Source organism: Ictalurus furcatus, chromosome 1 (assembly GCF_023375685.1).
Source record: "Ictalurus furcatus strain D&B chromosome 1, Billie_1.0, whole genome shotgun sequence".
NCBI lineage: Eukaryota > Metazoa > Chordata > Actinopteri > Siluriformes > Ictaluridae > Ictalurus > Ictalurus furcatus.
Genome location: NC_071255.1, coordinates 16,618,473 through 16,721,665, shown reverse-complemented (window position 1 = coordinate 16,721,665; position 103,193 = coordinate 16,618,473). Strand labels below are relative to the sequence as shown.

Here is a 103,193-nt window from a genome sequence, read left to right as displayed (position 1 = left end):
ATTTTTTTTTTTCTCCACTTAATTTTTTATACAGTAATACCTCTGTATAAATGGGCCGAGTGCACATGTTTCTTATTCACTTGGATCAAAATGGTAGGCCTTTTGGGTGTCAGAAATATGTCCCACACAAACTTACTACTTGTCCCACATTTGGTCTGGTTGCATCTGGTCACCGGTCCCCCTAGCGCCACCTCCTTCAAGTTATCCAGAGAAGAGGGCTACGTAAACAAGTCATGTTAGCATTTATTTAACAATCTAAATTGTATTTCGATCATATCTGTGTGCCTGGCGCTGGCCAAATGAGTGTGTATGTAGGTCCTCAAACTTCTAAAAAGCAGGTGACTTGAGGCTGCTGTCTAATTGGCTCGATTCAGATTGTCCTGGGGCACAGCTCATTGCCCCAGATACACCCACTTTTGTTGTTCGTGAATCAATGTTGTTTTCATATTTTTTGACCTTATGTGATCAGACCGTTCTCAACGTCTCTTTCCCACTGTTGCAAGAGAAAAACGTAGAAGTAGGCACAACATTTCTTCCAGATGAAATAAAATTCGGTTTTATCTTTACAAAAAACCCTCTCACAAGGCATTCAAATGAAATGAAAGAAAAATGTATATAAAGGAGCCTGGACCAGATTGACCCAATTTACAAATTCTGCAGTTAAGTGATAGTGGGTGAGCTTACACCCGGGTTTCTCTGGCACTTAAGACAAACGGAGTTGGCTAGTTGGATGAGATGCAAGTCATGCATTTTATTGTTTTCCTTGTTAGCTTTTTTCAAAGTCCTGGTACAGGGGTTACGAGACTTAAACATCTTTCTGAAAAATGCAAATGGAATGAAAGTAGCTACAGCCAACTTGACAATGCTATGATTCTACAGTTTTTTGGGAAGCTTATAGCTTTGCTGAACTTTCAGTCCCGCATTAGTAACGGTCTGATTTTCAGTTTGTTTCCGCACCGAAAATTATTTTTTGCACCAGCCACCACTCAAATCACTGGTGATGAAATTGCCTCGCCATCATCAGAGCAGAAGTAATCAAATAAACTTGTTACATTACAAATACAGTATGATATATCCAGTATTACAATCATTTTTGATAAATAATTGTTAGACTAAATGTTACTGTCTTGTCATCAAAAACAGCAGACTATAGCTAAATATAGTGACGATCCATCCGTCTCTGTACGAATCTCTGCTTGCCTATCGGACATCTCGGTCTGGATGAGGGAACACCACCTTAAACTCAACCTGGCAAAATCTGAGCTTCTCGTCCTCCCAGCCTGTCCCTCAGTCAACCACAACCTCACTGTACAGCTCGGCTCAACCACACTCAAGCCAACCAGGACGGCCAGGAACCTTGGGGTGACTCTTGATGACAGCTTGACCTTTACAGACCACATCTCAACAACTGCACGGTCCTGTAAGTTCATCCTGTACAACATCAAGAAAATCAGACCCTACCTCACCGAACAGGCTACACAGCAACTCTTCCAGGCTTTTGTTATCTCAAAACTAGACTACTGCAACTCACTACTCTCGGGCTTCCCAGCCAGCTCCATCAAACCTCTTCAAATGATTCAGAATGCAGCAGCACACCTCATCTTCAACCAGCCCAAGAGAACCCATGTCACACCCTTCTTCATCTCCTTCCACTGGCTTCCTGTAGCCGCCCGCATGAAATTCAAGGCCTTGATGCTCATGTACAAGACTTTGTCTGGAACAGCACCCTCCTACCTCAACTCTCTCCTGAAGGCTTACGTTCCCTCGTGCAATCTGTGATCAATCAACGACCGACGCTTAGTAGTACCTACTCAGTGTGGCTCAAGGTCCCTTTCAAGATCCTTCAAACTAACTGTTCCTCAGTGGTGGAATGAACTTCCAACCTCAATCCGGACCACAGGATCTCTCACCATCTTCAAAAAACAGCTAAAGACCCACCTCTTCCGTGAACACCTAACCAACCGCTAAAAAAAAAAAAACTTACTCTGGCACTTACACCTCTACTCTGCACACTTTGCTTCTTCTGGAACTCAATTAATGGATCTTGTATGGTAGCACTGCTTGTATTGTTCTCTGCTTGATATCGCTTTGCTTGTATTTTCTCATTTGTAAGTCGCTTTGGATAAAAGCGTTTGCTAAATGAATAAATGTAAATATAAATGCAAATGAATTCTCTAATTTCACAATGAGGAGGCAAGGAACAAGGAGTAAGGAAGCTTCCAGAGGAGCTAGTAGCGAGGATACACAGGTCTATCCTCAGGTGTTTCTTGTCGAATAACTCTTATATTTAAATAAATAAATAAATAAATAAAATTATAAATTCTTTATTCTAATACTTTGAGATACTGGATTTTTAATTTCCATGAGCTGTAAGCTGTAATCATCAAGATTAAAACAAAAAAAAGGCTTGAAATATTTCACTTTATTTGTAATGAATCTAGAATATTTGAAAATTCCACTTTTTTAATTAAATTACGGAAAAAAAGAACTTTTCCATGATATTCTAATTTTTTTTTAGATGCACCAGTATATTGCACTGCACAATAAGTAGTCTGCGTTATTATTTTAGGCTACGCATCTCAGTTACGCGCTAGGACTTACTCCTGAGATGTACACCTATAGAAGTAGTTTCATTTAGCAAGTCTGAGAAAAGTGGTTCCCCCCTGTATATTACAGTGTGAGCATTTATAAAGCACTACACTGTAGTGACTACAGTGATGCTGGTGATGTATTTTAGTCATCACTATGTGTAACAAATTTCATCTATAGATCAGTCTCTTACACTGACTGTTTACATGGATAGCAGTAATCTAATTATTGACCTTATTCTGAATAAGACAATATCGTGATTAAGGTGTGTACATGAGTTGTTTTTAGAATATTCCTTTCATGTTCCTATTTTACATGATATAGAACATAGATCGATTAATGGCACACGTCATTACATCCTCATGCCACGCCATCTGACGTTCCCTCCAGAATTTCACGCATCAACATACAGTTCGTCTTCGTTATGGTACCGTATACAGTTTTGGGTGTTTCATTTTTCATTTTACGAAAGCTTCAAGTGCAAATCGACAACGGCAGATACAAATTCTCCAGATACAGGCCTCCTCTCTACTTTCAATCGGCAACATTTCATTCATGCCACTGTGACAAACTCGGAGGTACTGGATGAGAGTACGAAGTAAGGACTGGTGGGAGAGAGTTGTTTTAATGGAATTTGATGATGCCTAATGGAAAGAAAATTTTTGTGTATGTGTCCTGTCGCAAATTTTGGCGAAAACTCCCACATGACATTAGCATGATTAAGGTGTGTACATAATCAGTGTCTATAATGCACTTCGACAATGCGACTATAAAAGGAATACTCGACATGTCTTAATTCGATTTGTGTTTACTTCAAGTATGACTTTAGCAGGATTAAGGTAATCGGAAATCGCTGTTTACATGCTAGTTTCTTAATCAGAGTATTGTCTTAATAGGGTTAATATTGGAATATTGTTGCCCATGTAAACGTACTGACTGAGAACACGGGGAACAGATTTGCATGGACCCCCTCTCTGTCCTCAGCTAACACTTGACCACTGACACACAGACTAATTACAGGTACAAATAAGCTTTAAATATAAGAACAAAATATTTTTATTGGCAAATCAAGAATTAAACTAAATTATGCATATACTACAATCGTGCAAATATGTGGAAAATCAAATTAAATTTAAAACAAAACTTAAGTACTTATATAACCATTAAATACAAATAAACATATTAATAACAGTAATAATGTTCATGTGCATGGTGCCCTGCGATTGACCAGTGTCCCATCCACAGTGTATTTCTGCCTCACGCTCAGTGTTACCAGAATAGGCTCTGGATCCACGACAACTATGACCAGGATAACGCAGTTACTGAATAGAAATAAATGAAAAAAATAGTTTATTTACTTTTTAATTATACAAAAACACAACACCATAAAATTAAATACAACAACATAGACGCCTTTGAAAAATATTGTCACAATTAACCTTGGTCTATTCTTCAATACATGCTGGGCAATAAAAATCTTCCTCCGCTGATGAGTTGCCCACACATGACTGATGGTACCACCTGTCACATTCATTACAGGCAATCTGAATGATCATAAAATGTTTTAAATCATCACTAAGATGTGTATTCGATGCAGTACCTACCGCATGGCCGTTGAAACAGTATGTACTAATCAGTAAATGTGTGTACTATGATTACAATCCCATACATATTACATCCGCCTTGTTAGTATTGCCGTGTGACCTTCGACGTCATCATAAACACAAAAATCTTAAAGAAGTTAACAACTTATTTGGGAATTGTTAAACAAGTCCTGTTTGACCAAGATTTAATACTGTAAAAGAACCAACGCTGTCTTCCGCGGGTTTTTTTCTGAGATCATCTGTACCAGTCCCGTTGCATCATGGGATATTTTGACTCGCGTAGTTTCCATCGGTTGCATACTGCAAAATCTCGCCGGAAGCAGTACGCCATCCAGGTATTTCTCGCCTACTAAGAATTTGGACAAACTACCCCTCTGGCGTACTGCTTTTTGTCCGCTATATAGTTTGTAAGTATGCGGTTTCCGATGAAAACCCGGAAGCGCGCACAGTCACGCTTCGGGCTGTTAGCATTACATTGGTTAGCATCCCTCGACAAAAACCTAATAGGTTTTTCCCCATAGGCTTTTGGATTATCACAAAAACATAATAAGCTCTGTGATCAACAAACGTTTACAATACTAACACGTTTTGTGCATCAAGATAATTTTCACAAATTAACGCAACTTTTATGAAATTTGAAGCCTAAATACAATCGGCAAAAATAAAAAGCTAACCGTATGCTGTAAACGAACTACACCACTTAAACGTCACCATCGCCAAGCTTCCGACACCTTTTAAATTTAAAAATATTGTCCCTAGTACGGATTTACTCTGCTGGGCATAAAAAGTAACGTTGACAAACAGTAAACAAGAAATTTATCTTCGTTGACTCTAGGTATTCTGCTAAAGCTAGCGGAGTCGCATTAAGTTTAATGTCCCCGACCAAGTCTGTAGTCCTATTTTGCAACTGCCTTTTTAAATACACGTAAAAACTCTAAAAAAAATCATGAGTGGGGTATTACTAGTGTATTTTAAGTTATGTGTTCACCATAGAGCTTATTTCAGGCTTTTAACCTAAATCCCATTCAAAAAACCAACTGACTTCTACACGATGGAACCAGAAGGGCTAAAATACTAACTCGTTTCTGGGTTTTGGCACACAAAATGATGTCATCACTGCTCCACTCTTTAACGTGATAGATATCGAAGCTTCAAAAAACTAACTCAATACTATACTGTCGGTATATGTGTTGATTTTTTCATTTATTAGAAAATGAATGAAACATTTTCAAACTTTGACAGAAAGTTCTCCAATCTGCGTATTCCATACCACTAACACTCCCTAAATTAGGATCATGGGTTTATACAGTATCGGATAATACATTATTACACACTGTATAAGGGTATAGTTTTATACGGTGTAGGATTATGGATTATTGCATGCTGTATAAGGATATAGGCTTATAAGACATTAAAAGCATTAGACCTGTTTTCTTCCCCCTTACTGAAGATTACCGATATTAGTGACAGCACCATGTCAGACTGTACAACATATTGCAAAACAATTATCAGTTAATTAATACTAGTTATCCAATAGTTATTTAGCGAATTTAGCCTAACCTCTGATTTCTACAAAATCAGAGAAAAAAGGTTAACCCACAATAGGGTGAATAGGTATTTTCAGTTTGAAAGTAGAGCAGGCTGGTTCTAGATTTACCCCCAAACTTTTATTTCCTTCCCCTATTTTGGCAACAATCTTCAAAATTAGCTAAATAACATTATGAACATGTGAATTATTTTTCTTTATCAGCATGTAAAGACAATTTTTATATTTCATATTCTGAGTTTATATTATTGTTTTTATTAAAAAGAAATATGATTCATGTATAATGCACCTGCACCTCGGGTGAATATGATGGTTTCTGGTCAGGCTGAGTCTGACTAAACCATCTCAAGTAACTTGAACGAAGTCATGTGACATAGATACTTGAAACAGGGCAAATGAACTTTAATGAACGCTAACAGGATGGGAGTGAAAACTTTTACTCAACCCTCCTATCGATGCCAGCAGGAACATTTCTCTTTGCTTTGTGATTGTTTGTGTGTAGCTGTCTGTTTCTTTATATTATTTATTATTATTTATTTTATTATTTTTTTAAAGTTAAAATTAAAATATTTTACTTTCTCATTAGTCATCAAATTGTGATTATTAAACAGATAGTGAGTTTGTGTTAACAATTAATAAGCAGTTAATTCGTTCATGAATTTTTACATTCATATTACGTTCATTCATTCATTCCTCCAGTAAAATGTAAAATTTTCTCAATTGTAAGTCGCTTTGGATAAAAGCGTCCGCTAAGTGAATAAATGTAAATGTAAAATATCAGTGCGCTTCAAGGCGCCATCCAGAGGCGATTGAAGGCAAATACTGGAGCTGTGAATAAAACGGGGCTTTAAGAAAGCCGGACGCGCCTCTGACGTCACAACGAGAAGTGGAATATAGAATGTGTACGTGTTCAGAAATAAAGTGCTTGTTGTCTTGAGAACAGTTTGTTATTCTACAGTTACTGGTTACATCAACCGTGAGTTTGGACAAAACGAAAATTCAGACATGAATTTCGACAATCCTAATATTTTACATTCAACATTCCGTCTTACTGAGTTGTACAGTGTTTTATCATCAGAGGGAATTCGCGCCGCAGAATTCAAGACTGGTGTTTTGCTGTACGTGTGTACAAAAGGTCGGTGAGCTGGGCAGCCTGGGTGTCCAATTGGTTACTTGGTAAAACAATTTAAACATTTATTTACACATAAAACAATGTTTTATGTGTAAATATTTTGTTGACTGCACAAATATCATGTAGCTACAATTAGTGATTCAGGGGGGAAAAATTTAATCACTTCTGCTCACTTATGCTTTATGCTTAACTATTTTCCCAAGAGCAACAATCAGTTTTCATAAACTATTTATTTATTTGTTACATTTACATTTACATTCATGCATTTAGCAGACGCTTTTATCCAAAGCGACTTACAAATGAGAAAAATTTGTTTGTTTGTTTATTTACTTTACTTACATTCTTACTGCTTACATGTAGTACTTAACACTGACTACATGATCAATCACATTGTGTGTAATATAACAATGGACAATGCTGCAATTTTAATATAAACAGTAATTAGATATTTACTGGTTAAAAATGGCCAATAGCAGGTGCTAATTTCAGTAAGAGCAGTGGATGGTAGATTTATCCCATTAATTAGTGAACAGAAAGATACCACCCTTTTAGACAAATTAGTTTGGACTCTGTTTTTTGTATTAAATGTATTTTGCTGGAGTATTCTTGTTTTCTTATTCTTGTCATTTTGCTTTTACAGGATTCAGGACATATCCACACTACCACAACTCAGACATAGTTCTATGTAAGTTATGAATTTTTTGCCATGCACTAATTTCTTAGTACATTTTGAACTCAGCAGATTGTAATGTCTGTTTGTATCTACAGGTATCCATGCAGCAGGCGGTTACGTAGTGCATCACACAGGTATCTTTATTTTGTTCTAGAAAGTTATTTGTTAGAAAACATATTTGCACGTATGACAATACATCGATGGTACATAATCTTGCTTGCAGATTGCACAATTGTGGCTGAGTGGGTGGAGGAGAACGTGCAGCTGAGTGACACCATATCTCAGGTTGTCCAATGTGCTTTCAAAATTCGGGAAGTGTACAAACTCCACAGGAGAGTACTTGACTACAGGCGATCTATCAAAATAGGTGTTTATTTTGTTCTATATGCATAATTTAGTGTCTTTATATTTGATAGAATATTTACATGTCGTTCTTGCTTGTGGTAGCATTATCAGCTGGGACGTTCGCCAAAATGAGACTAGGAGATGGAGAGTCAGGTTTGTACTGTCATTGGCCCGGCTGTGGAAGAGATACGATCGGCTAAGGCGCTGCTGGAGCATGGCGACTTCATTCTGTGCCCTGAAGCATGGTGGCATTGCGACAGACTAAACCTTACTGTCGAAAATATTGAAAATGAAGAAGCTGTCATGGTTGGTCTTAATCCTCATCTAGCAGACTTTTCTGAATTCACTTTTCTAAAACTGTTATTTCCCCCTAGTTGAACTTAATGTTAACGATAAATATGGTGATACATCAGGTGCGATGCAGCAAGGAACAGCAAAGTGTCTTGGTGGAAAACCTGTGCCGTTACAACATTGACATCCATATGACACGTAAGCCACATTTTTCACACAGCTTTTAATACGTAGATTTCTACTGTTACATAAATCAATTTAAATGTTTTCTTTAGGAAACCTGAGAAAAGCATACATACTAACAAATGTTGAGAGAGACCGCATCATCTGTAAGTTTATGATGCGAACAGCCCTGAACATGGTGAGTACTATTTGAGGCAATAATGTATCAGAATCAGTATATTAGATGGTCGTACAGTACATATTCTTAGTCAGAATTGGTCATTGGCATAGACAACATAGGCTCAGGGATTTCATAAGACAGGCTTTGTGTTCTAACTGCATTTTCACCAGAACTGTCCATGGAGAATGGGACTGAATTCTTCATTTTTTTCCATTAGATACATGAAAACTGGCAATGGGTAAACCTGCCAGACATATGGTGTGCCACCATCATGTTTGTGAATCTGTAATTCGTGCAGACTCAGATGGATCTGGGATTCAGTCGTCATAAAGGCAATGAAATTATTGCAGAGCAAATGTTCAGCTGCCGTGGGGAAATCTGCAGTGTCTTCTTTTTTGACGAGGTAAGTTTTAGTTTAAGTCTTAGTTACTACTGTCACAACTGGCAAGTGGATATGGATACAAATGCAGAGAGAGAGTTTATTTAAGAAACACAGGCAAACAAATCCAAATGCGTAGGCAAGGTTGTAATCCAAAAACAAACATAGTGGTGCAATACAATGTGCAAACCATCAAAACCAGAATAGCAATAAACAGTCAATGCCTTGGTAAGTCAGGTACAAATACTGTTGACTCATATAATGTGAAACAAATTGTCATAGACTCCAGCTTCACAACTTGTGGCTTTACTGACAACCATATACACTGCACCTGACAGCTATACTGAACATAGTGACTCCCGGGGGCCGGGGTGACGGCAGACCCTGTGGGAACATACACTTAGAGTAATGTCACACATATTGATGTACTACAAACACACTTGCAATGAGAATGTGAATCACTATGAGGTATGATTTTCTCAGGTGTGCGATTGTTGGGCAGTGTAGTCCATTGCGGCCATAACCGTAGGCCATGATGTGTTCTGGGAAACAGAGTTCTCTGTGGCTGTAGGAGTTTTCCTAACAGAAGCCTCCCTGAAGGGCTCACTCTGGGAGCACTGTTCTTTCTAGACCTCCCCCTCAGGTGAGACTCTGGGAGCTTTGGGTGTCTGACGTGGTATTTTTGGCATAGGCTGGGATCAAGGATGTTGTGAGCTGGGATCCAGCAATGTTCCTCAGGATCAAACCCCTCCCATTTGTTGAGGTACTCAAGTTTGCTGTTTCTGCGGCAGGAGTTGAGTATGGCCATAGCCCGGTAAGCTGGTTGACCTTCAATCTCAAGTGGTTCTGGTGGAGTTGTTGAGGGAATGTCAGTGGCCAGTGGTCCCTACACGATGGGTTTCAGACCTGAGACATGATAAGATGGTGCAATACGGCAATGTTGTGGTAGGTTGAGTTTGTACATGACTTTGGTAACTTGCTTCAAGATTTTGTAGAGACTAACGTGCCTAAGTCTATGGTAGCTAGCCAGACGTGATCCCCTGGTTGATAACATCTCTCCACTGAGTTGGTCGGCATTTTTCTTGTTGATCTGTGTCAACTGTTCTAGGCATTGGTGTGTGCTCTCTCTCATACCCGTTCACTCTGCTTTAAACCACTCATCAATGGCTGGAGAGTTGGTGGGATAAGCGTTCCAGGGACATGGGGGGTGGTGGTAACCAAACATGCACTGGAATGCTGTGAGTTGCATAGCTGAATGTCTCAGTGAGTTCTGGACATATTCTGGCCATGGGAGGAACTGGGCTTAGTCTACTTGATTTTGGGCACAGAACATTCAGAGAAAACAACCTATCCCCTGATTAGCCCTCTTCACCTGTCCATTAGCTTGTGTGTGATAGACCGATGTTAGGCTTATGGTTACCCCAGTTTTTCCATAAAGCTTGACCAGACTTGTAACATAAACTGTGTGCCTCAGTTGCGGACTACTCCAGGACACCATAATATCAAAACAAATGGTTGAACAGTAGTACAGCTGTGGCAAAGGCTGTGGGTTTGCCATGCAAAGGAATAAGGTTTAGAGACTCTGGGAGATCAGTGATGAAGTCCACTGCCAGATGGGACCAAGGACGTTGTGGCATAGGTAAAGGTAAAAGTTTACCTGCAGGTAGGGCACGAGGGACTTTGGCTTGGGCACAGGCAGTGTTTGATGATACAAAGCGTTGCACATCTGCTAACCTATTTGGCCACCAGTACTTGCAGAGCTTTATAGTCTTCCTCCCAACTCAGATTATATGCATTTTTGAGGTCAAGTCTAGTGAATATATTTGCTGGGCCCGGCCGGAAGAAGTGATCTAATTGCCCGCAGTAGAAACATTGTTGCTCTCTGTGGCTCAGCTGCATGGGTTTGGAGGAACTGCTTGGTCTTACCGGGAGCTCGTTTCTACATGCAAGTGGCCGTTTTAGAAGCAGGTTGTCCAGGCAACTGGGCAAGTCGATGATCAAGAAAATCAAGAGTCAGCTTCTCATCTCTACAGGTCAGGATGTCGACATTGAAACCCCACTGGAAAACAGCTTTCAGAGCTGGATTATTCCAATCGTTGCTGGCTGCAAGAGTGTGGAACTCAAGAGTACTGATACTCAGCCATGTGCCTAGGGTCACGTTGAGCAGCTGTTCCCCGATTTCCTTTCCCTCTGATGCATGGTTAAAGGCTTGCTGGAAGAGCTTTATGAACCTGTTGTACGAATTCAGCTGATTGCCTCCTTGATACCACATCGCCGTGACCCAATCTTTTAGGAGGCCGATGAAGGCGGTTATCTTCTGATGGTCCGTCAACCCCTGTTTACTGTCGAAATAGAGGGAACACTATAGCAGAAAGCCTTTTCTCGTGCATACTTGTCCAGCTGAGGGATTAGCATGCTAGCAGCTAGTGAGTGGGCTGTTGGTGCCAGAGCGGTGGCAAGGACCTGTGAGAGTATGCTAACCCTTGCATCGAGATCCAGCAGATGTTGTCGGTGCTCGCCCATCAATTGACCTTGAGCTGCGACTGACGGTCGTTCTGGGAAACAGAACAGTGGCTGTGGGAGTTTTCCTGACAAATACATTATAAGTAAAACAAGATCCTCTTGCTTCTTGAGACAGTAGCAGACAGTTAGCTGGGTTCACAGTTGATAGTCTTACAGAGTTTAAAGGAAAAGTAACATATAAGTTTTGACCTTCAGAGCAAACCCAGACACCTGCAGTTTTTACCACTGTAAAGCTGAATCGGAACATCAGACCCAGTCATTTCTCTGGATCTGTAATGTGAATTCAGGGCTGTATATTTGTGTGTGCTGTTGGCTTACCTGGGGATAAGAGACAAGATAAGACTGCTCAAGCACTGCAGGCTGCCTACCGGATACATGAGACGTGCCACAAAGAAATCGACAGTCTTTCGTAAGTTCCAAACAAACTCCTCGTTATAATTTTACACACTTACACACATGGAGCAGTTTGACTAGTCCTGTTTGTGTCCTATAAGAGTATCTCTATAGGTGTAGCTACAGGAAGAGTCTTGTACGAGTTTGCGCAGACTCTTTTGAGAAAAGAATACAGAGGTAAGAAGTGTTTTCCTACACAGTGTTACATTAATGTTTAGTAAATATTAATATTTTGTTATCTATTAACAGTGTCTGGAGAGAAAGTGTATCTGGCTGCAGAGTTGTCGATGGAGTACCCGGGGATTGTGTCATGTGATGTAGTGACCAAACTTTACTCCATGCTGCCTTTTTCAACCTTAATGCCTCAAGGGAGGATCAGTCAGCATGAGAATGTGTGCTATCGTGACGATGTAAATCAGATGTAAATGCATTCAGTTCTATTTTTTTCTTTTTTGCAGTATTGTAGTTTTTTTTAGTGATTGAAATCATCTGAACACAATGAGTGACAACCAATACATAAGTGGATTACTTAACAATAATCTGAGGAACTGGAACTGTATTACAGCCTTGCTGATAAAGCTGCAGTGTCATCCAGGGGGATGGATGGCAGGCGATTGGGTGAGTGTTTAACATTCATCAATGAGGCAAATTCTTTTACTGTAAACAAGTCTTACCTCAGCAATGCACTTATTACTTTTGTTAAATCTTGTCTAGCTTTAGCTAACATGCAGACAATGCTGCCATGTGAGCATGAGGTGGTGAAATATGCCTCTGCTATTGGCCACACCTTCACCATTGAGATGCTGAAGCACAAGCTGCCTCATATGAGTGAACATGTGCTCACAATCTCCCTAAGATCACTGTTTAGAGCAGGCATCTTCAAGTGTGCCTCAAAGCCCAGGAACGTCTCATTAACCCAGACCTGTTACTGTGAGAACAGCTGCAGAGGTAAGAGACTATAAGTCTCTCTCTCTCTCTCTCTCTCTCAATGTACTTCATTGATTAATTCTTAAGTAAACATAAGGATTGTTGAATTAACACAGTGGTAAAAGTATTTTTGATAGCACTGGATAAAATATTTACGTTTCCAAAGCATGGCACAATTTTGAGCAAATAAAGAATTCTTGTTAATCCTGATCATCAGCAAGAAATCCTTGTGATTGTAATCATTTAATAACGCTAAATGTAACTCTTGTGTAATACTGAACAGTGCTGACACTTAAACTGTTTCTCTCTCAGAGTACACTCGGGTCTCAATGGATCCTGTGTGGACATGTTGGCAGATGAGTTTCTGCAACAATGATGAAATGGAGATGGTATATAATCTGACAGAGAGGAATTAGGGCCTATTTTGTTTGATCCACATGACATGTGCAAACTACCTGGAGAAAAAGACCTACCCGCTGCAGCAAGTGCGACGATAGGAGTTTCATATTTGGACATAAAGCAGCCACAGATGACAATAGCGAGCATCTCCAGGAGATCCACAAGGCAATACGGCCTTATGAGATCTTAAGTAGCCAAAGAGAATGAAATCTTCTTGACTTCCATTCTAGGGCCTGACCCATACGAACATATATTAAAGGCTTAAGCCTTCAGATTGTTTACAGTGTTGGCCAATATCATTTTCTATAGTCAGAAATGAAACAGATGTCAGTAGTTTAACAAGAAAGATTGTCATAAAATACAACTTACATTGTATAAGAGTAATTGTGATTTCATTATTTCAGAATGAATAATGATTCAGTGAACTCATTCAAAAAAGGCATCACATATACGAATGTGGTTTCCCGTAGAATATTTAAAGATTTTCACCAATACTGATCATTTTGTTGAACCGTATCAGCCACATCAGCAAGCCAATTAGTTGGTCAGGTCCTATTCTGAACAAGCTAACTCTTATTCAGTACCGTTCTAAACATGCAAATGTACTGTACACACACACATATAAACCACAGTGTGGAGGTCTGTATGTTTGTAAATACTGTAAGGCTGGTGCCAAGATGTCTGAACCTAGAGAGAACTACTCTCTGAGGACAAAGGACTACTTTGAGAACGAACACTCGGTCTCTCTCTCACAGAATTAGCATCCACACCTGAGACAGCACATCATGCTGTCTCCCCACACCCTTCTCTTTCTCTGTATTATGATCACCTCAAAAATTTGCAGCCTGAAAGATCCTCACTTCCTCTCTCTCCACACCCTTCTCTTTCTCTGTGTCAAGATCACCTTAAACACACTCGAGGTCTATATGCATTGCATAACATGTTTTAATGTGAATAAGATGTCGACTATACATGTTTACTATGTTATACAAAAGGTCTCAGTGCGACTGGAAAATATGGTCTCATTCCCTCAACAGCAGTTCAAATAAAAATATTACATGCTGTTAAAGGCATTACCTCCTGTATGTAAATAAGGTACAACCTTCCACAGACTTCAAATTATAATCACAAACGGCACCTTTTGGTGGACTCACAGAGCATCTGGGTATTTAGGGAGAGCTGGCCAAAGATTGGGGGAATCTGTAGACAGATCTCCCACACGATCACTGTGTAGTTTTTCTCTACCAGGTATGTAAGTGTTGTCTCTCTTATGTTGTATTATTATGTTTTGAATTTGATTGGAATGTAATGTTGCATGTAATTCTTATTATTATCAATAGTATTGTTGGATTTGGATGTTTTCATACCTGGTTAAATAAATTATTAGACTTGATTATATTCTGAATTATTCTGAAATTATTGTCTCTAGTAAATTATGGTAAGTCCTTGTTACAGCAAATCTGCTACCAGGTTAGTACAGGCTAACAATTTGGCATTAAGTTAAGTGTACTTTGTGTGTACAGGCTCGATATGAAATACCCGTTTAGGACAACAGAAAGTTGATCGACCAAGTCTAAATAGGGGGAAGTCTAAACCTCTGGTTATTGTAATCTATCTCTAGTTAATGTGTACATAGGAAAACTATGGCATGATTATATAAAGCTAATATTACTTAGCTTTATTATTGGTCTATCTCTGTAGATTTTAGTGGTCATGACCTCTGACTAGAAATCCATCCATCCATCTTTTACCGCTTACTCCTTTTCAGGGTCACAGAGAACCTGGAGCCTATCCCAGGGAGCATCGGGCACAACAATCGGGGTACACCCTGGACAGGGTGCCAGTCCATCGCAGTCACATACACATTCACACACCCATTCATACACTACGGACACTTTAGTCTACGCCCATCAGCCTACCATGCATGTCTTTGCACTGGGAGAGGAAACCGGAGTACCCAGAGGTAAACGTGCTAACCTCTAAGCCACTGTGCACCCTCTGACTAGAAATAACGTTACTATAACTATAGTGTTACTATCTAAGGGGACTAAATAAAGTACTATTTAGGAAAGGGTAAGCATGGGGCTAAAGTATTAGTCAAGTATTAGTCAATTACCTCTGGCTAAGAGTGCCAAGTTTGTGACCATGAGATCCGCGTACATGACCAGCACGAGACTCTGAGCGACGTGGAATCCGATGAATGAGCACAACTTAAAGTATATAAAAAAAATTGAATTAATCAAGTATAGAATATCAAAATATAAATAACTAAGAAATAAATACAACATTGATGGTTTTTACAATTGGAGTTAGATTTAACTTAAGCGAGAGTCAAGCAGAATTGGAATGACAAATTAAAATGTATTCACATCACTTCAAAAAGACAGGAACACGTGGGAATCCTTCTACCATGTCATTGATACCGCCGTTGGACCAGTGAGTGGACCCCTACCAAGGCTTTTAATTATATTATTATTTAATTATTTTTTTCTTTATCACAACTCAAATTCTCATTCAGTACATTGTTAATCTGTTCATGATACTTGGCAAATTTTTTATTCACAAATGCAAATTTTTGGGTAAGAGCCCGCTACTGTCAGTTTCTCTGGTAGACTATAATCCCTATGTTTTATTTTTGATGGGCATAAAAAACAAAAAAAATCTTTGAAAAGTTAGATTGCTTTCCATGTTTAACCTGGTAGAATTCTATTTATAACATTTTTTCTTCCCCGCTGGCTCTTGGTTATTTTATTTGTATTGTTTTCGTGATATATGTCTTTTTTATTGTTCCTGTTATGATTAAATAATAATAATAAAAATAATAATAATAAACGTGTGTCTTCCGCTCTAATGTTATGACTACAATTCCGGACTTACTACATCCGCCATGTTAGCATTGTCATGTGACCTTCGACGTCATCATAAACACAAAAATCTTCAACAAGTTAACAACTTACTCGGGTATTGTTAAACAAGTCCTGTTTAACCAAGATTTAATACTTAAAAGAACCGTTTTTTTTCTTCTTCCTAGCTCATCTGCACCAGTCCCATTGCATCATGGGAATGTTTGAGTCGTGTAGTGGCCCTCGGCTACATAGAGCAAAATCTCACCGGAGCACTGTCCTCAGCGCAGTCAAAATAAAAGTCCCGCTTCCAAAATCTATGCCGAACCGAAATAATTATTGGCCGATGCCGATAATTAAAAATGTTAAAGATCGGCCTTGGTGATATATATCAAACAGGATAAATATTTCTCTACCTACCTTCGTTGAAATCAGTCTGGGATGATGATAATGATGATGATGATGATTCACTAATAGCTGCTAAAGACGTGAACAAGACAACAGGTAAGGTATTAGCTTAAACATGTTAAGTAAAAAAAAATCTATTTATTTTAAGTCATTCAAATAAATGTAATATTAGCGCACTAAGGATAAAAAAATTCAGATCTAATAACCTAACTAATGAAAAGTAACAGTTATTTTAATCCTTCTAATCAAAATTTGCGCTTCCAAAATCAATGACAGCTTTAACTTTATTAATTGTGGCAAGACCATGGTATAATTCGGGTAATCCACAGCTAGGTGTGTATTACCCCTTACTTATAGTGTGATTATATGGTTATAGGGTTCTGTGGCTTTATAGTTTTATTTAACTTTCGCTCACTTTTATATTAATTGATTTCATTCCCTTTAAGACAGTTAGGTAGTCTATTTTGTAATGAAGATGAAAAAAGAACAATAAATCAACAATATATGGGTGTACAGTGTTTATAATGTATAGTGCATCTTTGCTGTGTTCAAAAAGTGTACACAGAAAATATTATTAAATAACTGCAGATTAAAATTACAAATATTCTGATTGCATGAAATACTTTGCTAAATATAACACGTGACTCTTCAGTTAAAGAAATCACCTCACAAACTTTTTAGGTGATTTATTATGGGCTAAAAAAATACTGAGTGAATCATAATTATGTGTGAATTCAAAACATTACAGCAATGTGAATGCTGAGCCGAAATAAATATATGAAATACAAAACCTCAGATTTGAGACCAGAGACGAACAGGTAAAAAAAATAATAATAATAATAGGATTTTTGAACAAATTTCTATCTCCAATACAGGATATATGCGAATTTCATGTAACGTAACAAAAGAACGAATGACTAGGACCATGGTAAGGACTCGGGAGGTGTTTCGAAACAGAATTGATTAGTTCACCTCCCGAGTCATTTCGTTCATGAAAGGAAGTATGTTGCGCATGCGTAGTCACAAAAATGAAAATGAAGAAAAAAAAAAGAAAAAAGAAAAAAAAAGAATGAATCACTCTTGGAGATTACTTGTTACACCGAATCATAAAAAAGATTAGTTCAGAATGAACGAATCATTCATGAACGACCCAAAACTAGTGAGCTGATACTCACAACTTAAGGCTTCTGACTCCATCACAAGGTGCGATTCCTTGCTCTGCTGGTAGCTGTAATGGTGTGCAAGTGGATTGTGAGGTTTCCTTACCATTCGTTTAATGCAGAGCTTCTCAACCTTTTGTAACTAAAGTCCCCCCAAGCCTCCCCTATCATGTGGCATGCCCCCTCATATTAGAGGAGACCATGTATAATGATTATCTATTCTATACAAAATCTATCTGTATATAACCTAATCTATAATCTGTTTTGATAGATAGATAGATAGATAGATAGATAGATAGATATACTTTTCATAACATGATTTGTTTAAATAGCTTTTATAAAACTATATAACAGACAGATATGGCATATGAATTATCTTTTTGATTGATAAGGAAAGGGTGATCTTGAAATTTGATCTTGTTTCTGAACACTATAACTACTTTGAACAAAGGAAACTAGGCTGTAATAACGTGTACTATTTTACATGTAAAACATGTTGCATTACATTCGTCTTGCGTTCTAAAAACATTCGCATACGAATGATGTAAATTGGGACGAAGAGCGTCTCGTTATTCATGACATTGTTAAATCAATCAGTGGGACACCTGTGCTTGCTTCTTTTAACATTCACGTCTATGTCAGCTGCAGTTTGATCACCTGGATGTGTTTCTCCGGCTCTCACTGAACAGAGCAGACGCAGAGAGAGGTGTGAGTGCAGCAGGAAAGCACGACCTCGCGCTGGCAGGACAGTACTGCTGACATTTGGAAAGTTACTAAGGTTTGTCCAAAAAGTCGATAGATTTGTTATTAGGCGCATTTTTTTGTTTTTTTTTCTTTTTGCAAAAAAGTCGCTATGTTGGCAACACTGGTCTGCACTGACGGCTAGATAAAAGGCAGGCTAAGCTCCGCCTCTGCCCAGCAAAAAGAAAATGCAGAGGGAGAGGGAAAGCATGGTTTTTCATTTATGCCCAAATGATGTACCCAAATGATGTTCTGTCTGTGTTTTTGTCTTGAAAACAATTTGCGCCCCTCCTCCGATCTATCCGCGCCCCACTAGTTGAGAACCACTGGTTTAATGTAATGAATGAGGCTGTCCCACATCTATCCACCAAACAGAGGGAGCCCTCACCCGAATACTAAACACAGACGTGTGTCTCACACTCACTTCCTGTTTGCTGCATATATAAATATGCCATTTCCACCTCACCTTTGCGAAGTATTGCTAGTTCATCTGCATTACCGGGCCATTTTCCATTGCCTTCCATATTTGCTTCATGTTTTGACCTTTGCTGATTTTTGGAATTACTGATTCTTTGGATTATCCTTTGTTCTGTTTGCCTGGTTGGACAGTCTTTTGGGTTACAGAACTTAATCTGCCTGCACCTCGACTATGTCTCACTGCTTACCTATTTGGATTGTTTGTTTGTGTATTTTCAGAGTTCCTGCACATGGATCCTAACACCATTTCCATGGCCTGTTCATCACACTTAAGCTCCCCAAGAAAGTTTGCACAGGGGAAGCAAGATATGCTGTCCAAAGGACCATGCACTTTTACATTGCCAGCAAGATGTACCAAGCCATGAATATTGTATACCTTGTATACCACCTGTTCATTACCATATAAACAGCGATAATGCTCAACAAATGAAACCAAAAAGGAGTGAGTCAGATCATTAATTGTGATACAATACTGTGAATTTGCCAAAATGTTGATGGCAATTGACAACAGCATAAAGTTGTCAAAAACCTGGTGCTGCAACACACCTTTTAAAACAACAGGGGCTGTGTACAACAACAATTGAGGGAATTCAGTTAACTTCAAACAAGGTCTCTCACTGAGAGCGCTAGGCTTCCTGGCAAACTCTGCTGGAATTAACACCTTCAATGCTTTTAGGAAATGCCATGTGGTGTTTCACATAGGAACCTTTCTGCTGACATTTGTCACAGCCATAGTAGCCTGTGAGAGACTGTATACTTTTAATAAAAGCCTGTGCTGGAATAGCACACATGACTGATGTAATCTTGACAAAGAAAGTACTGCCACCAAAAACAAAACCTCTGCTTAAACTCTGCAACTCATTAGCTAAGTGACAGAGATACTCCTACAGATTTTTTGGTTTAGTGGCTCCACAAAACAAACCTATGACAACAGTTTTTTTTTTTAGATAGACCTTTGAGCATGCCAAGAATAGTCCAAAGTTGAACTGAATAACTTTTGAAGAGTGCGAGGCCATCAAAATTTAGCTGCATGTTGAATGTGTGCCCATGTGGAAAAAGAGAACTTACACTTTTCAATGTGTTTCTGAAAGCATTAATAATACCAATATAGTGGAAAGATCAACCAGCAATCATCTCCACATTGTACTCTGTTTTAATTTTTAACAGGGACCTTCCATCTTTTGGCAGGAATGGGAAATGCACTCTAAAAATAGCCAATAAAGCAGAAAGTGCAATGAGCAACACACTAAAACGAAGTGTCCAGTCAGTCACGCTATTTCTGAGATCACTTTCATCATTCCTGTCACTAGTACTGCTACAATCATAGCTGATGTTTGTATTCTCACTAATGGAGATGTAAGAAGGGCTCCTATCTGGAGGTCTGCTTTAGGGATGTCACGAAACCAAAAATCTAGTATTCGGTACTGATACCACCAAAAATACACAATACTCGATACCAAAGTCGCTACCGCGGTGTGGTATAAAAATAAAATAAAAAATATTTAATTAAAAACTCTCCTGGAGGACATTCTCCTCTGGCTGATACTGGCAAAGAGAGAGAGAGGGAGAGGTATTTTAGTTATCAAACACTGTTTAACAATGAGTGGAAGTGCACTCCTAAACACGCGCACGCACACACACACACACACACACACACACACACACACACACACACCTTATACTCTGAATGCATTAGTTTAAATTCACTGATATGGTGGCAGGCCAAAAAGATTTATTAAAAGCATGAAAATTTGAATAATTATTAGTGACATTAGGCTACATTTAGCTGACGGGATACGGGCAGAATGGCGATGCATGGTGGCCCATTCGGAAGTAGTTTATAACATTGCAATGTGTTAGCGTCGTTAACATCGCTAACAGCTGGCATTACATGGACATTGCATGGAGCATAACTTTAGCTGGTTTCACGGCAACAATGCCCCTTGGGGGGGGTTCTGTCACGACTTCCCCTTTAAGCAGCGTGCTGCAGAGCATGTGAGTGCACCTTGCCTAGCATGGTGCGCGAGCACCTGCTTTTTCGTTGTTGACAGTCATGACATTTGGACACGTGCATTTGTTATGTTTTGTTATGTCTCCTCCCTGTTCTGAGCATGGCTATGGTTTCACGTGTGTCTGAATTGCCCTCAGCCGTCAGCCATTACGAGGCTAACATTACATGGAGCATAACATTAGCTGGTTTCACAGCAACAATGCCAGCTGCCTCAAACAAACATAATATAGGACCATCTTTCAGGTGCTTCGCCAAATACCAGGTGTTTCCTCGCTTTGTTTGAAATGAACAATAGCATCGGTTGCACACCGGAAACCGATACTAGCTTTCCTCTCAACGAGTTGGGGCGGAGCTAAACTTGTTAAGCTAAGCTAACCTTCTGTAGTTTTTCCCGTGTGCGGGTAGGTGTTCTTCTTCTTCACCACCACTTGTGGACCGACTAAAACACTTGCACATATTTGCTGCCCCCATCAGGTATGGAAGAATTGCAACCCTGGTACCTCCATTAGAATCGGTTTGAACGTTAGTGCAGAAAAACAGGTACCGTCACGTTTTAAGAATGTTGGTACCGACTTGGTACCAAAGTATCTGTTCATCCCTAACTCCTACACATTATAAAGACATATATTTGATTCAGATTTAATCATATTTGATTCCCACTTACTTTGGACATCATTCTGAGGTGTACTCATGGATACTCACAGCAATAGTCCAGTGATGATGCTCATTTATAAACACCCAAAAGAACTTTATATTGGCTTGGATCACATTACAATAATAATAAAAACAGACTGATTAATAAAAGCAATACCGAATAGAAGCAGTACAGTTCAATTTTATGTAAAATTATATAAGGATAAAAATGAACATATATTGCTTTTTGCTGAAATGTACCATTTATATTAGCAGCAAAATATGTTAAATTAATGCTATACTCAAAACATTCACCCACAAAGCTAGCATGAATGTTTTTATGTTAATAGTAATGCCACATATTGTCGCATATATTCAAACTATAAATAAGTGTACAGTACAGTGTCTTATCCTGGACAACATAACGATGTGCACATCGTCAAATGACATATTTTCCACTATTTTTGTAGCTTAATAGTGTCTCATATTGTGTCGGATCCATTCTGGCAAATAAAAAGGTCAAAATGTAATCTCATTTAAAGTGTTTACACTTCTTGTAATGTATAACTATTTAACAGTTAGCTATGGGAAGCCAAACAACTCAAAATTTGGTCCAAACTGAGCTACCCAGAAGGACCAGGCAGCACGGACCAAATACCTGCGCAACCCACTGGGTAGCGTTGCACGAACCGGTCAGCAGTGCAGCACAGACCAACTGATAAGCGTGGACAGCGTGGTGCGGGCAGGTTTTAAACGCGTTGCGCGGACCATTTTGGACCTTCCAGCATGAGTCACAAGACCTACAAGACCCACTGATCAGTGCAACACAAAATAAACTGGGATAGACTAAATAGATAATCATTTGATTACTTACAGCCATGCAAATAGGCTTACAGTTACATGTTCCTGCACTTTAAAGATAAACAATTGTCACGACTTCCCCTTTAAGCACTGTGCTGCAGAGCATATGAGTGCACCCTGCCGAGCATGGTGCACGAGCACCTGCTTTTTCGTTGTTGACAATCGTGACATTTGGACACGTGCATTTGTTATGTTTTGTTATGTCTCCTCCCTGTTCTGTCATTGGCTATGGTTTCACGTGTGTCTGAATTGCCCTCAGCCGTCAGCCATTACGAGGCTGATTAGGTTTGTGTATATACCGCGCACCTCCCAGCACACAGCGCAGAATATTAGAGTAGATTCGATTTGATATAGTATAGTAGATTAGTTTAGATTCCTTACGATAGATAACCATAGTCACAGTCATAGTTCATGTCATGTTTCATGTTTAGATTTGTCTGTTTAGTTCACGCTTATGTTTCATGTTTTGTATCTCGACCCTGTTTTCCGTGACCATGACATAGTTTCCTGCCTTGCCCCGTTTATGCCTGTTTGCCGATCGCCTGACCTCTTGCATGTTTTGGATTACGTTTTTGGATCACGTTTTGGATTTACCTGCCTGTGTCTCTCTTGAATAAAACTGTTCCTACTGCACTTGCATCCGTCATACCTCCATTACGTCACAAAACGTGACAGAATATTCCGCCGAACCATGGATACAGCAGGAGAACGAAGAGACCATCACAGCAGAAAATACACAGATTACTGGCCACGATACAAATCAGTCCAGTTTCCCCAAAGGACTGCCGCCAAACTACCGATAGAGACATGGGTTGGAGAGCTACCCGTTGTTGTTCCTGGTTCACAGTCAGGTGTATTTTGCTAGCCTGGCACATCTCAAGCCTGTCAAGAAACGGTGGCTGGGATTCTTAGTATCCCGGTTTTATGGCCCGGCACATGACTGGGCGGAGCAGCTGGTCCATACAGGGTCCAGTGCCCTCAATAACGTCACTGAGTTCGCTAAACTTTTTCTGCACGAGTTCGCCCAACCAGGGCAACTAAAGAGCTTGGATTTCCTGGAGAGGGGATTTCATGGGACGAACATGGCTGACATACCTTTCCACCTATATTATGAGTGGGTGGACCGGGGGGCAGTCTCCACCGATCCGCTTCAGGTTCCGGCCAGCGTGGTGGATGTGGCACCGAGATGTATGATTGAGGGCTGCGGGAAAGAGGCTCAGCTCCAATGTCCCACCTGCAAGAAGATGGGCCTCCAGGAAGCATTTTTCTGCTCTAAGGAATGCTTCAAGAGCAGCAGGCGTCAGCACAAGCGTCTACACAGAAAAGCCCCTATGACACTACAGCCAGAAGTCAACGTAGCGACCTCAGAGCCAGAGCTTGAACCTGAGACCCACGAGGAGGTCTCACCCGCCGAGCTCCAGCCAGAGGTCCACATGGCAGCCTCAGAGCTCCAGCACGAGACCTACGGGGAGGTCTCAGCTCCGGAGCTCCAGCCTGAGGTTAACCTGGCGACCTCAGAGCTCGAACCTGAGACCCACAAGGTGGGCTCATCTGCCGAACTCCAGCTAGAGGTCAACAGGGAGGCCCCAGCATCAGAGCCCCAGCCGGAGGTTAACCTGGCGACCTCAGAGCTAGAACCTGAGACCCACAAGGTGGGCTCACCTGCCGAGCTCCAGCTAGAGGTCAACAGGGAGGCCCCAGCATCAGAGCTCCAGCCTGAGGTTCAGGAGGGGGTCTCAGCTCCACAGATCCACTGTAAAGCCCAGTTACTGTCCCAAGTGTCTGTTAACCCGGACAACCAAGCCCTGCTCAAGCCCAAGTCTACTGACACGGCCGACCAGGTTCTGCTCAAGCCCAAGTCTACTGACACGGCCGACCAGGTTCTGCTCAAGCCCAAGTCTACTGACACGGCCGACCAGGTTCTGCTCAAGCCCAAGTCTACTGACACGGCCGACCAGGTTCTGCTCAAGCCCGAGTCAGCCGACACTGACAGCCAAGTTCTGTTCACGCCCGAGTCCGCCGACACTAACAGCCAAGTTCTGTTCACGCCCGAGTCCGCCAACACTGACAGCCAAGTTCTGCTCATGCCCGGGTCCGCCGACACTGACAGCCAAGTTCTGTTCACGCCCGAGTCCGCGGACACTGACAGCCAAGTTCTGCTCACGCCCGAGTCCGCCGACAAGGACAGCCAAGTTCTGCTCACGCCCGAGTCCGCCGACAAGGACAGCCAAGTTCTGCTCACGCCCGAGTCCGCCGACAAGGACAGCCAAGTTCTGCTCACGCCCGAGTCCGCCGACAAGGACAGCCAAGTTCTGCTCACGCCCGAGTCCGCCGACAAGGACAGCCAAGTTCTGCTCACGCCCGAGTCCGCCGACAAGGACAGCCAAGTTCTGCTCACGCCTGAGTCCGCCGACAAGGACAGCCAAGTTCTGCTCACGCCCGAGTCCGCTGACAAGGACAACCAAGTTATGTTCATGCCCAAGTCAGCCGATGCCGACAACCGAGTTCTGCACACGCCTAAGTTTGCTGAAACAGACAACCAAGCTCTGCTCACGTCCACGTCTGCTGACATGCACAACCAAGTGTCTGTTGACATGGACAACCAAGCTCTGCTCACATCCCAGTCTGCTGACATGACCAGCCAAGTTCAGCCTGCAGGCTCCGCTGAGTACTTCGCTCTGCTTTCCTGCTCAGCCGAGGACGTCACTCTGCTTTCCTGCTCAGCCAAGGACGTCACTCTGCTTATCTGTTCTGCTGGGAACTTCGCTCCGCTTTCCTGTTCTACTGCAGACGTCCCTCTGTTTCCCTGCACTGCTGCGTACGTCGCGCTGCCCTCCTGTTCAGCCGAGGACGTCGCTCTGCCTTCCTGTTCAGCCGAGGACGTCCCTCTGCTTTCCTGTTCAGCCGAGGACGTCGCTCTGCTTTCCTGTTCAGCCGAGGACGTCGCTCTGCTTTCCTGTTCTGCCGAGGACGTCGCTCTGCTTTCATGTTCTGCCGAGGACGTTGCTCTGCTTTCATGTTCCGCCGAGGACTTCACTATGCCTTCATGCACTGCCGAGGACGTCGCTCTGCTTTCCTGCTCTGCTGTGAACGTCGCTCTGCTTTCCTGCTCTGCTGTGAACGTTGCTCTGCTTCCCTGCTCCGCCAAGGACGTCACTCTGCTTCCCTGCTCCACCGAGGACGTCGCTCTGCTTTCCTGCTCTGCCGTGTACGTCGATCTGCTTTTTTGTTTCGCCAAGAACGCCATGCGGTCTCCTGGCTCCGTTTGGGACATTCTGCCCAGGGGGCCGGGGCCGCCAATGGTGATGGATGTTTTATGGCACTCTGGAAGGAGTGCCCTTGGGGGGGGTTCTGTCACAACTTCCCCTTTAAGCAGCGTGCTGCAGGGCATGTGAGTGCACCTTGCCTAGCATGGTGCGCGAGCACCTGCTTTTTCGTTGTTGACAGTCATGACATTTGGACACGTGCATTTCTTATGTTTTGTTATGTCTCCTCCCTGTTCTGTCATTGGCTATGGTTTCACGTGTGTCTGAATTGCCCTCAGCCGTCAGCCATTACGAGGCTGATTAGGTTTGTATATATACCGCGCACCTCCCAGCACACAGCGCGGAATATTAAAGTAGATTCGATTCGATATAGTATAGTACATTAATTTAGATTCCTTACGATAGATAACCATAGTCACAGTCATAGTTCATGTCATGTTTCATGTTTAGATTCGTCTGTTTATTTCACGCTGGTTTCTCCACTCCCAGTTCATAGTCATAGCTTATGTTTCATGTTTTGTATCTCGACCCTGTTTTCCGTGACGACGACATAGTTTCCTGCCTTGCCCTGTTTATGCCTGTTTGCCGATCGCCTGACCTCTTGCATGTTTTGGATTACGTTTTTGGATCACGTTTTGGATTTACCTGCCTGTGTCTCTCTTGAATAAAACTGTTCCTACTGCACTTGCATCCATCATATCTCCATTACGCCACGAAACGTGACAACAATCTGAATATGAATACTCTTCATTGAGACCTCTGAAGTCTGAAGAGTTTTCTTATACTTATAAACCATTTTCTGCCCTGTCTATTATTTTTCATTATTATTATGTCTATTTCTTTCAAAGACTTCATCAATTCTGTTAAAAAAATTTAGGACTATTTAAAATAGTTTCAAATATTCTCCTAGCCCGTGCCGTACCGTGCTATCCAGTGGGTCGTGCAGATATTCAGTCCAGGCTGTGCGGTTCTTCTGAGTAGCTCAGAAGGTGGTAGGCCTGATTCAAACACAATGGGAAAGCAATCAGTATAACTCATTATTATAAAACTGTGGCAGTAAAGAGTCATTAGTCATATTCATTATCGAAGTCAAAAATCGTATTGTAAAAAAAAAAATTTAACAGCAGCAAAACTTACCTCAGAATGCTTCAATCTGTTTTTTTTTTTCTTTTTGCAAGTGGTTATATGTAAGTTAGCCGACAAGGACCACTATTTTTTTTTTTTGATCATAGAATTTTTATTGAAAATTTACATTTTACATAACACCCCACCCAACAAACAACCACAGCAAAACCAAAAGGGGAAACAAAAAAAAACAATAAACAACCAACCAGAGAAAAAAAAAAACAAAAAACAAACAGAAACAACAAAAAAAAAACTAACAAACATAAAAACCCAAAACAACAACAACAAAAAGAGGTAAGATGATCAGGAATTACAGTCCACCTCTCCTCAACCCAAGACCAGGGGGCGTACATCATTGAAGTAGGTAATAAATTGTGCCCATTTTCCCAAAAATGAGTCACACCTGCCTCTGATGTTGTACTTGATTTTTTCAAGTTTTAAAAAGAAGATTAAATCTTTAAGCCAGACTGATATAGAGGGGGGTTGTGGAGAGGTCCAAGACAACAGTATTCTGCGCCGAGCAAGTAACGATGCAAAGGCCACAACACTAGCTTCTTTATGGTTCAGAGGTTGATGCTGAGATGGAACACCAAAGATGGCAATTAAAGGACAGACATCTAATTTGATTTTAAAAGCGTCAGACATAGTTTTGAAGAAAGAGTTCCAAAAGTTCTGCAATTTGGGACAGAGTGCAAACATATGACTGAGGTTACAGGGCGAAAGTTTGCATTTTTCACACGACAGGAAGACTGGGATATATTTTAGACAGTTTACTCCTAGAGAGGTGAGCTCTATGGACCACTTTAAATTGTATGGAACTAAGTCTAGCACATGACGTGGTGGTACGTATATTATCTAACGCTCTGCCCCAGTAATCATCCTCAAGCTCTAGGTCCAATTCCTCTTCCCATGCACTAATGGTTTTGATATTGTAAGAATCGTCCTGTGACCAGATCGTTGCATATATCTGTGAAATAATGCCACCCTTATTAGGATTCAGCTTGAACACCTCTTCCCATGCAGACTTTGTAGGTAAGGAGGGAAAACCAGCGAATAGGGAGGAGACACAATGCCTAACCTGAAAGACACGGAATAGGTGAGACGGAGGCAGGCTGAATGACGAGGATAATTCAGAAAAGTTTGCAAACACATTATTAATGAAAAGATCCTCAAAGCGTTTCAGACCCTTCTTTTCCCACAAAGAGAACGTGGAATCCATAAAGGAGGGGGGAAAGAGGTGGCTATTACATATAGGTGCCATGCTTGAGGCCGAGATGGATTTAAAATGATGGCAAAGGACCACTATTTTTTAAGGGGTAATGCTTTTTAAATGATTGCATTCTGAACACATGAAATTAGAAATACTTTTTTTTCTTCTTAAAATTAAGTCATGTCACTTGGCTAAATACTATAAATGAAACTTGTTACCCATAATGATGACATCACCAGCATCACTGTAGTTCTTTATAAATGCTCACACTGTAATATACAAGGGGGAACAACCACTTTTCTCAGACTTGCTGAATGAAACTACATTTATAGGTGCACTTCTCAAGAGTAAGTCCTAGCCATAACTGAGATGAGTAGCCTAAAATAAAAACACAGACTACTTACTGTGCAGTGCATTATAGTTTAATTGTGTTTGCAACAAAAAAGAAGGTTGTGTGGGAAGAAAAAAAACGACAATAATAATAATAATAATAATAATAATAATAATAATAATAATAATAAACTTAAATATAAAAGACTGTCCAAACAAGAGAAGAGCCCTGAAAAACAAGGCATTTACAGCTCTAATTGTGACAGAACCTATTAGTTAATTAAACTTGAAGCGTTGGCTGTTACACAGAGACTCTGAAAACAGGGCGAAAGCTAGAATTAGCGGGTACATCTGACTTACGATTGAGCAATAAAACTTTTGAAAGCAATACATTCTGTACATTAAAGGCTGCGTTTAATTGCAAATTATCTAACAAACAATGTGAAATGTACCTTATACTGATGGAAAGTAGGTAATAACACTACAAACTAACACACACGATGATAAAGCACACACTATCTACTCAACGCAGCAGCAGGAGAAAATGTCATGCTTTCGCGCATGCGCACTGAAAGAGAAACACCGCGCCGAACTTTCCAGAACTCTGGAAAGACACGTCACTGAAGAAAACACACACACACCATCACGGTAGGTACCATGACGTCACGGTGAGCCTAAGCGTTAGGTTCCAAAACTGTTACTATAAATAAGGGTCGATTTTTTGTACAGATTATTACTGGTAGAATAACTAGTACTGATAGCGCGAACAAAAATGCTACAAGCTAAAGTTTCGAGTAAGGAAAAAAATAAGCCTGGACCTTCTGTTGAGGCCGAAAATGCTGAGGACAAAATCAAGGCTCGACGAAACCTGATTACTGCACAAGTGCAGGCCAAGAAACAGTAAGATATATCTGCAGTGTCTGTCAGAGAAAAAGCCGTTTGTGATTCAGTTTACGGATTTTCAAATGTTTTGTAAACAGAGACACCTTTAGCTGTAGAGAAAAAAAATCATGGAGCCCCTCAGTACAGAGTAATTTTGTGGAATATCGCAATATTCTGTTCATTATTCAGACGTGTGCAGAAATATTCTTGGAGCTTTTAATTTCTGAGCTTTCAATATTAGGTCCAAGCTGACACTATTTTACAGGACTATTTGTTTTTGAGGTACTCCCTTTTGGATTAAACTCATTTATTTCAAGTGAGCAGTCAAACACAGGGTGTCCACAAGTCCTTAAAAAGTCTTAAAATGTCTTAAATTCCTTAATATAAAAATAAGGCCTTAATCAGCATTACATGCCATGTCTTATATCCGAGCTTCAAAGATCTTAAAAATGCTTGTAGTAGGCTATATTACACTGCTGAACCTCGGTGTCATCTTAGCTATTTATGCTCATGATAAGAACCTAATAATAAAAGCAATTTTGGTTGTGTTGCATTGTTGTTGTTGTTGTTTACAGCACTGTAACAAAACAAAACAAAAAAAAAACATGGACCATCTGGCTCTGCTTCACAGACCCTACTTTCAGAACCATTGATCTAACTTATATTATATTAACTTACTCCTTACTTTGTTCCTAGAGTTTAGCTGGCATTCGTATTTTGATTATTACCAATTGTATATTTTTCTTTCATGAAAAACTGGAGACGGGAGCTTGGAGATGACTTCCAGGAGAGGGTGGAAGATCTGCCAAGTCAGAGACAAATGGAAGAAAGTGAAAGAGTAAGTGCAGTTTAATATAACTGTTTAGTTACAAAGCTGTTTTGCGTTATTGTTTTTATCCATTTTGAGTCAATAAGCCATTCCTAGCTGCATTTAATTGATTGAACTTATATTGATCATCTGTTCTTGTTGCAGTACATGAAAAAATTAAAAGCAGATAGCACAGAGCTGGTGATGAACATTTTGGTGGAGGCCGATGCCAGGGAGTCGAAGAGGAGAGAAAAATTAAGGGAGGCAAACAGACTAAGGTGAGTTAATAACTTAACTAAGACAGATATTAAATTAATACATTTAATAAAATTATTTAATAATTTAATTTACTGTTTGGGTTTTGCAGAAGTTTAGCATTAGTACCAAACATTTTATCTGAACAACATTTAATTTTATTGAGGAAGCCTACATATTTCATTTCATGCAACTCAGGCTTTTCATTCCCACCACTCAGTGGAGTCCAAACTCTTTAGAGATGGTTTTAGAACCTTTTCCAGCCTGATTAGCATCAACAACTCTTTTTCTGAGGTCCTTAGAAATCCCCATTGTTCGTGCACACAAACGTGTGTGCAGTTCACATGTGCACATTGCTCCTTGACTTTAGAGTTTGGCATCAACTAGTTTTTAGTTTTATTGGGAAAACATCTAGTTTTCATTTTAATTAAATGGGTGCTTTTGTATGCTTTCTGTAGGTATGTGTAGGTTAGGTTGTGCAGGCATATCGCACTGGCCAGACATTATCACAGAAACCTTGGCAAGTACCAAGATACGAATGCCCACTGTTAAACAATATAGAGTATTATTAATGATGCAAAGTAAAAAACGCAGACTATGACTCTATCTTTATATACAGTACATATAGCTAGTGGTCAGAAAACACACACACACAGAACCAAGTTAAATATAAGGAAAACAGGAGATGAGGATAAGACACTTTGTCACGAAATCTAAACTTGCATAGTGGTGCAGAAGGTACTGTTGCGCTTCCAGGATCTCAGGTTTGATCTCGAGCTTGAGTTATGTTGTTGCTTGACTTTTGACATTTTTAGAAAAGGCTTCTGACACAAATTTTGCATCATCTGTTTCTTATTTCTCCATTGTTTCCAAACATGTTCTGGCTGATCTTGGATAGATTGGAGAAGCTGGAAGATGAGGCCAAGAAAAGCTCAGAGAAGTTCAGTGAGATCATAAACAAGTGGACTGAGGCCAAGACAAAAGTGAACCATCAGGAGCTGGGAGACAATCTGAGAAAACAGCAAGAGCTCTGTTGGGAAATCATTGAAGACAAGAACAAGCTCATCAATGAATTGCAGCAGGTTCGCGCATACGCACGCGCACACAGACACACACACACGCATACCCACACACGCATGCACACTTAAACACGCACATACATACACATGCACACACATACACAAACAAACACGCGCATACACACACACACACACACATACACACACGCACGCACATATACACATGCAAACACACGCGCACACACGTGTGCATGCACCCGCACACACAAACACGCGCATACACACACATGCACACGCGCGCGCACACATACACATATACATACATACATACATACGTACATATATACATACACACGCAAACACGCATGCACATACGCGCATACACTCACATGCACACACACACACGCACATACACTCACACAAACAAACACATGCACACACGTGCACTCACTCCACAGATGTCTACTTTTGTGTGCAGGAGCTAAAAGAAAGAGATAATCGCTTTGTGAAAGATCGCAAAAGAGAGTTAATAGAAGTGGATCTCTTAATTGAAAGGATGCAGGAACAGATATCAAGATTGAAGGAGAACTATAGAAAACAGCTAGATCTAATTCAGGTATGGTGCAGCCCAGCTGCTATGTTTTTATATTGCTTAGCTATATTTTTTTATGCAGTATACAAGCTCATGTACTGCTACTTATGATGGATTATAATCCTATGCAGATGTGCATCATTAAGTTTATAGATGCTCGTTATAGATACATTTGTCACACTACAGTGGGTACAGAAAATATTCAGACCCCTTTGGATTTTGCACACTATATTGTATTATAGATTTAATTTAAAATAGCTTTTTTTGCCATCACTGTACACACAATACCCCATAATGACAAAGCAAAAACAAGTTTTTAGAATTTTTTTTGCAAATCAAAAATTGAAATCTCTCATTTAGATAGGTATTCCCACTATTTATTCAGTACTTTGTAGAAACACCTTTGGGAGCAATTACAGCTTCATGTCTTTGAGTCTCTACAAGCTTTGCAAACCTGGATTTTGACTAGATCTACAATTCATAAGTTGTTTACATACATATGAATAATTTTCTATAACAACATCAACGTAAGAAAGTTATGAACGCAAAGTTATTAGCAAATGCACTGTGTTTACTTCGTTTCCTGATTGGGTTACAGAGCTCAATCTGTGATGAGAGGAGAGATTTGCTCACAGCCAACAAGAACAAATGGGAGCATAAGAGGAAGGAACGGCGTGACAAAGAGGCAGAATGAACTTACATATTTTCCATGTTTCATTTTTTGACATTCCACAAATTTGTAAATCATTATCCTTTGTGTATGTGTGTGCTATACAGTATATCATTGCACTGTGTGTGTGTTTGAGCAGCTGGAGTACTTGCTGCAGAGGATGAATATGATTGAGGAGCACGAGGCCCTGCTGGATCGTCTGAGAATGGAGCGAACAGAGGAGTCCAACAAGATCAAAATCAAACTAGACACTGGTGTACAGGTACACTGCATTACACTGATAACACATAACCCTGGATTTTCATTGAATGTGAATTATTTGCCTGTTGCAACCAATAGATTAAACTGTATTTCATAGAAGGAATTGTAAGAATTGTTCTTCTGCTTTAGAAGAGAATGGCTTACATTCAAGATCTTACACTGAGCAGCTTTAAATAATATCAGTTGCTTTTTTAACAAAACTTTGAAATGTGTTGGTTATATGATGCAAACTGTGTTGAATCTACATTTAAAACAATGTACAGTCAATGGATTAAATGGATAGTTGGGGGTCGCCCGCCTCCTGTGCTTCTGGGGTTTCCTCCAGGTACTCCGGTTTTATCCAACAGTCCAAAGACATGTTGTAGGCTGATTGGCATCTCTAAATTTCTGTAAGATGAAACTGGCCATGTTCGAAGCTGTTATTAAATCCTTGATGTACACAGACCTGTGACCACTTCACAACATTTGAATTTTGTATTAATGTTATAATATAGCTAGATTATCAACCAACAAAACTACAGCCATTGTTCTGTCCATAGAATACCATCGTCTTTGTTTGTTATTTATTCAACACTGGATTTCATAATATTATTTTTGTTGCCATTTTATAAAAGCCTTGCTTTGCGTTATGCCTAAGAGCACGCTTACCCGTGATTCAAGTTTACTTGAACTTTTTACAATAAAAAAAATTGTCCACAAAACAGGAAAAAAGACTCTTTACAGTAATGATAAACATTATAACGTCAAGCAGGATCCTCAGACATCAATATCTTTCCGTGTGTGTGTGTGTTTTTATGAACAGTGCCTAAAGCAAGACCTGCAGGAAGAGAAAGCTACCTACCAGTTTAATCAGGAGAAGCTCGAGAACGACCTACAAATGCTGAAGAAACATGAGGAAGAGTATGCCATCAATAAGGCTCAGCAGAATAGGATGGTCATCAGGTACTGTTAAAATCTCTTATTCTGTATATCCTGTATAATATATATATATATATATATGTGTGTGTGTGTGTGTGTGTGTGTATATATATATATGTATATATATATAATATATGTATATATATATATATATGTATATGTATATTGGATTAAATGGCTACCGAATGTACTTAGATTAGCATTTGTTAACTAGTTAAACTATGCTTTTGAATCTGGCCACAATAAGGCACCTCAGTGGGAAGTTGCCTTCTGACTGGGACAGTTCTTTTCTCAAGAGTGTACGGGTGTTGCCTGAAAATGCAGTCTACCTCAGGCGGACACTGCCTTCCAATTGGAAAGCACTGTATACTTGTATTGGATTCACTTTGTTACAGACTGCAGGATACGTGCAACGATCTGAAAAAACAAATTGCCATTCAGGAAAAGCAGTCCCGTGAAGAGAACCAGTCATTGACGAATAAGCACAAGCGCCTCATGCAACAGTACGAAGATATTCAAAAGAGGATAAGGTGAACAGTAACACCCATATACGCACAGCACACACAATCACTAACTTCAGTTTTATCTCTAGTTCTAACTAGATAGCATATTATTAATAATATTGATCACTTTGTGCGTGTGCATATGAAGGCACTTTGCGGCGGTTGATACCAAGCGTTACAAGGAGGTTTGGTTGATGAATGAAGATAAGGCCAAAGCGTTGGTGTGTAGAACTATGGACGTGGACCAAGCTATTCACGAACAGATGCTGGGCCTGCCCTGGAGTCCCCCACCACTGCCCTTAATGGATCGTTCCAGCCCCAAGCAGCTCCTGGTAGAGGAGGATGAGACACAGGATCAGGCAGAGCGGGAGACAGAGCAAGAGAGAAGTACACTGGAGGACTCTGGCAGTCTGGAGAGCAGCATGGCCGGGGTGGATCGTACAACAGTAAAGAGGTTGCTGGAGCTTCTATGTGATGAGATGGTGGGTACTGGATGTGTATGTATGTGGATCAGAGGTGTTTTTCTGTAGTTTCACAGGAAAAAACTGTATGAGCCCCTTAGATAGCCAGCAGTGGCCTAATGAATATAATATTCACAAATGTACCATGGAGATTTTTTACTGGCTACATACTGGATATCATACCAATGGTATTTTTTTAAGATTCTTCAGATCGTTTTCTAGTATTTGGTTTGCCACTTATGAAGGTTGAAATTATGACATGCTGCACTATTAAATACTCCACCCCATTAAAAGTGTGCATTTCTATATTGCTACTACTTCAGGAAAATGCACTCAATCTCAAATATGAATGAAATTAAGATATCAATAACAATGATATTGCATAATGACTTTGGTCCAGAGGGAATGTAAAAAGGACATTTTACCAAGGGGATGATTTGTCATTTATTGTAAACCAGGGAAAGCCACTCCCTGTCCCTGGAGTTTCACATGTTCTGCCCGTGTTCGCATAGGTTTCCTCCGTGCTCTCCAGGTTCCTCCCACTTCCTAAAAAAACATGCCAGTAAGTGAATTGACTACTCTAAATTGCACCTAGGTGTGAACGAGTATTTGTGCATGATTCCCTGAGATTGACTGGCAAATGTCCAAAATGTCTTCTTATGTGTCCGGTGAAATATGTTTTAAAATTCCGATGTTTATTTTTTAGGGCTTTCTAGTAGAGAGTAAGTTACTCAAGCTACTCTCTTTCATTGAGAAGAATGAACAGATGTGTGTGAAGCGGGATTCCATCTTTTCTGTGAGTTTCAGCTGCTGCTATTTCTAATCCGAAACTGTATACTTGATAGTCCCCTTAAAACTGACCTATAAATGTATACTTTTATCTTGTGTGATTGATTGCAGGCCATGGGGATTGAGAATAAAGAGGATATAAAGAAAATGACTATGTTCCTTCTGAAATACAAAGAGCGACAAACAAAGAAGGTGAAGTTATGAGGAACTTTGTAGTTCAAACGGAGTTCTGTTTACTCGTCAATTACAACTAACAATATCTAATTAGTGTATGGCTAACTTGGCTGTCTGGCTTTTTCATAGGAGAACATGTCAGTGAGTAATCAGGAAGAGGAGGAGTCCAATCTTATGCACCCAAATGATCTACTGAAAGCTCTCCGAGCCTTCAGTGCCCAGTACTGCAAAGCCAGGTGTGTCTGTGTGTGTCTGTGTGTGTCTGTGTGTGTCTGTGTGTGTCTGTGTGTGACAGTGGCATTAACGGAATACACCAGTGTTCTCTAACACTGTAATAGGTATAGGCAAGAATTCCCCATGCATTTTCTTGTATTGAAGAGCAGAAAACCTTTTCAGTTTAAACTCGCATAGAACAGCAGCTTAAACACAGCTGTTGCATTTTATCAAGAAATGTTTAAAATAGGATGGCATGGCATGGGTTCTCCAGTCTTCTCCCACCTCCCAAAACCATGGTATGGGTGGATTGTTTGTTATTGTTGTGTGTATGGTGCATATTCCAAACACACCAAGACACATAACTACATAATGCAGATTCAAAATTGTTGCACTGTAAAGGTCTTAGGATGAGACAGACATGAGGTAATGAGTGTGTTTCATCAGCTCCCTAGTTCAGTCGTCAGGGCAGTGATCAGGGAATCAGCCATTTTAAGGGATGCCTCAATCGCAAAATCCTTCCACGGCATTGGAACTTTCGCTTCCTAAAAAAAATCCCACAGTGCACCACAAAAATCAGGGAGCACTGATGCTCACTATGTTACTGGAGATGATGTGACATTTTTCTGAAGCCTCTCAGCTCGAAAATATGGCAGATGAACTCTCGGCTAACTATAAATAGCTAGTTATTTTTGTAGCTCGCAAATGATTAATTACGTTAGTGATTTTTAACTTTATTTGATGTTTTATATACGGTTTGTTTGAGAATAACGATGGTTTAATGATTTTAAAAAATCAACTAGCTAGCCCACGATCCTGCTCGAAGTGCCATGACAGAAACACGTGATTAAACTAACAGATTTATATGACAAACAATGTAAGAAATATATCTGTCCTGCCTGTTGTTGATAAATGCCAGTGGTGAAGTTTTATAAAGTGAGTACGTAGTCATGTTGTCGGAAATTGAGTCATCAGTGTCCCGATGTGTAGTGAGCCTGGGTTCTTACCAGTGCCTGAACTCGTGTACACCATATACTGAGTCACAACCTAGTGAGCTGATTGAGATGGACCCAATGCCTCACCAAAACTGTTTGTATGGAGTTCCATCATTCCAGTTATTAGCTTTCCGTAAAGTCATATGCACGCAGTGGAAGCTGAGGGGTGTCTGTGTTTTCTTTTGGTATATTATATGCATTACAGAGTACAAATTTAATGCCTCTGACTGAAGAATTCAACAAAACATGAACACATTCAACAAAGACATGTGCATCAAATATATGTTTAATGATGACCCAACAACTGCCCTTACCCTGCCATTATTAGTAATAATAATTATTTTTATTAATGAGAACACGTTTTAACTGCTCTTCTTTTAGTACAGGGGAAAATGTTTTTGTTGAAAAATTGAAAATGTGGAAAAATTCTTGTCCGTGGTAGTCACACATTAGCTACAGATGTAGTACACAGTGTGATGTTGAAAAACCCTTGATTATTACTTTAATTGCTTTTATAACAGAGCAACACTTAAGGGCAGTGCTCTAGAGCTGGAGAGGATGAACAACTCTGAGGTCGAAGCATACTGGGAGAACATGGCTAACATCATCCCCGAGTCCAAACTCAAAGTCTGGAGGGCGCTGGAGGCAGGTTTCAAGATGTACCAGTGAGTATGCACATGTCGCAAATAAGACTTTCTTCACATCACCACACATAAAAAAGAATCCGTTATGCATATCGGTTTCTCAGTGAATTCCTACTAAATAAAAATAAATCACTCATCCACACTTTTTACATCACCACAAGTTCTTTCTCTTTTTAATGGCCATGTAATTTTATTCCTTTCTCAGTACCGAGCTGACTAAGAGATCCAAGCTTCTGACTGAAACACAGCAACTCGAACAACAAAACTCAGAGCTCCGCAATCTCCTGCACAAACATCAAAACTCATAGGTAGGTGTCTGTATGCAAATGTAAGATACATTCATGATTTGTTCTCCAATATCAAATCATCTCACATTGTGTCAACTGATAGGTCAGTGCTGAACTGGTGATCCCGCCCACCCAGATGATGCAGTGATGAACAGTGGTGGTTGGTCAATAGAGGGCGCTGGGGCAATAAAGAGTTAACTCAAATTTGAACATGGCATGCTCAAGCGCAGGTATGCGAATGGAGAGTGGAGCTGGAGAAGGGGAATTATACTAATAAATTTTTTGTGTTGCACTGAGCCAAGGCAAGAATAAAAACAGGAGAGACAGGTGCCTCGAAAGACGGAGCGCCAACCAGCACAGAGCCCTGTCTGCACGTGTCTCTATGAAATAAAAACGGTGAAAAGCGAAATTGAAATAAAGCACCTTTTAAATTGTTCCAAGCCTGCCTCCAGCTTCCTCATTCCCTACCCGAATCTGGGAAAGTGTTACACTAAGGTTTTAGTTACTTATTTCTCATGTTTCTAAGATAATATTTCAGTATGTTAAAATGAAATAGACGGAAAACATCAGTTTCATGGCTGTAATCATCCCCAGGGGGCGGTGGCCAAATCTTGCATTCATCCAGTGGCTGTGAAGAAAGTACTGAAGCCTGTCAAAGGAGTATGGTGTCTCTGCAGAACAAAAAAAATGCGTTTTACAATTATTTTCAAACCGGGATAGGCATTTTTCAACCGCTTTACCTGATTTGTTAAAATATCCCTAACCATAACCGTAGTTGACTAGATGGTTGAACAACTGAAGCCTGTCCAGCCTAAAGACGCCCACTGACTGGAAAATGTTCCGCAGAGACCTGTACTTGCATCAAAGGGCTGTCAGCTTTCACTCAAACTGGACAAATGTGAGGTCAAGCCATATCATCTCGGTCTTTTAATCGCACCTAATATAAAACAAATAAGCAGCCTATCTGATTGAATCGCCCTTAAAATGTGCTCGTGCCCATTCAATTACAATGCAAAAGGGGCAAAGAATACATCCAAGTAACAAATTAAAACAATATAAAACAAAAACCATACCTGATATAACACAAATAAGCAGCCTCTTTGAGTGAATCGCCCTTAGAATGTGCTCTATAAAATAAACATGATGTACAATGGTCACCATGTGCTCTCATCTCCACATTTTAAAACAAAATGCAAAAAAATATAAAATATCAAAACGGATAAAACAACAAAAATAGTCACACAGGTAAATAAAATAACATGCACACAAATTAAGTTACATAAATTGAGTGTGCATATATACATGATGATGATTTACATAAAGATGAAATAAGATTATGGAGAACTCAAAATTAAACCTACCTCTCACGGTCAATTACAATGAGAAAGGGAAGGGGAGGGGCCAAAACAGGAAATCACATCCCCAGTGACATCATGACAATTGAAGGAGAAAGCACACAAGTAGACAGCTATATCAGGTACAGATATGAGTAATTTTGTGTTAATTCTACTTAATGTATATATTTAACCGTATAATTTTTATACATGTTACACTTGTGAGGTTGGTCTTTTAGTTTCATGGCTCCCAAAACAGAGTTATTTCCCCCAGAATCTTTGTGATATCCTCCACTGTATCCTTCAATTCTCAACTAAAAAAACATGTCTTCCCGCAGTGTTATTACTTCATGCAGTAGGAGGGCCTCAAAGTGGGGAGATTGCCGTGAGGCCTGTTCACACATTGACATTTTTCGACGCCCAGGCGTTAAATGCGGGCAGCGTGCTGAATGAAAGTGCAAATTCACTCCCTGACAATAAGTGGGGTTTATTTGAAAGCAGAAATACTCCGGTACACAAGGTGGTGTTGCACAACTTTCCGTTTCTGATACCTGCTCAACACTGACAAGAAGAAGAGAGACAGTATTTACTTCTTTGCAAAAACCGTTCACACACATTTATCGAACTCGCTAAAACACGGATGTACTTTTGTGAAATGTAAAGTATTTAGTGATTTGGTCACTAATGCTTCTTTAAAGATAAATGCTTAAAGTTCTCATTTTAAACAGTATATTCTTTTTAAATAAGTAATGATTTGAATATATATATATATATATATATATATATATATATATATATATATATATATATTGTGTATAATGATATTTCTTTCTCAGCTGACTACGAGATCCAAGCTTCTGACTGAAAACAGCAACTCAAACAACAAAACTCAGGAGCTCCGCAATCTCCTGCCCAAATATCAAAACTCAAAGGTAGGTGTCTGTATGCAAATGTAAGATACATTCATGGTCTCGGCATCGTGCAATAATTGTTGTTGGAGTTTGACCAATGACAGCTGGGGTGGGGATAATCTCTTTAGTGTAGGTACCAAGCCATGAATAAAACAGTAAATGTCCTCTTTCTTTAGCTCTCTCTTTTGCTGTCTTTGTTGCTCTTTTGCTCCTCTTTCTCTCTTTCCCTGGCATCTTTGCAAAGATAAATTCAGCATCAGAAATAATCATTCACAATGTGAGCCATGCCACACTTCATAACCATCTTGAACTGATGCTCCTGAGATCAATGTTTGATTACAAAATATAATTTAGATTCACAGTAATTTTAATGTACAATATATCGGACAACGCAAATTCAGCAGAGGTTATCTATCCACAGAACGCCGCATGTGTGAACGTACCTTTGTTTCCAAGTTCATCAATCATGTGTAGCCCATTTCCTTAACCTTCATTTCACCAATATATACCTTGCTAGGTGTTTTCACTCTGCTGTTGTGTCCATACTGAACCGTTCCCTAGGAAGAATACTGCCTTATATCTGTCAAATAGCTTTGGTCACTCAAAAGAAACAGTATTTCAGTGCAATTTAAAATGTATCAGGTTGTAAATGAGGCCTTTTTTTGAATGATATCTAGATATTGTAAATGGTTGGACTCAAGTTCTCTGTGCTATCATGTTGCATAGAAATACCACACATCTGACTCTGACATTTCTGATTTTACAGTCATTTTAGGTCTGAGGAAGGCAATGGCTCAAAGGCGTTATTTTAAGTCTTGTGCTGTTTTCACATGACAACTACCTACATGGGGAAAAAGCACATCAACATAGCTCTCATACATTCAGGCAGGGTGTTTACCCTACAAATGATCTCATTCAAGAATATTTTCAGACACACTAGTTGTGAGAGGTTTTGTGAATCTGCGTTCTATAGACTTACTCTTTCTTTAATAAAAATCAACAAACCAAAAAAATTATAATATATAAAAATGAATGAAGGGCAAATCCATTTCCAGCTTTCTAACCCTTATATTATGTCTATTTAGAAGGGAACATCTGACATTAATTCCTTTTCTTCCCCTTTTTTTTTCTTTAAATATATATGAGTTTGAGTAAAGTTCAGTCATTTATCAACACTCAAGTTGTGCTGTTGGAGAAAAACACTACAAAAATCTCATTCTTGTTGATGCTTTCTCTGAACTTGCCTGTCAGTCTTTTGTTCTGTTCCTCTTGGCAGCTCACATGTTTTGGCTTGTGTTTCGCTTTCAGTTATTAAGTACATATAAGGATAAAGCGAGCAAATGGCATGAACTAGATTGATAATTTGTATGGACTTTAGGGTGAGTTCAGCAAAAAGGGCTATCAGGTTAACTGTGACACCTAAGCTTAGCACTGTGTTGCTATCTCAGCATTACTAGCCAATCAGCAAAGAATATCTTGAATTATTCTTGCACTAATGCTTATCAAGCAAAATTTGTCATTCATTTTCACTGATCACGAGGATGGGCTGAATCAGAGTTGAAATAGCAACTGATCAGCTTAAGCGCATGTGGACTGACATCGCAATGTAGTCTATTTAAAGATAGTAATTTTACAACAACATGACGTTGACATTGAATTGACTGGTTTAAGCTGTTTTATGCTGGTCAACACTGGTATAAGAGCTGGTCTAAGTTCACATGGCTGGTGTTTTTGGTGGTTTAGCGAATATGGAAAATCATTTCTGGAGACCAGCCAAATCTCTATATGTTGGAAAGTACCAGTATTTTATGATGACCAGCAGAAAACACCAGTATATTTTGTGTTTTGTGTGTGATTGTTTTACTGGTCTCCAGCTGTTTTTTGCTGGTTATGAAACATACTGGTTTCTAACCAGCACATGCTGATAACCAGCATAACACAGCACAAAGCACAACTTCTGCATTCAAGCACAGTGCTAGTCTGTGCTTTTTCTCCAGCAGGGTAGCACTTCTGCAATTCCTGCACCAGACCAAGTTCTGCATATGGCTCCCATAAAGCCATTCTGCTGCCTGACCACCAGGTGGAGACACGTGCTTTGTGTGAAACCACACACTGTGGTACGCAATAAAGTGTTAAACACAGGAAGTGAACTAAAGTAGACCTTCATGATCAAGCAGGTTTAATGTCCTCCTTCATACATGGTGTGTGTGTGTATGTATGTATGTGTGTATATATATATATATATATATAATATATAATATATTTCTTATGACTGTAAGCAAGTAAACTCTTCAAACTGTGTACTGTAACTTCCCTGTTTATTCTTGCACAGTTATAGGCTTTATCATAATTCACATCTTAATTCTCATCTTAAATGTCATTGTACACTACATACCAATACCTGAATGGCGTTCTCATCATAGAGAATGCTACCAAGTAGGATTCCTTGGTCAACATGGGGGGAAAAATCTGAGAGTCAAATATTTTGCTCAGTCATAGCTAAAAACCCTGTCAATCATTTGGTATGACATTAGACAAACAAAACATACACCTACTTGGGACTTTCACACATGTAGAATCGATTGAGAAGTCCACTATATAGTCAGTTATGACAGTAATAATTGTTAGTATAAAACCCCCTTGGTGCATTTGAAGGACCAAACAGAAAGACGCATGCTTTCACTTTAAAGGGGAATTTTAATAGAATTCCCTTTTCAAGCCGTAGTTTCAATAAATACAATGCAAACCCAGGGCATGTTATGGTAATACCTAATTTGTGAAGGCCACCAAGAAGGTGGTCTGTTCATTAAAATGTCTTGTCCTTGGAATTAGTACAGCATGTTATGATTTGCAAGACATTCATTTGTAAACCAAAAGTAAACTACCTAATTCATATTGAAAGCACAAAAATGTCAGCCATTTTGATTTGGATTTATGCTTCTTTTTTTTTTTTCTTTTTTTTTTTTACTAGGACTACGACTTATTTAACTCGGGTTTCTATTCTGAGGGTACAAAGCAATACATTTTGCAAATGAGAAATGTATGGTCTAACAGTGTTTATTCATTAAGCATTTGGCTATTTAACTTTGTTTACTCTGACTTTTTTAATGCCTTTTCTTATCTTTAATTATTGCTGAAGGAATTTGATCTTTGACAAAGCTACGCGTAGGCGTAAGGTTTGTGATTATCACAGGTGAATGAAGAGGAGGTGCTGACTCAGGTTTCCTTCTTATGTTTTGTTTGTATTTAGAAAAATGATGGATGCCAAGTAACAGAACAATAGAACCAACTAAAATGTCTGCCAGACTGCCAGATTATTGTAAATAGCTTCTAGCTCTGCATTTTATTGTAGATAATGGATTGATCTGTATCATGATCTTTCTACATGTCTAAAACTACATTTTGTTGGATGCCGTGCCAGGAGAATAAGCCATGGTTTTATTGGTGTGAATGAAGATGTCATTAGTTTCAGAGTACTTTGTCCTCAGAGAGGTATTTGATTGCTTATCTCTTTGAATCTCTTTGAAGTCTGCCTCACACTCCTTCCCTCCTCCCCTCACTCCCAATCTCACAGATAAAACATCTGTGAAAGACAGCTCATTTTCACTCAACTTGAACTAAAAATGATCAGTATTGTGTTAGAGTTCAAATAACTAAAAAAATTATTGTGGCATCTCATTTTATGAATGAAAGCCCTTTGTTTGCTGAGGACATTCTGAGAGACTGTATAAGCTATGGGTTTTGAGTAGCTCTGTAAGCCCCTAACAATTCCTGAGCCATTGTTGTAAGAGACTGAGTGGGCGATGATCTCACTGGCCGGGTATGTGTTTTTGGTTCTGCTGATGTCAAAACTGCAATCTTCCCACCACCGCCCACTTCCTACCAGAAGCTTAGTCTGGAATCCTGAGCACACACGAGGTATGGAGGAACAGTGTACAGGAGGAACATGTATTTTAGATTTTTTTTTAAATAGAGCATTTTGTCTTGTTTAGAAGCAGAATACTCTTCTATTTAATACACATTGAATGCACATTGAGCTTTGATATTAGTAATTATTAAATTATAGCTTATATTTGTTTGCATTCATAATTCTTCTAGTTCAACCATGGAAACTAGTAAGAACCCTTGAGAGGATCCAAGATGGAGGCGTGGCAATAGCACGCAGCGGCCTATTCTTATCCAAAATGGTGCTATTTTGTCTCTTAGCCCCTTTTTTTATTTTTTATTTTTACAACGCATGGGTGTTCATGTCTACTATTGCCAGACACTCTAAAATATAGAAATCATGCAGCAGTCAAATCATGCAGCAGAGAAGCTACACGATCATGGCTTGTTGCTGGGACCAGGCTTCCAGTCCTCTGCGTCACCTGATGCCGGTGGGCTGGGGAGCAGATGTTGTAAGCGGTGTGTGAGGAAGCGGAAGCGTGGCAACAGGGCGGGGGTCTATGCTAGGCTAAAAACAAACCCGGTCGGCTCTCCCATTCATCCTGCTCTCCAATGTCTGCTCCCTGGACAATAAAGTGGACTACATGCGACTCCAGCAGTCAGCGTGGTGTGAGTTTAGAGACTGCTGCATCCTTGTTTTCACTGTTCATATCAGAGTATACATCCCCCCAGTGCTAATGCTAAGTAGGCGCTCTGTGAACTGTATGGGGTTATTAGTGAACTGCAGAACACACACCATGATGGACTGTTTATCATCGCTGAAGATTTCAACCTTGCAAATCTCAAATCAGTGCTCCCTAAGTTCTACCAACATGTGGACTTTGCAACGAGAGGGGTGAACATGCTGGATCTGGGGCGGCTGTGGCTCAGGTGGTAGAGTGGGTTGTCCACTAATCGTAGGGTTGGCGGTTCGATTCCCGGCCCGCATGACTCCACATGCCGAAGTGTCCTTGGGCAAGACACTGAACCCCAAGTTGCTCCCGATGGCAAGTTAGCGCCTTGCATGGCAGCTCTGCTACCATTGGTGTGTGAGTGTGTGTGAATGGGTGAATGAGACACAGTGTAAAGTGCTTTGGATAAAAGTGCTATATAAGTGTGGCATTTACCATTTATCTTGTTTACGCAAACATCCCCAGCATGTACCGGGCGGAGCCCCGCCCCCACCTTGGTTACTCAGACCATATCCCTGTTATGCTAATCCCAGCATACGGACCGCTTATCAGACGCTCCAAACCGGTTTTGAAGCAGGTGAAAATCTGGCCAGCAGGAGCCATCTCTGCTCTTCAGTACTTTTTTGAGCACACTGACTAGGACATGTTCAGGGAGGCTGCAACCGACAGTAACTCCACGAACTTGAAGGAATACATGGCAGCAGTGACCAGCTAAATCAGCAAGTGTATTGATGATGTCACTGACTCCAAGGCAATCATGTGATGTGAGGAAAACTCTACACTGAGTCACCCACGGAAAGCTGCTGGACCAGACCACATTCCTAGCAGAGTGCTCAGAGGATGTGCAGACCAGCTGGCGTATGTTCTCACTGACATCTTCAACATCTCCCTGAGCAGCGCTGTTGTTCCAACATGCTTCCAGGCCACCACCATTGTCCCTGTGCCAAAGAAGTCTTTAGTGTCCTGCCTCAATGACTACCATCCCGTTGCACTCTCACCCATCATCATGAAGTGCTCACTGGACTCCCTGCAATTTGCGTATCATCCCAACCGCTCAACAGATGATGTCATCGCCACCACCCTATATCTGGCTCTCACCCACCCCGACAAAAAGGACATCTACGTTCTAATGCTGTTCATAAATTTCAGTTCAGCATTCAACACAATCATTCTTCAGCACCTGATTGGAAAGTTAAACCTGCTGGGCTTGAACACCTCACTTTTCAACTGGATCCTGGACTTGGAGACCTCAGTCAGTTCGGATCGGCAACAGCATCCCCAGCACCACCACACTGAGCACTGGGGCCCCCCAGGGCTGTGTGCTCAGTCCACTGCTGTTCACTCTGCTGACTCACGACTGTGAAGCAATGCACAGCTCAGATTACACCATTGCAGATCATTACAGATGACATGAATGTGGTGGGTCTCATCAGCAAGAATGACAAGTCAGCATAGAGGGGAGGTGCACCGGCTAATGGACTGGTGCAGAGCCAACAACCTTTCTCTGAATGTGAACAAAACAAAAGAAATGGTTGTTGACTTCAGGAGAGCACAGAGCAACCACTCTAAGCTGAAAGTCAATGGCTCCTCCATGGAGATCGTCCAGAGCAGCTGCATCACTGCCTGGTTCGGAAATTGCACTGTATCGGATCGTGAGACCCTGTAGCAGATAGTGAGGACAGCTGACAATCTTCCCTCCATCATAGACATTTACACCATGTGCTGCATCCACAAAGCCACCAGCACTGTTCATGCTCCCTCACACAAACTCTTCACCCACCTGCCGTCTGGAAAAAGGTACCAAAGCATTCGGGCCCTCACAGCCAGACTGTGTAACAGCTTCTTCTGCCAAGCCATCAGACTCTTTATTACACAGAGACTGGACCGACACACACACACACACTGAACCATCCCACTCCCCCTGCAATTTTTGCATATTTCTGTACTGACTCCTTGTACTTTTGCTGCTACTTATAAAAATATCATATTTACTTTCTTGTCATTTACTCTGTACCTGGCTGCTACCCCATTAACTGCTATGTCCATAGATTGTATACTGTAAGCTAATCTGCTGTATACTATGTCACAGTATGTTATGTTTACATTTACAGCATTTTTAAATTATGATAGCATAATTATTTGTCATGCTATACGTGCAAATAGATGACTGTTTGAAGCTAGGGGCTGCGTCCGAAACCGCGCGCTTACCTATTATATATTAGCTGAATTACATGTATTTCACCTACTATATAGTAAGTTTCAGTTGCAGCCGTGCTCTCGTGTTTGCTGTAAAACAGTTGAGCACTGCCGTGTGTGAGTGCCTGTCGCAAAATGGGGTGAAAACTCCCACACGATGTTAATAGTGTGATTAAGGTGTTTACATGTCTGTAATGCACGTCAATAATGCGACTAAAACAGGAATACTCCACATGTCTTGATTCCATTTGTGTTTAATTTGAGTGTGACTTTAGTCGGATTAAGGTCATCAATAATTGCTGTTTACATGGTAGTTTCTTAATCAGAGTATCGTTTTAATCGGGTTAATATCTTAATTTGGTGTCCATGTAAACGTAGTGTGTGTGTGTGTGTGTGGTGCCTTGCAATGCAATGGTGTCCCATCCATGGTGTATTCCCATCTCATACACAGTGTTCCTGGGATTGGCTCTGGATCCTCTGTGACCCTGACCAGATAAGTGGTAACTGAAAGTGATTGAATGGTTGTGAAGTGAAGAAGTATATTTGGTGTAAAGCTTCTTATATATAAATAACATTTAAAATTCCAAGGTCTTGCAGTTTTTTTCTAGTGGTATACAACAAAATACTTAGCTGCTTGTTTTTCTATCTCTTAAGTTTATCCTCTTATATTTGTACATTAGTGGAATAAAACAGAGCTCCAATATATAGCGGGCTCTTAAAGTGTTCTTTCAATAATTAGATTTCTAGATTTCTTACCTTCCTGAAAGGGTTCTGTTGTATGCCAATTTAACAGGGAAACTCTCTGTAATAGGGTATACTATACATGAAACCTGTAAGGGTTCTCTGAAAGGGACATAAAATAGATTTTTTTTTTTTTATTTAACCTTTTCTAATCTGTGTAAGTGTACAATCAACTTTTATAGAAAAGACAGGCTGCAACCTTTGTGTGAAGTGTCACTGTTTATTCAAGCAAATTTGGGAGTAGTGTACTCTAAATCATGTGATTTTATTTTTAGTCATGTGTCTATATACACAACATGTAGTAAACCACAATGAAGGTTGCTTTAGTATTTTAGAGATTTCTTACTTTAAAATATCCAATAAACAATTACAGAAAATATAGCACTAAAATTATCACAGTATGCTGTGTCATTATGAGGAAATTATGATTCAATATTAGATTTTTGCACAAGAAAAAGGATGACGCATGTTTCCTCTGTAAGTGTCATGTGCTGTACAGCTGACACATTATACAGACTATCTGTTTTGTGCTCAAAACTTGAAAGGGTTTTTTCACCAAAAAAGACTTTCAGTTTAGTGTCATTAACATGTCCAATCCCTTGAGGCTTTTATTTTGTTTGGAAATATAGCTTAATACAATCTTTTTGTCATCAGTATTCATGCCAAAATGATTAAATCATTATGTTACGTAAGGTGAGGTTTCATGCTAGGACATGCTGAGGCCTGAGTGTTTTCCTCAGAGCATTGTGTTCCTGCTGGAGGAACACTGACACACCGTCTCCTTGCAAAACCATGGCTAGTTAAACCCTAATATTTAGATATTCTGCTCACATTTCTTGTCTCTCAAACATTATCTTTGTGTGCTTATGAGAGAAACTTTATTTATAACCAAAGAACCCACTAGACATTCTTTAATGACATTGGTATTTCTGGTATTAATATACTGAGAAACCCAATAAGGCATTTCTTCATATGGAAATGAGACATGAAGGATATTAATATAAAATGATCAGGGCCACAGTAAACAGTTTAATACAAAGTTAAACATCAAAGTTAGAAATCAGGAATTTGAAAATATATTCATTCCAGTTACTAATTTTCTAATTCGGCATATGCAGGAATAGGCAATAAAACCATGTGTATTACAATTAATCTCATTACATAGTTTTACAGTGCAAGCATATAACTAAGCAGTTGATGGCTAAAGGCATTGCTAAAGGGCCTAATGGTGGCTCACAGATCTAAGATTTTAACAGGAACATAACTGCTGTGCTACCACTTCTCCATATGTGTCTATACAGTGCTTATGTGAAGCCTAAGAAAACATATTGAAAAGTGGAGAAAAATAATAAGTTCTGACTCCATTGAAATACTCCTGCATGTCCCTAATGGATTAAATGATCCAGTGATAGTACCAGACTCATGTTCACGACAACAGCTTTGACTTTTTTTTTTTTGGCGTCTGAAAGTACATTGTTTACAACATTGTTTAAACCAATACTGGGTTTGTCATAATGACAGAAAAAATTAATCCCTTTCATCTTGTATGAATATCTTCATACTAAAATTCTAAAGCGTTCATAGAGTTGACAGTTTATTACTAAGTAAATCAGAATACAAATGTCACACACCATGCAGTTTACTGTATACAGTGCATTATGAGGGTGATGCTGGGAACAGAAATGAACAGTAGAGGTGGAGTGGTGGGAACAAGTGACAGAAAGCTGAGCAGTCAAATTGACATGCAGGTGTTTCATTATCACCAATCGCCTGAGAAATCTCACATACACATTGAGATGTGCACGACAAGCAGAGGGAAATACAGATAGTTATAGTTCTATAACCATCATTTCTGTGCACTGTCCTCATAGCGTAAACAATGAATCTTACACGATAACAGAATGTCAGCAGGGATAACTGCAAATACAGTTCTCATGTTTACCATAAACAGTTTAATTTGTTGTTTGGCTTTTAAATGCAATGAACATATTGCGGTGCAATTACAAGTGGTGTAGCTGTCTGAATTAATGCACACAGACATGAGCATTCATTAGTTTCTACTGTAAGTAAAGCAGGATGTTTTATATATGTCTGTGTGCTGCTTTTTTTTTTTTTTTATAGAACTGCCAAGCCTAAATTAGTTTAGTGGGTGTGTTGTATAGCAGCTGATATTTAACATTCGCTGTTAAACTGTTGTGTTCCTCCTCTCCCACAGGTGTTTATAAGTGTGTATTAGCATTAAAGATTGACGACAGAACTTTTAATATGGTACAATGTTTGCAATTTGTTTTGTCAATAGCCTGTTGGGTGATGTCAGTGATTCAAATTACAAATGATCCCTTCTACAGCTTTCACCAAGAAAACATTAAGTCCAGACACGCCACTAATTTCAATCATAAGTATCATTATCATCGTATCATATTCTAATAACAATTATGTGCACATATGGTAGCAAATTATTTTATTTCTACTTCTGTAAACTTGATTTGACCAAAAAGAAAGTCCCATTCATATCACCCACTTCCAAAAAAAACCCCACATAAGTATAAAAACAACACAGAAAAAGTACCTACATTTCAGTCTGCATTGTCAGTTTTACTGGTGATAATTCCTACACAGAGTGGGCCATAAAAGAAAGCTGACACCCTGTTTTTGGGAAGAGTGTGGGAAATATGAGATATGAGGTGTTTCAGTGCAAAGTGACAAACAACACAAGTTCAATCATGTACCGTGGTTCTGAAGCTGACATCATAGGCATTAGGAGCTGAAGCTGTGACATCTTTGGACTGGAGTAAATAATCAAACATGTTGTGTCACAACAGTGGGCAAACAGTGATATCTGGCTTTGTTTCTCACAAACTATAAGAACAAGGCAAGAGTATATGTTTTTTTTTTTTTTTTAATCCAGTAGAAGTACTTCTTTTTGCTAATCTATTGTTTCACAAGCCTGAGTAAATTTGCTCAACATGCTGATACAGTATTGACAGAGTCTACATGTAAGCAGAGCTTTAAAGAGGTCATCTTGGCCTCTGGTCTGACGTAAAACAAGTGAAATTACACCATATCAAGGTCAAGACCTTGATGAACAATAACTTCCTCATGTACCCATTTTCCCATCTATTTATCTATCTCACTTATTGCCACAGTAGGTACATTATTCTTTTATAACCCTTTGAAATTCCTTCTAATACAGTCATGTGAAAAAATAAGCACACCCCATAGAAATTGTTGCACTTTTTTTCATGTGACTGATCTCTTTTTTTTTGTTAGTTAAATTTGTGAAAATTACTACAAAATGTCAATTGTATGTGTATGTGCATGATCAACTTTATTAATAGGCATTGTTTCAAAGAGGATAAAATGTTTGCTTCTCCAAATATGTCAAAAAAGCCAACAGTTTTCATGGCGTGTACTTATTTTTTCAGTATTTGCCCCATCCTGATTTCTTCTGTTTTATGTGTTTCTCCTTCTAAACAAAGCTTCAAACAAAATGCAATATAAAACAAAGGCCCTGAAGCAGCAAATCATCCCCACACCATCACACTTCCACCACCATGCTTGACTGTAGGTATGATGTTCTTTTTGTGGAATTCTGTGTTTGGTTTACGCCAGATGTAATGGGACCCCTGTCTTTCAAACAGTTCCACTTTCGACTCATCAATCCACAAAACATTCTCCCAAAAAGTTTGAGGATCATCAAGGTGCGTTTTGCAAAAATTCAGATGAGCCTTAATGTTCTTCTGGGTTAGCAGTGGTTTTCACCTCACCACTCTTCCATGGATGCCATTTTTGCCCAGTGTCTTTCTGATCGTTTAATCATGAACAGTGACCTTTATTGATTCAAGAGAGGTCTGTAGGTCCTTTGATGTTGTCCTTGTCTTTTTATGTGACTTCCTGGATGAGTCGTTGCTGTGCTCCTGGAGGAATTGTGGAAGGTCAGCCACTTCTGGGAAGGTTCGTTACTGTGACACGTTTTTTTCCATTTGGAGATAATGGGTTCTCTGTTGTTCTTTAGAGTCCCAGACCCTTTGAATAGCTTTGTAACCTGTCCCAGACTGATGTATTTCAATCACCTTCTTCCTCATCATTTCTGGAATTTCTTTCAACTTTGGCATAATGTGTTCCTGGGTAAGTCATTTTAACCAAGTTCATGCTGTTGCCTGGTTGCATCTAGTCCAGCCGAACCCCAATGAATGCAGTTTCATAGATTTGGGGAATTAGTAAACAGTTGGCATTGGATGACATTTTTTGCGTCAATAAATAACATTATCATTTAAAAATTGTATCTTGTGTTTACTCAGGTTGCCTTTGTTTTATCTTACAATTGGTTTTTATTTCTGAAACATTTTAGTATGAGATATAAACAAAAACAGAAGAAATCAGATACTTTTCCACAGCACTATAACGCAGATAAATAGCCATATAACAGATATAGTACATGAGAATTTTTCCTTACTGATGTCTAAAAACCAGTTGTTATCCGGAAACATTTGCCATGTAACTGGAGCTCTTCTAATCATTCACCATCTTAACTCTGTTTCGCCAGAGCCAGATAAACAATGACTTGATGATTAATGTACAAGCTAGATCAAGCATGTGCCTGGGATCAGACTTATCAAAATGTGAAATAACAAAAGTAACCTTGAGGCCTGTGCCAAGAGCCACATATCTGAAGATATATTATGAGTAAAGGTTCCAGTAAAGGTTTCAGTAAATGTACCTGCCCACACAGCAAGCATACTTGGCATCAAGACAATGAAAGTGAAAGAATCTGTGTGTGGGTGTGTTGTTTCTCTGCATATGTGAGCAAGCTTCAAGTGTGTGGGTGTGTTCCCAGTTAAAAAACAAGATCTTGAATAAAACCAAACAGAGTTTAGCAGATGATAACAGAATATTTTTTATTTCATAGATGCACAGGCAATCTTTAGGTATGATCTTTCAAAAAAAGTGCAAGCCTGTGAGACAATATCTTTAAGGATTTAAACAGTCAAGCTGTTTATTATTAACAAAAGTAGCCTTGCGTTCCTCCTGGTATTTTATTTTGTGTTGCATTCTTGTTCCACCTAGCACTCAGTTCAACACATGCCTGTTGAACACACCTGGCAATAGAGCACAGACAAAACAATCTCAATTAATCCTACTAGCATCAAGTCTATTTGCATGGTGATGAATGCAACTGTTGGTTTTCTATATTATTACTGCTTCCTTGAAAGAAATTGTTTACTGCATCACTTCCTGTTCAAATTACATTTATTGCTGTGCTTATTCCTGAATTGTTGAAATCGTTGGGAAAAGCATATACGTACAGTACACTATTTCGATGGTAAAACCGATTTTACTGAAGAAAGGAAATATTATTATTATTTTAAAATATTGCTAATAGATATCACAAAAGTGTATCAATTTTTTATTTTAGTTTACAATGGCCTATTGAGAACAGTGGACTGGTAAACATTTTTACTTTTGCAGTTTTTGTAACAAGTTTAATGTACTATTTCTCTCATTTGTGGTACACTTTTATGGTTTTAATCTGACTCACTCTCATGTATGACCTATGCAATGGCATACTTAGGAAGGATCATGAAATGAGGCCATGTTATTTTTTGTTTTACCAGGTTGACCTTTAAATATCAAATTTAATTGCCATGGTAACTGAATGCAATTATGTATATTTTTTAAAAAATGCACTAATAATTTCACCCTAGAAACCATGCCCTTCTACTTTACTTGGTTTAATTATGAACTAAAACAAAGTCATTGGGTGTTATAAATGCCTATAAACACATATTGCTTGTTAAGGCAATCATGTTAATTGAATCTTGAGGTAACACCTTAAAGCTAGATACTATACTATACTATTTTTTAAAAAAAATAGCTATTACAATCAGTCTTTGCCAGTTGATTTCTGATATTCTTACAAGTATTTTTGTATTGGAACCTTTTCATAAATGTGAGGGCACTATGGCTTAGTGGTTTGCACGTTTGCCTCGAATTGAAATTTCAGTTCCCACCTACACCCTGTATGCATGGAGTTTGCATGTTCTCCCTGTGCTTCAGGGGTTTCTTCTGGGTACTCTGGTTTCCTCCCCAGTCCAAAGACATGCGTTGTAGACTGATTGGCATTTCCAAATTGTCCATAGTGTGTGATTGGGTGTATGAGTGTGTGTGCGATTGTGCCCTGCAATGGGTTGGCAGCCAGGGTGTCCCCCACCTGTGCCCAAGTCCCCTGGGATAGGCTCCAGTCTCCACCAACCCTGTGTAGGATAATAAACATGAATGAATGAACTTTTTCATAAATGTACATTGATGTAAATGAGGCTCCACCTACTTAAATATGCATATACTTCCAAACTAAATAAAACCAAAATCTAGTCTTTTCATTTGTGTTACATTTATTTATTTTATGTGAAAGATTATTTTATGTATCTTTCAAGATAAAGAGTGTTACATGAGAAAAGTTTGTTGGAAAATAATTTCCTTATCTTTTAATCAAGGAAATACCATGCACTGTTATGAAAAAAAATATTTTTCACTATACAATTTAATGTAAATCCAACAGTAATTAACATTTTGGGAAATTACTCTGTAATATCCTTCTAACTAGGAATATAAATGAGCATGTAAAATATAATAAATGTATGACATCTAGAAACATTGGTCTTTGAAAAAATTATTTTGATTATTTTGATTAAAAAAGTTTATAAAGGACATATTGTACATGGTCATATGGGTATATAATAATGACAAATAAATTTATATATACACTATATGCTGTAACATTACAATTTACCTTCACTGGAACTAAGGGGCTCAAACATGACAATTCCAGCATGACAATGCCCCTTTGCACAAAGTGAGACATGGTTTGCCAAGGTTTGAGTGGATGAACTCGAGTGGCTTGCACAAAGTCCTGACTTCACCCCCACTAAACACTGTTGGGGCAAATTGGAATGCTGACTGCAGCCTAGACCTCCTCACCCAACATCAGTGCTTGACCTCACTAATGTTCTTGTGGCTGAATTGGCAAATCCCCAAAGCTATACTCCAAAATACTTAATACTCCAAAATACAGGGTAGAAAATAAACAGGGACAGTCATGCATACAATTACTTCACAGCTGTAATGTATGGTGTAAAGGTAATGTTTATCTCCTTGTTCTGCTTGTAGACATTGGCAGCCATGCCAGAATGTGTGGCAACATTCCAGAGTATTAATTAAGTAATAAAAATAAAGTAATTTGTTTTTACTGTATTTTTAAAGCTCCAATAATTCTGCAGGATATGTGGTAGCAAAGCTAAAATGTCCATATTGCACATTTACTTTTAAATGAATGAACGCTACATTTATTTGTACTAAACTAAGTATAATTACTTAGCAAGATAATGAAAAAGGTAGTCATTTGTCTTTGTAAATGAGTTTGTATATCTTCTCTCATAATCTTATATCCTTTCAGAAAGACTTTATCTCTCCCCAGATATAAAACTGATTATTTAAAACTGATAACACAGTTAATATATCTGAATCACAACAGAAGATCCTAACCATGTATTTTACTACTGAGAAATGTGAGTAAACCCAGACCTGGACAAGCGGAAGGAAATGAATTCATGGAGTAAAGTCTCTGCCATCTTTGTAAGCTCAACCATTATCTAGTTATCTAAGATTGATTGATATGATATTCAAGTAAACGGAAGTTTCGCCTCCATTCTTTTAAATAGTTCTCATTGGTTAGCTAGATTAGCATGATCTGCTTAAAGGTCAGTAAGCATGATCAGGGTTGACATTTTCATTCCACGTGTAAGAGCACGTAACTGCATGCTATAAAGAATGGAACGTGTTCTTGTTAAGAATTCATTGACTACTTCCTGGTGGTGTTACTTACAGTTATTAGCAATCTGACCAATCAAGTGTTTACACAGCTTGACAAGTCATAGGCATTTCTGTACATTGTACAATGCAGTGAAATCACTCTATTAATCGCTAAATTTTAATTACTTCAGGTTGGGGCAATTCACTTGGTTTGCAACCAGAAATGTTAAGAAACAAGAATCAGTTGTATCACACAGCACTCACACAGAGATCATCTAGAAATGAGAGAGAGAGAGAGAGAGAGAGAGAGAGAGAGAGAGAGAGAGAGAGAGATTAAATAGCCCATTTACATCTCATCTCATTAAATATAAATAAATATGCATTTATTAATAATCTGTCAGAGCTAAACATTTCTTTCTCTGTTACTCTGTAGGAGGCCAGATACATATTACACAACCACCCCCCACCCCCTTCCTTGGTACACACAAAACAGGAGACTGCTGATGTGAATGACTACAGAAAACATTGCTATTGTCCTGTCAATCAATAAAAAAAAACACTATCAAGTTCAAACTTCCTCCATAACTAGAGAACAGGTATATTCTTAAATCAAGTTTCCACTACAAAATGAATGAATGCAATGAATACGGTCACAAAATCCCAATGTGTGTAATTTTTCTTCATGTCTGATCTCACAATTAGGTTAGAGCTTTTAACGTTTACTTATGCTGAAGAACCATATAATTATTGTATGATGGTGATTATATAGTTTATAATTTTTCTACAAACATTACTGTATACAACTGAAGTTCACATGAGAGTTGTAATGTTAGGGTTGTGATTTCCATTAAAAAATACTACATTTTTGGTTGGTTTGTTTGGTGATTACAGACATGATACCCCCCAGGGCTAGGAGAGGTCACTACTGTTGTGTATAATAGTGTCACGTCAACCTCTAACTATATCATTATAGTCTCAGATTCTCCGATGACACGTTGTTGCCATATAGGTAAAAAGCATCAATGTCCTCTAAACAAAAATGATATGCATTAATTAATGCGATAAGGGCTCCAAAAATCCTGGCGCTTAAATGTTGATTTTAAAATTACTACTTGTTTAAAATGACTTTGGTGAAATATTACACAGAAATTGTTATCCATAGGCTTCAAAGTCTAATCCTCACACTAGGAACACATGCAAATGCAGCTTGTATATAGTACATGTCAAGACCAATGCAACCAAATACATCTCACAATATTTGTGATGTGGTGTAAGTGAACATTTTTTTTCATGTCTGAGGTTGCACAAGGCTGTTTTGCCTCTAAAAGGTTATGGTCTATAAATGTATAAAATGGGTAATTTGAAACATGCACAGAAACATGCATAGGTCATGTGAAGCATGCAAAACTCAAAGCATAACATATGAAGACAAAACAATGACGTTGCATTGCAGGGTGCTCTATTCATATTGGCTACTTGAATTTAGAAATACAAGGACACTAGAAAAAAATTCCCCTACAGTCCTGACTGTATGTGATAGACAGATGTATGCAAATGATTAATATTCTATAAAATCTGTAAAGTCAGAAATTAATGTTGTCCAGTTTTGATTAGTGCAATACAGTCTCCAAGGTTTACCATCCTCTTAGACAGTAATATAGGTTGAGCAATTATTCACTGGAGCTATACTACTGTAGGTGTTCAAAACTAAAATTCTGTTCCCTGAACCTTTGTATTATAGGTCAGGCTAGTGAGATGTTTTGACAACTTAAGTGAGAGCTGTTGATGAAGGGAACTAAATGACCCTTATTCTCCTTAATGCAGTTGACAGATTAAACATTAAATTTGACCACATTTTCTCCCTAAACATGCCTGAACTGCCAACTATGGCACAAATAACGAGGACACTGAGGGCAAAGGCATTATTTCTCTAATAAATCAAGGACATTTTCTGTGTGCAGTATTATTGGCCCATTGGTGTTTTAATGTAATAAACACACTTTAAATACATACAATAAAGTATGTATCATTTATAAAGCAACAACTAACTTAAACAGACTTGAATGGATGACACATGGATGCTAAATAACATGTTTTAAGCCTTCTCTATGCAGAATTTACATTTACATTTACTGAATGAGACCGTGGTGAAGGAGTGAGTATTTATAGCTGTTATAACATAACTGATAACAAGAACCAACTTGTTTCACAAGTGTGTGTCATTCCTTAATACAGTGCTGTGAAAAAGTATGACTTCTTCTGTTTTTGTGTATATCTCATACTAAATTGTTTCAGAAATGAAACCAAAATCTAAGATAAAACAAAGGCAACCTGAGGAAACACAAAATACAGTTTTTAAATTATAATGTTATTTATTGAAGCAAATGTATTTGCTCCGTAGTTATTATTTCCCCAAATCTATGAAACTGCATTCATAATGGGGTTCAGCTGGAAACCCTGTTCAATCAAATGAGCACTTAAATAGCACTTTTTGAACAGCATGAAGCTGGTTAAAAGGTCTTACCCAGTAACACATTATGCCAAAGTTAAAAGAAATTCCAGAAATGATGAGAAAGAAGGTGATTGAAATACATCAGTCTGGGAAGAGTTTCAAAGCTATTTCAAAGGCTCTGGGACTCCAAAGAACCTCAGTGAGAGCCATTATCTCCAAATGGGAAAAACTCAGCACATTAGTGAACCTTCCCAGAATTGGCCAACCTTCCAAAATTCCTCCAAGAGCACAGCATCTACTCATCCAGGAAGTCTCAAAAGAGCCAAGGACAACATCAAAGGATGTACAGGCCTCTCTTGCATCAATAAAGGTCACTGTTCATGACTTCACTATCAGAAAGACACAGGGCAAAAATGGCATCCATGGAAGAGTGGTGAGGTGAAAACCACTGCTAACCCAGAAGAACGTTAAGGCTTGTCTGAATTTTGCCAAAACATACCTTATGATTCCCAAACCTTTTGGGAAAATGTTTTGGACTGATTAGTCAAAAGTGTAACTGTTTGTAAGACAAGGGTCCCGTTACATCTGGCGTAAACCAAACACAGAATTCCACAAAAAGAACATCATACCTACGGTCAAGCATGGTGGTGGAAGTGTGATGGTGTGGGGATGCTTTGCTGCTTCCGGGCCTGCGCAACTTGCAGTAACTGAGGGAAACATGAATTCTGCTCGCTAACGGAAAATCCTGAAGGAGAATGGCCGGTCTTCAGTCTGTAAATTGAAATTCAAGCACAACTAGATTATGCAGCAAGACAATAATCCAAAGCATAGGAGTAAATTCTAGTCCTAGAAGTAAGTGAAAGTCCGATCTCCAGCTATCGGAAATGTTTGGTTGCAGTTATTGCTGTTAAGGGTGGCACAACCAGATTTTAAGTTTAATGGGGCAATTAGTTGTTCACATGGGTGATAGGTGATGGATAACTTTTTTTTATTCAATAAAAGTATTAAATAAATAAAAACTGCAGTTTGAAGATGTAAAACTATTTAGTATGAGATATACACAAAAACAGAAGAAATCAGGATGGGGAAATACTATTTCACAGCACTGTAAATAAAAATGTATCTGCAAATTGCTGTGGTATAAGAGGAATAAAACAGTTTGGGATGTGCTGTTACAGGAAATACTCAACTCGGGAGTGATTAAGTTATTGATTATTTTCTTATAACAGCATATCCTGAAGTGTTTTGTTCCTTGCGTATAGCGTTAACACCACCAACTTTCACCCTCTTGTTGTAATAACAGTCCAAACAATGCTAGTGGTATTTTTAAAAACCACCAGTCTGGCACTTGCTAAAGTATACCTGATCTGGCTTTATAAATAATAATAAAGATTGATATTAATACACTATTTATCCTTTTGGTATCCACCCACTGATAGGTCACCAGCTATGTAGAAACAACAGATATCTTTAAAGGTGCTTTACCACCTTTGTAATATTATAAGAATGGTTATTAGCTTGTCCAATATCACTCAAAACTGCTAAATGTCCCATTTCTTTCTTTGAGAGAAATCCTTTGAGCTAGTAAGATCTAGAGTTGATGCTACTGTTCAGGTGGAGTTAACTTCCCCTGGCTGTCTGAACAGTCACTGGCTGTCAGACCTTCTTGTTTACTAAGCACTTAATGTACACATTTAAAACACTTGACTTGTACTCTGTATTCATTGCACTGCTAACTCTTATACAAAATCCTCTCTAAACAGGTTTTAGCTTTAATGTATGGACCTGCCTCTAAAGTGCAAGCCTATCTATTCATAAATGCCATGCACCCAATTCTGGTTGTGGCTGATCTGTTTGAGATGATCTGTTTGAGATCTTAAATCTGAAGCAGCCAGACACTTCATAGAGCTGCATAAGATGACTGAAATATTATATTTACATGACTGGATGGCAGGTTACATGACTAAGTTAGACTTATATTCATGTTTAATTTTTATGTTAAATAAGTTGTATGCTTATTTATTCATTACCGTTCTCATGAAAAACAAATCTGTCTTCCTAAGTAAACCCAGACATGCATGTGGAGCTCTTGCACAATTTTAGAATTTCAAAATGTGACTCTTACCATTACATAATACTTTCAGCATACAAGAACAACCAGGAAGAGGAAGCACATAATTGGATCTGCTATTGTATCTTGTTGTGAACAGAGACAATAAACTAAATAAACTACAATAACTACAATAAAATAAATTACAAATGTAAATATTTTACAATATATATATCAGATTTATCCTTAATATCACTCTACAGTGTAGATTAGAGCAGTGTAATAGTTGTCACCCGTGTTTAATATCATCTTTTCTGGCTCAGGTAACCACAGCAGGTGCTGGAACAAGCAGCAGGCAAGGTCCTGTATGTGTCTTCCTCAGGTAATCCTCATTAGGCCCTATGGATGTAGCCTGTAACCAGAGACAGAGCACATCTGAACAAACAAAAACATGCACAACACACTGAGGTCTCAGACTGGGACTGTTAGACCTGTGGGAGATCAGAGCTGTGAGTCAGTGTGCAGAGTTTTCAGATCCAGGGTTAGTTCTAGACTGAAACAGATTCTCAGTGTAAAATGTGTATGAAAATTGGGACCTTAAATAATAAAGTAACACTGATATATTGACAGCAGTGTGATGATAAAACATCAATAATGTCTATTTTACACCAGAGTCAACCATACTATGTGACACTAATTACTCACTTCATGAATGTGGGTCCTTGACTGACCATCACATATGGAATGCATGGGACCCAGTTAAGTTTTGATAAGGTGAAAATACTCATACATACAGTATAAGAAACAGTACAAGTTAATTTAACTGCTGTTGTTAGCACAATGATGTTATATGTAGGATGTCTGCCAGCTGGGAACAGTATAAGCCAGTGAAGGTACACTATATGGAAAAATGTGTATGGACACCTGACCATCACACCCATATATGTGCCTTCCCAAAACAGTTGACACATAGTTTGACACACAAAATTGAATAGCATGTCTTTGTATTTTGTTGTATGGGGCCTAGCCAACAAGTTGGCATTGAAGGCTCAAGTGGCATGCACAGATTCGCTGACATCAACGCCACTGAACACTTTTGAGATGAATTCAAAGGCTGACTGGGTGCCAGGGATTTTTGCTTAACATCAGTGCCTGACCATATATAAATTATTATGGTATTTGTGGGGTTTTTGGTTTGCCATGTTTGGTATTCAGAGGAAACATAGTAAGGAACACTCACAAATTTATAATAGTATGTACAGCTGCCTATCTACCTTTTAAGTGTGTAATAATTTGCATAACTTTTTCTTATTCCATTGATTCGTCCTACTAATTTGACCTGGACAGCACCCCTAGCCCACGGCCAATACAAAGGTAATACTGGTTCTATCTTACTCAACCTACCCACCAGGAACAGGGAGAATGACTAGATACCATCTTGTGTACATTCATATACTTGTCAAGACCTTCCAACAAAGTAACAGAGAGATGTATGACAGTAATTGCAAAAAAAAAAAACCTATTCTTTGGAACCCAAAGATAACATGTGACGAATTAAAGGACTTTGGATCAAAATGGCAAGAGGAAAATATGTCAGTGACTGTGAAAGAGGGTTTATTATTGGGGCACATATGTAGGAGCTTCAGTCAAAAACACTGCTCAATTAGCCAGTGCTTCAATAGAAACACCAACTAAAGTGTCGTCTATCAATTCTTCAACATCAATTCAATTCCATTTTATTTGTATAGCGCTTTTAACAAACTTTTAACAGACATTTATGCAAGCAACTTTACAGCTGTCCAGATGCAGATTAAGTTCCCTAAAGACCAAGCCAGAGGAAAAAAACCCAATGACTTGATGAAACTTTGAGAGGAACCAGAATCAAAAGGGAAACCATACTCATGTAGGTGACACTGGGTGGTGGGGTTTTTGTTCCTTATATAGTCATGGGAAAAATAAAGTAAAGGTAAGCAATACTAAGTGTGCCAAAAGGATGTTCAGTATGGGAGTATTGTGAATAGGTGTCCAGGGATAAGCAGCAGCTCTTTTGACAAAAGTACATAAACTGTTTCTGATGAAATGCAAATAAAAAATGCAAATCATTGGCCTGCAAGGAGATCGAGTGTTGCTATTATAACTTTGCAAAGTTGATATTTTCTATATTCTTTTGACTTGGTTAACCAAAATTGTGCACCAATTGTGCACGCTCTTACCCTTACAGTTATTGATAAACCTCTCAGTTCCTTCCTATTCAAATGTAGTGGATTTGTTTCTTCATTTCAGCCCTGTATTACAATTAGCTATCATGTAACTGAGCTGTCTGTGATTAACAATTCTTTGTACAAAGTAAGGAGTGGCATGAACCAGAGCCATCTTCTATCACTAAGTTTACACTACTTTGCCTCCAAGGTTCTTACTGAAAACAAATTAAATTTTTATCCTCATTCTTGTTCATTCTAATAAACCTAAACTCAACCTGTCAAGGATGGAGGCATTGATTATGACTCTAGCTCAGCGCAATGAGTCATCCACTATTTCTGTACATATTTGAATACTAGCATTACCGTTTTCTTTGTTTCACAGTTAACAGATATAAGAAACAAATATCAGAAATAAGGAAATTTGTAATTGACACATTATTTGTAATATTTTGCCTAAATTTTGTAGACCTTGCTACATAGAGGAAGTTATACAGTGCTGTGAAAAAGTATTTGCCCTCATCACTTCTGGGAAGGTTCATTACTGTGCCAAGTTTTTTCCATTTGGAGATAATGGCTCTCATTCCATGGATGCCATTTTTGCCCTATGTCTTTCTGATAGTAGAGTCATGAATAGTGACCTTTATTGATGCGAGAGGCCTGTAGTTCCTTTGATGTTGTCCTTGGCTCTTTTGTGACTTCCTGGGTGAGTAGATGCTCTGCTCTTGGAGGAATTAAGGAAGGCCGGCCACTTCTGGGAAGGTTCACTACTGTCCTGAGTTTTTCCATTTGAAGATAATGGCTCTCACTGAGGTTCTTTGGAGTCCCAGAGCCTTTGAAATCGCTTTGAAACCCTTCTCTGACTGATGTATTTCAATCACCTTCTTCTTCATCATTTCTGGAATTTCTTTCAACTTTGGCATAGTGTGTTACTGGCTAAGACTTTTTAACCAACTTCATGCTGTTGAAAAAGTTCTATTTAAATGTTGATTTGATTGAACAGGGTTTGCACAATCAGGCCTGATTGTGTCTAGTCCAGCTGAACCCCATTTTGAATGCATTTTCATAGATTTGAGGAATTAGTGACTACAGGGGCAAATACATTTTCACACAGGCCCAGTTGGTATTGGATAAATGTTTTGCGTCAATAAATAACATTATCACTTAAAAACTGTATTTTGTGTTTGCTCAGGTTGCCTTCATTTTATTTGAGATTTTTTAAAATTTCGGAAACAGTTTAATATGACAGAAGAAATCAGGATGGGGAAAATTATTTTTCACAGCACTGTAGCTAACTTGTTGACATGTGGTCAGGCTCTGCAAAATGCTCAACTAAATTTTACAGTAATAACATAAATTTGATCATTTATAGTGATGAAATACTACATGCAAAATATCAGTCTAAAATAGACCAGTGAGAGCAGTGTAAAATCTATTTGGGGTGGGGGCACTGAGTCATCTGTAATAAAATATTTGCATGTGTTATAAAACTCATTCAGGCATATGTTTGAACCCTTTGGAAACTGAAGACAGGAACCAGCTACAGATGGGTGACAAATTCAGGAAAAACCTGAATAACTGAGTGGAGAAACATAAGAGTAGGTGCTATTTACATTCTATCATGCTCTGTAGTGTGTATAAAAATGCTGAACAGGCCCAGTTGTCCAACTTTGGACCAAAACTGCAAGAGGAAAATATCTAAATGACTTTGAAAAAAGGTTTTTTTATTATTATTATTATTATTATGGCATGGCTGAGAGAAGCTTCAAAGACAAAAACTGCTCTACTGGCTAATCTTTTAATAGGAACAATGACTAAAATCACATCTATTCTGTTCAATTCAACTCAATTTCATTTGTATAGTGCTTTTTAACCATGGACAGTTACAAAGCAGCTTCACAAAGATTTGGATGTAGATTTTAATCCCCAATGAGCAAGCCAGTGGTGACAATGGCGAAGAAAAACTCCCTGAGATGACATGAGGATGAAACCTTGAGATGAACCAGACTGAAAAAGGAACCCATTTCTTCTGGGTGACACCAAATTGTGAAATTATAAATCATTAAAGTTTACAGGTGTAGAAGGGTAAAGAGAGACAGTAGTACGTGTGCTGAAAGGATATTCAGTATTAGAGTATACTTCTTGTGGTTTGTGAGTAGGAGTCCTAAATTAAGCCCAGGAGGCTTTTTGATTTCAGTAGCAGTTCTTAGATGGTACAAAACTACAGTATCCAGCTGAGATTACCCACAAAAGTGAGGGTGAGTCTTGGGTACAGTCTGAAAATGGATTGTGAGAGTGGTATATTTGAAACGTTGTTCCTTGTTAGTTCTGATTTGGTGTCTGCTAAGAATGTGCAAATCTGAATCTGGTGTCTGCTGGAAAATGACATCATTATGTGTAAAATTTATGTTCTCTTTGCCTCCTCCTTTTCATTCTGATATTGAGGTCTGACTCGCTGTGTGGTGGAGTGGAGCCCAAATTCATGCAAATTGTGCACCTGCCACATTGCATTTAGCCAATTGGGAGAGAGTAGGCTCAAGATGACTGACGGCAAAAGAGAGAAACAGGAAGACTAATTTTAAAACTTGTACATTGTATCTCTGCATTTTCATTGTATTAGCCATTACTTAGATTACTTGCTATTGCTAGCTTGGTAATTTGCTAGAGATTGAACAACCTAGCCAGCCCAGTGGATAGGGGATGTGCATTATGAAAAGGTAAACTCAGTCTACAATTTATTCTTAAAGTTTGATATATAGTGTTAATTAAAAATCCTTATGCAGCAAGAAGTAGATTTGCATTATTTGTTGCTAAAATAACCCCACACCACCACCCTATTTTATATTGTAATATTACTGATACGATGTAGTATGTTAAAGAATTTATTGATGAAGCCACCACCCCAGCTTCCCAAAAACACTACCCAGCCCAATAATGTTACAAATAAAATTTTGTTTAAAAAAGCAAGCACTGGTGACACAACTCCAAGTAAACAAATCATTAATGTTAATATACACTGATCAGCCATAACATTAAAACCACTAAAGGGTGGCATGAATAATGTTGATTATCTCATTACAGTGGGACCTGTCAAGGGGTGGGATATATTAGTTAGCAAGTGAACAGTCTGTTTTTAAAGTTGATATGCTGGATACAGTAAAAATGGCCAAGTGTAAGGATCTGAGCAACTTTGACAAACATCAGAACTGGACCATGGAGCAATGGAAGAAGGTGGCTTGGTCTGATGAATAACATATTCTTTTACACCATGTAGATGGCTGAGTGTGTGTGCATCACTTACCTGGGGAAGAGATGGCACAGGATACTCTATGGAAAGAAGGCAAGTCAGCAGAGGCAGTGCAGTGGTCTGAGCAATGTTCTGCTGGGAAACCTTGAGTCCTGGCATTCATGTAGATGTTACTTTGACACATACCACCTAAACATTGGTGCAGACCAAGTACACAATGGCATTGCTAATGGCAACGGTATTCCCGAATGGCAGTGGCCGCTTTCAGATGGATAACGTGCACTGCTACACTGCAAAAATTGCAGGAATGGTTTGAAAAACATAAAGAGTACAAGATGTTGATTTGACCTCCAAATTTCCCAGATGTCAATCCAATCTAGCACCTGAAGATGTGCTGGACAAACAAGTCTGAACCATGGAGGCGCCACCACACAACTTACAGGATTTAAAGGATCTGCTGCTAATGTCTTGGTGCCAGATACCACAGCTCACCTTCAGAGGTCTTGTGGAGTCCATGCCTCAAAGGGTCAGAGCTATTTTGGCAGCACAAGGGGGACTTACACAATATTAGGCAGGTGGTTTTAATGTTATGACTGATCATGAATGTCAGTTATATGTATCGAGCAGCTATGATGTTTAAATTAATAATCAGTATGATAAGTGCCAGATCTTGAGCTTTACAGAGATTGCATTGTTGTTGAAAATTTTATTGCTGTAATCATGTTAAATACGTGTCATGTACTAAAATCCATGTAGTCATGTTGCTCCTTCACTAAACCTACATAATTATGCATTCTATGAAAGCAACCTGAATGAAATCAATCCCCTTTTCCTTGTAATGCTCTAACAAAAAGCTGACTATTAGTTGGGACTGGAAAAAAAAAATAGAACTACCACAAAAACTGTATGAATGACATGTCAGGAGGTGAAACCACAATCATATGATGGTAGTGTCACACATTTCTATGCTTTTTAAGAGCTTATACCAGGTGTTCAGGAAACCAGAAATGTACATAACTGATTAGACTGAATTTCTCATTAATGCTGATAATTGCTGAACAGCCCAAACATTTCATTTAATTGATTTCTGCTCCACTTCTACCAGCTTTACATTTCCTGGTAGGCATGGTCCTATTTCACATCCGCCCCATTTTACAACCCATGTTCTTTACTAACAAATCCAAGTATTGGTATATATTTCATATCTACTATTCACTATGTTTATTTACTACCACATATTAGTTAAGTTCATAACTATATTAACAGTATTTAAACCTGAGAGAAATGAACCTGATTGAACACAGTGGTGTGAATTTGGGAGACTTTTATTCTTAAGACTGGGTATGGAACCACAACCCACTACTGAAGAATACTAGATGGTGTTTTGAGCTTAAGAGACACCAAGACTGAATGAACTAGATCAGCCAGGTGCCCAGAGAGACTATCCCAATCTCCAAGGTTACCGGTTGGTGAAAGCTTGAGAGTAGGACAACTCCTAAAGCCTTAGTGTGCTCATTTGCTACAACGTAATAATAGCTTTGCATCCCCTGAGTGTAGCATGAGTCACGTGACAGAGTAATGCAAACATTATACCAAAATACTACACTATAATACACCTTTCCTCCCTTCTAACCTCAGACTTTAACACTATCTAACCAGTCTAGCTTATTAGTCTCAACTTGAGAAGGGCAGAATATTTTTTCTATTTTTAAATGATGTATTCATATCAAAGAGCTTGATTACATGAACTGTATGTAGTTTAAAAACCGACACTAGTATTCACCCTCTTAGTCTTGTAGTAGCACAGTTGAATTAGTCAGCTGATGAGCTTGAGACTTCTCAATGAGTCATAGTTATTTATAAATAAAAAATTTTTTTTAAAAATCAGACAAGTTTCTGAGCAACTCTGGATGTTCCATACACAGCACTGTCTGATGCAACAAAGTATTACACTCCTTAACGATGAGGGCCCATGATGTCCCAGACACCTAGGGGTTTAACACCTAAACAAAGATATAGATGCACACACACACACACACACACACACACACACACGTACACACGTACACACATTTCTATACCAATCCAGAAATTAAAGCAGTGTGAAATTACATAAACAATCAGTTTTATTGTATGGTCTACAAACCATTTTATTGTGAAAACAGAAATGAATTGGGTGAATGTGCTTAAGAGTCAGAACTTCCTGAACTGTAGGACTGCCCAAAAACCAAATTCAAAACAAAAAGAAAATGGCACCAAAGTGTTGCTACAAAGTTAAGTTGTCTACCTATGGCAAGTAGCCTTAAATTGTATAGTTAGTTACATGTAGAAAGCACCTTCAGCTTATTTCTCAGGATCAATATTAACTAATGTCTGGCTAAATAGCCCCATATAGTTAAAGTACCATAATTGTGCTCTTAAACAGAAGTAATAAAGGGCATCTTGGAAATGTTTTGAGCTTCATTTGAAAGTTAACTACTGACTCAAAAACAATTTTCTTTTCTGAAAATAAAAAAAAAACAAAAACAAAGAAAAACATTTTGAGAGATGACATAGTGTTTTAAGAAACATTTTAATAAAAAAAAATAAACTCTTCAAGAATAAAACATGGGATCTTTCCAAAAAAAAAAAAATCTTCAAATTTTACACAGACATGTTATCATCATTTTGGAATGTAATGCTTGATAGACTGCTGTAAAGCAGTAAAAGAACATTAGCAAAGTCCAAAGTCAGTCAGAAGGTTCAGTGGAACTCATCTCGTCAAGTAGGCAAGAACAGCCCCAATGCCTGCCACAGTAACAAAGGTCGTTAATGCGGACCTCACTGAAGATTCTGGATCAGGAACGTGAAAAAATTCCACAAAGCCATCCTGAATGGGGACAGAGTTATGCAAACATTATTCATAAGTCACAAGGCCACAAATAAAATGGAAACGGAAGGGTGACACTCTAGTTACGCAATATAGTACCACAAAGGAGGGTTAACATTCCAACAAAGTGAGTGTGCTTACAAGAATAACAAGGCCGTTAATGAATGTACTGAAAAGGACAATGAGCCTTTTACTCTACCCACATTTTTGGATAATCGAAACTATTCATGTCTATTGCCAACTCACCCACGAGTTGTTTTTCAGAAGCCACTCCTTTTGATTAAACAGGAGATATGATGAGATCTCTTCTGCCACAATGCTTGGACAGTGCCCTCGGCCAGACTCCATCTCATATTTAGACACAACTGCCCCAAAAGCCAGCAGGCTGGCAATGCGACCCCAGTTTGTGACTCCATCGCTGAAGAGCTCTGTAGCCACTGAACTAATCACACTCATGTCATCTCCTCTCTCGTCCAAGCACAGCTTTGCAAGCATTCCTAGGTCATACAAACACAAGTATTAAATGTGAGTCAAGTCTCGAAATACAACATGTTTACATCATATACTGACAGAACGAACAGACCTATCATTAAAACAAAGACTATACAAGAGACGTGTCGCAATAATATATATATATATATATATATATATATATATATATATATATAAAAAGTGTTTAGCTCTGAATGTAACTTCCCATTGCTTCGTTGTGTATTACCAACCATAAATTACCGACAGGGACTTTGCAGTGCTTGCCTCACTATCTATATACAGTATACACTACAGAAGCTCTGATCTGGAACGTCATGAAGTTTCCCAGGCAACAGCAGACGTGTGTAGTCATTTAAATAAACAAAACTAGCTAACCAACACACAGTCCTAGGGAACAGAAAGAAAGGGGATTTTCGAGACGAACTTTAAACGTTACCTTTATATACAAGTTCGTGCTTCACCAACAAGCCGTCTACAACGCACTTCATCGTCTGTAAAACCTTATGATGTCGCCCCAAAGGGCGAGAAGGCGAGGTGAAGAGCAGAAGAAAATCGGCGATAATCTCTCGCGTGTTGTGCTTCAGGAAGCAGCCGACGTCTAGAACTTCGTCGCAGTCCACCTCGGGGGAAGTTGGTAAAGAGCCATCGGACAAACCGCGCTGGTTTTCCGGAGAAATTCCTAAATTCAATATGGGTCTCTGAAAAGGAGCGACGACAGCGAGTGGCTTTTCTTTGTACCCGGATGAAACGTTAGGCACGGTTAGAGACAAATCCTTTGGGCTAAACATCATAGAGAGGTTCCCGTTTTCCGCATTCAATTGGGCGCACATAAATTAAACTGAATTTTGAGAAGAACACGATAATCCTCACATTTTGTCTAACGAACTGTACGACTTACGTGCTACACACAGACTTTCAAGACACGGAAGTGAGCTGTCTGCTGAGTTTAATGTGCGTATGTGGGGGGTGGGGTGAGTGGGGGCGGAGCTTTAACTATCACACCAAGCACGTATCGCACACAACACAAAGCGGAAGTACAGGTTCTACCAAACAAATACGTGTGGAGGTTAAAAACACCAAAACAGCTTCGAGCGTATGCAAGTTGTGTATTAGTGAGATAAAAACCACAGGCCGTACATATTATTGCATACGGCTTGTCGTAGAAAACAATGACAACCCGACTTCTTTAACATCCAAATGCAAATAATGAAGTGATTCTAGACCACAAGTACCCAACCCTGTTCCTGGTAGTACCCCTTGTCGTGCACATTTTAATGTTTTCCCTGCCCTAGAAAGGGCTGTTTTTAGCTGATTAACCAGCTGTACAGTTTCCATTTTGGGAACCTGTCACCTAGAATACAGGAAGTCGCAGTTCGTCGGTTTTCATTTTGGCTTCTACTATTATGAGGCCGTGGGAAATGTGGCGCGACGTGGACTGGCAGCTATTGAGCCATTTATAGAGTTCTTTCCATGAGTTTGTTTACTGTCAGTAGGCTAAACCTCAGCATTCGGCTGTAGTCGTCACCCTTTGACCGGCTGTAGCGCCCCCTAGTGACCTGTGAGCATTCACATACATACCAGCCGTGATCTGCAACCTGCAACTCTCTTCTCACGCTTCACAAGAAAAGGTGTGTTAGCGCAGAGAAAACAATGAAGTATGCAGTGCATTCTTACTCCAGGGTCAAGCTCAGGAAACACGTGTGTGTGTGCGCGCGCGCGCGCAACGTTCAGTGCATAAACCAGACAAACAGCCACAACATGCTGGCCTTTCTCATGTTGTTGCAGTTATATCTACTTCCTGGTTTATGATCATACCCACTAAACAAATCATAAATAAATCTACTGTGCATGATCACAAGCAAACTGAGGAGCATGCTCATTCTTCAGAAATGCATGAGTTATCATCACTGCTGGAAATGTTTTATGTTACAAACCTTATGAGAATCAGAAGACTAGCCAAATAGGTTAATACTAAAGTCTTTAACATTTCCTCAAAGTTTATCTTTTATTGCAATAGACAGTGAATGTAGTTCTTTCTAATGAGTGTTCATTTTTTGCCACTTTATTCTGTATATCTCTGAATCCTAAAATTGTTTTGTAAGAACTTCTCAAACTCTTTCCAGTATAGCACTAAGCATGTTTAAATGAGATATCCACACAATGTCAATGTAAAACTTTATTCCAGACAACAATCTTAAGCTTTTTCCATTTTTCAGAACTTGACATGTCAGAACATTACAGTCTAGGATAATGTTCAAAACCAGTTTCTTTCCCATGCCTATTTATGATTTCTGCCAAGTCCACAGTAGTCTTCTTAAATCATAAATACATAAAGGTAAGGTGCATGCATGTCTGTCTGTGCATGTACAGCACTGAGTACACAGATACACACAGTAAACATTAGGTTTTGGAACTCCAAAATGATCAAGCAGTGTATGGGGTAGTTCATATTAAAGCTGTGGTGAGTTGACCTTTCAATGCAAAATGAAATATTTGCATGGATCACAATAACCAGCCCCATAGACCTTCTTGTTTCTAAAGCAGTATTTTCTAAAGAGCCTTTCCTGGCTATCTCTTATATAATTCCAACTAAATACCTGACAAAATATTAGAATAAAGATACTTGTGTCATTATTATACAAATATACACAACTTGGGAAGGTTTCCTCATCTACACCTTTATACAACTGCATATGCCTTAACAGTAACCCAGTGTGTTTTCTAATGAACTGAATTCTTAACAGTTTTGTAATGAGAAAAAATATATACTTATGTATGTATGAAAATGTTGCAAAGGAAGATGTTTAACAAACAACTTGATGGTTATGTTAATAGAAAACCTGTAGAGTGGAGATAAGAAAAATGAAGATATGGGGAAATGAAAGCAAATACAAATATTAAAATAAATGTGCTATCTATTTACAATTTGAGATCAGCTAAAAGAGGTTATGGTACAACACTGTACATAATACATTATTCACAATAAACACCCAAACAACATTCAAACGTAATCATGCTCAAAATGCATACTTTTCAATTTTGCTGGCAAATTTTCTCAAATCACCATATTATCATCATAACTCTTGCATCAAACACCGTCACGGTCACTCGTATGAGTGCGGGATGCATGACATTTTTAAAGTGTTCCGCTCAATATGTAGATTATGAATATGATTATGCAGTTAAAGTCCCTGAATAGTTTTCAGCTAAGTTTGATTATCTTCCAGGTTACTGACAGACTTGCATCACCTCTGTCCATGGTTTGTACATGTGAATTAATTTAAATGGGATCTGAACTTCTAGTGTTAAGGGAGTCTAACATTGTAGCTTTCTGAATCAGGTGTATTTAGTACAGACGTCATTACAAACTAAGATTAATATCATCAAGGCCTAAACAGAATTATCCTATAGATCAAAAGCTAGCCACCCTTGATTAGGAAGGCAGATATGTCAACACCAGGAAAATGAACTTTATGATAAATAATTATTACCTGAACACACTTATTTAATCAAATTATTAAAATGTATATTATCACATGTAATGTGCTTTTCCATCTGCCTGTCTATCCTCTTAATGTCCCTGCTTCACAAACAGTAACATCACAGACTGAATGATTGTACCTTGGTAACTCCTGATGTGTATCATACAGGTGAAGAAAAGGAATCCATGTTCACTTACATTTATCACCTTAACAATTATGAGCCTGAGCTATTCCGCATAATTACTCAGTACAAGGCTGCATGGTTTTACTAAACCATGTCAAATCAGGTGTCCTGAACACAATGTTCTGTGCTGGGTCAGGTCCTTAGTTGAAGCACTTTTGATTATCGCGGCACATGAGTACAACATTTTGGTCTATTCACATTCTAACTCAAGCCTACTGATGAGTACCGAGTTTAGTCAATCGAATTCAAAAAGCAAACATCTGATCAGACTGAGATGAGAAATTACAAGTGTGATTAACATGCATTTTGTACCAAAATAGCGAAGTAATATGTTTATATGCTTTAGAAAACAATCTTATGCTGCTAATGCCAAAGAACAAAGATTATCATCTCTATGAACCTGTAAATATGATTAGTATTTGATGAGGGATCAAACTGTCTGTGGCCTCCATAATTTCAAACAGAGTTTGAGCTCATTCCTGTAGAAGGTGTATAGATCATAAAGTGCGTTAAAATTGCCCGTCACCTTAACTGGCCCTTCACTAAACAGACTGCTCCTGAGCCAGATGTTTGTGAGACAGTGTGGTGGATCAGGCTAGAGCTGTTGAGAGGGGATAGAGTTTTAAAAAAACAAAAAAACAAAACAAAACAAAAAAAACACTTGTAACCCAACATATGAAGCAAATAGTGCACAACCCCGATGGAGCTCTGAAGGTGAGGAGAGAAAATTTGGGAAGGGGTCGCTCAGGATCTGAGGTAGTGATTAGCCAACCAGTTTGCTTGTGACTAAGGAGGACTTTCTTTGTGGCAAGTCCTGCGGAGTTGGAATGTGATCACCGGTGACGATACTCTTTTCTGGACCAGTTGCTGCTGGTAGTTGCTTATTCTTCATCTTTGCCTTGGCCATGTTGTAATCACCTGAATCAAAGTACTTTTGCTAAAAAAAAAAAAAAAAAAGAAGAAGAAGAAGAAGAAGAAGAAGAAGAAGAAGAAGAAGAAGAAAATTAATGCAATTACCAGTTTTACCAGGTGTGAATCCACACTATAAGTACAAAAGGAAGGCAACATGCCAAATTATATGTTTAACACCATACAGCCACCTACTCCTTTCTGAAGTCTTTTCATCAAAAAGTCTGATCCTCCTGGCTTCTGGCCCAAATTAGGATACTTTGCTTTTAGTTTGGCCTCCTCTGTTCTCACAGGATTTGAATTAGGGTCCTGAGATTCCTGCACAAAAAAACCCCAAACATTACGTGCAGAATGTGTGGCATGAATGTAAGACCAAGAGTTCAACAACAATAAAAAAGAACATGCACGTGTTTGTATACACGTGTACTCTCAACTGAAGGAACATAATCCCATGCAACGTGAAATCACACCCATTCTGGAAACTGATACTTCCTCTTAAGGGTGTAATTATTTGTATTAGTCCTCGTTATAATACCACGACAATCATTACGAGACCATAATGCCTTTTATTTTATGACCATATGCTCAAGCCTTATATCTTACATAAATTCCCCAGATTAGTCTGCCAGATCCTTTATGCTTCGAGCAACTGATTTAAGAAGCACATGAACACCTACTCATGTGTTCAAGACTGGGAATGCACTCTTCCAGAGTCATGAAATGCAGAGAAGACAAAGTTCTATTCTAAATTCATGTTAGAAATAAGTAGAAGCTCATTTAAACTTAAGATTATTATTGCTGCTGTTAAGGAATGATCCTTAATAAACAGACAGAACTGTATTAGCATAAAACTTGAAGAACCTGATAGACACAGGAATTTGGATCAAGACCGTACATGTTGCATTTCAACATAACAGCAACTAGGTGTAGCAGGAAAATACACTGAACACATGCATATAGTCAAGTCAATGTCCAAAGTACAGCACCATGTCTAGAACAAAAAGAAGTCTACCAAGGTGACTTTGTAACTGACCCTAAACATGACCGAAACAATCTTTTTCAACAACAAAACAGGAAACGATGTCTTTAGAAACCTGTGGTTTGCAGATTAGATAGATACATATATTATTTTACTGACATTACTTATGGAATCAAACTCCTGCAAGGCATTGTTTTTAATTGTCTTTATATAAGAAAGATTAATGTATGGTTTAGACGCTAATCTAAGAAGACAACGCCTCAGACGAACAGGTACAGCTCAGACATCCACCCCAGTGACAGTATCTGGAATGATCTACTACACCCTGCCAAGAATTTATGAGTCACTGAAACTGTAGAAAACACAAAACATGTAGGCTGATGCTGTGTGCTTGCGAGTGGATTTACTGAGAGACTTTTACATTGCATGCACAAAGACAGAAACAGTAAAGTAACCTTCATTCAAGATTAATTCAGCATGAACATGCATAACTCATATAACGCTACAAAAAGTGAAATGCACATTAGAACATGCATGCAGCTATTTTCAACCTCGAACATTCGTGACTGAATGTTTACTGGTGTAGAGGACTGCCAGAAAAACTAACCCTACCTTCCCGCCTACCAGCTGTCTACAATTCAAGCTAAACAAATACTCATTTCCATTTAACCTTCCTGCATTGTATTAGCTCGCTCAGCCTGACATTGGTTGCTTGAAGTATGGGTTACTTTTCATATGGGCTGTATTTGTAAGATACAGTGGTTGAACAATGCTTCAAATTTAATCTACGCAGCAAAGCTTTTTCATTTTGTAATAATGATGTGTTGTTGTCATTCTGGCTTTCATTTGCTGCCCTCTATTGGACAAAACACTTACATGAGTAGTACTATAGCAGAACTTCTTGACATGTCACATTACATTACAAACCTATTACATTGTGAATTTACATTATAGCTATTCATAGAGATTGATGACTATGGTTAAGTTTAAACTTAAATAGACTTTGTTTCAGACTTCAATACAATTAGAATATGTTAGACAACATCTTCGGTCTAACCAGCTACCAAAACACAGGCGGAGCTGGTCTAACTGGTTGACCATCTTTATCAGCTTGCTTATTACTGATTAAACTGATCAATAAAAGTTGAGATGATCTAAATTGCCTTAAAGCTGTGTTCTTTACATAAAACCTTGCCTAATATGTAGCATTACCTGTACCAATTCAGAAACTGTTTTCTTTCAGCAAAAATCCAGCTTGGTTTGACCAAAACACAGGCCAAGCTGCTCAGACCAAGCTAAAAGATGAGATTATATCTCAGAATATAAACACTAAGGACATTATATCTCAGAATATAAACACTAAGGACGTTATTTCTCTTCCATCCATATTGGGCACCAGCTAGTCTAGGTTTTTACATGAAACAACATAACCCAGTCATCTGTATGTGTGTGTTTTGTGTTGTGCGGTCACAGCGTTTGTACACATGCCTGCAGAATGGGGAAATCATGATGCAAAACGGACCAGACATCAATGCAAATAGCTCAGCTGAAATACACACTGGAGGAATACTGCAAAGTTAAAGCAGCCCAACCCTATAGGCATGATCAGGTGCATGACCTCCCCTACTGTCCTGCTGTGAATAAACCAAACCTATTGAGAACCAGGACGGACGGACATACATACATACATACATACATACATACATATTCATTGGGCTGATCATACATTTAGGTCCTGCTATAGACTGAAGGCCTATTTTGGCAGAGCTCTTGTCTCAGGGATTTGCAAGGTGCTGTCTGACTACAGCGGAAACTCGCACTGCAGCAGCCCTGTTCAGGCTCAACTCATGAACCTTAGCTTTGTTTACCTCAGCAAACTCATACAAGATACGTTTTCGAAGACCCTTAACCCGTACAGATTGATAACCACACGAGTCACACAGTTTCAAGGTGTATCGTCCAGGATAGCTGACGTACCTAGCTAGCTATAGCTCGCTGCTTGCTAATAGACACAACAGCTTAGCCTAATCAGTGCTAGCTTGTAAAAACATGGCTAGCTGACTAGCCTCCTAAACGCCCACCTGTGTCTCACCGCACTCTCCTGATAACGTCTCGGTATCCTGGTTATCTGACATTGCTGGCCAACTTCTAAAGAAAAACGGGAATCAGGATGCTTGCAAGAGAAAACTGTAGCGTGTCCAGAAAGATTCGCCCGCCCACGCTGTACTGACTGCGGGTAACCGAGCAGCCTTTCGCCAGAGAACCCAAGCAAACGTCTCAGAAAACTACATGCGCGGCTATTACACATACGATGGTAACTGTTACCGCGCAACTCAAAACAAGCAGAAGAGGACAGGGGTAATAATGCAAATTCACCATCGACTATTACCCTGCTGGAAAGTCCAGTTGACCAGTTAAACTGGTGACCACCTTATTTGTTCAAGCTATGTTTTTTTGAGACCTGATTGACCAGTTCGAGCTAAATCCAGCTCTAGCTGGTAACTGGTGACCATCCTATACTTAATGAACTACTTACTTAGATTATATATACTTAGAATAAAAGAAAATCACCTTCACAAAATATAAATGAATTTCCTTTTTAAAAAAATTTATTATACTATTACAATTTATGTCATATTGTGTGAGAGAAACTAGAGTGTGTGCTCACTGAAGGCCAACATTCATAAAAAACAGTTTTCATATAAAAACACAACATTGTGTGGGAATAGGTTCATACTAATGGAAATGTTAAATACCCGGTACCAACAGGTACACATATACAGTAGGCTACAGTTGAGAGAGAAGAGGAACAAAGTGGGTGGCATGTTTGTTGTGTGAATCTGAATATGTGTGTGTGAGAGAGAGAGAGAGAATGAATGAATGAATGAATGAATGGTGCCCTGCAATAGACTGGAGTCCCATTTGAGCTGAATTCTCCTGCCAGGATAGGCTCTGGATTTATGTGACCCTGACCTGTCGATGGATGAACGAATGAATAAAAGAATGAAAATGCTCAGTGTTGATTCAGATTTCAAGCTAGTTCAGCTTCTGATGATTTTTATGCAAACATTGGGCTGGAGTTTGTTTGTTTTTTGTTGTTTGTTTTGTTCTTTGTTGTTGCTGGACCTAGCAATCCTGCACATGTTGTCAATTTACCATTTTATGCTCAATATTTTTCTTAGTTCTTTGCTAACTTTTTTTTCACTTGACTAGCTTTGTTTGTTTGAATTTCACAATCATTGCTTTTTTTTGTTGTCAATCTCAAACAGTTAATTTTTATATAGGATTAGTAGAAGTATTTCAAGACAATGTCATACCCTGTATTTCAAACTTGCCCTATTTACGTGGTAAATAATATTCATTAATTTTATTTGACACATTGGATTTTCTCCGTTTTTGTGTTTCCACTTTTTTCCCCAGGAGTTATTCTTAGGGGCCCCTGGTTGCCATGGCCCCTTATTCACCATACATTCTGCATATCTTCTATAGAGGAACTTTATAATTCCCTGTACAATCTACATTTTTAACAATACAAACACTGATAGCCACAACATTTTAGATATAAGTAATAATATAAGTCTCAATGTATTTATGAATTTAAAATACTGAGGTTATTCAAAATTAGACAAACAAGAACATGCTTTAGTTAATAGCCATAAAGTTACCTTGTAGCTAATACACTGGAAAAATGTATGCATTTTGCTAGAAATGTTTGCCCTTTACTACACTGTTTGTGTTTCTATCTGTGATCTGAATCTCAAGAGAAATTGGGTCATGCAGCAAGACAACGACCCTAAGCACATAAGTCATTCAATAAAATGAATGTTTTTGAATGGCCAGGTCAAAGTTCTGACCTTAATCCAATAGAAATGTTGTGGAAGGACCTGAAGCAAGCAGTTCATGTGATAAAACCCACCAACATCCCAGAGTTGAAGTTGTTCTGTACTGAGGAATGGTCTTAAATTCCTCCAAGCCGATGTGCAGGACTAATCAACAGTTACGGAAATGTTTAGTTGCAGTTATTGCTGCACAAGGGGGTCACACCAGATACTGAAAGCAAAGGTTCACATACTTTTGCCACTCACAGATATGTAATATTAGATAATTTCCTCAATAAATAAATGACCAAGTATAATATTTTGTCTCATTTATTTAACTGGGTTCTCTTTGTCTACTTTTAGGACTTGTGTGAAAATATGATGATGTTTTAGAACATATTTTAGGGGGCAGGGGTGGCTTGGCAGTTAAGGCTCTGGGTTACTGATCAGAAAGTCGGGGGTTAAAGCCCCAGCACTGCCAAGCTGCCACTGTTGGGCCCTTGAGCAAGGCCCTTAACCCTCTCTGCTCCAGGGGTGTTGTATCATGGCTGACCCTGCGCTCTGACTCCAGCTTCCTGACATGCTGGGGTATGCGAAGAAAAGAATTTCACTGTGCATGTGTATATGTGATTAATAAAGACTCATTATTATTATCGTTATCATTATTTATGCAGATATATAGATAATTTCAAGCACCACTTTATTTGTTCTCAAATTTGTTGGTAAGCTAATGAATATCAGATGATTATCAGCCATTTTAACCTTGTTGAAGAATTTGTGTTGTTATGAAGTGGTTTAGCTGGGAGAACTTGTTGTGAAATGGTTTAATTATTTCAAACTCAATTATATAATGCCAGATGTAAGTGCTTTCCCTAAGGCTCTGTGCATCCACAGGGCAGTTAGATACAGATAACCCATTAACACAAGCTACCTAGCTAAAGTATAATGTAAAAACAATATAACAATTGGCCTGAGCATGTTGTTATCTATTATGTATATATTTTGTTATTCAGCCCATCAAAAAGGATTGCCATTGGCATTAGCTGGATAGTTTTAGCACACTGGCTAAAACCCACATCACAGGATCGAGAGGATCCATCTCTAATCACTCACCCTTACCTAATATAACCAAGTTTGAAATACACAAATATGGATAAACTCACAGCAAGTCACTAGCTAACTATCATGAGTTCTCTAGTTCTACAACATCTGAAATGGGTTGCAACATGAACTCCACAACAATGATAAATGTGCTATCAACTAACTATCATTCTCTAGCTTCCCACGAAATTAGAGAACAAATAAATGGCTAACCTGTTCAGCAAGATAAAAAAGCCAAAGCTCCATCAGTCCTGCATCATTTTTACACTTGTAGTATAATATCAGACTCTTTCCCACATTCTTACTCCAAATACCGTGGGCCATATAGTGTTTTTATAGAATATTCAATTTTTACTCAATAATAATATTTTTTTTCTATGCACTGTACCTTTATAGTTATGTTTCAGGACAGAGTTTGCCTTCAAATGTGCCTTCTGGGATTTTGGAGTGGAATCAAAAACAGAACAAAAAAAGGGGAAGGGTCTCATAAAAAGAAAGAATGAAAAAGAAAAGTAGAGAAGAAGTTTAAAGAGGTTAAGCCTTTTTTGCACTGCTGGCCACATGTAAAAAATTTGCTTGAATCTCTGCCATGCTTGCCTGAAGATAGCGCTGATCTCTTTCCTTCTCTTCACTTTTGTATCTTAATATAAAATAGCCAAAGTAACATGTGAAAGCATATACTTGCAACAGCAAAAAAAAAAAAAAAAAAAAACCCAGCATATAGACAGAATAAACAGTATAAAAAAAAGTACATGAAAGAAGGAAATATAATTTTTTTTCATTTGTTACACGTTTGTTGGAATGTCAGTCTCATTACTAAACTTATAACAATATATTGTAATCTTTAACAGGAAGTACTAGATATATTTGACTTTATTCAAGATATCCATTTGTCCATCCATGCATGCATCTGTCCAAGATTCTCAATACTGCAATATCTCATTGGTTGAATGTTTGCAGGATATATGTGGAATTTTCATTGGAACCAGCAGATGAACTGAATACATTTAAGATTAGAACTGATGGTTAAATTCCAGAGTCTCTTTCTCTCACTTTCTTTAGTGATTCATATGTTTACATTATTAAATATATTGATTTTGGGGGTGTTTCTGATTGAGTGCAATTCAATATGCTTATACAATTGCACATGATTATGGACAGTGGTGGCTTAGTGGTTGGTGCTTTGGACTACTGCTTGGAAAGTTATAATCGTGGTACTGACAAGCTGCCAGTCTTGAGTCCTTGAGCAATGTCATTAATGCTCATCTGTTCAGCTTAGTTGGATAAAAGACAAATGAATAAATGTGTATTTATTCTAGGATAAATGTGTATATGTCTAGGAAGCAACATGTGTTCATAGGGTCATGTCCAGAGGCCTAAACAAAAGCCATCTTGGAAGGTGCCAGGGTTGATATTATCAGATAGATTAAAGTATCACTGTACATAATGATGATGATTGGGATTTCACTCAGAATGTCCTGTTTTCCTGTGATAGCAAGAAATAGGCACAAAATTTACTTAAATTAAACCTATTTTTTATTTCCACCTTTTTCACTGTTCATCAGTTAAATGTATTGTATGTGTGTTTTATTGTATCACAAACAGGTAACTACTGAACCTGTTCATTGAATAAATTTATGTTCCCTATAATTTGTTTACATAGTATTGTACATAAAAACATTATGGTTTTACATAATTCTAAACAGTTGGGTGTAATTGGTTGACTGGTGTGTCTCTCTACTCACCATCTGAGATGCTTCTTACAACATTCGCTGCATCAACAAAGCCAATGGCATTGTGGAAGACACCTCCCACCCCTCTTATGAACTTTTCATCCTCCTGCCATCTGGCAGAATGTACTGGAGCATCTGTGCCAACACCACCATCAGATTCTGCAGAGCAATTTCTTCCCTGAGGCATTCAGAATACTCAACTCCCTGCTGTCTCCCAACGTTCACCTGGGCTAGTCAAAGCCCTAACCCAGTATGACTCTTGAACATTTTAATATTTTATTATTATTATTATTATTATTATTATTATTATTATTATTATTATAGTGATATTTTTTATTTAATTATTTATGAGACTCTTTATTGTTGGCAACTTAATATTGCTGCTACAACATATAATTGTTTTCAGACAATTATCGCAATAGTTTTCCCACACAACACTGTTCTGTTGTTCTGTATAGTCAACATGCACTGTCCTGGGTATTTAATGGTCCTGGAGAAATGTCATTTTGTTCCAATGTATACAAGCTATATAGAGGAATGACAATAAAACCCACTTGAACATGAACTTGAACTAATGGACTATAGTTTCCATAAGTCACAACTAATAAATGTAAATATTAAATTCTATATGTTCACTAAGGTTTCCAAAACAAATTTTGGAGTGAATGTAGTTTGTGTTATAAGGCAGCCCAAAGCAGTAAAATTAGTTTACTCAGGCAACTGGGGGAAATGGGATTAAATGTCTTGAGACTCCACTCTAACGGTACCTGCTTAAATAGACAGGAATCTACATCTGGTGCTGGTTAAAATATGTAAAAGGAATAACCGAGAATGAATCAATTAATAAAAGATTCGAATCATTTTCCTGAACTAAATGATGAATCGAATCACTAAAAAGAATCGTCTCGCGCGTCACTAAATTATTTAAGAAGCTTCACAGATCTGTGGTAAGTCTGTATTACTGAGGTTGAGTTTTGTGGGAATCTGCAAAAAAATAGCAAAACACTAGTAATCCTAACATTGATATTTATTAGTAAGGTGAATTTAGATGTATGAAGTTATTTAAACTGCGTTTCATGAAAATGGACGTCGTTCCTTTTTGTAGCGTTCCTTTTGCTAAGGTTACCTGACTAACGCTAAATTATACCAATCAATCTAACAGTAATTTTCACACAATTTGACATAGTCAAGTGAAAATGATCCTAGTAGATTTGAATCATATCCTTTTAGCTAAACAGTGACACCTAGTTACAGTATCTATGACTAAGTTGAGGTAAGGCTAATGATGGCTAACGTTCTTCACCTGGTGTCACAGCATGATGTTAACCTAGCCGCCTTTCCTCATAACACGGTCAATTTAGCCGCGCGCAAAATTCAGTGGCACGGCTTTTAGACACTCCGCGGCAGTAGCGCCGCACACTGAAACCAATTCCGCGTTTCCACTGCAGGAACTTTCCACAGGAACTAGGGACTTTTGGAGGTACTCGGTGTGTTTCCACCAAAGGGACCAGGGTCTAAATTAAGTACCGGGTAAAATATTTCCCCCTCTGAAAGTCTCTACTCGTGGTACTTTTTAAAAGTTCAAGAACTGTGGTGGGTGGGACTTGGGCGCTGAAAATGCTGATTGGTTGAGTGCACAGCATTTTTTTTAACCACCATTTTTAAAAGTCTTTTGCGGTGTGTACAGTAAAGCCTAGCTCACACTACACGATTTTAAGCTCGTCGTCAAAAACCCTTTGATTGGAGGCAAATCAGCCACAATTGGTGCTCGCCAATCAGCAGTTGATCATTATGTGTGAAGTACTCAACAACACATCGCCGAGGCATTGCCAACACTAGACAGATACGGTAAATGTCTGGAGCTGTCAGGCGACTCCACATCCTGTGGTGTGAAAAGTGTCGTCACAGGCAGGGATTACGTTGACGAGCTACAGCCAATGAGAGAGCAAGGCATGGGGTGAAGTCACTGTGATGAAGGGAAACCCACAAAATATAAGCAGAAGCATAAAGGGGAGAACCTGTACAAACACGCAAAATCCCTGCTGGCCGCGTGTGCTAATCCATTCTTTCACCCACTTTCTTAGTTTTTTTCCTTTTTGGGGTTTCTTCAGCACAAATCATTGAGCAAACAGCTCACACATCTTATTTCTGTCCTATGTCCATATTCAAATAAACAACTCCTGTTTCGCGTGCGGTTTTCATGTCATATATCCGTGTCATTTATATGACACAATTAAGTTTCTTAAAAAAGACGACTGATGGACCGATGCCGAGGTTCGGGCCTCAATTTGTATTTATGCCGTGCATGAAATACAGCAGGAACTGGAAACGGCAACCCACAATGTAAAAGTACAGTTAAAAATATCAAGTGAGTTAAGCGAGCTGGGCATTGTTCACCCAGGACAATAGTGCAGAGAGAAGCTTAAGAAATTAAAACAGGACTACAAGAAAATTAAGGATTACAAACATAGGAGCGGCTCAGACCAGCGGACTAACGTCACCGGACTAATTTGCCTAATCTTCACGCTACTTCAGACCGCGATGGAAACGCAGACAACAAAGGTCTGGAGAAACCAAATGTTCCCGTGAAAAAAGTTCCTGGGACTAATTGTTCCGGGTAATTTTAATGGAAAAGCAGCTAAATATATTTATTTAACGAACTTCAACAAAACGAAAACAATTTTCACGTTGTATGAAACAATGACTTCAAATTAGTGAGCCATAAAAATAAGTTCACAGTATGTCTAAGTATATATAAAGTAGAAGAACGAAATGGTTATATTGAATTTAGAGTCTGCCAGACTGCTCACAATACAAATGATATGATTTCATTGCTGCTTTTAATAGCACTCAATAAGATCCTTTATTAATTCATGTTCAATAACCGCTTTATCCTGGAGCGGGCCACATTGGATTGTGAGCCAATCCTGGTAATGCTGGGTGCAAGGTGGGAGAATTTACCCCCTATGGGACACCAGTTTATTTCAAAGCATCATATACACAATCATTCACACACTTAATCCCACCTAGAGGCAATTTAGTGCAGCCAGTGTACTTATGTTTATGTTTAGGCAGTAGGAGGAAATTGGAGAATCCGGAGTAAAGCAATGAGAACCCAACACAGACAGTAACTAAAGTTAAGGATTGAACTCTGCATCACTGCCTCACAGCAGTGCCACCTGGCCACCCTATATTCAACCTGAGGTCAAGATTAGTCCAAAATAGCCATTTTCAATTGTCATCACACTAGCACATATTATCGTTGTCTTTTAGACTATGCTCACAATAAGAAATACAGAATTGAGTATACTAGTATGCAAAGAAAAGAATTTCACTGTGCATATGTATATGTGATCAATAAAGACTCATTATCATTTATTTATCATTTATTTAATTGCCTTTGTTCCTTGACATTAAAAGAACCAAACCCAATATATCTTATTAAACCGGTGTGTACTGATTAGATACACACTAGCAATTTAAAATAGGCATTTTATAGTGGATTAAACTTGATCGCTGAATTAATTTGATTTCCTAATAATGTGCTCAGTGAGTGTGTATATATATATACAATGTACAGTGGGGTCCAAAAGCATGAGACCACTAGTGAAAATGCTGCTATTTTGCATTCTCTTCTATAGTGGTTAGCATGTTTGCTTCGCACCTCTGGGGTTGAGGGTTTGAATCCCTGTGTGTGCTGGGTACTTCAGGGGTTTCCTCTGGGTACTCCGGTTTCCTCCCACAGTCCAAAGACATGGCTCATTGACATTTCCAAATTGCCCGTAGTGTGCAAATGTGTGTGCGATTGTGCTCTGTGATGGGTTTTCACCCCGTCCAATGTGTCCCTGCCTTGTGCCCCGAGTTCCCTGGGATACACTGCAGGCAGAAAATGGATGGATGGATGATTTTGGGTGTAAATTATTATAAAACTCAGTAGTACAATCCAGTCATTTTTTTATTGTATAAGTATATTCCGGCTCACTAATCTGGAGCTGGTTTGAATAAATACTACTTATAAATTATTTTATGTATTTTAAATATTACATAGTATACTTACTGTATTTTAGAAACTTATCTTAAGACTGGATTCCAGCTACTATACAGTTCTGCAGCAAAATGAAATCATTTTATTAAGCATAAAGTGCCACACTGTGATATGTGTAACGATACCTATTTCAAACTGTCTCTTTATAATATCTGATTAAATTTGATTAATAGAGCTCATTTTCGCTCACAACCACTGAGTTATAGTTATAGAATAGTTACTTTATTAATGGATAATACATTGTTTGTTTATTTTTGTTTTTCTTGTTTACTGTTTGAAAAGCTCTCATTTCAAGGTTTTACAGTGCGTACACTACTACCACTAAGTGTCTAAAAGGCGTGCCCATACATTTATTTTGATTGTTTTGTTTTGTTTTATGATGCAACCAGAGAGACCAAAGAATTCACAATCATCCTTCTGATCGCCATGGCCTGTGAACAACGCTTGCGGACTCGTGAGGTAAAGATTACGCTAGACTAGGTTTTATTAGCCAGTTAAATGTTTACTCATGACTTCCCCAAAATATGTTTTTTTTTATTTTCAGGGGTCTTCGCAAATGCTTCCTCGTGTAGTTGCCACAGAGCAGCAGTCACTGGTGGTTGTTAAGAAATTACTTGCGATTGCTGTCTCCAGCATCACTTACCTTCGAGGTCTTTTTCCAGAAAAAGCATATGGGAGTAAATATGTTGAGGGTAAGAGAAATACATTGAAACATTGGGCTATTAAATATCATTCTGCAAAATTTGAATTGCATACATTTGCCATAAACAGTAACTAGAACAGAGATTTTGCAGATCCGATACTGACCATACTGGATTTTCTCGTTAGAAGCACTGGCACCTTAGATGATACAATGTTTTTAACTGTATCATAACCATGAATTATGACCTTGATGTTTTTACACCTCCACCTCCCCCAGAACAGAAAGTGATGATTCTTCGAGAGGAGCGGACCTGCCCAGGTGCTAGTCAGATTGTACAGTGGTCAGTATTTAGACACACCAGCACCTGCAGTTGTTCACTAAATAAATGCTCTCACAATGTTAACATGCTCTAGCAATGCAAATGATCTTTTTTTTTAATAATAGTGTGTACTGAAACACATTTCTGTTGGAAAATGCCAGTTGTTATTTCCTGATTCACTCACACACACTATCATATGTGCAGGTTGCAGGGATGCTTTGATGCCCTTCAGAAGAGATACGTAAGTCAGCTTCATCCGAAGAAGGACTGAAAACTTTTCTCAGGAAAATTTGTGCACAACATTGAACTTTAAAAATATTACAATTCCACTTAATGATGTTTATTTCCAACAGCTCCGCATTATTTTATTATCTGTGAGTATTTAAGGCAGGATAATTGTTCAAATAAATGTAACGTTTCACTAAAGTGATGTTCTAGGGGTTGTTTAATTCTGATTACAATGCATTGCTTATGTTTTCCTAGATGTACTCTGATCCAGAACACCCTGAGGTAGGTAATCCTATTTATTTATTTATTTATTTATCATTGAAAGTAATTTGGCAGTAGTAATCAGGCAAAGTGACATTTATACCACTGGTAACAAGAAATAAGTAAGGCTGAGTTCTAGCTGATGGTTTCCATCTCCTTTAATATTTTACCTCGTTTTCATTAACCATGTTCCTTGTTGTAGAAAGTAACAGAATGCTACCAGTTCAGAATTCACTACACTGAAAAGGGGCCTCGGCTGGATTTTGAAAGGTGATCATTTAGAAATGTGCTACTTTTGAATGTTGATCAGAACACAGGGAACAACAGTATAACAATGTTATTAACACATGGGGGCTCTAATTTGTGTAAAGTCTTTCCCTGACACAAAGATAAAACCCTGGGTTAGGGTTAGGGTAAAGTGAAAACCCTGTGTGATGCTAGATCTTGCATTTTCTGAATAGGAAGCTGGTCCATCACAAGGCAACACACGCACGCACACACATACATATCATAACCAGTCTACCATAACCATAACCTGTCTGTTTGCAAGTATGTTTTTAGGAGGTGGGAGAAAACCAGAGTTTAGTGTCCAATTTGGCACAGCTGATACTTAAAAATGGGTGTACAGGAGTTCCAAAAATGACATCTAGACAGGCTGACATACTGGCAAAACTGTTGTAAAGTCACAGCCATGCTATTTATAGTTAAACTCCATCCATCCAAAGAAAACAACTTATGTCCATGTTTACAGGCTACAGTCCACAGAAATGCATTTTAAATAGAATAATTGTACACTGATGACCCTGTAAAGATCCATTACTGTATGAAGTTTACTGCTAATTTTTCACACCAAATATTGCCTTTGTTAAGTTTATTACTGTTTCTTGCTCCTTATAGAAGTTTGTTTTATGTAGAAATGTTTAATTCCATTATTTCTGAAGGCATCTTTGCGCTATAGCATTTCTTTGCATGTGCCTAAGAATTTCGCACTGAATGTGGCACAGTCAATGCAGTGAAGAGAAAAAGGCACTTGTTCTGTTGTCCAGGCTGTTATTTTTACTATGAAAACAAAATTCTGTGTAAAATATAATTGTATCATTGAGATATGTCACCGTTCTGAGCCATGGTGCACACTTTTTTCTAAAGGGGATGAGAGACTAACGAACCTTTGGTGATGTATTCATTCTCACCACACATCTTTTCACCAGGTTGCCATCTGCTATGATGGTCACAGAAATGCTAAGCACAAAAATTCTCACACATGCCAGCACTGTAAAACCTGAACCTTCTTTTTGAAAATAGAGCCCATGACCTTTGAAAAAAGTGATGATCTTTCTTGAAAATGTTGTGTCTAAAATTGTTAGTAAAAGCCAGAAGAATGTGACTAAGATGGACTGCAGTGACATAAAGAAAGCGAGTATTCTGTTGGTGCGTAAACTGTACACGCTGATGCAGAACCTCGGCCCACTCCCTGATAGTGTGTGCCTCAACATGAAGCTCTCCTACTACGATGATGGTAAATCACAGCTTGTACACCTGCTCAAATATGCAGCACATTCATGCAGCATGATGCTTAAAATCATAAACATAGAGGTCAAGAGCTTCGGCTCATGTTCAGATCAGAATGGGGAAAAATGTGATCTCAGGGACTTTGACTTCTAAGTGACAAATTTTCATAAGTGTGAGTGAGATTTCCACAGCACTTTTTTGTGTGTTGTATCTGTTTACATGCTTGGCAGTGACTCCATATGACTACCAGCCACCAGGCTTTAAAGAAGCGGAAAACAGCATGTTGGTATTTCAGAAAGAGCCGGTGAATCTGACCATGGGAGAAGCTGTTACGCCTTTCCACACCCTAAAAGTGGATATCACCACTGAGAGAGAGAGACTGGAACAGGTGCTATTTGAACTTTATGGAGACGTAGTTAAATGTAGATTTTAATTCAGTGTGTGTATATAAGTGAGTACACACCTCACATTTTTGTAAATGTTTGATTATATCTTTCTTTTAATGTGACAACACTGAAGAAACGACACTTTGCTACAGTGTAAAGTAGTGAGTGTACAGCTTGTGTAACAGTATAAATTTGCTGTCCCCTCAAAATAACTCAACACACAGCCATTAATGTCTAAAACGCTGGCAACAAAAGTGAGTACACCCCTAAGTGAAAATGTCCAAATTGGGCCCAAAGTGTCAATATTTTGTGTGACCAACATTATTTTCCAGCACTGCCTTAACCCTCTTGGGCATGGAGTTCACCAGAGCTTCACAGGTTGCCACTGGAGTCCTCTTCCACTCCTCCATGATGACATCACGGAGCTGGTGGATGTTAGAGACCTTGTGCTCTCCCACCTTCCGTTTGAGGATGTCCCACAGATGCTCAATAGGGTTTAGGTCTGGAGACATGCTTGGCCAATCCATCACCTTCACCCTCAGCTTCTTTAGCAAGGCAATGGTCGTCTTGGAGGTGTGTTTGGGGTCATTATCATGCTGGAATACTGCCCTGTTGGCCAGTCTCCGAAGGGAGGGGATCATGCTCTGCTTCAGTATGTCACAGTACATGTTGGCATTCATGGTTCCCTCAATGAACTGTAGCTCCCCAGTGCTGGCAGCACTCATGCAGCCCCAGACCATGACACTCCCACCACCATGCTTGACTGTAGGCAAGACACACTTGTCTTTGTACTCCTCACCTGGTTGCGGTCACACGCTTTACACCATCAGAACCAAATAAGTTTATTTTGGTCTCATCAGACCACAGGACATGGTTCCAGTAATCCATGTCCTTAGTCTGCTTGTCTTCAGCAAACTGTTTGCGGGATTTCTTGTCCATCATCTTTAGAAGAGGCTTCCTTCTGGGACAACAGCCATGCAGACCAATTTGATGTAGTGTGCGGCGTATGGTCTGAGCACTGACAGGCTGAAACCCCCCACCCCTTCAACCTCTGCAGCAATGCTGGCAGCACTCATACATCTATTTCCCAAACACAACCTCTGGATATGACGCTGAGCACGTGCACTCAACTTCTTTGGTCGACCATGGCGAGGCCTGTTCTGAGTGGAACCTGTCCTGTTAAACCGCTGTATGGTCTTGGCCACCGTGCTGTAGCTCAGTGTCAGGGTCTTGGCAATCTTCTTATAGCCTAGGCCATCTTTATGTAGAGCAACAATTAGTTTTTTTCAGATCCTGAGAGAGTTCTTTGCCATGAGGTGCCATGTTGAACTTCCAGTGACCAGTATGACGGAGTGTGAGAGCGATGACACCAAATTTAACACACCTGCTCCCCATTCACACCTTAGACCTTGTAACACTAACAAGTCACATGACACCGGGGAGGGAAAATGGCTAATTGGGCCCAATTTGAACATTTTCACTTTTTGTACTCACTTTTGTTGCCAGCGGTTTAGACATTAATGGCTGTGTGTTGAGTTATTTTGAGGGGACAGCAAATTTACACTGTTACACAAGCTGTACACTCACTACTTTACATTGTAGCAAAGTGTCATTTCTTCAGTGTTGTCACATGAAAAGATATAATCAAATATTTACAAAAATGTGAGGGGTGTATATATATATATATATATATATATATATATATATATATATATATATATATATTAAATTCTGTACATTTCATAATTTAATTAATGTAATGTTTGTTACTTTCCTAATTAGACAACTGAATTCTCTAGTTCAATCCAAGGTAATATGGTTACATTAACGGCTGGCTAATTATGATTAAAATTAAATTGAAATTGTTTGTATGTGTACGTTTGCAGGTAGATGATGATGAGCCAGTATGTGCCCGAGATAGATGGACTTTGAAAATAAATGAAGAAATGGTTTGTGTGTCAAAGCAGGTAAGAACATCTTTTTAAATATAGTACTCAGATTGCGATTTCAATTCTGCATTCATGTAAATTTCAGTTGAAGCAGTCTGAGTTGCATTCATTGTCTGTTTTCCTGTAAATAGGAGTTTGTAACCAAAGAAAACGTTGTTACTGATGCTGGCATTGAGAACTCAGGTAAGCTTTCTCAGATGGTTTGAGACAATCATCAGTTTATAATTTAATTATTTCTGTTTAGTTTGTTATACAGATTTGTACAGTGCATTTATCATAATCTTGATGTCACCTTTATTAACACTAGTATTAAAATAAACAAAACAAATATAATGTCATAAAATTTTACTATGTCACATACTTTCTGTTTTGGCACTGATAGATCTGAGCAAAGAGGAGATGCTGGAGAATTCACAATTCATGGTAAATCTTTCAAGAATATTGAATATATTAGAAAACTGAACCTGGGTTAATTCTCAAAGCCAGTGCTTTTTCAGTGACAGAATAATCCAATTTAAACACAGCAACAGGCTGTATTCTACCAGTCAAAAGTTTGTATAGAACAGCTTATAAATGGGTTTTCATAATCTTTCATATCTTCTAATATTTTATAATAATAATAATAACAATAATAATAACAATAATTTAAAAAGACAATGACACTATGAAATAAGACAAATTGAATTATGCAGTGACCAAGAAAGGTGTTAAACAAACCAGAACTTGTTTTATTCTCTTAACAGGAAATTTTTAACAGTATTCCTTATGAAGCATTTTCAAACTCTTGGCATTCTCTCCACCAGCTTCTTGATAGAGCTTCAAGTTCTCAAAGAGGTTGAGCATCTGTTGGCTTCTTTTCCTAAGTTATAAATGATAATTTGTTTGAGGAGACTTTATTTTAAGAAAAAAAACCCTAATTATTAAAACCTTGATTCAGAAATAAATGTGTATGGTTATTAATTTCACTTTTTAATTTTGCTTTATCACAATGCAATGGGAGTCAAAAATATACAGTATATTCAGTCTTGTGTATTCAAACTTTTGACTGCTAGTGTGCATTAACTTGCACTACAAATAATCAACTCTGTAGTCATAGTCCCACGACAGGCAGAAGGAAGAAGAACAGCAGCAATTCTCCAAATTGTTAAGACTATCTTTTCCTGCAGTAGACTGCTTGCTGTTGTGTTTTAGTTTGCATTGATTGAAACAATTCTAAACTGTTGGCACTGTAGCAGTTATGTAAGACTGTGAACAAAGAACTGGGAAGACGAACACCTGTAAAAAAACAAAAAAGAAACATTCTACTATAAAATTATAATTCAATGATCTACTGGAATTCATGTAGACTGTAAAAGTGAACGATGCATTTTATTTAAAAATACAATTAATATATTTGCGACTTGTTATAGCCTTAGGCTTCTTAATGGAACCTGTGATAGATTTAAGTCTGTTTATGTTATACAGGCAGACAGTCTTGTAAAGAAGACAGCTGATCTAGATGTGACTACCAGGAAAACAAGGAGCGGCCGAGTCTTCAACTCCTCAGTAATAAGAGAGATATCTCTATATCTTTTTTCATGCAAGGAATAACACACGACAAACTGTGCTGTTATACGAAAATAATGCAGGCCAGGGGGTGTAAAGTACATTATTTACATGTAACAGCATAGTCTGGAGTGTGTTATTCCACTTATACCACAGCGATTTGCCAACAGTTACAATGTTTCATTTATTGATGAATACCACATCACGCATTTTAACGGTTTACAGTTAGAGACTTGATGTTGTGGCACATCCGAGAAGCAAAGTTAGTTCCTGTTCTCACCTACATTAAAGGTCGATAAACACTCACATAGCAGCCACTCTCTCTCTCTCTCTCTCTCTCTCTCAACCAAGAATTCTGTAAATGTTAAATAACTGTCGCCTAACAAAAAACATCACATCAATTATTACAAAATTTACTTTGTTAAACAACAACACATGTTTAAAATAGGTTTATTATTGATCTTTGATCATGTGATCTGTCATACAAGTCCCTGTGTATGAGCTGTTACAATGTTACTATAGAAACAATAACATATTAGAACAAGCACGTTAATATTAACCCATCGTTCATGTTACAGCCAGAAATACTGTCCGAGCCATGCTGTTGTACAAAAATAATGCACATGTTCTGAAAAGTCAGAGTCAAACATTCAACCATGCTGTGATATAAACAATAATAATTATTATTTTTTATTATAGAACATTTCATAATACCATATTCATAAGGCTGAAGGTTATCTTACATATTGATGTCAATTGTTTATTTATTTTGGGATTATAGTGCAATAAAGGTGGTACTGTGCCTTCATCCACAGCAAAGAAACCGGTAAGCTTAAAAACTCCTGTAAACACAGCCCTGTTATGGAAAACTGCAGACATACACATAGTGCATAAGCAGTATTGGGAGAGAGAAGTGAGAAGTCTAAAGTCTAAAAATATCTCAATCTAAAAACTCTACTTGTTTTTGTCTTCATTATTACTCTTACCATTTGGTGCCAATGTGATCACAACTGTTAACTGTAGCTCAAAATTGTAGCATCTAAAATATATGTACGCTGTTCTCTTTGTAGGTTTCTCAGTTTCAGTTTCTACTTAGTCAAGACCCTTTGCCTGCTGCTCCAAAGAGGCGCAAATTCAGTGTCCCTAAAGAAAGCCACTGACAAAGTGCTACAAAACATCATAGTGTACCCAGGACAGCTGGAGCATATTAGCCTAGCCTTTACAATGATGACATTGTAAAGCAACAAATGCTCACAGTAGTTTTGTCTCTGAACTACATAGCATGAATTCCAGATGTTACACGATATGTTGACATGGATTAATAGTAGTTAATTGTACTTGTATTTCAGGGATGATGTGTTTGTTTTTACATGTTAAATAAGTCAAACCTGTATTCAAGCATACAAATAGCAGTTGTTTTGATACTTCAATGTCCAAGTATTGTTTTATTTGAATTATAAATGCATATTTACTTGTTTTAATGTTAATATATTTCAGACTTTTGAAAATAAAGAAATATTTCTGAGCAAATCGGCAAGAGTTGGTTGTTGCACTTTTAGGATTTATCCTTTATCTTGACTAGCATTAGGGATAAATAATAGTAGTCCACTAGATGGCACCAATAGCATTATTCCAGAGGACTAGAGCAAACACTATATGAGACATAGACCTTATTTGATTACTGTGTTCAATATGGCCTTGTTTGCTTTATCATGACTCAAAGGTGAGTATCATCTAGGCCACATGAAGCATCTACTTGCAGCACATGGGAGGGTTTTACTGTGGGTAGTGCACCTTTCAGCCACAATTTCCTTAGTGATAAGGGCACCAGAGTCTTTTAACCTACATACAGTGCTGTACTACCTAGCAAAACAAGGTAACAATTGCATAAGCTGTCATGTATGGATTAAGCAGTTGAGTGTATAAAATCATTTCCATGTAGAACATCCAACATCTTTTACAAAGAATTGTATTGGTTGGGTTTTGGCCCAATTCACATTTATTTATTTTTGCTTGTTTTTGCAGAGAAAATTGCAACAGCAATTTGCAATATCTCCTCAGCCAAATGGCCCTCCAAGGGTTTACTTGGATTGATAAAATAATGCGAGACAAGGGCATGTTAAAACAGTAAAGATATAGGATGCTTTGATGATAAGCCAGTAACAGTCTATGGGTGCACATTAAAGATAATTATGCCAAAGCAGTACCCACAGCTTTATCTGTTTGTGGGTAGTCCAGCTGTGAAATATATACTTCCGTACTACACCTTAAACTGTGTCTTCTTTAATAATTTTCCTTCTGTTTGCTTCTGCTTGTTTAGATATGCCCAGCTGCACTACACCTGTCTAACACTGATCAATACTACTGCAAATTAGTCACTTATACACACACAGACCCATAGAGTGAGGGTGAGAGGCAGAGTTCATTAAATAATCCATAAACAGACATGCTGAAATACTGTGTTGTGATTCCCAGTTTGAATAGCCAGCTGAGAAAGAGACATGGTATTATTTGTAGTGTATTATAGAAAGCCTGTGTAACATTCCTGCTTTAGCCAAAAGCAGTACTCGATTTTATGAATGAAGGACAAAGTGTGAGGAAATGCATGTAGCTTGTAAGACATTTGTTTTATTTATGCTCATATGATACATTCACTAGCAGCATAGAACAAATTCAAAAATAATGCAAAGCATGGACATTATTCTTGAAAACCTCAGATAACACAGGGGAAATCTGAATTCAGTTGAGAATTCTCAGTCAATTAAGCACAAATGCCAAATTTTAGGGGATACTTCATGAGCATACCAAAAGTCTAGTTGTTGACTCAAGTGTGTGGTGTTTGGTGTGGCTGTGGAGCTCAAGACTCACACTCAGAGCTGTCAGGCTGATTAGAGACAGGGAGAGCCCTGAGCATGTTCAGAGATCTGAGCTGCTGTCAGGCCATGAGGGGGAGGCAGAGTGTTATTCCCCCTCAGGGCTTCTACAGTATGCTAGGAGAGCAAAAGGAGCTCTGGACATTTAGCAGGGGACCCTGATCCCCTGACCTTGCCAGAAGGGCAGCAAATGTTTTGCTGCTGAATAGTAATTCTTCAGCACAGTAGCTTGCCTATCTCCTATCCCCTCACAGCATGCTTTGATTGAAAAAGAGACCATGGGCTTTTCTTCAGAATCTATGGATTGTGACTTACTTGTGTAAATAATAATGCAAGAGCAAAAAAAAATTTTTTAAAAATGCCAAAGGTCCTAAAGAATCAAACCTAATGCCAATTCATTACTTTAAGGTAATATTCACTAGATACAGTTGTCAAGTTTTGATCCTCATCAAGTCAAAACACAAAAAGGTTGTAGTCACTACCATATTTCATTCATTTATTCATTTATTCAGTCATTAACCCTTTCATCCTGGTCAGGGGTGCAGTGAAGAAGCCTATCCCAGGAACACTGGGCATAAAGCAGGAATATACCCTAGATCTCACACATCAGTTCATCGCAGGGCACCACGTACACACTTGCATTCACACACTCATTTACACCTACAGGCATTTAATTTAACAGGCATAGAATAGCCAATCTGCCTGCAGTCGTTTTTGGGTGGTGGAAGTAAACTGGAGAACTCTAAGGACAAGAACGTGTTCAAACCAGAACCCTGACCAAGTGGTTTTTAAAGGAGACAGAGTTGAATTTATTTCAATCAAAACTTGCTTGCACATTTTACAACCTTACAGTAAAAGCTGTTCAGTTTGTTAGTTTTGCCAGCTCCATCAGGTTGCAATGCGCATTTGCTAAATTAATTATTTATGATATCAATATTCCAGTTGTGCTAAGCAGCTTGCTAGGGAACATTCGTTAGTTACAATTGTCATATACATTGATATGCTTCTGGTTATTTAGTTAGCCATTTAAATTAACAGTAATATTAATACCTAGCAACTCTGTTCCCCTTAAAATGCCTTTATATTTAAATGTAAGCAAATTTGTGATATTGGCCATGTTAAAACTGTTAAAAAGTCAGATTTTCCTAATCGCCTAATCTCTTATTGAAGCATGTGTTCAGATGATATTCCAATGCATTTGATCTAAAATATATCTCAAGATTTTGCACACTTGTGGACTCCATGCGAGCTCAAGTGTACACTGACAATAAAGGAAAACAGGGACATACCAAATACTAAGAAATTCTGAGATTCATGTAAATATTTAAAAGATTCCACCAAGTTGTCGATAATTTAATTTGTAATGAAAATAGGTGTATTAAATTAGAAAAGAAAACTTCAAGTGCATAAATATAGAGCCCATACCACAAGATGCAAACCACTCATGAGCAGTAAGAATCAGAAGGCCAGATTGGAATTTGCAAAGAAATACAGAGATGAACCAGAAGTATGGAGAACGAAAGGATCTGCTTATGATTCAAAACATAGAAGCTAATTTTTCAAGCATGGTGGAGGTAGTGTCATGGCTTGGGCTTACATGGCTGCTTCTGGACTGGCCTCACTAATCTTTATTGATGATGAAACTCATGATGGTAGTAACATAATGAATTCATAGGTCTACAGAAATAATCTGTCTTCTAAATTACAGAGAAATGCTTCCAATCTAATTGGGAGGAACTTCATTATGCAGCAAGACAATGACCCAAAAAGCACTGCCAACTCAACAAAGGACTTCATCAGGGTGGAAAAGTGGAAGGTTTTAGATTGGCCAAGTCAATCACCAGACCTTAACCCATTTGAGAATGCATTTCTGAAGGGTGTAGCTGAAGCCTGGAAAAGCAACACAACAGAAAAATGCAGTTTGGTGATGTCACTGGGTCACTGGCTTGATGCAGCTATTGCAAGCAAGGGATTTGCAACCAAATATTAAGTGTTACAGTATTTATTTTAATTTACTTTAAGACTATCTGGTGCTCTACTTTTGCTCAGCTAAAAATTGAGCGGTCTGCCACCAAAGGTGCCATGTTTTAAGTTGTTTAACACAGCTAGATGTCTAGATGTCTTAAACTCAAATGTCTTCAATGTATAGCGAAAACAAGAGAATTGGCCTTGCTGTTCCAATACTTTCAGAGGGGACTGTACACTCACTGAACACTTTATTAGGAACGCTATACTAATACTGGATAGGGCCTCCCTTTCTCTCAAAACAGCCTCCACAAGATGTTGGATAGATTCCACAAGATGTTGGAAACATTCCTTTGAGATTCTGGTCCATGTTGACATGATTGCATCACACAATTCCTGGAGATTTTTCAGGTGCACTTACATGCCGTGAATCTCCTGTTTTACCACATCCCAAAGGTGTTCTATTGGATTCAGATTGGTGACTGGGAAGACCACTGAAGAACACTGAACTCACTGTCATGTTCATGAAACCGGTTTGAGATGACTACTGGAAGTAGCCATTAGACTACTGGCTACTTCCAGAAGTAGTCATTAGAAGATGGTAAATTGTGGCCATGAAGGGATGTATATGGTCAGCAACAATACTCAAATAGGCTTTGGCATTCAAGGCGATGAATGATTGGTATTAACGGGCCCAGTGTGCCAAGTAAGCATTCCCCACACCATTACACTACCTCTGCCAGCCTGGACTGTTGATACAAGGCAGGTTGGGTCCATGGGTTCATGCTGTTGGCGCCAAACTCTGACCCTACTACACTTTTTCCAATTCTGATGGTTGATGTCAACATTACCTAAAGCTGCTGGCCTGATTCTGCATGATTTGTGCACTGCACTACTGCGACACGTTTGGCTGATTAGAAAATTGCATGAATGAGTACTTGTACAGGTGTTCCTAATAAAGTGCTCAGTGAGTGTACATTGCCTAATGATCAGGTAAGGAAATATTACAAGCAAATTCCCTTCTAGCCTTTGACCACTGACACTCACACTGAGTGTTTGTGTGTGTATTACGTTAAATTAGCTGTGCAGTACATGACCTTGGGCTCGATGTATTTGTCATTACACAGAAAAGCATCAGTCCTGTCACTGTAGAGTGTGCACGTCTGTGTATGATCTTGAACTACAGCCACAGGCTTGGCACTGACTAATTTTGGCCCTAGACCTCATATTGACAGGCTGAAATTGTTAATATGGCACATGATATATTAGTATTGACTGCTGTAAGAATGCTGCTGCTGGACAGAAGAGTTCAGAAAAAGCAGAAGTAAAACAAGCACTTCCTGTAAAAGTTCTGATCCACGATCAGTATTCCTGTACTCCTGTAAACCTATTCATTCAAAAAAAAAAAAAAAAAAAAAAAATCAAGATACTTTCAAAAACACTAACTTCTTCTAGGTTAAGTTGGTTAGCCAATTTACCAAACAGTTTATTATTACTATGCAAATATTTTGCTCTGCTGCAAGTGACCCAATGTTTGAAGAAACAAATAAGCACTGCCAAAAATCTCAAAAAATTTGGGATTTCTGAAAGTTATTCATGTAGCCTAACTGATCATATATGTTTTTGTTAAGTGTACAGTAATTTTTATTATTAATCTAATTGCTCCATCTAAACTAGTAGCAAAGTTGAAGCAAATTTGCATGGTTGCTTACTGATTATTTAAACTTTCAAGCAATTATTTCAGGTCTAGTAAAATCTTATGCATTACCCTGTGTTTATGTTAAAAGGCATACTTCTGTACTGCAGTCTTTTAAGTTACCTCATTTATACAGTTAAAACCTTATGGCATGATACTAGTTTTTACTAAGATATTTTATTGTAACTATCCATCCATCCATCCATCCATCCATCCATCCATTTTCTGTATCACTTATCCTACATAGGGTCATGGAGAGCCTGGAGCCTGTCCCAGGGGACTTAGGGCACAAGGCGGGAGACACCCTGGACGGGATGCCATCCCATCACAGTGCACAATCGCACACCCACTCACACCAAGTCACACTATTATTGTAACTACATTTATGTAATACATATAATTAATCATTTATTTATTCCTATATTAAATGAAAACTTTAACATATTCATAGACAAACCAAGGATACTATGTGAAAAATATTTGTTTTTTGAAATTCATTGCTTGTTGTGAAAATTAATAATTTTTCTTGGGATAGTTGCTGCCACACAGGACCAGTGTTCCTGGATCTTTCCTGAGCTTGGGTTACAGTCTTTGTGGAGTTTCACAACCTGTGTTCGTGTGAGTTTCCTCCGGGTTCCCTAGTTTCCTTGCACTGTCAAACCAGGCCTATTGGCTATACTGTACTAATTTTCCTCGTGTATGTGTTTGTACGTACATAGTGCCTTGCATTGGCATCCCACCCGTGGTGAATTCTCCTTATCCTTGAGAATACAAGGTGAAAATGAATGAATGAATGAATGGATGGATGGATGTGTTTCTCACCCACATCAGAGGTTATTTTTTCATTAATATGTACCAATGTACAGGTTCATATGTTCAAATTTACAATTATGAAGTTTTATCAATGAAGAAATGTATCATGACAAGTATGATAAAAGTACAGTATGGCAAACCTACGATTTAAGTAAAAGTAATTTGGGTTTTCTGGAATGCATTGCCTGTGATAAAAATTACTATTTACTAATTAATATAATTTTTTTTCATCCACTTCAAATGTTCATTTTTAAGTAATATGTGTACTTATTTACTTGTTGGTTAATATTTTAATGTATAATTACATATGTACAGTATAAGATTAAAAATTGTTTCTGTGGAGAAATATATCTTGATTTATAATTTGTCTTGTGACAAGAAATCTAATACGACATTTTACTCGAGATATGAAAACAGTCAAATAGCAGAAATGGCTTTGACTTAGGCTAATACTGTTAATGGGTCCCCCTTTTCATACGTCTATAGATTTATTTAAATTATAAGCCAAGAAGCCTTGAATGCTACATATCAACACGAATGTGACTCTTATTTCTACTTCTAAATGTCTTCCTGATCAGAGCAGCTGCTTTGGGAAAACTATACGTTTCTTGGGAAAACTAAAAGCTCTTCAGTAGGTCTGCCCTATATTAGCATATAGATTAGCATGAACCTTTCGCATTACGAAGCGTTAAGAAGCGCAGTTTGCATCAGCATGAGCGTCTGTTCCAGAAACTTCTGTGGTGCGTGCAGCCAAGTTCAGCGCGCGCACACACCTACAGAGAGAGAGAGAGAGAGAGAGAGAGAGAGAGACAGCGAGCGAGCGAGCGAGAGAGAGAGAGAGAACACGCTGGAGGCGGAGAACACTTTCTCTCCCTCATTCCTTCTATCCCACAAGACGGCTGACTTCTTGCCCGCAGGACGGGTTTTTTTTTCTCTCGGCGGGTTCGTGAGGGCGTCCGCTCCGCTCAGCCTCAAACTGCTGCGCGCCACCATTTCCATTTCCGGTAGCGGCACAGTTTCCTGAAGAGCACAGGACACAGACGGTTACAGAACTTTATGTACCGCGGTTCAACTGCACCAGTCCCCCTGAATGAAGCCCAGATGCTTTCTATAGGAAGAGTACAAGGACCACTATTTCATACCTAGGTGCCTTTTGGGATTTAATTCTGCCTCATTTCCACACATCCAAGTGACACCCGAACTAACTGTATTTTAGCCCACATCCTCGTCTATTTGCATGCCTGTTTCTTGGCAAGCATCCAAGAAACCATTGGCTGAATGTGGAAAAAATGTGAAATTTTGCCAGATGGAAGGCACACTGAATTGTAAGCCAGGTTACTGACCAGGCTACAACACACTTACATGGTTGCCTATATGAGAAAGAAATTACTCAGAAGACACTGCTTTGATGTAGTGTGTGGAGGTAAAGAGAAAGATGTAACGGACATCTCAATCATATGAGTAATGTTTCTCAGCAGTGGCCATAAGCAAGGGAAGAGCCTTTGTCCAGGCCTTGCTTTCATTTCCAGCACTGCAGGAATTGTGATGGCCGTGCCTGCAGGCAAAAGAAACACCTTAAGGAGGACCACCTTTAAATCCAGCGTGCTGTGACTCCATCCATGACCCCTAGCTGGAGGGATCCCTCAGGCCAGATTTAAACGAGCTCCCTTAGGTCCTCCGTAGTGCCTCTCCCACCCTCTCCGCACTTACTGCAGCACCTTGGCCCATGCTTGCTGTCGCGCATATTTGCATGATAACCAAAAAGGTGGTCAGAGAGTAAATGGTTCCACTTTAGGTAAATGCTGCCTGGCGGTTTGCATATGTAGAGAGGGAATTGAAGACATTTGAATTAAATGTGACAGATGTTATTCCATATGGAGTGCACTGCGTCTGCCACAGGACAGAGCCGAACAAATCTAGACTTTTTTTCAGGTCTAGAATGGCGTCATATCACTTAGGAGTGGTATCAATCCCATTTCTGAAAAGCTGGAAATCCATTATTTGAAAACGGGTCTTCTCAGTTAATAAAGAGGACGATTTTTTTCCACTATATTTTTCTTTTTACATGAAAAGGTCCATCTGACATTTAGCTATTGTTTCTCTTCTTTTTGGTTCTTCTTCCTTCTCACTATCATTATCACTATTATTGAGGCAGTGGGAGACACAAGGCAAAAGAGGCATACAATATCAGCCTATTGATCCACGCCCATCACGGCAGAGAAAAAACCTGGGTTCAGGGGCTGCACAATTCCAACTGGACACCGCGATCGATAGGATACTCTATCAGCCGTTGCCATGGCAACTCGCCGAACAAGGACAGAGCCCCGCCGTTTATTTACACCTGTCTACCCTCTAACAGCTTTTGCTGCAGGTCTTAGAACAGTGAAACAAATGAATGAAGATGATCTGCAGACCAGTTTATCAGACATGCACTGTGATATTTTATGTTGCAATGTAACCTTGCAATAGAGAGTTGAATTAAAGCTGAATTTTTCTTTCCACCCTCCCTCTGTAGGATATTTGTGATATTAACAGATTTATGCTTGTACATGCAGTATTTCTGTTTCAGCACATCCTTTTCTTGGCCACATTTGTCCTTTCTTTTTTCTGTGCAAAGTAGCGGGATCTTTGCACAAGTGCACAGGTCTTTGCTTTGAGTTGACCCCAATTTGCAGGTCAAGTAAACATGAACAGTGCTGTGCCTGATCGCACACGATGGGGTAATAAGAGAGAGCCCTGAAAAAAGGACCCACCAAAACAGGGCAACAAAAGTCAAGCACTGCAAGACTAGACACCACCTACAATACATTTTGTGTGGATACATATGTGACTCAAGTGGCACTTAGCTGTTAAGTACTCATTGCAGAGTATGCCCCTGTTCATTATGTTATTGAGACAAAGCTGATTAAGTAGTAGGCTACTCTTGTTCCAGCTAAAGGGTAGAGGAACTGTTGGTAAAATTGGAGCTGAGGACAAGGTTTATTAACCACCTCGCTCTGTAAAAATTCACTGTGCTATTCTGCTAGGAGAGCTTATAAAAGAGTTTGCATGTATTAAAAACAGTAGAGTCTGAGAACCTCTGGCAGAGCACTATTAATAGGCACTGGGTGATTCTAGGCATTCTGAGTGAGTGAGGGAGGGAGGAATGGAGGGAAGAAAGGAAGAAGAGGCAGACACACAGATGCAGATTTAGTTCACTGAGCCTGTCTTGTGAGCTGTGATACAGAAGTATTGACAGATGCACTTCTCTCTCCTTAGCATGCACACAGCTTGTCGGTGTATGTGTGTTTGACTGCTTTGTTCGGTCACTTTGTGGCTACCTGCTACTTCTACATCAGGAATGTTGGCAGACCATGTAGCTCCTTTCATATATACACACGGCAAAAATCAGTCTACTCCCTACCCCCTCCGATCAATGGTAGTTTCATATGGCCTCTCAGGCCTGCAGTGACGCATGGGTGTGTGCATGTGTGTGTGTGTGTGTGTGTGTGTGTGTGTGTGTGTGTGTGTGCATGTCTTATTGATTTATCAACTGCTTGGCTCAGCTTGGCCCAGGACCCTCTCCTATACTGGGTTAGCCTGAAGCTGCAGCACACTGGACTTCTACTAACCCACTGCAGTCTATTGCATGCTGCTCAACAAACAGCAAAACACTCCTAAAAAGATACTCCAAAACCCTACTGTAGAGTTTAGTCAAATTGTTCAAAGTCAAGGGTAATGTACATTTCACATTACCTGAAAAACACAGGGCCTACCCGTTCTTCTACATCACTTGTACTCATTTCATACTGAAACACTAATACTAAAATACTACTGTTAATACTGGTGTTCTCCTACCTGGTTTTTAGCTTTGACTCATCTGAATTACTATTATGCATATTGACTTGTGTAACATTCAAATTACAGTTGAGGTACTCAGTTGTGTTACAGCATCCTTTTAATACTAACATTTGCCTATTTATAATCAACAACTGCATTTTTACAGTTTGCATTTGCATTTTCACAGTTTTACCTTTCTATGAAACTGCCTTTTCTGTAAATATGTGACACTATCACAGGTAAAGAGCATAATGTAGGAAACTATAAAAACGAGCAAAAATATTGTCTAAACACCACATGGTAATCCTGTCCTTTTGAAGTGACCCTCTGTCAGCTGAACT

The 103,193-nt window shown here is 38.8% G+C and overlaps 4 protein-coding genes and 1 pseudogene across 10 annotated transcripts; 3 read left to right on the top strand and 2 right to left on the bottom strand.

The window, feature by feature from the left end:
* Positions 1 to 7,969: 7,969 nt before the first annotated feature.
* On the top strand, positions 7,970 to 14,542 carry LOC128598897 (adenylate cyclase type 10-like; annotated as a pseudogene).
* A 13,878-nt stretch (positions 14,543 to 28,420) lies between these two features.
* Positions 28,421 to 38,116, top strand: LOC128610357 (dynein regulatory complex protein 1-like). 3 transcript variants are annotated; one of them, XM_053629635.1, is made up of 16 exons: positions 28,421 to 28,857; positions 29,854 to 29,929; positions 30,065 to 30,177; positions 31,053 to 31,236; positions 31,652 to 31,789; positions 32,364 to 32,450; positions 32,575 to 32,697; positions 33,499 to 33,638; positions 34,010 to 34,144; positions 34,266 to 34,599; positions 35,285 to 35,374; positions 35,479 to 35,559; positions 35,671 to 35,777; positions 37,271 to 37,414; positions 37,599 to 37,701; positions 37,784 to 38,116. In XM_053629635.1, exons 1-15 carry the CDS (start codon positions 28,754 to 28,756, stop codon positions 37,699 to 37,701), a joined length of 1,959 nt encoding a protein of 652 aa, XP_053485610.1. In that variant the 5' UTR covers positions 28,421 to 28,753; the 3' UTR covers positions 37,784 to 38,116. The 3 variants fall into 3 exon arrangements, with proteins under 3 accessions (XP_053485610.1, XP_053485602.1, XP_053485597.1); XM_053629627.1 differs by lacking the exon at positions 28,421 to 28,857 and adding an exon at positions 28,867 to 29,109; XM_053629622.1 differs by lacking the exon at positions 28,421 to 28,857 and adding an exon at positions 28,867 to 29,110 and having other exon boundaries at positions 29,843 to 29,929.
* A 1,145-nt stretch (positions 38,117 to 39,261) lies between these two features.
* hormad1 (HORMA domain containing 1) lies at positions 39,262 to 93,134 on the top strand. 5 transcript variants are annotated; one of them, XM_053629680.1, is made up of 17 exons: positions 39,262 to 39,671; positions 39,851 to 39,946; positions 85,236 to 85,305; positions 85,391 to 85,538; positions 85,766 to 85,829; positions 86,013 to 86,049; positions 86,162 to 86,182; positions 86,292 to 86,318; positions 86,500 to 86,567; positions 87,662 to 87,813; positions 88,037 to 88,194; positions 90,079 to 90,159; positions 90,273 to 90,324; positions 90,524 to 90,564; positions 91,606 to 91,686; positions 92,468 to 92,512; positions 92,757 to 93,134. In XM_053629680.1, exons 3-17 carry the CDS (start codon positions 85,273 to 85,275, stop codon positions 92,844 to 92,846), a joined length of 1,098 nt encoding a protein of 365 aa, XP_053485655.1. In that variant the 5' UTR covers positions 39,262 to 39,671; positions 39,851 to 39,946; positions 85,236 to 85,272; the 3' UTR covers positions 92,847 to 93,134. The 5 variants fall into 5 exon arrangements, with proteins under 5 accessions (XP_053485655.1, XP_053485637.1, XP_053485645.1 ...); XM_053629662.1 differs by lacking the exons at positions 39,262 to 39,671; positions 39,851 to 39,946 and having other exon boundaries at positions 85,038 to 85,538; XM_053629670.1 differs by lacking the exons at positions 39,262 to 39,671; positions 39,851 to 39,946; positions 92,468 to 92,512 and having other exon boundaries at positions 85,038 to 85,538.
* Positions 67,338 to 69,531, bottom strand: mcl1b (MCL1 apoptosis regulator, BCL2 family member b). The gene is made up of 3 exons (XM_053629693.1): positions 69,032 to 69,531; positions 68,350 to 68,600; positions 67,338 to 68,103 (listed from the first exon to the last, which is right to left on the bottom strand). Exons 1-3 carry the CDS (start codon positions 69,423 to 69,425, stop codon positions 67,987 to 67,989), a joined length of 762 nt encoding a protein of 253 aa, XP_053485668.1. The 5' UTR covers positions 69,426 to 69,531; the 3' UTR covers positions 67,338 to 67,986.
* Positions 70,703 to 76,462, bottom strand: ensab (endosulfine alpha b). Its single transcript, XM_053629707.1, has 3 exons — positions 76,231 to 76,462; positions 73,366 to 73,488; positions 70,703 to 73,198 (listed from the first exon to the last, which is right to left on the bottom strand). The coding sequence occupies exons 1-3, from the start codon at positions 76,282 to 76,284 to the stop codon at positions 73,025 to 73,027; spliced, it is 351 nt and encodes a 116-aa protein (XP_053485682.1). The 5' UTR covers positions 76,285 to 76,462; the 3' UTR covers positions 70,703 to 73,024.
* Positions 93,135 to 103,193: the final 10,059 nt, after the last annotated feature.

Bases quoted from the DNA above. Each gene is read 5' to 3' on its own strand.
- ensab (XM_053629707.1), bottom strand. From the start codon at position 76,284: ATGTCAGATAACCAGGATACCGAGACGTTATCAGGAGAGTGCGGTGAG. The intron at 73,489-76,230 runs GTGGGCGTTTAG...TTTTTTGTGCAG, and splicing joins GAGAGTGCGGTGAGACACAG to GAATCTCAGGACCCTAATTC. The intron at 73,199-73,365 runs GTAGGTGGCTGT...TTTTTTTTTTAG, and splicing joins TGAAAAGACTTCAGAAAGGA to CAAAAGTACTTTGATTCAGG.
- hormad1 (XM_053629648.1), top strand. From the start codon at position 85,355: ATGACTTCCCCAAAATATGTTTTTTTTTATTTTCAGGGGTCTTCGCAA. The intron at 86,568-87,661 runs GTGATCATTTAG...TAAAATTGTTAG, and splicing joins CCTCGGCTGGATTTTGAAAG to TAAAAGCCAGAAGAATGTGA. The intron at 90,325-90,523 runs GTAAGCTTTCTC...TGGCACTGATAG, and splicing joins TGCTGGCATTGAGAACTCAG to ATCTGAGCAAAGAGGAGATG.
- LOC128610357 (XM_053629622.1), top strand. From the start codon at position 28,982: ATGCTACAAGCTAAAGTTTCGAGTAAGGAAAAAAATAAGCCTGGACCT. The intron at 32,451-32,574 runs GCAGAATGAACT...GTGTTTGAGCAG, and splicing joins AGGAACGGCGTGACAAAGAG to CTGGAGTACTTGCTGCAGAG. The intron at 33,639-34,009 runs GTACTGTTAAAA...ACTTTGTTACAG, and splicing joins CAGAATAGGATGGTCATCAG to ACTGCAGGATACGTGCAACG.
- mcl1b (XM_053629693.1), bottom strand. From the start codon at position 69,425: ATGTGCGCCCAATTGAATGCGGAAAACGGGAACCTCTCTATGATGTTT. The intron at 68,601-69,031 runs GTAACGTTTAAA...TGTATGACCTAG, and splicing joins GCACGAACTTGTATATAAAG to GAATGCTTGCAAAGCTGTGC. The intron at 68,104-68,349 runs GTGAGTTGGCAA...GTCCCCATTCAG, and splicing joins TTCTGAAAAACAACTCGTGG to GATGGCTTTGTGGAATTTTT.